This window comes from Sarcophilus harrisii, chromosome 4 (assembly GCF_902635505.1).
Source record: "Sarcophilus harrisii chromosome 4, mSarHar1.11, whole genome shotgun sequence".
Classification (NCBI taxonomy): Eukaryota; Metazoa; Chordata; class Mammalia; order Dasyuromorphia; family Dasyuridae; genus Sarcophilus; species Sarcophilus harrisii.
In genome coordinates, this window is record NC_045429.1 from 425,587,375 (window position 1) to 425,709,270 (window position 121,896).

At 40.4% G+C, this 121,896-nt stretch overlaps 6 protein-coding genes across 17 annotated transcripts; 5 read left to right on the forward strand and 1 right to left on the reverse strand.

Moving 5' to 3' along the window:
• The first annotated feature begins 34,359 nt into the window (after positions 1 to 34,359).
• On the forward strand, positions 34,360 to 41,212 carry CA14 (carbonic anhydrase 14). 5 transcript variants are annotated; one of them, XM_031967452.1, is made up of 12 exons: positions 34,360 to 34,447; positions 34,815 to 34,878; positions 36,709 to 36,729; positions 37,821 to 38,000; positions 38,373 to 38,515; positions 38,719 to 38,814; positions 39,067 to 39,133; positions 39,775 to 39,932; positions 40,085 to 40,208; positions 40,407 to 40,427; positions 40,537 to 40,621; positions 40,777 to 41,212. In XM_031967452.1, the coding sequence occupies exons 2-12, from the start codon at positions 34,821 to 34,823 to the stop codon at positions 40,844 to 40,846; spliced, it is 1,023 nt and encodes a 340-aa protein (XP_031823312.1). In that variant the 5' UTR covers positions 34,360 to 34,447; positions 34,815 to 34,820; the 3' UTR covers positions 40,847 to 41,212. The 5 variants fall into 5 exon arrangements, with proteins under 5 accessions (XP_031823312.1, XP_031823314.1, XP_031823311.1 ...); XM_031967451.1 differs by having other exon boundaries at positions 34,390 to 34,447; positions 34,759 to 34,878; XM_031967454.1 differs by lacking the exon at positions 38,719 to 38,814 and having other exon boundaries at positions 34,387 to 34,447; positions 34,759 to 34,878.
• A 519-nt stretch (positions 41,213 to 41,731) lies between these two features.
• Positions 41,732 to 45,492, reverse strand: APH1A (aph-1 homolog A, gamma-secretase subunit). Its single transcript, XM_031967455.1, has 7 exons — positions 45,085 to 45,492; positions 44,299 to 44,469; positions 44,076 to 44,149; positions 43,756 to 43,878; positions 43,431 to 43,558; positions 43,072 to 43,195; positions 41,732 to 42,744 (listed from the first exon to the last, which is right to left on the reverse strand). Exons 1-7 carry the CDS (start codon positions 45,195 to 45,197, stop codon positions 42,680 to 42,682), a joined length of 798 nt encoding a protein of 265 aa, XP_031823315.1. The 5' UTR covers positions 45,198 to 45,492; the 3' UTR covers positions 41,732 to 42,679.
• A 3,798-nt stretch (positions 45,493 to 49,290) lies between these two features.
• On the forward strand, positions 49,291 to 60,119 carry C4H1orf54 (chromosome 4 C1orf54 homolog). The gene is made up of 7 exons (XM_012549703.3): positions 49,291 to 49,369; positions 51,172 to 51,255; positions 52,107 to 52,165; positions 52,719 to 52,817; positions 58,192 to 58,296; positions 58,856 to 58,957; positions 59,879 to 60,119. The coding sequence occupies exons 1-6, from the start codon at positions 49,324 to 49,326 to the stop codon at positions 58,952 to 58,954; spliced, it is 492 nt and encodes a 163-aa protein (XP_012405157.1). The 5' UTR covers positions 49,291 to 49,323; the 3' UTR covers positions 58,955 to 58,957; positions 59,879 to 60,119.
• A 1,676-nt stretch (positions 60,120 to 61,795) lies between these two features.
• CIART (circadian associated repressor of transcription) lies at positions 61,796 to 65,435 on the forward strand. Of its 3 annotated transcripts, none has more exons than XM_012549695.3 (6): positions 61,796 to 61,927; positions 62,579 to 62,997; positions 63,187 to 63,262; positions 63,633 to 63,711; positions 63,848 to 63,962; positions 64,706 to 65,435. In XM_012549695.3, exons 2-6 carry the CDS (start codon positions 62,602 to 62,604, stop codon positions 65,237 to 65,239), a joined length of 1,200 nt encoding a protein of 399 aa, XP_012405149.1. In that variant the 5' UTR covers positions 61,796 to 61,927; positions 62,579 to 62,601; the 3' UTR covers positions 65,240 to 65,435. The 3 variants fall into 3 exon arrangements, with proteins under 3 accessions (XP_012405149.1, XP_031823317.1, XP_031823316.1); XM_031967457.1 differs by having other exon boundaries at positions 61,796 to 61,923; XM_031967456.1 differs by lacking the exon at positions 61,796 to 61,927 and having other exon boundaries at positions 61,955 to 62,997.
• A 3,142-nt stretch (positions 65,436 to 68,577) lies between these two features.
• Positions 68,578 to 87,840, forward strand: MRPS21 (mitochondrial ribosomal protein S21). 2 transcript variants are annotated; one of them, XM_003769910.3, is made up of 3 exons: positions 68,578 to 68,681; positions 69,182 to 69,267; positions 87,260 to 87,840. In XM_003769910.3, the coding sequence occupies exons 2-3, from the start codon at positions 69,185 to 69,187 to the stop codon at positions 87,438 to 87,440; spliced, it is 264 nt and encodes an 87-aa protein (XP_003769958.1). In that variant the 5' UTR covers positions 68,578 to 68,681; positions 69,182 to 69,184; the 3' UTR covers positions 87,441 to 87,840. The 2 variants fall into 2 exon arrangements, with proteins under 2 accessions (XP_003769958.1, XP_012405147.1); XM_012549693.3 differs by having other exon boundaries at positions 68,580 to 68,669.
• A 9,816-nt stretch (positions 87,841 to 97,656) lies between these two features.
• PRPF3 (pre-mRNA processing factor 3) lies at positions 97,657 to 119,889 on the forward strand. Of its 5 annotated transcripts, none has more exons than XM_031967472.1 (16): positions 97,657 to 97,735; positions 99,857 to 100,054; positions 102,253 to 102,383; positions 104,501 to 104,647; positions 105,361 to 105,444; positions 106,338 to 106,558; positions 107,213 to 107,519; positions 109,598 to 109,764; positions 110,269 to 110,348; positions 111,196 to 111,339; positions 112,026 to 112,125; positions 112,322 to 112,435; positions 113,178 to 113,296; positions 113,591 to 113,674; positions 114,867 to 114,928; positions 117,231 to 119,889. In XM_031967472.1, exons 2-16 carry the CDS (start codon positions 99,910 to 99,912, stop codon positions 117,237 to 117,239), a joined length of 1,914 nt encoding a protein of 637 aa, XP_031823332.1. In that variant the 5' UTR covers positions 97,657 to 97,735; positions 99,857 to 99,909; the 3' UTR covers positions 117,240 to 119,889. The 5 variants fall into 5 exon arrangements, with proteins under 5 accessions (XP_031823332.1, XP_031823329.1, XP_031823330.1 ...); XM_031967469.1 differs by having other exon boundaries at positions 119,490 to 119,889; XM_031967470.1 differs by lacking the exon at positions 97,657 to 97,735 and adding an exon at positions 97,753 to 97,874 and having other exon boundaries at positions 119,490 to 119,889.
• Positions 119,890 to 121,896: the final 2,007 nt, after the last annotated feature.

Consider the following 121,896-nt stretch of genomic DNA (forward strand, 5'->3'; position numbering starts at 1 on the left):
GGATTAAATTATTGTTTCTATAATGTTATTTGACTCATTCATTCTTTGGGATTAAATTAATTAATTTCTGATTGGTTGTTAGTCTATCTTTCCATGGCCCTTTGTTTAATGTAATTCTTATTGTACTGTGATCTGAAAAGTATGCATTTACTATTTCTGCCTTTCTGCATTTGATTATGAGGTTTTTATGCCCTTATACATGATCAATTTTTGGTCAGTATGCCATATGCTGCTGAGAAAAAGGTATATTCCTTTCTATATTCAATTTTCTCCAGAGGTCCATCTAAGTTTTCTAAGATTCTACTAACCTCCCTAATTTCTTTCTTGATTATTTTGTAGTTGATTTATCTAATTCTAAGAGTAGCAAGTTGAGGTCTCCTACCAATATAGTTTTGCTCTGTGCTTCTTTCTGTAGTTAATTTAATTTCTTCCCTATGAATTTGGATGCTGTACCACTTGGTTCATATATTAATTTAGCATTAATATTACTTCATTGTCTATGATACCTTTTAACAAAATCCTTATCTCTTTTAATTAGATATATTTTTGCTTTTGCTTTGTTTGAGATCGGAATTGCTACCCTTGCTTTTTTTGCTTCAGCTGAAGCATAATAGATTCTGCTCAAGTATTTTACTTTTACCCTGTATGTTTCTCTGTTTCAAATGTGTTTCTTATAAACTTCTTATTGTATAATTCTGGTTTTTAATCCAATCTGCTATTTGTTTCCATTTTATGGGAAAGTTCATCCCATTTACATTCACAGTTATGATTACCAGCTGTGTATTTTCCTTCATCCTATTTTCTCTACTGTATATTGCATTTTTCCTCTCTTTCCACCCTGTCCCTCCTCATGAGTATTTGATTTCTGACCAACCCTTCCTTTAACCTGTTCGCTGTTCTATTCCTCTTCCTCCCCCCTCTTACCCCCTTTCTCCACTGTTTCTGTTCTTCCCTCTATCCACCCTCTCCCTTTTCTGTCCTCTTTCTCCTCCTATTTTCCTATAAGGTAAGATAAATTTCTATATCCAGTGTGTATGTTATTCCCTCTTTGAGCCAAAATGGATTAGGTTAAGCTTCAGACAATGCTCACCCCCACTCCTTTCTTTCCTTCTACTCTAATAAGTCTTTTATGCCTCTTCATATGATCTAATTTGCCCCATTTTAACTCCCCTTTCCTTTTCTCCCAGGACAACTTTTTTCCCATCCTTTAATGTCTTTTTCTTTATTTTCATCACATCAGAGTTAACTTATACCCACATTCTTTGTCTATGTATGCCCCCTCTAATTATCCTAATAAAAGATATGGTTCTCAAGAGTTACAAGTATCATCTTTCCATATGAAGATGTAAACAGCTTTACCTTTTAAATAATGTGTTTTTTCTTTCCTGTTTACCTTTCTATGCTTCTCCTGACTCTTGTAGTTGTAGATCACATTTTCTATTTAGTTCTGTTCTTTTCAATAGAAATAATTGAAAGTCCCCTATTTCAATTAAAAGTCAATCTCCTCCCCAAAAGATGATACTCAGATTCTCTGGGTAGTTAATTCTTGATTGTAATCCAAGGTCCTTTGCCTTCTAGAATATGGTATTCCAGGCAGATGGGACCAAAAGTCGAAAACATTTTGGTATATGAGTGTAATCAAACATTATTTAACTATTTTCTTTTTTAAAAAGACAAGTATAAGGAATTCAGAGAAACATTCAAATTATTTGAATTGATATAGAGTAAAATAATTAGAACTAGGAAAACAATATATAATATTACTATAATAATATAAATGAAAACAATAAAAGATAACCACTAATAGTTATGACTAAGAGTAATCTTTGATCTTGGGGAACAGATGATGAAACAAAGGTCTTATCTACAATAATTATTATTATTATTATCTTATCTACAATATTATCTACAATAATACCACTGTGGTTTGGCTGGCATCCCCAACTCTCAACTTCCAAAAAAAAAAAATCCTACAAACCCAACCTTCTGGTGCAGGTATAATTAAACTAAGTTTGTAGAAGTAAAGACTGAATCAGAGAGGTTATCAGAAAGGCATCATCTTGGCTGATTAGTTTAAATAAAACAGCACATTGTCACTCAAATCATTTCAGTCATGTCTAACTCTTCATAGTGTTTTGTAGTTTTCTTGGCAAAGATACTAGAATGGTTTGCCATTTTCTTCTCCAGTTCATTTTACAGATAAGGAACTGAGGCAAACAGGGTAAAGTGATATGCCCAGGGTCACACAGCTAGTAAGTGTCTAAGGCCAATTTGAACTCAGGTCTTCCTGACTTCAGTACCTAGCATTCTCTCTATCCACTGTTCTACCTAGCTACTCCATAGGAAGCACATTAGTCAGAGTTTCACAGTTGATTTTTATTAGAGTATAGTTGCTACTATCCACATTGTGCCTAGTTCTGCTCACTTCACTTTGCATCAGCTTACATAAGTCTTTGTAGGTTTTTCTGAAATGATTCCTTTTGTCATCATATATCACAACTTGTTTAGTCATTCTCCAGATGATCCAATTAAAGGCATCCCTTCAGTTTCCAATTCTTTGCAACTATTAAAAGAACTGCTATAAGGACCAGGAGATCATTATATACTTCAACAACAATACTAGATGATGACCAGTTCTGATGGATCAGGCCATCCTCAGCAACGAGATCAACCAAATCATTTCTAATGGAGCAGTCTGGGAGATGACTAAGAACCATTACATTGAATTCCCAATCCCTATATTTATGCACACCTGCATTTTTGATTTCCTTCACAAGCTAATTGTACAATAATTCAAAGTCTGATTTTTTTTGTACAGCAAAATAATGTTTTGGTCATGTATACTTATTGTGTATCTAAGTTATATTTTAATATATTTAACATCTACTGGTCATCCTGCCATTTAGGGGAGGGGGTGGGGGGGGGTAAGAGGTGAAAAATTGGAACAAGAGGTTTGGCAATTGTTAATGCTGTAAAGTTACCCATGTATATATCCTGTAAATAAAAGGCTATTAAATAAATAAATAAATAAAAAATTTAAAAAAAAAAAAAACTGCTATAAATGTGTTTGCACATATGGATCTTTTTCTTTTTTTTCTAATCCTTTTGGTATTCAGATGTAGTGGGAGCATTTGCAGGATCAATGAGTGTGCAGTTTTATAGTCCTTTGGGTGGAGTTTCAAATTGCTCTCCAAAATGTTTGGATCAGCTGACAACTTACCATAGTGCATTTGTGTAGCTATTTTTCTATATCTCCTCTAGCATTTATCATTTTCCTTTTCTGATATCTTAGCCAATCTAATGGGTGTTAGCTGGTACCTCAGAGTTGTTTTAAATTACATTTTTCTGTTAGTGATTTAGAACTTTTTTTTTTCATTTTGGCTATTGATAGCTTTGATTTCTTCTGAAAACTGCCTGTTCATATCCCTACTCTCAATAAAGGGGTTGCCTATGTATATGAATGTGGTATAGACTAGATTGCTGTATTGGTGAGTTTGTATTTGTTTGAAGTGCTTGTGTGATATATCAGGAAATAACGGTGTTAGAAAAATAAAAGGAAGAATTATAAATGATAAAAAGGATACTTTTGATATCATAAAAATTAAAATCTTTACATAAATAAAACCAATATAAGTAAAGTTAGGAGGGGGAAAAACTGCAAAAAGATTTTCTGATACTGATCTAATGTATAAAATATATAAAGAATTGATTCAAGTTTATAAAAACAAGAATCATTCCCCAATAAACAGGCAAAGGCAGTTCTTAAAAGAAAAAAAAAATCAATTTATAAAACAGCCAAGTGAAAAAAATGCTTAAAATCATAAATGCAAAGAGAAATATATTTTTTGTTTTTCAGAAAAAATTGTAAGTTTTCAACATTTACTTTTATAAGATTTTTATTTCCTTACTTTTCTCCTTCTCTCCATTCCCTCTTCCCTCCCCAACACAGCAAACAATCTGATATAGATTATACATGTACAATCATTTTAAACATATCCCTATATTAGTCATGTACAAGAAGACTCAGAACAAAAGGGAAAAACCACAACAAAGAAAAAGACAGTGAAAATAGTATGCTTGAATCTGCATTCAGACTCCATAGTTCTTTCTCTGGATATAGATAGCTTTTTCTATCATAAGTTTTTTGGAATTGTCATAGATTATTATGTTGCTGAAAAGAGTTAAGTCTATCAAAGTTGGTCATCAAAATAGGGGACAATTTTGTTACTGTGTACAATGTTCTCTTGGTTCCACTCACTTCCTCAGCATCAATTCATGTAAGTCTTTCCAGGTTTGAGAAATGTAAATTAAAGCAACTTTGAAATTTTATCTATCAGGTCATTAAATTTGACAAAAAAGAGAAGTAACAGTTTTGAGAAGTACCATAGGAAAACAAGCACATTAACGCACTATTGGTAGAGCTATGGACTGATACAACCATTCTGAAAAGTAATTTTTAGACTATGTTTCAAAAGTTGCAATGCCATTATTAGGCTTGTGTGACTAGATTTGTGGAAGAAAATAAAATGTAAAAAGATTAAGAAGGTAGGAAGGGACCAGCTTGTAAAGAATTTTAAATGACAGAGAACTCTATATCTGAGAGGTAAAAAAGATTGGAATTTATTGAGTGAGGAGGTAGGTAACATATGAGATCTGTGCTTTAGGAAAATGATTTGGGTTGCTAAGTGCAGGATAGAATGCGAGTGAGGAGAGACCTGAAGCAAGGAGACCAATTAGGAAGCTATTGCAATAGTAGAGGTGAAATGAGTTAAGAATCTAATATAAGCTAGTGGCTATGTGAGTGGAGAAAAGGGGATATAAATAAAGAGATATTGTGATGGTAGAAAAAAGACTTGGCAATGGGTTGGATTTGTGGAGTGAATGCAAGTGAGGAATCAAGAATGACACCACAGTTACCAGATTAAATAAGATTACTCTCAACTGTAATAGCGATGTTTGAAAGAAGAAGCATGAGGGAAGGATAATAAGTTCTATTTTTGCCATATTGAGTTTGAGATGTCCTCAAGACATCAAGTTCAAAGTTGTTGTACTTCACTTCAAAAAGGACCAATGACATCACAAAGTGATATCTTGACTTAAGTGTGAACTGGATTTAAGTGAGGCAGAGTTGCACAAAGTTGTTGTCTTCCAGTGACACTGGAGTCCATTGCAAAACAAAAGTCAAGATAATTAGTAATGGCTCAGGATGCAGTGGATGACCTTGGGGTCTTTGATATGTGACCAAGCTCTAGGAACTCCACAGCTCCTTCTTCAGCCACTTTCATGGCTATTGGAACAAATAGTTCCCCACTGCCCATTACACTGGAGGAAATCTTCACGTGCTTGTGGTAGACATTCCTCTAAATCACTAAAGATTTTGTGGCCCATTGGTTACCCTCAACCTGGTTTGACCTGTCTACCAAGATGGTTTTACTGGAGTGCAGCCACAGTGCATTCAACAGCTTCTTGGAGCCCCTAGTGAGAGCTAAATGAATCAGGTAGACTCCAAAGGTGGAGGGAATCTTAAAAAGAGCTCAGCAACCTCTGTATCCTCCCTGAATACCCCATACACCCCAGTTCAAGGAAGCCAAAAGTATCTGGTGATTCATAAGCACTAAGAGAGACACTAAGGCCAAGACTATGTTTTTGTCTTTCTTTGTATCACCAGTAATTGGCACAATGCCTGGTATAAAGTAAGCTTAGTTAGTATGGATCATTGGATCAAGGAAAGATAAGCCTATTTGTGGACTGCAGGAAAGGAACCAATAGATTAGGAGAGATTGAAGATTAAAGTAATAAAGACAATAATAGATACAATCTGGAGAAGACATGAAATATAGGATCAAAGTGGATGTAGAAGGGTGGGTCAAGGCAAGGAAAAAGATCATCTCTTCATCTCATACAACAGTAAAGGATGATATAGAAGAGGAAGATGTCCAATTTAGACATCAGCATTCTGAGTAGAATGAGAAGGGGAAAAAGGAAGCCCTTGGCAAATGGCATGAACCTCAAAGGAGAAAAGGTTACTGAATGAGGATTATAAAGAGATAATCTGGAAATAACAATGGGGATCAAGGAATATTCCAACTCTCACCATGACTACTGGGTTGGGAGTCGGGAATATGAGAGAAAGTATAGCAGTTTTAGAAAGGAAAACTAAGGAAGCAGGATCATCAGGTGAAATAAAGTGCCAGAAGATGAAAGAAAATTTATTAATTATGGAGCAGGTATTCCAGGGGCACAATGGAAGGAAGGGATAGGTAAATCTGAAGCATAATTTAGGAGTGAGGAGACTAAGAGAATGGCCAGCAGGGGATGAGGACCACAGTTTATAGTCCAGGGGTCCTCAAACTTTTTAAATAGGGGGCCAATTCACTGTCCCTCAGACTGTTGGAGGGCCGGACTATAGTAAAAACAAAAACTTTGTTTTGTGGGCCTTTAAATAAAGAAACTTCATAGCCCTGGGTGAGGGGGATAATCGTCCTCAGCTGCCGCATCTGGCCGCGGATCGTAGTTTGAGGACATTTATAAATTGGTAGCTGGGGGTTCAGAATCACTGGGTTTAGAATATTAAAAGGTGACAGTGTATTAACCATTGAAGAATGAATGCAGGCAGAGTATCAGTACCTGGAGAGTGATCTGTTGAAGAAAGGCAGGTAAATAGATTGTTTAAAATTCTCCCTCAAGGGCAAAGACCCTCAGAAGTCCCTAAGGCTAAAAGAGAAGCCAGAAGGTAGGTGACATGATGTTGTCTACTTGGAGATGGCTGCCTAGAAAGTCTCTATTAATTAAAAGTACATTAATAGGGGACTTTTACCAAATCCAGGATCCACATTTGTGTGGCCTTTGCCTTGGGCTCATAAACCCTATCTACCAACTTGTTTTCAGTCATGTCCAACTTTTGATGATCTCATTTGGGGTTTTCTTGGCAAGAGTGGTCTGCTATTTCCTTCTCCAAGTTCATTTGACAGATGAAGAAATTGAGGCAAGCAGCTTTAAGTGTCTTATCCAAGATTACACAACTAGTTTCTGAGAACTTAAACTCAAGAAGTCTTCTTGACTCCAGGCCAAAGACTTGATGTCTCACAATAAGGACCAATGGAAGACAAGGTAGACTAGTGACACAAAAGGTCATTTTAGCCTCATAGGCTATAGGCCTCCTCCCCTGCTTTATGGGGAAGGATCTAATCGCCACAAGTTTCCAAGAATATTTAATGGTCTATAGGAGAATAATCAGATCTGATCTCTCACACCAAGGCTTCTTGGGGTACAATGGCAGTCAATCTCCCATTTGTTTGCCATTTTGTATGTTTGCAAGGTATATTGCAAAACAATCACCCATTCACTTGATTAAATATTGTTCGTGAAGAATTCAAGCTTGAATGCAGAGAAAAATTAGTTAAGAAACTTTTCATATATATGAAGGAGAATATTTTTGGTAAATAAGTGAAACATTTTTTGGGTGATTGTCCATGTATAACCTATATCAGATTACTTGGAGTCTTGGGAAGAGAAAAAGGAAAATAGGGAAGGAGAAAAAAATTTGGGAACAAAAAAACTTACAAAAACAAATGTTGAAAACTGTCTTTAGGATAAAGCACTGGCCTTGAAGTCAGGAGGACCAGAGTTCAAATCCAGCCTCAGACACTTAATACTTCCTAGCTTTGTGATCTTGGCACACTCAACTCCAATTGCCCCAGCAAAAAAGAAAGAAATACTATTTAGGGTGGTACCCTGAGCCCCAAATCTATAGCTTTTTAAATTCCCGTTTCCATGGATTTCAAACAATTCAGAATGAAATATATACTATAATAAATCAAAAGGCATTTATTTAAAACAGTATAAAGTAAAAAGCAAGAACTGACTGAAAACAAACAATGATTGGCTCAACACTAGTGACATAAAATTATTACTTCCCAAGTATAAGATATGATTTCCTGCAGGAATGAGACTCTCACTTGAAAGAGAAGAAGACTATATAGGAAGTAATCTATATACAACAGAGATACAAAATCAAGGAAATGCTAGCATAGGGGAGTAAGTAGGCAGGAATGACTGAGTGGGTTAAGGATAGCTGTTCACTCTGTAAATAATCCTCACCCACTGGCAAGCTGCTAAAAGTAGAGATAGTAGGGAAGCAACAATGTTTACCCTAATAAAGGGCTGTAAATTGGCATTGATTTGGTACTCCTCTCTCCCTTCATTCCAGGTTGGCTTTTATCTGTGCCTAGCAGGTTATGCTCACTGGTCTAAGAGGTTTTTTATTTTACTTCATTTAATATCTCCTTCCCCCCCCCCCCCCCCCCGCTCCGTTTACCCTCTCTTCTGCAAATCTACTTATAGCTAGCTATTAATATCACAATGACTGACAAGATTTGTGATCTCCCAGTAAGAGAAACCAGCACTTCATTATCTCCCTTGCACACGCATCTCTTGCTGGAGCTAGATGTTCCTTTCACTTTTCCCAGACTGGGGAATATCCCAGACTTCCCAGTGTCCCTGTCCTGTATTCATAGAGCTATTATTGAACATTAATTTACATAAAAAGGAATAAATAATCTAATAAATGCTTATTGACTGGTGGAGAGAAGAGAGTAAAAAGGAAGAAGTTCACCTGCTATACAAGGGTCAAAATCAAACACTTAAATGATCTTAGGAGCAGAAAAAAATGGTTTTTCTGCTAAGATCGCTTTCCCCTAATAGGAAAGAGGGAGAAATAGAACTTGGAGGAGTCATTCAATTAAAACAGTAATGTCTTTTCTGTACTGAAAGGTAGGGAAGATGTGTATTGACTCTAAGGTGCATTCAACTTATTATACTAATCACGTTTTTATTAACCTAGCAAATACCCTCATCAGTCTCAGGGGCTATAGTTCTATGGCTTGTCATCCTCTCTCTGAAGGAAGAGCTAAGGGGAAGTGGAGCAAAGTATGTGAGTACCTGGTATCCCCATGTGAAGCAACGATGTAGTACACCACATGAACACCAAACTTGCTTTCTTGTTCTCTTTTTAACATCCTTCTCCTAGAATTAGCCGAGCAAAGTTCCACAATCCCTCAATTTCAAAACATCAATGCTGGTAGAGTCTAAGGACACATCTCTCATCTTCATGAAAATTTCAATACAGGACTATATAAATAGCTAGAATCTAAAGGTTGTAATTAAGCCCAATTCTGTTTCTATGCTGCTTTTCAACATGGCATCACAGGCTAGGGAATGAGAAAGACATTTTAACAATTTTCCCATCAGAAAAAACAGTGAAGTTTCAATGTCTGGGAGACTTATAGAAATACCAAAATCTTATTGCTTCCTTTCAGAAACCAAAGGTAGGAAAAACTGCCTACTGCCTCTAATACTAGGAAAATCAATACCAACTGAACCAGACATAATGATATCTCATCTCATGATAAGAATTCTGACATAAAGTAAGTTCTGCCCCTTCCATTTTCTCTTTCTTTTTCTCTACCCACCCTGTACTTCTTGTCTGCTGCTATCCTATATCTTATTCACTAGCCTTCTAGTGAAGATCATGTCCTTCATGAAGGGTGATACTATAAGCAAATTAAAGTACAAGGGATAGTCTACCTCTCTGATCTGTGGGGAAGAAAGGAATTTATGACCAAAGAATAACTGGAGAATATTTTCATAATACATATTTATAATTTCATATGTAAAATGGATAATTTTGATTATATTAAATCAAAAAATTGGGGGGGGGGCAAGAAGGTGAAATGAAGCCAGGAAGCTGCTTGAGCTTTCCTAGTTTTCCTTGAAAACCACATGAAATGAACAGTCTGATGGAATGAAATCTTTCTCCAGCTCAAGACGGATTGGAAAAAGTTCAAGAAAGGTTATTCTCATTGAAAGTGAAAAGGATATTCAGTCCAGCTCAAATGCAGTCTGGGAAAGTCAATGAGAGGGTCTTAATCACAGCAGATTAGCAACTGAGACCCTCAGTTCTGACTCAGTAGAGTAGTACACTAATGGGGCAGCCTCCAGTCCCAGCTCAGAAAGCAAATTGTGGAAACCAGGCTATTTCTTGGAAAGAGCAGATAAAGTTACCCCTTGTAAACACAAGGGGCTCCTGGGCTCAGAACTAAGGTTCAGAGCAGCACAAGAAACTTGATGCAGTGCTCCCTTTACTATAGGAGCAGAGCTTGACCATAAAAGTTAAAAAAAAAAAAAAAAAAAAGAGGAAATACCAAAAGAAAAGGAAAGAAAATAAGCAAGAAACAAAAGAACCTTGATCATAAAAAGCTACTATGATGACAGGGAAGACCAAAACCTCAACTTAGACGAAGACAAAATGCTCAAAGAGGAATTCTCAAAGAAAATGAATTGGTCTCAAGCCTAAAGAGGTTCTTGGAAGTGCTCATAAAAGACTTTTAAAAGCAAATAAGAAGTAGAAGAAAAAATGAGAAATATACAAGAAAGAGTCAACAGCAATTCCTTAAAAAATACAATTGGCCAAATGCAAAAAAAAAAAAAAAAAATCCTCTTGAGAAAATATCACCTTCAAAAACAGAATTAATCAAATGGAAAAAAAAATAAAAAAGCTAATTGAAGAAAATCACACTTTTAAAAACTAGAATGGGACAAATGAAAGCTAATGACTCTATGAGACATTAAGAATTAGTGAAACAAACTTTAAAAAAATGAAAAAATGGAAGAAAATGTAAAATACCTCATTGAAAAAATAGCCAACCTGGAAAATAGATCCAAAAGAGACAATTTAAAAATTATTGGTCTATGTGAAGACCATGACCATAAAAAGAGTCTGTATAGCCTTCTTCAAAAGATCATAAAGGAAAACTGACTTGATATTTTAGAAAGAGAGGGGGAAAGAGATCTCATAAGGAAAACCCCAAGAAACATTGTTGCAAAAGTCTAGAACTACAATCTCAAGGAAAAAATACTGCAGGTTCCCAGATAAATTAAAAAGGTTTGTACAAACAAAATCAATGCAGCCAAAATTAGAAGGAAAGCAGAAACCCGGGGGCGGGGGGAGGAATTTACATCCAAGGTTTCTGATAAAGGCCTCATTTCTAAAATATATGAGAATTGACTCAAATTTATAAGAATATAAGCTATTCCCCAACTGATAAATGGTCAAAAAATATGAACAGATAATTTTCAAACAATTGATTTAAAGACATTTCTAGTCATGTGAAAAGAAAAATGCTCTAAATCACTATTGATTAGAGAAATGCAAATTAAGACAACTTTCAGGTACCACTTCATACCTCTCAGATTGGCTAAAATGACAGAAAAAGATAATGATAAATATTGAGGAGGATGTGGGAAAACTTGGACATTAAAACAAATTCACAATTTGGAACTATGCCCAAAGGGCTATAAAACTGTACATACCAGTTTTATCTAGGAATATTTCTATTGGGTCTGTATACCAAAGATCATTAAAAAGGGAAAAGAATCCACATATGCAAAATGTTTGTAGCAGTCCTTTTTGTAGTGGGAAGGAACTAGAAATTGAATGGATACTCATCAGTTGGGAAATGGCTGAACAAGTTATAGTATATGTATGTAATGGATATTATTGTTCTAAAAGAAATGATGAGCATGCTGATTTCAGAAAAGTCTGGAAAGACTTATATGAACTGAGTGAAGTGAGCAGAACTAGGAGAACATTGTACATAGTAACAATTAGATTATGTGATGATCAATTGTGATGGACTTGGCTCTTTTCAACAAAAAAAGTTGATTCAAAGCAGTTCCAATAGACTTGGGATGGAAAATGCCATTCACATCCAGAGAGAGAACTATAGAGACTGGGCTCAAAGAATAGCATTTTCAACATTTTTTATTTGTTTCTTTTTTGTGTTTTTTTTTCCCCTTTTGGTCTGATTTTTTTTTTTTTTTTTTTTTTTTTGTGCAGCATGATAAACGTGGAAATATGTTTAGAAGAATTGTACATGTTTAACCTGTATTGAATTACTTGCTGTTTAGGGGTAGGGCAGAGAAGGAGGAGAGGGGAGGGAGGAAAATTTAGAATGTAGGGTCTTGCAAGGGTGAATTATGAAAACTATTTTTGCATGTACTTTGAAAAATAAAAAAGCTATTATTAAAAAATAAAAAGCTATTATTGTAAGAAAAGAAAAAAGAAAATCATATCCTCCTTTCAAACTAGGCATACTTAAAAAGCTCCTGATTCACAGGATTCTGGGAATTGTAGCTCAGAGACATTCAAAAACCCTCTGCATTATTTTAACAGAATTCTACAATGGGCAATAAGACAACTAATTATCTTTGTGACAGAAAGACAACTAGGCAACTGATTTAATGTTCGAGAGTATTGCCTGAACCAGATAAAAATGTAATTTAAAAATGTTTAACAAAATGAATAAAAATACAGTACAACATAAGCTTAATTTGTGGCTTTTCAAGTCAATATACAGCTCATAGGAATCTCTTTCTATTTAAGTCTGACACAACTGTTGTATGATATCTGACCCTTACAATAGAAGTGATATACTTGTGGAAAAGTAACTTTTACCTGGAAGATCATGAATGGTATAGTCCAAAAATGAGACATCAACTCAGGACCTCAATCGTACATGATGTGAGAGAAAAGACTGTGAAGTTCAATAATTTCTTTGAGGAATAGGCATGTATTTTCAACAGCAAGGGAAGTCATACAGAGGAAATCCAGCAGAGGGAGAAGTGAGTTTTGGTAAGCATTTATACCATTCTCAGAAGAACAATCCACCCTTAGAATGAGAAGAGGTCTGTGACAAAACTCCTGATAGCTGCTGTTAAGGACTGAGAATCAATAGGGATTGTCTTTTCTAGCCAGCACCCAGGCCATGCAAATTACCTTAAATCCTCAATAAGCCTCTAGGAAAAACCATTGCAGGAAAGGGAAGGGTAGAGTTGGTAAATTTTCTCCTTTATTTCTGCTACCAGTTTTCTGTCTCCCCTTATAGTAATCATAAAAAAGCATATTAATAATATAAAAATGAATAAAATATTAATGTCAATATAGTAACTATTTCTTAATAGCAATTAAATAATCACTAGTAATAGTTAATGTCAATATTAGTAATTATTTCTTAATAGTAATTAAATAATCACTAGTAATAATAACAACAAACTTAATATTATAAATATTAAAACATTATATTAATTTTACTACTTCTAATTATTTCTTGATGTTAAGTATTGGTGATGATAAAATATGAGTATCATAACATTGATATAAATTAACATTATAATTACTAATTATTTCTCAATATTAAATAAATAATTAGTAGTGATCATTATTGTCTAGTTTCCTAGGCTCTGGGCTTTCACGAGCAGGTACAATCTGGGGGAGAGAACCCAAATCTCACAACTTTTGCAGCTGTATTGCTTCTATACAAAGTTTACTCTGGAAAGTTCCTGAAAATAGCTCACATCTAGGTCTCTACAGATGTGGATAAAAAAGTCCTTTAGATGCCCCTACAGACCCTCACAGTAACACAAATAAATTCTTTATTCCATCTACAATCAATGCAAAGTACTCCCTGGAACTCATAAACAATCAGTAAAAATCTCTACCTTCCCCCAAATTGTCTAGCCTAATGGCATTATCCTGTTTGGCATTCCTCAGAAGGCAACCAAACTTAGGGCTGTCAATAGGGTAGCCTCCCTATATTCCAGTGACTCCTAGAATCCTACCCTGGACTCAGTGTCATCCTATGGTTTGAAGTCGCCTCCAAACAAAAACATACTATCTAATCCTACGTCTTTCTCTAAAATATGATATCTTTCTTTGTCAATACCTTTTATGGGTATTATATAACTACAATTCACCTCCAGATGAGATGACATAGGGATTTCTGTCTGCAGAAGTAAGATTAAGTGATACACCTAGAATTTAATACATTTATCACTAATCATATAGTGAAACCAATATTTCAAACCTCCTTTCTCCCAAGTATAAGAAATATGCATATTAAATATAATGTGTTGGACTCTATCTGTATGCACAAAATTAGTAATATTCTTTGAAGTATATGATCTCCTTTGCAATTTTTTGCAGAAAGAAAACAAAAAATTTTACTATTCACACTTTATTAGTACCCTCTTGCTCTAAGATGTTAGTTTTTCCAAGAACATTCTCAGGACAATTTTTAACCTTTATACTGAATAAACAGTCACCCTGGATAATAGTTATCTCCTAAGTCACTGAATATGTGTCATCCTTTATGAGAAACTACCTAAAACAGGCCTTTCATTAATATGTTATTTGTATCTAAGCCCTACAAAGGTATTCAAAATGAACCAAAGATAAGCTAACCAAAAGACCGATCATAAATTCAACAAGACGATCCACGAGGTGAGCCCTGCATAATTTTGTCAATCTGCATTCCTAAAATCTTTAAGGCCAAATCAAAATGAGATATTCCTAATAACCATGTCAGAAGCAAAGCTTTTTTCTCTACATGTGAGAATAATCCAGTTTCAGATCCCATTGCAGCTAAAAAATGGCTTACTGAACATATATTTCTGCCTTCCTTCCACAGATATAGGAGCAGATATAGTTCTCATGGGTATAGGGAAATAATTAATGGTTCATCAGAGACCTAGGAGGTACATTGGAGGCAGTCATGTAGCACCCTGATTCATCAAATTGGGACCCTGTCAGCTGTACTATATTCTTTAATACACTCTACTTGAATACATAATTTATGTGTTGGGCTTTTCTTTGACTTGTTAGTAGCATAGTAGTAATATCTACTATATATCCATCTGCCTTAGAGAGCATTTACTGATAAATGTTGGAGAGTGAGCAAGAGAGTCTGGCCACCTCTTTAGCCTCTGAAAATTTCCACCCACAAATTCAGGACAGCAGGCTAAATTCCAAGATCATGATGCCTAGGAAATCTTCCCTTCTAATTAAGAGGCTGGGGTTCAGAAACAAACGTTGTACAAGAAGTCCTTGTCCTATATTCCTGAAGTCAGGGTTCAGGAGGGAAATCAAAGCTCCTTCGGAAATCTGGGGTTAAGGAATTCCTACTGATTCTCATTTCTCTAAGCCACTCAGTACAGTTGTGTGAATTCCTCTGACTGTTCATCATGCTGTGAATAGGAGGCCCGTGGTAGAAGCAGGGATTTGTCAAGGAATTGAGTAACAATATGACAAAGGAGGAAAAGGATTTGAGTTAATTGAGCTGACTACACATAGAAATTTTGGGGAAAGGAAAAATCAAAGTCAGAGAAAGAGTAATGACCTGAGGAAGGACAGAGGGATAGAGACTAGAGGGTCTATGTGGGTGAATAATATATTTAAGAAACATAGAAAAGAGATGTAATAAACGATTGTGGTCATATAGAGCAGAGGTATCAAACTCATAGTAGCAAAACTCCTGAATGTAATTGGGAAATGTTTAACAAAACAAATAAAAACACAGTAAGGCATAGATAATGTTAATTTGTGACTTTCTAAGTCACAAGAACACAAAGTCAAAAGGATCCTAAAGTTTGTGATTAATGAAGTAGAATATTTATAGGGTAATAGTGAGATCCAGGGTGTAACAGTTAAACATTCATTTGTTGTCCTTGCTTAAAGGAAAACATATTTCAAATCCTACTAGGTAAGTCACTCTGCTACAAAAACAAATATATATTTTAAGCAATCTACCACTACACAAATGCTCAGCCTGGGGAGTTAGGGTACTCTCTCTTTTACCCCAAGGTAAAGGTAAGGAAAGGGCCTAAGGCCCCTTTCCTTTGTTCTCATAATTTATATTTCATTCAATCTTGGTGGAAACTGGCCCCAAAAGAGAGGGATTTCCTTTTTTTCTAAAGCTTTCTAGGTCTTTGTGCTCTGGGAAAAATCATTTAAAGGTTATATTTGGTTCAAGTCTAGAAAATCCCCAAGAAGAGAGTAGAAAAGCAACATAGTGAAAAATGTAAATCAAGAATAGAACAGCTATTTATTTCTTTCACACAAAAGAAATGCTTATTACTAAAGATTCCCAAGCATGCATTGACAAAGACTTAAACAAGCAACAGTAACTTATAAATACTGTTATATTCTCCTGAATAGTTGATACATAAAACATTAAAATATGAAGCATTGTATAAGACTGCTGAATAGGCATTTCACATTAACCTTGGCTCTGCACTGTGTCCCTCAAGGTCCATAGCTTCTATTAAAGGAAGATAGAAGTTCTTCTTCTGTCCAGTCATTTTTTTCTTCCAACAAGTATTATAGGAATTGTAGGGGTTTACCTTCTGTACTGCAGCCAACACCAGTGAAGGGAATCAGGAGTTCTGGAATTCACAAGGTTGCTACCAGGGCTAGAAGAATCTATCTCAGGACTATTATTCAGTAACCTTTGCTATGGAAAAGAAACATAAAGTAAAGAGGCAGCTGGGACCCAGGCTCAGTTTCTACTAACTCTACTCTAGTTGTCACATGTGAGCATCATCATTTTTGCTGGAGTGGGTACTCCCCTACCTCTCACAGGAAGATCCAGGAAGAGAGAATTTATGCAACACATTCTGGAGAGAGAAAATAAAGAAGACTCAACTTTTTTTAAGATCTACTAAGTGGATTGTTTGTATTGGTTCATATAAGTTTTCCCAGGTTTTTCTGAAACCATCCTGGTTTCAGAAGGAAGGAAGGAAGGAAGGAAGGAAGGAAGGAAGGAAGAGAGGGAGGAAAAGAAAAATAGCATGCTTTTGTCTGTATTCACATTCCATTAGATCTTTTTTTGGAGGCAGATGGTATTTTTCATCATAATTGGAATTGTTTTGGATTATTGTATTGCTGAGAATAACTAAGTCATTCACAGTTGTTCATCATGCATTATTGCTTTTACTGTGTACAATGATCTCCTGGTTCTGTTCACTTCATTCTGCATCAGTTCATGTATTTGTCCAGATTTTCCTGAAATTATCCTTCTGGTCATTTCCTCTAGTATGTAATATTCCATTACAATCACTTCCACAAATTGTTCAGCCATTCCCCAATTTGATAGGTATTTCTTTGACTTCCAATTTTTAACCACCACAAAAAGAGCTATTATAAATGCCCTTGTACAAATAGCTCTTTTCCCCTAAAACAAAACAAAACTCCTTGGGATGCAGACTGAAAAAAAAAAAAAAAACCAATAATGCTTAAGGGCAGGGTACTATCTCTACCCCAAGAAAAAGAATTGTAAGATACTAAAGTGTAAAGGTTGTACTGTAATTTGTGCCCAGTGGAGTCTTTGTGAGGTGAGAACTTATCTTTCAAAGGGTCATGAAGGGAGCTACACAATTGGCTAATGAAAGCAATGACTTTCAGGGGCTTTAAGTAAGAGGAATTTCAGAAGGTGAGTTAGTCCTGCAATAGCATAACCTTCCCAGAATTCCAAGGCTCGAAATACTTTAAGGAGGCAAATTCTTGAACCTATATCAGAAAGCAGAAAAGAGGAGGAGAGTGGAGCCAGAGAAAGTATTTAGACTTCCTCCTCATTTTCCCCCAGCAAACAGACTGGACCAGTAGGAGATAATAGGCAAAACACTAACACAACCAGGAACAGAAAGATACACCAAGAACAAAGAGAAGAAGGGAGAGAGAGGGAGGGAGAGAGAAAGAGGCAGAGAGATACAGAGATAGAGAGACAGAGACAGAGGCAGAGAGAGACAGAGAGGAGAAAGGAGAGAGGGAAAGAAATGCAGAAACATATTCACTTAAGAGAGGAAACAGCTTTAAGGAGTGTGAATAAGAAAAGAATGCCAACTAAGGCATAAGGGGGAAGGCAGAGGGGGTTCTCGAAGAGTTCTTTTCGCCGTTTCACAAGGTCTTCTTAAAGCTTCTGTATCTATTGTACACGATCCCACGATCCCTTGAATCAAGAAGACTTGAGTTCAGATTCTATCATGAATACTAATTGGGCAAATGGACAAATCCCTTGACCCTCTGTGTCTCAATTTCTCATCTGTATAATAGGGACAATAACTGCACTCACCTCTCTACATTTGCCATTAGTAGCTCTACTTGGTTTTGACTCAACAAGCATCAAATCTCCCTCACAACAAATTCATTACCTGAATTTTCATCATCATGCAGATTGACTCAGTTTTGATCCTGAACACATCCTCAACTTTTTCAGTTGCCACTCCCCCCTAATCGAGAGGAGGAGAAGGAGGAGATGATAAAAGAGAAAGAGAAGAACAAGAAATCAAAAACATGATGATGATGATGATGATGATGATGATGACGACATTGACAATGAAGAAAACGACCTAGGATAAACCTTTGGGAAATATTCACATTAAGGGGTCAAAAAATGCCTTGCAAAGCTGAACAGCAGATGTACAACACCAGGTAAGAGGAAGATTAGCTGTGCTGAATAAGAACAATTGATAAAAGTAAAGTAAAAAAATGGTTGAACAGCAACAAAGGTTTAGCTGAATCTATAGACCACAAATTAGTAGTGGTTAAAACATCCCTAGTAGTTATAATCTCCAAACTAGAAAAGAAGTGGAAAAATACATTGTAATATTAATATTCTCCCAGCAAGAAGCAATATAGAATAAAGGAGAGTCTGTGATCATGGGCAAAATCACTAAACTTAACCTAACTGGGCCTCAATTTTTTCCTCTGTAAATATAGAATCTTTTGAGACCAAAGATAGAGAAAATTCCCATAGGACTTTTAGATTTGAAAAGCACCTTACATTATCTTTAACTTGAGAATACTAGAAGACTTCTTCTAAAACAAAATAAGAAAATCTTTTTTTTAGAATTAAAATTTATGATTATTGGAAGAAAGTAGTTACTAGTAAAGTTGGTACATCAGAGTAAGACAGCTACGCCATATGAATAGCCATGACTAAAGAGGATGTCAATCACAAAACAGGACATATTCATATAATCACAAAAAAAGCTAAAATAGATCTCAGTAGTCACCAGACAGAGGAAAGGAATCTTCACTATAATATATCTAACAAGTGGTCTTCCATCTCTGCTTAAAGAGCTCCAAAGAGTAAGAACCTACCAACTTCTTTAGGCACTCTAATGCCTGAGAAGTTTTTCTTGTCATAAAGAATAAATTGGTCTTTTAGCAACTACATATCGTTACTGGTTCTGTCATCTGAGTGAAGATAGAACAAGTCCATCCCCTTCTCCTTACAACAGATTTTCAAATACTTGAAGACAACTCTCCTACTACTTCCAATGGATCATCATATCACATGCACTCAGTGCCCTTACTATTTAAGATGCTCTCCTCTGGACCCTCTCCAGTTGTCTATACTTCTTAAGTCACGGTTCCTTAAACTGAACTCTACAATCCATAAATTCTGATAAGGACAGAGTTCAATGAAACTATCACTTCCCTATTCTTGGAGAACTCTTTTAATGTAACCCAAGATCACATTATCTTTTGCAAGTGCTTATAAATGCTTCTTGATTGACTGTTGATTGTGTTTTGTTTAAATCTTTTCTTTGTAACAATGGAAGATTCAGTAGGGAGAATAGGAGAAAGGGGTTGTGAAAAGAAATTATTCTAATGTTTCTTAAATTACAAATGGGGGTGGGAGAATAATAGATAAGTCAGTAAGCATTTATTAAGTGCCTACTATGCTAAGGTAGTAGTACAGGCTATTCCTTCCTGTACTGAACTGAAGAAGTATTCTTCCAGAAATAGAGACTTATGGGGAAGGGTAAAACAGAAAGGACAATGTTAGTAAGGCACTCTCCTCCCCACCCCCTATCAGGTTAGCTAAAATGACAGAAAAATAAAGTGACAAATACTGGACAGGATGTGGAAAAACAGGTACACTAATGCATTGTTGGTAGAGCTGTGAACCAGTCTGACCACTCTGGAGAACAACTGGGAACTCTACCCAAAGGACTATAAAACTGCACAAACCCTTTGACCCAGCAATACTGCTATTAGGTTTGAATTATGAAGAGATCAAAGAAAGGAAAGGATCCATATCTACCAAATGTCCTGACCTGCAGAACAAGAACGCAGACCCTCGAAGAAAAGAAGAGGGAGTGGGGGACAGGAGACATGAAAAATGGAGACAAGACAGGCTTTCTGGTCAAGTCTCGTTTATTATGAGGTTAAGCACAGGCATATCTAGTAGCCTATAGGGAAGTAGGGGATTTCCACAGGCACATTTGGGGGTGGGGTTGGAACAGACCATTAAACCATAGAAAGTTCTGCCACTAAATGTGAGGTGACTTGTTCCATAGTTCAGTATTGGCCTCCCACAGGTCCTCCTTTTGTCTCTTATAAATGTGGAGAACAATCAAAGAGGGGGTTTTACAGCCCCCGACCTGTGCTTGGCTGCGGTTGTTCCCATGGGGAAGGGCCTTACCCGTCACGGGAAGGGAATGATCGTATGCTCCTTCCCGGCTTAGGTTGACCAGTCCTTGGGGAATCTTACCCATCACTGGCTAACCAGGTCTCAATGACTTAGGGCAGTTCCTGACATCCATATAAGAGTCGGAAAGGTCTCCGGTGATGGTGACCCTGAATGGGTTTGGCCAAAATACTGTCTATCTGATCTTTTACAAAGGTCATTAATCTCCAAAAAGCCCAAGGCCCAAAAGGCAAGAGTAACATAAGAGCAATTAGGAGTCCCAGCAGGGGAAGAAGAAAAGGGAGGATTCCATGCAGCTGCCCACTGCAGAGGGGGTTCTCGAAGAGTTCTTTTCGCCGTTTCACAAGGTCTTCTTAAAGCTTCTGTATCTATTGTACACGATCCCTGATTTATTGGCATAGAAACAACAGCGTTCCTGTAGGGCTAAACATATTCCGCCTTGTTCTGCAGTGAGAAGGTCTAGGCCTCGTCTGTTGCTCAAGACCACCTCCGCCAGACTATCGGTCTGATCCTGAAGATCATTAATAGTGCTGGAAAGGGCCTGGGCATCGTCAATCAATTGGTTGGAAAGTTTAGCGTAGGAATGAATAACCACTCCAGTCCTGCTGAGCCTACAGCTCCCGTTATTCCAGGACCGACAAGTAATGGAATCAGGAGGACAGCTCTTTTCCTTCGGCCTCCTACCTAATCAAGGCTGGGAAGGGGGACTGGTTCGTCTCTGGAAATGATATCAATGTCAGGGAGGACAGTGGCTTGGACGCACTGGCCTGTCCAATTGACTGGAAGGGCCGGGAAGGTTGGGTTTCCTGTACACATGAACACCTGTCCGGGAGCAGGACAGAGGGGAGAAAAAGACGACTGGGGGGGAGAAGTGGAAGGGTCAGGGGGAGTGGCAGATGAAGAGCATTCAGTAAAGGTAACAAATCCTCCATCAGCGTCATAAGTATTATTCTGAGGAGATTGTTGTATACATAAATTTTGACTAAATCCTACAGGCTGAACACAAAAAGGAAGGGCAATGGTACAGTTACTATTAGGTAAGGATGGTTCTGTATTATTAACGGGGATGGCGAGGGCATGGGGGTGCCAAGGGTCACGCATAGCCAGCAATTGTTAGCAAGAGTGGGGTTAGTTAAATTCAGTGCTCTGAATGGGGCTTCTAGAACTGTGGAGGTTTGGGTGTCAAGGTCTATGTCTCAGGATTTAGGTAGCGCTAAAGGGTGACAATTTAAGGCGGGGTACATCTGTCTAAGGAATTCCTCAATTTGACCCCAACCCTATCTGCTAGGTCTCCCTCCGTCTGAAATATGTATAGGAGCAGTTACTGGCCAACAGACATCTTTCCCGACAGTACCTAAACAGGAGGCTTGAGCATATTTATGACTACTGCCTAGGGGACTTTTAATAGCATTCTCTCCTCCAAAGGTGCCAGAAGAGCTTCTTTGGAGAATAGCTGTAAGGTAAGTTTTTCCATCAGTATGAGTACATTGTTGGACATAATTGTAACAAGAGGAGTGCATAGCCTGGGCAAAGGAGCAGCCCTGTGGGCAGGGTCCCGGTCCATTAGTGGTTGAAGGGATGATGGTGGGCTTTTTTACACATTGAAAGCTAGTGAATGAGGCCACGCCCCCTGAGAGGGTCTTCTTGACTAGGTAGGCGGTAGCAGAACCACAGTCAGTGATATGGTAAGATTGGGGGGTTACCATGGTGTACCCTCCTCTGCACTCGCAGGGGGCTCCATACAGTTGCTTGTACAGCTCATTCCTATCCACCGGCGGTTCAAAGCCTCCATCTGTCAGAGGGTTAAGGAATGAAAAGATTCCAAGAAGGATCAAGAGAACCGACGTTTCCATGACCTGTGAAAAGAGGAAGAGCTTGTCTCAGGGAGAGTTATCTTCCCTGGAGGGTGTGGAGTTATTATCTGTATGGTCATGAGTTTGTTTCACCAGGCATTCTGGCAACCACCTGGCAGATTTCAGATCTTTGGAATAAATGCAGACAGACTCTTGGCCCCAGATAAGCCAGGTCGGGGCCATGCCATTTGTTAGTTAGGGGGTCTTTCCATAACACCTTCGCATAGCTGTGAGCAGAGTCAGAGTGCCAGAGGCGATCTGCTGCAGTTTTGCCTTTTGTGTCCAGGTGTAGAAAGTTTAGGATGAACAAGGCATGATTGACAAGATTTCATGGGGACCCTTTTATAGGATACAATCTTGTAATAATATTTTTAAGGATTTGATGAGCCCTTTCTACAATGCCTTGGCCTTGGGGGTTATAGGAAATGCCAGTGACATGCTGAATGGAAAGAGTGGCCCAAAAGGCTTTGAAGGCTTGACTGGTGTATCCTGGGCCATTATCAGTTTTAATAGAGGTAGGTATTCCCATGACCGAGAGGCAGGCCAGCACATGGGCAATAACATGTTTACAGGCTTCACCAGTCTGAAGTGTAGCAAAAAGGAACCCGCTGAAGGTGTCAATAGTCACATGAAGGAATTTAAGTTTCCCAAAGTCTGACAAATGAGTGACGCCCATCTGCCATATCTCATTAGGGAGGAGTCCCCGTGGATTAACCCCAAGATGGGGAGTGGGTAGGAAAGTGACACAAGCGGGGCATTGCTTGACTATTTGATGGGCTTGTTCCCAAATGATCCTGAACAGAAGTCGCAGCCTGTGGGCGTTAAGATGATGGAGGGAGTGCACGCTGTGCCTCGTGCAGAGCAGAAGAGAGAAGAGTATAACATGAGTGAGTACTAAGGTCAGCGAGGGCATTTCCTTCTGACAATGGCCCAGGAAGGCTGGTATGGGCATGAAGATGGCACAGATAAAAGGGAGCAGAGCGGGAGCGAATGGCAGCTTGAATTTGAAGGAACAATTCCATAGCGGCAGAGGTAGGTTTAATATAGGCAACAGTTTCAAGGAGGGGAACAGATTGGGCAATGTAAGCATTATCAGTATAGATATTAAGGGGTATTTGGGGGTATAAAGGGAGTACAGTAAAAACCAAGAAGAGTTCCACAAGTTGGGTGGAGATGTAGGGTGTAGGGACGGAGGTGATGCAGCCGTGGATGGCATAGGCAGCAATGCCAATAGAAGAGCCATCAGTGAACACGGCTAAGGCAGAGGACAGAGGGTAGGAGGAGGTCTTATTTGGGAAAACAAAAGATTGGGTTCTGCAGAACTGCAAAAGCTTGTCAGTGGGATAGTGGTTATCAATGGTACCAGAGAAAGAAGCGCGTGCAACAGGCCAAAGATCAGTGGTCTGGAATAGCCAGTCCACTTCTGATCTTGAATATGGCTGTATGATCACGTCTGAATCTTTTCCAAAATATTTAACACTAGATTCTCTAGCTAGAATGATGAACTTAGCAACCAGGAGATCGTAGGATATAATGACTTTATCAGGAGTAGCGGGGAGATGAATCCACAAAATAGGGGAGGATGGCCAAAAAAACCCCTGTAGGGATATGTGGGGTGGCACAAATAATGGAGCGGAGGGGTTCGGAGTAATTTATAAAGGTGACAAATTGTTCTTGGATGGCCTGTTCTACTCTAGAGAGGGCCTGTATATCCTCTTTAGTCAGACCCCTAGGTGATTTAGGATCCGGGTCACCCTTGAGTATGTCAAACAGGGGTTTCAGGTCTCCTGTGGTAAATTTGAGATAGGGGCGGATCCAATGAATATCGCCCAAGAGTTTCTGAAAATCTTTTAAAGAACCCAGGTGGTCAGTTCTGAACTTAAGGTTGTGGGGTTTGATAGCTGGTCCATGGAGGTCAAACCCTAGATAAGTATAAGGACCCTTGAGCTGGACTTTATCAAGCGCCACTTGAAGGCCTTTTGATGGGAAGTTTTGTATTAAGGCATCACAGCAAGCTAGAAGATCAGAGCTATCCCTTATAGCTATAAGAATATCATCCATGTAGTGAAGGATATACAGGGAAGGCCAGCGATCCCTTATGGGATTGATAGCAAGGGCTACAAATTTCAGTGTAGGACTATTCGCCATTTCCTAAGGAAGGACCTTCCATTGGAAGCAGTTCCATTGGAACTTTTGGAAGTTAATGGCGGGCTAGGCTGAAAGCAAAACGCTGGCGATCGCAGGATGAAGAGGAATAGTGAAAAAGTGGTCCTTGAGATCAATTATGATTTTGAGAAAGTGATGGGGGATAGCAACAGGGGAGGTCAAGCCCGGTTGCAGGGCACCCATTATGACCATTGTCTTATTTACTGCTCTGAGATCTTTCAGGAGATACCATTTTCCTGACTTCTTTTTAATTACAAAAATTGGCGTATTCCATGGGGAATTACTGAGCTCTATATGTCCAGCTGCAAGTTGTTCCTGCACTAACTGTTCGGCAGCTGCCAGCTTTTCTTTGGAGAGTGGCCAGTGATCTACCCAAACAGGCTCATTGGTTTTCCAAGAGATCCAATCTGTGTGGGGTGCAGGATTGTCAGTGACCATTAGGGAAAATTTCCCAGGCCAAGGCGTTCAGGTCGTTTCTGGACCGTGATAGGTTCTTTAATGCCTTTTACATCTTTCTCAAGGCCTTGGCCAGGCAAAAATCCTGGTCTAAGCATCTGAGAGGTCACAACCTCACTGGGACTAAACATCACTAGGTCCATTTGTGAAAGGAGATCTTGTCCCCATAGATTAAAGGGGAGCCCTGGAAAGACGTAAGATTGTATGGTACCTGTATTATTTTCAGAGTCCTCCCATGTAAGCATTTTAGAGATGTGTTTGGGGTTGGTAGTTTGGCCAATGCCCTAGAGGTGGGTCAGGGAAGCTGATAATGGCCATGATTTGGGCCATTCTTCTTTTCTTAAAACCATAGCATCTGCTCCGGTATCAATAAGGCCCTCGAAAGACTTACCATCTAGTTTGAGTGTCAACATGGGTTTTTGAGGCAGGATATTCTGAACCCAGTAAGCATTAGAGAAACCAAAGCTGCCTGTGCCACAATGGCGAGTCTTAACAATTCCATAGGTGTTGTTAATAGGTAGAAGAAGGAACTGAGCAATTCTGGCTCCTGCAGGGAGTTACAGGAAAAGACTGGGCAGAGGCAATAAGCTTGATTTCCCCCTGGAAGTCATTATCTACCACACGAGGTGAACAATGAGGCTGGCAAGAGAAGAGCGGCTCTCCCGAGAATTAATCCAAAAAATCTTTTAGGGCAAACACCCCAGTGGGTAAGACCCGAGGACCTGCTTCTGGAGTAAATATCATGCGGGAGGTGGAACAGAGTTCCAATCCTGCACTTCCAGGTGTGGCCCTGGCGAGCTCAGTGATGCTGCAGGGAAGGGTTGTTGAAGTGGGCCCGCAGGTCTGCCCCAAAGCTGGGCCCGGCAGGAAGTTTCCCTGCTCTACTAAAGGGTGGCCATTGTTGTCCATCTTTGAGCGACAATGAGAAACCCAGTGTTTGCTCTTTTTGCACCTAAGGCAAATGCTAGGGTGTCCTATATACGCCCTTATCTGGGGAGGTTACATTGTTTAGCAAAATGAGCGATACCACCACAGTTAAAGCACTTGTCTTGGGCGGGGGCAGAGACAGCTCCTGCAAGAGCATCATGAATGGCTGCGCCAATGGTGACACTCATCTGGCGGCTAGGTCCTATGTCAGCACATTGGCGAATATAATCAGAAAGCGTACCTTGCCGTCTGAAAGGGCAGATGGCCACTTGGCCAGTGGAATTAGCATTTTCAAAAGCGAGCTAGGGAACAAAGTCGCTGTCAATCTCGGAGGTACCAAGGAGCCTTTCAGTGGCATCCGTAAGGCGGCTGATAAAGTCTGCATAAGACTCTTCCGTTCTCTGGCGGATACTGTTATGCCACAGTTCTCTTTAACTGTCCTGACTCAGTTTCCCTGCACTAGTTTCCCTTGTCTCAGTTTCCTTAACTGTTCTGTCTCAGTCCCCTAAGCTGTAAAACTCCCCCTCTGGCCCATTAAGACTGAGGACTATTTGTTCTAAGGTTATAAATTGTTAATACAAGCAAGATAAACAAGAGAGTAGACCTCCTGACTCTTTTCTGTCCTCAAGAATTTACAATGTCCCTCTAAAATATTCCAAGATACCTCACTGACATCTTTATTTCTGTGTTTTTAGACGTCCTGTCTCTGGTTTTTAGGTTTTTATGGTCTCCCATATTGACAGAAGTTTTCCACACTTTTCCCTCTCCTTTGTTTAGAGAAAAGGTATTTAAGAAGTTGGGTTTCTCCCATTCAGCGCTGGAGGCTGGACGCTGGACACTGGATTCTTTGGGATGACAGTCTCCTCCAGCCTTGGGACCAACATGGATGCCTTGGTCCCAGTATATCTTTATCTCTGACTGGATAATTTGAGAGGAGAGTCCTGCCCAGTCAATTATGCTCTCCAATTAATAAAATATTAAAAACTCTCTAATCTCTCTCCTGCCTCAGTTTCTCCAGCATTACAATACTAGCTATGGAGGTGGTAGCGGACCCCTTGGAGGGAGTTTTCTCCATGCCTTGGTGGCCGCCTTTTGAATTTGAGCAAATAAGCCAGTCTCGTACTGAGTTTATGCTTTATTAGTATCATAGGGGCAGGCGCCAACAAGTGGCTAGCGTTTCTTTACAATTCTCTTTAAATTCAGATTTCCATAAAACAAAGTCCTCCCCATTAAGGGTAGCACGGGCGAGATGGTACCAATCGATAGATGTTAGCCAGCGGTGCTCAAGAGCTTCAAGGATAGAAAGAGTAAATGGGGAAACGGGACCGTAATGAGAGACCGCCAATTAAAGTTCCCTTAGAGTCTTACAGCCGAGGCGCTTATATTCTTGGTGAGGCGCATTGTCCTCCTCCTCATCATCCAATTTTACAGAATGGGTTTCAATAACAGGAAAAAGTGGAAAAGAGGTAGTGGGCTCTGGAGGCGGGCAAAGGGAGGAGACGGACTTAGGGGTAGGGCAAGCTTCGTGATCAGGCCTGGGAGTAGGAGCAGAAGGCAGAAGGAGGAGGAGGAGGAGGAGGAGGAGCAGAAGCGGAGGGAGGTTGAGCAAGTTCTGGAGGTTTAGAAAGTTGTGAGTCTAAGAGTATGAGCTCTTTTATGAGCTCATTCCGTTCTCTTGTGAATTGTAATGTTTCACGGAGCGATTGGATCTCTAATTTTAATTTGGGAGCAGAGGGAGCAAGGACAGCAATGGGGGTAGGGTTAGGGATGGTAGAAGAGAGGGGAAAAGGAGGCAGAACACAGTAAGGCGGTGGGCCCGGCGCAGAGGGAGGACTAGTATTGGATAGAATGGGGAAGGCACAATCAGGGTTATTGTAACAGGCTGCCTCTTCTTCTAATTCTGCAGAAGTAGCCGAGTCTAAAGGCTCATCATGCAGGGGTATTAAGGGGGGTTCATTAAGAGAGGGATAGATTTCCTTATAATTGGGCTCAGGACTGTCTGAGGGTTTGTCTAAAGGAATGGTAATAGATGCAGAGTCTTCCTCCTTAGTTTCTTTTTCATTCCTGTGGGAGCCTAATTCAAAGCTGGAACTAGTGCACCTGAGAGCACCTTTCAGAAAAGAGGAACTGTCCTGAACAATTTTATTAACATCCTCATCCTGTTGATGGGCAGCAAGGAGATCATGAATACAGTTCCAATAATTAAAGGCCGAGACAGGGACCTTTTCAGGCCCAAAAGTTCTATAGGAGTCATTAAGGCAGTCTTACCTACTCTCTTCCACCTGTTTCATCAATGGTTCCCTCTTGTGGGAACCATGGACAGACGTCTTCTAAAAATTGAAAGAATTTTACAAGTTCTTTTTTTTTTAACCTTTATGCTACGTGTCCTTAATAAGTCTTTAAGACCCTCAATAAATCTATCATGAACACGAATGTCCTGTCCCATCATACAGACGCTTCACTTACCTCAGGTCTCTGTTTCTCGGGGCAGGTGGGCCGCGGCGACCTTACTCTCGTTTCACTTTAAGAAGATCGATCTGACAAATGCCGCTGTTTGCTACTTCATAATTCTTCAGGCTCTGCGTTGGGCCCCAATTGTCCCGACCCGCAGGACAAGAACGTGGGCCCTGGAAGAAAAGAAGAGGAGCGAGAGACAGGAGTCGCGAAGAATGGAGACAAGACAGGCTTTCTGGTCAAGTCTCGTTTATTCTGAGCTTAAGCACAGGCACATGTAGTAGCCTATAGGGAAGCAGGGGATTTCCACAGGTACATTTGGGGGTGGGATTGGAACAGACTGTTAAACCCCAGATCTGCAGTAAATGTGACAAAACTTGTTCCATTGTGTGGTTTAAGCACAAGGCAAGCTTGTTTGCTTTGGGCAGGTGCTTTTGTGAGAAGCTGACCTTTCCTTATAATTCAGTATTGACCTCCCACAACCAAAAATATTTATAGCAGCTCTTTTTGTAGTGGCAAAGAATTGAAAATGGAGGGGTTGCCCATCAATTGAGGAATGCCTGAGCAAGTGTGATATATGCTTGCTGTTGTATACTATTATGCTATAAGAAATGACAAAGGGGATGGTTTCAGAAAAACCTGGGAAGACTTAGATGACTTAGACTAATGAAGTGAGCAAAACTAGGAGAAAATTCTACCCAGTAATGGCAACATCATAATAATAATTAACTGTGAAAGACTTAGCCATTCTGATCAATATAATGATCCACAATAAATCCAAAGGAATCATGATGAAAAATGCTATCCACCTCCAGAGTAGGAACTGAAGAACACTAAGTCCAGATTGAAGAATATTTTCTTTCACTTAAAATTTTTTTCTCATTTATTTTTCCTCATAATATGGCTAATGTTCAAATGTACTTTATATTACTTAAATATATACATATGTGTATATATATATATATATATATATATATATAATATCATATTTCTTGCTTTCCAATGGGTAAGAGAGAGAAAATTCAGAACTGAAAATAAATATTCAAAAATAAAAATAAATAAATGGCAATGTTAGGGATGGAAAAAATAAGGAACACGTGTGGTTCAGGCAATACATAACTCCAGAACTTCAGATCCTTAGTGTTCTCTCTCCAGAGAGTGATAGACAAGTAGCATCACTGGTAAGCAGGGTTAGCCCATCATGCAGCATTAGCCACACGCAGCACTGAAGCTGGACTAGAGGTCCTGCTGCACTTGCTCTTTACACAATGAAGTATTTTACTGGAAGGATCCAGCACTTGGCCACTCAGTTCCTTGGCAGCCAGGGATGAATGGCAGCAGTAGTAATGGCCACCAAAACAACATTGGCCAACGGCAATGGAAGTTGTAGGTGAATTCAGTCACCTGAGGATATTGTGAAACTTTCAGGAGTGTGAGAAATATTAACTTTAGACTCTAAAGCATCAATCCTCCAAATCCAGTTGAGAGTTACACAGTTAAAGGGAACTTTGTGAAGATTCTGAAAAGGGAGAAAAGAATTTCCATGGGCAGGAAGTACCCCTTTTGTCATTCATGTTTTCTACGCGTACTTTATGTTTGAGCCCATTCTCCTTATGGCCATTTTGTGAGAGAGTTCAATGCCAAGTTTGGGAAATGTTTAGTATTAATTAATAATTAGTATTGTTAAAGACCACTTAGTCTTAATTATTGTTGATGGAAAGCACATGGGGGAATGGGGCATCAGGACCACAGAACTGGACCTCTGCCCCACAGAGTTACTTCTAGAACCCTGAGAGACAGTAGGAACAAGTCCTTGAGAGTTTCCATCTGCCATGCAAGTGCCCATTTCGAAGGAAGGGTTTGAGATGTAGGGTAAGCCAAGCCTCCCACTGTCTTCCTGTTTACCCTGTAAATACTCTCTGTGAACCCCAAGTTGAAGGCACAGAGTAAGAAGTTGCTAGAAGTAATTTAGAATTATGCCCCAAAGGGCTATCAAACTGTGCATACCCTTTGATCCAGCAGTGTTACTACTGGACCTGAATCCCAAAGAGAAAGGGACCTGTATGTGCAGAAATGTTTGTGGCAGCTCTCTTTGTAATGGCCAGAAACTAGAAACTAAGTGGATGACCATCAATTGGAGAATGGCTGAATGAATTGTTCTATATGAATGTTATGGAATATTATTGTTGGGTAAGAAATGATCAACAGCATGTATACTTATTGTGTATCTAATTTATACTTTAATATATTTAACATCTACTGGTCATCCTGCCACCTAGGGAAAGGGGTGGGGGGAAGAAAGGGAAAAATTGGAACAAGAGGTTTGGCAATTGTCAGTGCTGTAAAGTTATCCATACATATAACCTGTAAATAAAAGGCTATTAAAATAAAAAGAAAAAAAAGAAAAAAGAAATGACCAACAGGATGATTTCAGAGAGGCCTGGAGAGAACTGATGCTGAGTGAAATGAGCAGAAGCAGGAGATCATTTTCCATGGCAACAGCAAGATTATACAATGATCAATTCTGATGGGCATGGCTCTTTTCAACAATAAGATGAGTGATACCAGTTCCAATGATCTTGTGCTGATGAGAGCCATCTACACCCAGAGAAAGGACTATGGGAATTGAGGGTGGATCACAACCTAGCATTTCCACTCTTTTTCTTGTTTGCTTGCATTTTCTTTTCTTTCTCATTTTTTCCCCTTTTGATCTGATTTTTCCTGTGCAGCATGATAATTGTATAACTATGTATACATATATTGGATTTAATTCTATTTTTAACATGTTTAACATATATTGGATTATTTGCCATCTAGGTGAAGAAGGGAAAAATTTGGAACACAAGGTTTTGTTAGGATCAATGTTGAAAAATTATCCATGCATATGTTTCGAAAATAAAAAGCTGTAATAAAAAAAGTTAATAAGAAATAAGAAATTGCTAGAAGTGTTATAAGGTCTAAGAAATCTGGATCCTTCAAATGTTTTTTGAGAGGGTCTTTCACACTGACCTTCTGGGCTTTATCCAGACTTGTATCCATGACTTGTATCCCAAGTCATTCATCTAAAAAAAGGGAGTTCTTTACTAATTACAACTATCTGGTATCTGCACTATACAGCCTAACCTAAGTCCTGGCTGGGTAGTGCAGTGGATAGAGTACCAAGTCCAGATTCAAGAATTCAAATTTGGCCTTAGACACTTACTAGCTGTGTGACTCTGGGCTAGCAGCTTAATCCTGTTTGCCTCAGTTTCCTCATTTGTCAAATGAACTGGAGAAGGAAACGGCAAACCACTCCGGTGTCTCTGCCAAGAAAGCCTCAAAGGGGGTCCCAAAGAATCAGACGACTGAAAAACAACTGAACAAGAATTCCTGGCCCTATTGTAGCTTGTCTTTATGTTCTTGAATGAACTACTGGTTTTCTATTTTATCTCAATTGACAGGAGATGGCGCTAGAATGTAGCAAATATATTAAGTGTTCTGCTCCTCTCCTAATGTAAGGAAGAATGGGAGATCAAGAGAGGGAAAGAAGGATTTCAAATGGAAAAGTGGAAGAAGGGAGGAGAAGGGAAGGAGACACTTGTTTTCTGATCACAAAGAAAGAAGATCTTTCCTACTTATCTGTTCCATGCTGCCTTAATGACAATTTAAGGATTTTGTCCTTCCCTTCTCATTCTTTGCAGCATTAGTTCCTTGGGAGCAGTGCCATTCCTGTGATGTCCAAAATTTCGAGGAAACCTCTAGAAACATTGAGGACCAGACACTGATGCCTGAAAAAAGATTCCTTCCTAAAAGATCTTTTAAATAACAATTTGCAAAAATCAGTTCCCAAATCCATGAATGTTGCTTTTCGGAAGTCTCGAGAAATTATTAGAAATGCCAGAAGATGGCACCCTATGTGTTCCTGAAACTAAGGGGACTCCAGTGAGAAAACTTTCATTTCAATCATACCTTCTCCCCTGGGATTCTGACTCCTTGGGCATCTTCTTGTCCATCTGTCTTCCTTTCTGCTTGGCAAAGAATTGCTGTCCTTCTCCATTAAACTACAGTGTTTTAACCATCCTGAAAATCAGTAAGCTTTTAATGCAGATTTTTACAATTTACAAAATGCACTCATGAGCACTTGGCCTGTCTCCTAATACAAAGACTCAGGGCACAGATCAAGACTTTTTTTTTAATTTATTTTTTAAATTTTTATTAAAGTTTTTTATTTTTCAAAACATATGCGTGGACAATTCTTCAACATTAGCCCTTGCAAAACCCTATGTTACAATTTTCCCCTCTTCCCTCACGCCCTCTCCTAGATGGCAAATAAGACTTTTTTTTTTTAATATGTCCAACAGCAGGAACTGTTTTGTTTGGCTAAACACATTTGTCATAAGTGTTTTCTTTTTCTTTTATAGGAAGGGGAGGTTGGTGGAAAAGACAGATTTTTGCTAATTAAAAAAAATAAGATTACATTTTTAAAAAGTGTCTTCACGCAAGTGATCTCATTTTATCCTCAAGACAAACCTGTGCTAATGTTATCATCCCATTTTATGTAGTAGGAAACTGAGATTCAGAGAGTTTGATTTGCCCAAAATCACACAGGCAGTTAATAGGAAAGCTTTCTTATTTTTTTGAGAGCCAAGGATCTTTTTTTCTGCTACATCATGATTATTTTTTCTCCTTACAAGGATAAAATAAGAAACTTTTCTTGGAAAATAGTGTGCCAAAGAAAAGGAGTTTTAATTTTTTTAGTTCCAAAGTAGCTTGATTTTGCAGCTGATCCACAAGTCATGTATAAGTATAGCCAGCTTTTGGCTAGTCAGGGAATGATGATACAATCTATCTATTAGCCTGGTCAGTCTGCCTCCCTCTCGAATTGTTGGAGGTCATTGCATTGATAACGCCGGGGATAAGTGGGAGCAAAGAACTCTAAATTGAAATGGTTGGATTTGGCATCTGTAAGACTTGTGGGGGGTGGAGGGGAGCCCTAAAAAGCTTTCTTCTTAATATTTCCTTCTCCAGCCTGAGGTTTCAATGTGAAGAATTTAGAACTTGTTCTGATCTCCGGATTTCCAGTCTCGTGATGGATTAGACTGCAACCCACATTCCTAGCATAAGAGTACTTTTCTCTCCCTTCTCCAACCTCCCAGCTCCTGTGCCCACTAGTCTAGAGGAGGCTGGCACTTGATGCTGGCCCATCCCCTTTAAGCAGATTTAGGACTCTCCTTTCTCTGAATTTGTAGTGATTTTTTCTCTCTCCCTACCCCTTAGATCACTATCACTGACTCTTTTTCTCCCTATCTATTTCTCTTGAGAATCTGCTCAATTGTTGACTGTTTTGTCTGTCTCTGTTTCTCTCTGACTCTCTCCATGTCTTCCCCCCATTCAGGCCTCCCTACCATCAGTCAGTGTCTTCTCCTCTGACAAAAGCCGCCCTAGATCTGGGCTCCCTGGGGAGGAGGGGGGGTGGCCGGGTCTGGCAGTGAGAGCCGCTGTCTCTTCATGGTGCTACAGTCCCTCCCCCACTGGGCATACAAACGGGCTTTATCCTGCAAACAAACCCGCCCCCCATCCCACCCTCAGCTAGGCAAGCACGTGGCCCTTGGCCCCCAGAATGGGGAGAGGGCAGCAGCCACAGGGCCCAAACCCAACTGCAAACCTCTGTGCCTCAGTTTCCCTTTCTTGGTCTCAATTTTAATTTTGCCACCCAAGCTCCCAACTCTTGATCCACCTTAATCTTCCGCTCCCTTTTGGCTGACCTTCTGTTTCTGAGCCTGAGCATATATACCCTACATTGCCATTCTATCTTAATCTCTATTGCTTCTTAGTTTGTCTGGCCAAACTCCAAATAACTTTCTGGCATCTCCCCCCAAAGAGAGTTTTGTTTTATATCCCACCTCTCTTCATCTTCTTGGACCAGAGGAAAACCGGATAGATGAATGACAGGAGGATCTAAATGCTTGTCTAGAGCTAGCTAGATTGAACAAGGCAGAGGATCTTAGGTGTCCCCACTTGAAGGGGGGAGCTATGTGAACAGAAAAGGGAAAGGAAGACCGCTAGCTGCTGGAATCCTGAGCCAGAGCCAGGGATCCCTGTGAAACGGAATGCATATACCAAACAGGGTCCATCCTGCATGCCTAATAGGCTATTTAAGGAACTGGCTGCTGACATCCAGGGCACCCCCTCCTTTTCCTTCTTCTCCTCCCCTCCTCACACATACTCACACCCATCCAGAGCCACCTTAAAAGCGGGAGGCAATTGTGAAGTATCTGGCCAGTAAGTAGAGTTGGGGCTGGATGAGATAAAGATAGAGGGCAGAGAGAGACGGAAAGATTTGTACAGGGGAGCCAGAAACACACACACACTCACACTCACAGACACAGAGAAATAGAGTCCCCTGGAGAGTCCCCAGAGACACCCAGAGTGACACTAAAGGGAAAAAATAGTTGGAAAGATAGATCTATACAGGGCACTAATAGAATTTTCTCTCTCTCTCTCTCTCTCTCTCTCTCTCTCTCTCTCTCGTTCCTCTCTCTCATTCCTCTCTCTTTCTCTCTCTCTCACTCTCTGTCTCTCTCTCTACACAGACTCTACCTGTTCCTCCCCCCCAAAGCTCCTATCTAACCTTCTGTACCCCTTCCAGGAGATCATGCTGCTATTTCTTAACCTCTTACTAGAGCTGGCCCGGATTCTGGCTGCAGATGGGGGTATGTACGTTTGTGTTCATTTGTGTTCATGTTTGTGTCCGAATGTTTTTAGCTATGCTGAGGGGGAGGAGGGGGTGAAGAGACTGAGATTCTAGAGGAATAATGGAAGACCCTGATCCCATTCAGGCTTTCTTCCCCTGTCCCTGATCTTCTACAATTCTCAGTCCTATTGCATGTGGTTTTGGAGTGGTAGAGAGGAAAAGGTCAGGGATGGCTGGAAAGGTTAGAATAGATTCTGTCACTACTGCAGTCTCAGGCTCCCAAGCTTTCCTTATTTAAGAAGCCTTTCAATTAATAGAAACAGCTGCTGGGGGGAGAGAAGGGAGGGGAGTGTTAATGAATCAATAGGGATTGAGTTCTGACTGTAGCCAGGAAAAAACCGCACCTGCCCAGTTCTGTTCCCAAATCCTCTCTCCAGACGTATCACTTCCAGAAACACAGAAATGCTCTTTCTTGATTCAACTAAGGATAAATTGTGTCGATGTATCCCCTCTGATGAGGGCCCCTCTAAGGTGTACAGAAATAATTTGAGAAGAGGTGGACAAGGTCTCCAGAAGAGGCAAGAAGGATTGAGTTGGGGGAAGAAAAAAAGCTAGCAAATGATTAGTGAAGGTGTTCAAGAATAGAGGGTCCTAACTGCTCGTTCCTACAAGAAATAGAAAAGGGAACTGGGACAAGGGGAGGAAAAAAGGGATCACCTGGGCGAATTTGGGGTGTATGGAAGAAAAGGGCATCAAGGGGTAAGAAGGGTAGGAAACTAAACCAGATTAATCAACATTTTCAGAGTCAAAGTCCTCAGCGTCCTTCAGAGCTACAGGAAGACACTGTCCACAGGCTTTCTGGTCGCTCTTTAGCAATCCCCAAATCTTAGGTGGAGGTTGGGGACAGGGGCAGGATGAATAACAAGGCTATTAGCTGTTGGAGGAATCTTGGGGAATAGGAAAAGAAATGGGGAGTCGGAGGTATTTGAAATTTCTATCGGTCTGGAAAATGAATTTATTCTCAGGGAGGTGACACCGGAAGAGAGAATCTCCCCTTAACTCCCAACACAATCTATCCCTAGGTGAAAACTTAGAAGCCGGGCAAGAAGGGCCCCTGTGTGTCTCTGCTGCAAAGACAGGCTGGGTAGGATCCTTCATGTGACCCAGCTGGCAGCTCCCATTCTGCACACAATGCCACTTTCATCCTGCTCCTGCCTGCCCCGGCTCCCCCCGCCCGCCCACCCTCACCCTAGCCCCTGCACCCGTTCCCTCTTCCCCTGCACCTCTGGGGATCTGGGAAGTGGGAGAGCAGGGCTTGTGGCTTGGAGGTTATGGGGTTTCCTACGGAGCCGCAGCTCAGGGACCAAAAGCGGGGCTGAGCTGAAATTCACAGATATGGATTTGCATCTCGTTAGCATTTTATTCATATCCTGTCCCATGGCCACAAAATCCCTTCACCCTCTGCCTTTCTGCCCTGGTCCTTGGGGGCTTTCCTGCCTCTCGGAGGGCTTCTTCGCCTTTCCCGCTCGGTCCCTGTCCCCTTGCTCCAGACCGGGAGAAAGGGCTCCGTGCTCTCTGCTCATTCGCATCCAGATTAATTTTAGCCCTCAGCTTTCCCCTCTGCTCCCCGCCTCCCACCCCACCCAACAGGGTCAATCCATAGGGTGTTTAAATAGGCCTCTCTCCCCTACCCCGACCTTTCCCAGCCGAGGTCTCTGGTTTCAAGACTTCCCCGGGAAGGGCCGCGGTGGAAGGGGATGAAAGAAATAGGGACGAGACAGGTGGGTGAGGAGCCGCAGCTCGGGGCGCTGAGAGGGCCTTGTCACAGCTCCCGTTTCTCCCCTTGCAGGTTCACACTGGACGTACGAAGGTAAGACCAAGACTCGGTTTTTCTCTTGCTTCCCTACTTCTTCTCCGATGGCGTGTGGGTAGAGCCTCCGGCCTTCAGGAGAGCCTCAGTCCTCCATCACCAGCTCTCTTCCCTCCCACATTTCCTCTTCCTCTAGTCTAAATTTCTCAAGGTCATTTTGTCTCAAGAGGAGTCCTGGGATCACTGGAGACTAAACTTACAAAGGGGGCTCCTAGAGAGTGCTGACGAACTCTTCCCCGACTAACTCTCAAAAGACAGAAGCTTAAGCATGACCAATCAAATCCCTGAGTGCCGGGCAGGCAAAAGGCTCAGAATTTAATCTTCCAGAGAGGGAGGAGAGTAGATTGGGACGGGGAGAAGTTGGCAGGAACACTCAGACCTAATTTCCCATTCAACCCCAACCCTCCTATCCAAACCAACCCCATTCCCTAATCCGAATTGAGATAATCCATGAAGAGCAATGGTGAGAGGAGATAACAAGGTTCGGGAGCCAGTCACCTAGTGGACTCTGGAGGAGGTGGAACCTAATTCGGGCTGCTCTTTGAACTTTTCAGGTCATTGACTCTGTCACCGACAGAAATCCAGAGCAAATGTCAAGGGCTCTGGTGACAGAAAGGGAAGCCGGGCTAGGAAAATGGGACACCCAAATCCCATGTCCATTTGGTGGGGAGACAAGGAAGGCCTGGTTCGCTCTTTCTGGGGTTTACAATCTGTTCCTCATCCTGCTCCATCACTCCTATCCCAAAGCACCCATAGGCTTTGTTTTCCTTTCTTGCCCTGATCCCCATTAGTTATTCTAGTCCTGAGTTATTGTTAAATTAAAAAGAGCAGACACCATTTTTATTTCACAGAATTGGACCCACCACACACTTGAAGAGGAGGAGGTAGGGCACAAATGCTAGGGGACAGTTATTTTGCCTCCCAATCTCTAGATAATACACATTCAATACTGGGGTGGAGGATTAAAAGGAAGGCACCTTCACTGTGGAAGGTGCCTTCCTTTTAATCCTCCACCCCAGTATGGGGTATGAGGTCTGGAAAATGGAAATAGTAGGTAGGCACAGAAAAATGAGGTAAAAATTCTTTATTAGGCGCACATGGTCAAGACCATTGGCCAGCCACTTATCCTGAATGTGGGAGCAATGCCCAGTCTCCTATCGACATACAAACTGAAAGAGTGACATTTGATTCAGAGCTGCCTGTCCTGAAGCCCCACGGTTATGACCAGCCTGGCCCAGAGCCCCTCTCTCTGCACAACAATGGACATACAGGTAAAAGAGGACTGGGGTGTCCAGGTTTTCAATCTAGTCATAGAGGTTACACAGAAAGCAGGAAATCCCCAGTGTCCAATATCCCTGGGTTTTCTGGAAGTTTTACCCTCTGGGAAAATGAGGGTGAACCTTTTGATTAAGATAGGGTCAGTCCCCAAGCAAACCTCATAGATCGGTTCATCATCTCTTTCAGTGTCAACTTCTGTCCAGATCTGGGAAAGGGGGAAATGTGCTGGAAAGTGAATTAGCTAACCAGAACTGGGTGCCATAATGGGGAGGGAAGAACAGACAGACCAGAACTCCCAGGAAATTATGAGAACACCCAGGGATAAGTATATACTCCAACACTAGATGTTCCCCTTATTCTCGCAGTGCAACTGTCCCTGCCCCCCACTCTAAACCTGGAGGGGCTCCCCCGAAATTACGTAGCATCCCAGCTCCACCTGCACTGGGGCCGAAAAGGGCAGCCATGGGGGTCAGAGCACCAGGTCAACAGTGAAGCCACAGCTGCAGAGGTACTGGGAGGCAAGAAGCATGAACTTGGGTTACTGAAGGGACAGGGTTGGGGAGCCCTGGAGGGGATGAAACCAAAGGACTGGGGATGCTGGGAAACAGTATTGAGGAGACATGGAAGGGGTAAGGTCAGGGAATGAGGGTGCTGGGAGCCTAGAAACACTGGGCTAGAGACAAGAGAAACATCAGTCCCCTCTCCCCACAGCTCCATATTGTCCACTATGATGCTGATTCTTTTAACAACCTGAATGAAGCTGCTCAAAAGCCTCAGGGACTAGCTGTTCTGGGTATCCTCATTGAGGTCAGTGGCCCCCCCAAATTCTCTTTCCGCTGCTTCCCTTATTCTTCTCCCCTTAATCTTAATCTGTCACTTAGTTCATTCCCTCTATCAGCTCTCTTACAACCATAGTTTGGAGAAGAGATGGTGACGGACATGAAATAATCACCATTTTGTTCAAAGGAGAGAGGGAAAAAAAAATAAGTCAACCTAGATTTTCCCTAGAATGTCTAACCACAAATTCTGATTCCTTAAACTATCATCTCCCCATCCTAGGTAGGTGAGAACCAGAGCCCAGCTTATGAACACATCTTGAGTCACTTGGAAAAAATCAGGTATAAAGGTAAGCCACAAGGAAATTGTTATTGGACAAGGTTGGATCGGATCTCAAGATGATGTAGAATTATAGAATTTCAATTTGGAAAGGATCTTAGAAATTAGTAACGCAACCCCTTTCTGATGCAGAACATTCCCACAAGTAGATATCTAGCTTTGAATACCTCCAGGGACAGGGAACTCATTATCAACAGGAGGCAAATCTTGCTAGTTTTAGATACCTTTAATTATGTTCTTTCCTAGGTTGAGCCAAAATATATCCCTCCTCCTCCCCATTAACTTTGATTCTAGTTCCCAATGAGAAGAGTAGCTTGGGATTGAGTTCTCACTACTTGGAAAGCACAGAAAACTCATGTTTGGTTAAGGCCCAGTTACAGAGGGATGAATTTAGCTAATGCCCCCAACCCTTGGCTAGCCGAGTAGTGGGCTTGGAGTGCAGAAGACTCATCTTCCTAGATTCAAATATGGCCTCAGACACTTATCAGCTGGACAAGTAACTCAAGTCTTTGCCCATTTCCTCATCCGTTAAATGGGCTGGAGAAGGAAATGGCAAGCCACTCCAGTATCTCTGCCAAGAAAACCCCAAATGTGGTCACAAAGAGTTGATTGAGATGAACAACTTCCTTCTTCACCCTCTGCCTTCCTTAGGTCAGACCACCTTGGTGTCAGCCTTTGATGTGGGAGGGCTGCTTCCTCCAGAGCTGGGGGAATACTACAGGTACAATGGCTCACTCACTACTCCTCCTTGCTACCAGAGCGTCCTCTGGACTGTCTTCCACAGAAAGGCTCAGATTTCTATGGAGCAGGTGAGATGAAAAGTTTGATCAGGAGTTAAAGTTTGGCTGTGATCCTGTTTCTAACCCTCAGTTCCTGTCTCTTCCCACCAGGCACCCTTCAGCCTTTTCCCTAGCCCTTTTGAATACTCTGCCACTCTTAAGCCCTACTCCTTTTTCCTTAGTTGGAGAAGCTACAGGAGACTTTATTCTCCACAGAGGAGAGTGGACCCTCAAAGTTACTGGTCCAGAACTACAGAGCCCCTCAACCCCTCAACCATCGACTGGTTCTTGCCTCTTTCATCCCAGGTGAGGTGCAGACAGTAAGAAAAAGGAAAGGGGCCTGAAGGTTAGGAACAAAGAAAGTACTGGAGAGGCAGTTGGGGAGGTTAATGGCTCCAAGACTGCCACTAGTACCGAGTACTCCAAGGTGCTCGAGTTGCTCTCCTGAAAAATGAAATTGGATTGAGGAAAAGAGGATCTGATCTGTCTGCTTTTCCTTTGCAGAAGGAGCCTTTTATTCCACAGGTAAGCAAATCCTTCCACAACTTTGCATGGAGAGTCTCTATGAGGGGGGCTGGAAGAGGGGGGAAAGGCCTGACTCAGTCATGGTCTAATAGTTCTTTGGCTCTCTCAGGTGAAATGGTGGGTCTAGGCCTAGCGATCTTGTTTGGCTGTCTCTGCCTCTTGCTTGCTGGTTACTTCATTGCCAGGAAAATTCGGTGAGCCTACCCTCCAACCTCCTCAGTAGATCCTTGTACCAGTCCTTTTCTTTCATGAAAGGCCTCCTCTCCCAGCTCTAAACTTGCCTATAGATAGGAACAAATTCTCTGACTCACCTCCACCCTACCCTCTAATTCATCTGCTTCCTCCCAAGGAGGAAGAGGCTAGGAGAACAGAAGAGTGTGGTCTTCACTTCATCCCGATGCGCTACCTCAGAGGAGTAGAAACCTTCCCACAAATCCCTCACCTTCTAACAAGCTTGGAGAATTCAGTGCTGGGACTCGGCAGACAATAGCTGTAGCAGTGACCGCTGAATGTCCCTGCCTCCTCCTGATACCTCCTTGGGGAGCAAGACTGGACTCTAAGAAAAATAGCTTGGAAAGCTCTTACCACCAAAGGAAAGATGGGAAGTCAGAGAATGTTTTTGTGAATAGGACAATGTTTTGTCCTAGAAGGAGAATTGGTCGTATTCAAGAATTTCCTCTCCAAGGGAGCCAGTATAGACAGTCCCTTGGAAAAAGGGTTGCTGTAAAAGGGGTTCGATGAGCCACATTCTGAATGTTTTGGAAATAAAACATTTTTGACGATACCTTCATTCTTGCCTTTGTGGCTAGTGGGATGTAATGGAGATGGAAAAAACCTGCCTAGTTCATAAGTGCTTAATGTTTGCTGACTGACTTAAAGACAAGAATCACACATCTGATTGGGGAAATCAATATTTCCCCAAACCATCTTCTATTTTAGCAACCATTAAATGACAGAGGACTCCTATTAAACCTGGGTTATACCAGATATTTGAGAATATTGGGAGGATAGCAGGGAAGTTTAGAGAGAGATTTAGGAAATGTTTAGAACAAAAGTTTTTTTACTTAGGATTTGTGAACTTCTTTAAAAACTTGTAACAACTGCATTTTCATTTCATTAGTTTCGTTGTAATCCTATGTATTTTATTTTATGCATTTAAAAACATTATTCTAAGAAGGGGTCCAATGGCTTCATCAGACTGCCAAAGGGGTCCATGGCACAAAAAAGGTTAAGAACCACAGAGATTAAAAAAAACAACAACCCTGTGTAATATCTCACCTAGTTCCAAAAGCCAAGTCCCCATACATTGTTATAAAATCCTTTTATTAGTCAAAAATCACACTTACTTTGATTAAAAGGATGGGATATGCCAACCCCAGCAGAAAATAATACATTTTATAGAAAAGTCATTCCCTCTTTTTTCCCTCCCCATGTCCCTCCCTCCCCATTAAAAACTAGAAAAAAATTCCTGCAGTCCCTCCACAAATCCTTACAGGATATAACCCTCAGTGGCACTGTGGCCCTAGAGTCCTTTGGGCTACCTTGAGCTCTCTCACTGTTGGATAAAAATTATTAAGTTCCAGTTATCCCAGTTGCTGGGAAGAGAGAGAGACAGAGACAGAAAGAGAAAGAGAGAGAGAGAGACAGACACAGACAGAGAGAGAAAAAGAGAAAGACAGGGAGAGACAAAGAGAGAAGGGAGAGAGAGAAAGAGAGAGAAGGGGGAGGGAGAAAAGAGAGAGAGAGAGAGAGACAAAGACAGACAGAGAGAGAAAGAGAGAGAGGAAGAGGAGGAATAGAGATTACTATCTCCCTAAAATACTCCTCATTCTACTCTCTAGGATCTCTGGCCAATGGGAGAAAAGGGGAAAGATGGTAGACAAAGGGGAGTAGAAGAATTGGGAAAATAGGCTAAAAAATTTTGAAGGAAGCAGCTCCAAACTCCCCTCCCCCCAAAAGGCAGTTTGGAATCTTTGTCAAACCAAAAAATATTTCCCACAGACCTGAGAAAAAGAGAGATATTCAATTGGGGTGAGGGGGAGGGAAAAGGGCAAAGGGGATAGCTAACAGGGAGCTTCTCTGATCCCTGCAAACCCCAGTAACCGCTTTACCCTTAAGTACCCCAATTTCAATCTCCTGGGCAATGACTAAGCTAGGCCTTCTCCCTTAGCAGCTGTCCATAGTTGGAGATGGAGAGAAAGGCAGGAGACAAAGAGGGTACCCCTGGCCCTCAGGGTTTCCCCCAGGTCCCCTCAGTCCTCGGGTGGGATGCGCAGGGCAGAATACACCATCACCCGACTGTCCTCCTGCCGTCGGCCTGCAGAGGGGAAGGGACGTGAGTCTTGGACAGGATGGGGAAGTGGAAGGACCCAGGGCAACAGGGGGTCCTCAAAGGGTGGGGAAAGATAAGAGTTTCAAACCCTCCAACCATTGACCGGCTGTCCCCTGGCAGCTCCCGCTGTGGCCTAGAGAGCAAAGGTCAAGAGTGGACAAAGTGAAGCCCCTGAGGATGGGGAAGGGAAGGGAATTATACAAAGAAGAGTAGCAGGGACACTAAGGTAGGAGTGGGGCAGGGCTCAGTCTTAGATAGTGGGCAGACAGGTGGTGGTCAGGCAGGCGATCAATCCAAGTGGTCAGTCCTTACACGAGAGGCTGCGCTGGATACTTCGGAGGGAGCCTCCAGCTGTGATGAATGCCCAGATCCCCATGGAGAGAGTAACTGCATAGATGGGCAACAGGCTGGCTTCATACCAGGGATTCAGAAATGTCTAGGAAAAGAGAATAGCGATTGAAGCCGGAGGAAATGTCCTTTCCATTTCAACCGTGGCTACTCTGGGCCTGTAACAAAAACTTCTTTAGACTTTTCACTGAAGTCCCCCGGCCTGCCTCAGCAAAACTCGACCAGCGGTTCAATGACTATCCCCACCTACATGTTGCTTTTCCTCTTACCTAGGTCCTCACGTCCCTAATTCTCTTCCCCCAAGGAGCCCATTCCCGACTCACCAATCCTGATGTCAGTAGGTGACTACCGACAACCAAGCCCAAGGCCCAGTATCGTCTCCTCTCACAGGCATCAAAAAACACAATCCCCCAAAAGGTATGGAGCAAAATGAGGGCGGCTGTCAGAAATGCTGGAGAAAGAGAAGATGATCACCTGAAGTCCCTCTCCCACCCTCCTCCCTACTGACCTCTTCCCAGTGGGGGGGGCACTGTGGAGAATTTTCCAGGAGAACTTAACGGGGTATTTCCCCTTTCTAGTTGGACTAGTTTCCTTAACAGAAGTGCTGAGAGAGATGTTCTAGGGTAGAGATTAGGGAATGGGTCTTACCTGAGGTTAAGAAGTAAAAGGGTGAATCTCCATGAATACCAACCACACCTGGACCGAGGGCATCCGCCAGGATGTTGATAACGGAAAAGACGCCACTGATGATGCCGAAAGACAGGCCAGAAACTGGGGAAGTGGGCGGTCAGCAAGGTCAGGAGGGGCAAAGGCCCTTCGCCTGACTTCCTACTTATCCCCACCCCCCAATCCCACTGCCCCAGACGTTAGTGGAAGGGTCCGGCAGGGAAAGGGGAGGGATGGGAGGCTGTGGAGACTTTCTCAGGAGGGGCCCAAGTCCCTCTGCTGGCCGCCCCTCCCCGGCTCACCATAGGCCATCTGGCGGATGGAGATGGGAGATCTTCCGTCCTCACTCAGCGATGCTAACCCCTCATCTGCCTTCCTGGTGGGATATGAGGGAGGGTGGGGGGGCTCCTTTCCCCCAGGGCCCTCCCCCAGCCCTCTCCCTCCGACACCCCTGTCCCGACCTCCCGTAGGACCCCCGAGCATCCCCAAGGCTCTGGCCCTCCCACCCCGTGCCCTCCTCCTTACTTAAGCAGCTTGTAGTAGGCAAATCGGAAAACCTCCTGGAGCAGGACGGACACTGCAGCCCCAAAGATGAGGAGGCCATATTGGAGCCGGGCGTCCGACTGGTCAGTCACATGGACCAAGATGAACCAGACCACGGAGGCCAGGAGCAGGGAGACCAGCCAAAAGAAGGCCCTGAGGGAGGCGGGGGAGAAGTCAGAAGGGGAGGCTCGGCAAGGGGAGTCCCTCCGACGGCACCCCGGGGAGGGGGAGGGGGGTTCCCGGAGGGTCTGCACGGGATGGAGCCCCCGGGGCGTCAGGGGACCGAGGCGGGCGAAGTGAGAGTGGCGTTTCCTCCCATTAAAACCTCGGTCTCCGAGAGCGCGGGGCCGGGCCGGGGACAGAGGTGCGGGCAGGACCAGACGGGAGGCACCAGGGTGGGTGGGTGTGCCCGTTTTAGGGGAGGGAAGCAGAGACAGAAGGGCTGAAACGGGAAGGGCAGGATTCCTGGGCCCTCCCCTGAGGCGTGGCTGCTCTGGGGTCAGCGCCCCTGCTCCCCGAGAGCCATCTCGGCCCCGGAGGGGGGGTGGCCCCCAGAAGCCTCCGGGGCCTTCAGTTCCCAAAGCCCAAGACAAGTGGGGGGCTCTCCCGAACGGGAAGGAAGAAGTGGACAAGAGGCAGGGCATAACCGCCCGCGGCTCCCGCGGACCCCCTCTCCGCCGGCACCCCGTCCTCCTCCCATCGGATCGCCTAGGGTCCCTCTCTTCCCCAGCCCGGCCGCCCCCCCCTCCCTTCCCCACGCCCACTCACCCGGCCACCAGGATGATGACCCGGAGCGGGTCCCCCGCCACCGTGACCAGGAAGAGCGAGAAGGCCGGGCCGAAGGCCACGAAAGTGCATCCGAAAAAGACCGCGGCCCCCATGGCCGGGCCTCGGGGTGGGCAGGGGGAAAGGGGAAGGGGAGCCGAGGGAGGGCAGGGACCCACAGGGAAGGGTGGGGGGGCAGCCGGCCGGTGGAGAGGGTCGGTTTCTGCCCCAGCAGGGGCACGGAGCAATGTCACCCCCAGGCCCCAGAGAGGGGGAAGGGGCGGGGGGCGGGGGAGGGGGGACACAGACGCCCCAGCAGCAGGTCCGCGCGACTTCCCCTACGGAGGCCGAGTTGGGGACATCCCCAGGCCCCAGCCCAGCCCCATCGCCCTCCCTTCTTGTCCCCACCCCCAAGGCCAATGGTGAGACGGGGGAAGGCGTGGCTAATCAGGGTGGCTTTTTTTTTTGTCAGGGAGGAATGATGCGTGTTGCATCCTGGGAGTTGTAGTTCCTCGTCCCTCCTGTCTCTACTCCTCCCTAGGGTGTGGTTTAGTCCTTTACGCCAGGTAGGGACAAAAGGAACTGAGTTGAACTTAAACTGGGCATGGAGCCAGAACCGCTAGGTTCCCACTCCAAGCTTATTACTAGGGACTGAAGTCGCTAGCAAAGGACAGTTAGGACTTCCTCCGCCTCCTGGTGGGCTGTAGAAAGGTTAGGGGGCGGGGGGGGGCGGGAAGAACGTCTAAAAAAATACCAAGAGATTGGGGACGTGGGGGGGGAGGGTCAGTAGGGAAGATGGGGACACGCATTGTTCTTAGTTGAATGGAAGGAAGTAGGTCGGGTACAGCAGAAAAGATGAAACTTGAGAGCTCCAGTGAAATTTACTATCATACGTGAGCTCCGGCACCCAGGAAAGCATCAGAAGGACTTCCATCTGTGAATGGATAGGAGAAACAGAGAAAGAGGAAAGGATGATCCTTGATGGACCAGATCGCAAAAGAAGTGGTTCTTATGAAGAACAAGAACGCTTTCAGAACTACTGTACTGTGTGCTGTCTCTTGGTTGAGAGCGAACAAAGAAACTCAGCCCCTTTCCTTCCCCCACCCCACCTTTTGTGTTACACTTCCTTTATTTAGTTTCTGAAGATGTATTTTTGTGATATCTTGCTCTCCAGACTGATTAATGAAAGAACGGATAATCTGCACAACCACGTTGGGATGGAGCACAGTACTTTGTAAATAAATGTTTATTGACTAATTAGAGTCACGAGATTTTAGAGTCACTAAAGGGATTTTTCAGATGTTTAAAGAAATTTAGGGTGTCATCTTTTTTCTGGAATTCATGGGAAGGACTATTGTCAGTGAATACAGAGAATAACCTCAGTCTATACAAGACAGGAACATAAAGCTTCAGGGGAGCCAATAACTTTGGGAATGAAAGGTCCAGTGTCTTCAGAAAGAGAGGCAGGCTATCTGGGGGAGGGGTGGAGGTAAGAGGGGAAAAATTGGAACGAGAAGTTTGGCAATTGTCAGGGCTATAAAGTTACCCATACATATAACCTGTAAATAAAAGGCTATTAAATTAAAGAGAGAGAGAGAGAGAGAGAGAGAGAGAGAGAGAGAGAGGCAGGCTGATCTGTTCTTTCTTCCAATCTGTGGAGAGGAACTTAGTATAGGGTTAAGGCTAGGTAATAGTTAACCAGAAAGTCAGAAAGGAAGTAACAATTATGCCTAGGAACTTCTACGGGAAATGTTTGGGGATCTAAACAGTGGAACCATCATCACATGATGGTAAATAAAGTTGAAGAGAAATTCATTCTTCAACCCAGAAGATCTCTTCCTCTACCAGACTCACCGATCCTATTCTGCTCCTCATCTGTTTGTGAGAAGGATAGAACTTCACTTTTTTAGCCTCCAGTGGCAGGAACTCCAAATTGATGGTCAATAAAAGAAGGGGAATATACCAATTCTTTGCAATAGTGAGAACAAAGGATAGGAAAAATCCATATTGTGATATTCAAAAGCTTAATGATTAATATATGTTAGAGTAACTAAAGTAAATCTATAGAACAAGAAATGTATGTGACTTTGACTGTAACTATGTCTAGCAGCGCTTTTCACTTGGTTTCTGAACAAAACCTAGTCGACCCAGGTAGCAACACTTTAAATGGACTTTGTTATGAATAAAAAATCCAAGAATTTTGAGGTAATTAATAGTCAATTTATTAATTAGGCTTAGCCAGCAATTGGTTAGTGGTGTCTTTTAGTATCTAAAGATAACTAATAATAAAGTCTCTGAATACCTTAAATACCTTTTGCATAGGGGAATGCCTCTGACAAGAGAAAATCAACCCTGATTGGTGGACATTTAATGAGTAGGTGAGCTAGAAGTTTAGAATGTGGTATAGTCAGGAAATGACAGTCACCTCCAGCAATCTGGACAGGGGACTCCATCTCCATCCAGACCATTCTGGTTATTTTTCCCCTTCATGATCTAGATCGTCCTAAAATCTAATAGAGGGGTACAAAGATAGGGCTCCTTTTCCTGAAAAAAGAATTCACCTAGACTAGTTTCTGTTTACACTCTAGGTCTTCTGGTTGGGTGGGATCCTGCCCAAGATTGAAGAGCATGTTCCTTGAAGGCCAAAAGCAATTTCATCAATCAATCAAGTCATGTCCTTCAGAGAATGAGTTTTTACAGGGGCTGGGCCTTACATGAGGGGAGGGGAAGGAAAGCCTAGATTTCACTTTAATAATTGGTTATTAATTTAATAATAAACTAATTTCTCTCAGCTTGCAAGAATTCTTGTTTTGTTTGCATCTTGTTCATTCATCTGATCACTAAATCTGATGGTTGTCTGCAATATTTTATTCTCCATTTTGTTTTGTTTTTATTAATCATTATTAAATATTTAATAAAATAAATGTGTTAATAAGCAAATAATGACTTGTTAATTTCAATGAATTATTCTTCATAAATGGAAGGGACAGTCTGAAGTAGTGGATAGAGTTCTGGCTTAGAGCCAAAAATTTGGATTTGTATCTTGACTTAACTATATTAGTGGATAAATCACTTAACAACTGAGTCTGTTTCTTCAGTTTTACAATGAGGATAATGCTTTTTTTTTTTTTAGCCTACTTTGAAAGGTTGTGGTTTTAAGAAAAGTACATTGCAAACTTTAAAACACCATATAAATGTAAGTAGTTATTAGTTATAGTAGCTGTCATATAATTGATATGATTTATTGTGTTAATAGAATAAATTAATTCAAAGTAAGATCTTATTAAGTAAAATATAAAATATAGAGATTGTGTGTAAATGAATTGTTAATGTTGCACAGGAACAAAATTTCCGTAAAGCCTATAAAGAATTCAAGTTTTGGGGAAGGCTATTGTAGACTACTCAAAACACCACATTAAAAGAACAAGGCTTAAGATAGTGCTACCTAGCCCTCCCCCCCCAAAAAAAAAGCCACCAAACTTTGCCATTCCATCAAAGAAGGTGATACAAACTTCAAGGTAGGAGATAGTGAGCAACATCCATGGACTATTTCTACAAATGGAGGCAGAAAAAAAAAAAAAAAAAAAAACACAAAACTATTTTGGTGGCAGAGTATTCCTTGGAATATCAGTAGGAATTGCTGAATTCTGGAAAGGCCTCTAATTTTTCAATATCACTAAAATTTGCCTGCCCCAAGTTTTCAATAGCTGTGAACATTATTGCATGCAAAAAAAAATGTAAGTTTATATTTTTTGAATAATATTTTATTTTTCCCAACTACATGTAAAAACAGTTGAATTTGTATATTTTTCATATGAGTGTCTCCACATATAATGTGCATGTTTTGACGAGGATTGATAAAGCTTCTTAACAGTCTCTTGATAGTTAATATTAAAAAAAATAAAACTACAAACCTATAAGTGATTTAATCTAAATTGAATTAATGCTGATTTTGGAGTTTGGATGGTGGGGGGGAAGTGAAGAGAGAACTCTGGTTAGTCTATGTATTCCACATACTCACATCCCATCAGGTTTGGATAATCCCATTTGAACATTTAGTTAGTTTGTGATGGACCAATGAGCTAGGACCATGGCAAAGAAAAGTAGCTTCAGTTTTGATTACTTCCTGCTTGAGGGGACTGGGGGGGAGGAGGGAGAAGAGGGAAGAGAAGTACAGATGTAATTTCCTTGTTGGGTTTTTTTTTTTTTTTTAAACTTCACTGCTCTGAGTCAGAAGCCAGAATGGATGTTCTACTTATAGTCATAGCTGCTGTGTCGCTCATCTTGGGTAAGACCATTCCCTTCTCTAGTTCTCACCAGAATTCTATGTCTAGTAGTTAGGAAACAAGTTGGGAAAGAAGATGAAAAATGAGGGGAAGATAAAGGGTGAAGAAAAGAATGAGAGAAGAGGAACAATTCCATTTCTCATCACTAATTAGTGTTCTGAGTCCAGAATCTAGATGGAGGACATCAGAAAAGAGAAAATAGGAAATCCAACCTAGATAAGAAAGGCTGAGAAGGGTAGAAATTACAGACTTGGAAAGATTTCAGGGAAAAAAAGGAAAGAAAAAGAAATCCCTATTCTCTGTCCCCAAGGAAGGGCAGAGCTAGAAAAAGCAGGGTGAGGTTAGGTTGGGTTAAAGTAACTCCTTTGCTGGAAAGTAAAAGACTCCTGTCTGGGAGGGGTTTGCACTCATAGAGAAGATTGTCCACCATCAAGGTTAGGAGAATAACTGTCTCCTTCCCTTCCCTTCTTTGTTTCCCAGTCAGCCAGGTGTGTCTCAGTGTTTCCTTTCCTCTTCCTCCAGATTCCTGTGTTATTAGCTTGAGGGTGGATAGCAAAAGACTTGCATCTACAGACTAAATCACAACAGTTAGAGCTGAAAGGAAATCTTGAAGTCGATGTTATTCATTTTCCTTATTTTATAATTGAGGAAACTGAGTCCCATGAGGTTAAGTGGCTTGTTCAGGTCACACGGATAGTTAGTGACTAAGCCCGACTCTACTAATATCCATTCTGTAAACTTTCCTTGCTTTTCCGTTCTGTGTATGTGCTTCGAACAAACACCAGTTCTAGAAAGGAAATGTGGCAGAATAAATAGAATGCTGGACTTAAGAGTCAGGAAGATTTGGATTTCAATTTTACCTTTAGAATTTACTAGTCCTATAGCCATGAGAAAGTTACTTAATCTTCTGAACCTCAGTTTTCTTAACTAAAATGGGGATTAAAATGCCTAATACCTATTTCATTCACAGAATGAATATGAGGCTCAAATACGAATGTGAATAATATTCTTTACAAATCTTAAAGAGATATGTCTATTTTTATATACATACATATACAATCTCTTATTAGAACTGTTACTTGAGAGTAGTCAGGATTACATGAAAACTTAATTTGAATGGAAGAAGATTTGTGTTGGGGGGGGGTTGTTTTGGGGTTTTTTGGTTATTTATCTCACACCTCTCCCAGACCACTTTTTTATCTAGGTTCTTGGCAAATAAGAGAGACTATGTGGAATAAGCATTTTCTGCTTTGATATGATAACAATAATAATACTACTTATAAAGTGCTTTAATATTTTCAAAATGCTTTACAAGTGTTATGTCATTTTTATCCTTTAAACAACTTTTGGAGGTGAGGGGCTATTATCCGCATTTTACAGATGAGGAAAATGTGTCAGAGAGAGGGTATGAGAATTGTTCAAATTCACATAGTTTATAAGTGTCTGAAGTGAACATTGAACTCAAGTCTTCTTGAATCCAGTTCCAGCACTTTACTCAATGCACCATATAGGTGGGAAAGAGAATCACAAGCAACATTTCAGTCCTTACATCTCAAACCTGGGACAGATTGAGCTGTTGATACAGGGTATGAAGCTTGTGAGGAGGATTCTGAAGAAATCTTCTGGGGGCAGAACATGGAGAAAGTATCATAATTGTCTTTTGACAAGTTGATCCTTAGGGAAAGCAGCAGAATGGGGACTTACTTCATGGGCTGAGTATTATTTCCTGATGACTTCAGATTCTCAGTGGATTGTATATATCAGAGGATATACCTTGTGACCCCCTCACTTTTGCCCATCTTAGGACAAGAATATGAAGAAGACGACATATATGAAGAACTATATGAAGAATATCAGGTGGTCTATTATACAGTCACTCCATATTATGGTGAGTAAAATCCTCCAAAAAGAGGAACACAATTTGTGCTAGAGCCTTCAGTACAGCAGCCAGGCTCAAGTAGAGTTAAGTAGTAGATACATAAAATCGGTAATAATCCTATTTCATTTCTCTTTGGGGAAAACCAAAACTATTAACCTAACTCACCCACTTCCCATTTTCATTTTCAAACTCTGAAGTGGGATCTAACTTAGTTCAATTGTTTAATAGTCTCCTAAGTCTGTGATGATTAATCCTTTGGAAACTGTATCATCATTCTCCCCTTTTAAAAGATATTTGTAATATCTATTGTACATCTATGTATTCACATACATATGTAGATATGCAATGACTATATGTATGCACATATGTATCTTTTTTCTTCTTCCAGCTTATAAAAGATAGAAAAATTTTGAACATTCAAGAATCTGTCAATGCACTATACAATTATACCCCAAGTTGAGGGGGGAGAGGGAAAGTAGTTAGGATTGAGCTTAGGAGAAGCTGGTTAAATGCATTAGAAGTGAATTTTTAAATTAAAATATAGGTGCAATAGTTTTGGGGGGAACATTACTGCCTATCTCTATATGTTTGCTTATTTGGATGCTTTTACAATTAAGGTAAACTCCAGTTATACAATGTTTTCTTACATTGCCCATAGGACTATGGCCAAGAATACTTGGAAAATTCCTATCTCAGCTTTTATCTCCAGTGTCTGGGTCCCATGTTAGATTAGATTCCTTGTTCATTAGATTGTGAGCTCTTTAAAGTCAGGGACTATTTCACTCTTTCTATGAATTCCTAGCCCTTAGAGAGTGTTTGCTTCATAGTAATCACTAATAAATAATTTTTTTCTTCCTCAGATGACTTAGGAGTTAACTTTACCCTTGACTATTCCCGCTTTGAGGAAGAGGACAGGATGGTGAGTGACTCCCTGACTTGGAGAAGCTCTATGGAAGGTTTGAGTGGAATGTGGCTTTAAAAAAAAAACAAAACAACACACAAATCAAGTACTCTAGCACCTTGCAGACACTGCTTTCCACCTAACCAATAGTTCTTTTCTTTCAAATTTATTGCAAATATTGTATAAAGATGAGTGGAATGACTAGTTACTATGTTAAAGTAAAACTAATTGGTAGACTTAAAATGAATCAGAAGAAAGAGAAACTGGGCAGCCGGCCAAAAAGGAATAGAGAACCTATAGGGAATTAGTAAAGAGGATGTGAGAATTCATTTAGTTTGTAAATACTATGAGAAAGGATTAGTCTTTTATTCAGAAGATCTAGGGAACTCAGAGCTGGTGTTAATGGTTGAGGATAAACCATTTTGTATTACATTGAGGGGTTGGGGAAAGAGTGGTTTTGAACCTAAATCTTGGGGGACACTGAAAATAATGTTTGGGGAGGTTGTATGAGTGGGTTGGGGAGGGGGTGAGTGAAGGAGTTAACCTTGTCTTCCAATTACACTCATGACAGAACACTGAGAATAAAACTGTAACTGAAGCAGGAGACAGGAAAGTCTTCCAGACAATGAAAGAACTTCCAGACAATGTCACACAGAAGCCAACAGAAAAAGTGAGTAATAGGGATGCAGAGCTCATCTAAGTATTTACCTCTCCGGGATAGATTATAAACTGCCCAGGCTTGGGGCATGAAGACAGAGGAGGGTTTATGGGTCAACCTTGGAATCCTGGGGGAACCAAGCTCTCTTATCAAATGAGACATTTATAAAGGACTTAGCACTGTGTAGGACACAAAATAATGTGCTTAAGAAATGCTAGTTACTTTCTCTTCTCTGGTTGGCAAAGTACTTTAGCACCTTGCAGACACTGCTTCCACTCAGCCAATAGTTCTTTTCTTTTAAATGTATTGCAAATATTATATAAAGATCAGTGGGATGATTTCCCTCAGTTCCATTTCTTTCTTTCTTTCTTTTTTCCCCCCTGAGGCAATTGGGGTTAAGTGACTTGCGCAGGGTCACAGAGCTAGGAAGTGTTCCGTGTCTGAGACTAGATTTGAACTCAGGTCCTTCTCACTTCAGGGCTGGTGCTCCATCCACTGAGCCACTTAGTTGCCACAATTCCATTTCTTTTAAATAGTATTTAAGAAGTGTCTAATGTGTGCTGTACATTATACTTGGTGTTGGGGGATATAATAAAGTATGCTACATGTTGGATTTTTTTAATATCTTTTTTCCACTGAGAAATTTACAATCTTATTGGAGAGATGAAACATGAAACAACAAAGAATAAGAGAATGCATATAATTAGAGGCCAAATTAACATAATCAAATGTCAAGATGTGTGATACAGACAATAAATGTCATAGGAGAGAACATAATTGGCTAGAGGTTTTAGTAGAGAGAATAGGATTATAAAAATAGGAAGGATTTTAATAAATGGAAAGTAATGAAAAGGATATTCCAAAGGTAAAAACCAGCAAGGATGAGGAAGTAAAAAATGAGTGTGGAATATGAGGGGATCAGGGAGCAGAGAATAATTATTGGACATAACATGGGATAGGTAAAATGGAGCTGAATTATTCAAGGTCTTCTCCAACCATTTTTTCTTTATTTCCTTGTAAATTGTCCTTTGGTTCTCTATGTGCACCTTATTTACTTCTTGTTCCCCCTTTTTATTTCCCACAACCCACAGCAAGCTAAAGTTAAGAAAAGATATATTTATATAGACATATATATATACCCACACTCCCCCCCCCCACATACACACACATCTTTCCTATTCCTGCTGACTCTATTTAAATTCTGCTCCATAACTTCCCTTGCTATTACTTAACCTCCCCCCACCTTCTTCCCTCACCCTTTGCTTCCCCATCCACCCATCTCTCCCTCCTTATTTCTTTATAGATTCTCATGATATATAGGCCGTGTTACCTATTAAACCCATTCCCAATGTGAGTAGATTTTCAGAACTACCAGCCATACTCCACTCTAATGCCTCTGTGTTTATTCTTCCTCTGCACCTCATTTGTATAACATGATTACTATTTTTACCTTAACTGTGCCAATCTTTCTTTTGAGTTACTTTATTGTTGATTTGAATCTTAAACACATATTATACATTTCCCCAGGAAAAAAAAGATATAAGCATTTGTCCATGTTTAAACAGTTTGTCCATGTTGAGTTCCTTAAAATGATCTTAGATATTGGCTCTTCTGTTCTAAATTTTCCGTTAAGTTCAGAAGATCTGCAAGTTCATTGAATGCCCACTATTTCTCATTCAAAATTATAGATAATTTTACTGGATATGATATTTTTTGGCTGCAGGCCTAGTTCTTTTGATTGTCAGTAGATATGATTTTAGGACCTTCGGTCTTTTATTGTGCCTACTGATAAGTCTTGTATAATTCTAATTGTAGCTCTAAGGTATTTGGATTGTTTTTTCCTTGTTTCTTGCAAAATTTTCTCTTTGATCTGGGGGTTCCAAAATTTGGCAATAATATTCATGTGTGTTTTCCACAAAGGATCTTTTAAAAGTGGTGATCAATTGATTTTTTCCTATTTCTAGGAAATTTTACTAGTAGAAATTGTACTAGTAGAAAGTACAATGTTAAATAATAGTGGTCATAATGGGCATCCTTCTTTCATCCCTGATCTTATTGGGAATATGTCCAGCTTCTCTCCATTATAAATAATGCTTGCTGTTGATTTTAAATAGATATGGCTTATTATTTAAAGGAAAGCTCCCCTTTTCCCTATACTCTCTAGTATTTTTAATAGGAATGGGTGCTGTATTTTGTTAAGAATTTTTTCTGTATCTATTGAGATTATCATATGATTTCTATATGGTCAATTATGGTAATAGTTTTCCTGATATTGAACCAGCCCTGAATTCTAAGTTTAAATCCACTGGGTCATAATATATTATCCTGCTGCTGAGGCAGCTGGGTGGTGTAGTGGATAGAGCACCAGCCCTGAAGTCAGGAGGACCTGAGTTCAAATGTGACCTCAGACACTTAACATTACCTACTTGTGTGACCCTGAGCAAGTCACTTAACCTCAATTGCCTCAGCAAAAACAAACAAAAAAATTAGACAAATTGTTTTAAATATATATATATATATATTCACACACACACATATTATCCTGCTGATAAATTGCTATAATTTCTTTGCTAATATTTTATTTTAATTTTTTTGCATCAATATTCATTAGTGCTAAATCGATGGACATCTTAAATTCAAGATGTTCAAAACTAAATTCATTTCCTCAAAATTGTTCCTTCTTCCAAACTTCCCTATTACTTTCAAGGTGCCATTGATCCCTCAATACCTAACTGTTCCCTGTTACTGTCTTCTCCCCGCTCCCCTCCCCTCAACCCCCTTTAGTGTGTGTGTGTTTCTACCCCTCTCTCTCCCCCCCCCTGTATTTTTCTCTCTCTCTCTCTTTCCCCTACTCCTTCTCTCTTACTCTCCGTGTGTCTCTGTCTCTGTCACTGTGTCTCTCTGCCCTCTCTCTTTCTCCATTCTCTTTCCCTCTCTCTCTCTCTCTCCCCTCCTCTCCCTTTTTCTCTTCCTGTTGCTAAGGCTTGTTGAGGCCTTCCTTGCTTATGTTTCTTTCTTCTTCAACGTTGTCATTCTGAGGTATAGGCCCTTATTTCCTCATGCCTGGATTGCTGCAATAGCCTGCTGGTTAAAGTGCTCACTCAAAATTTCTTTTTCTACTCCAGTCCTTCTTCCACTCAGCTACCAAAGTAATTTTCCTAAAACATAGGTCTGACCGGGTCACCTCTGTCCTCAATAAACTTCAGTGGTTCCTCATTATCTCTAGGATCAACTATAAAAATCCTCTTGTTTAGTGTTCAAAGTTCTTCATAATCTAACTCCTCCTCATACCCCTCCCAGAAACCCAGTCTTCTTCCATTTTTCACCTTATCACATACTTTTCAATACATTGACACTTATCTCCTTGCTATTCCTAAAACAAGTAACTCAGTCTCTGGATTCTATGTCTTTTCACTGACTGTCCTCCATGCATGGAATGAGCTTCCTCCTTGTTTTTGCTCTTTATGTTTTTCAAGTCCCAGCTAAAATTATATCTTTTATAGGAAGGTTTTCCCAATCTCCCTTCATCTAATATCTTCCCTCTGGTCATTATTTCCTGTTTATCCAGTGTATAACTTATTTTTATGTAGTTATTAGCATGTTGCTTCCCTATCAGATTGTGGGGTTCGCAAGGGCAGGACATTCTTGCCTTTCTTTGTGTGCTGTGTGCTTAGCAAGTACCTTAAACATAGTAGATGCTTAAGAAATGTTTATTGACTGACTGAATTGATAACATCTGAATTAAAGTGGTGGCAGTGGAAATGGAGAATGAATAAATTTAAGGCAGGGTTCAAAGGAGAACATGACAGAATTTGGAGATCTATCTTATATAGGTATGGAATGAGGTAGAGGGAGAATTGAAGATGATTTGTACATGACCTGGGATTATTAGGAAAATCACCAAAACTGGTAATGACAATTTTGAATTGAAAAAATTGGGGTGTATTGGAGGGGCAGGAGAGGTGAGTTTAGAAAGGGACATAATGAGTTTGACTTTGGACAAGGTGAATAGACATTATGACAAGACAATATTTAAGTGGAAATATCCTAAAAACAATGGGAACAAAGGTCATAGTATAGGTATAGATCTGGAAGTCATAGGGTGTGTTTAGGGAAGACTGGTACTTTGGGTGAGGGCTGCTGGACTCTTTACAGGACTGCTTTCCACTTTTGGTGTCCACCTGATCCATCTAACCCTCATCTGTGGCTCCAAGAAGCTATAATATGCATAGTGGCCACACCCTGATAAACCGTTTTGGCAAACCAGCAAAACTCTGAACCCTCCCAAGATATCTTGGGGTTTACTGGCTAGATTTCTTTCTTAAGGACATGCCTTAAACCAAACTCAATCTGTTACTCATTGGCCACCAATAGATCCTCTGACAGGCCCCATTTGATCATTGTTTGGGTCCTGATGGACTCAGATTGAATGTAAACAGCAGTCATTTCTGCTTTGGCCAGAAACCCTGAGGGTCTTCCCCTCGGAGATAATTTATTTATTTAGATTTTCTTATTTTTTTTTTTTTTTTGGACTAGTTGAAAGAGAAGGGTCGTTGTCTCAGTTGCTACCTATCTTTAATCACTGAATGGGCATTGCCTTTGTCAAACTGAGACCTGTTGAAGACCTTAGCTGAAAAGATCAAGCGCATCCAGGGCCATCTTAGTCTTCCTGATCTATATCTGGCTATTGGACCCAGAGGGCTGGAGGGGAAAGTGAGGCAGGTGACCTTGCACAACCCTCCCTCACATCAATGCTTGTCATGGCCTCCCCTTCCTGATGCCAGGGAACTCTTTGAGAAGCAAGGACAAACAACAAACCAAGCTGAGGGTAATTAAGGGGTGTCAAACCCCGTGGTGAGCTAGGAGAGTGTGTGCCTCAAGTATTTAAAGACTTCCTCTGGTAGAATAGGCAGATAAGAATGATTTGTTCCAAAGGCCATTAAGGCATGTGAAGCAGATGCTGTGGAGAACTTAGAGCTTGGTTAGACATTAAAGATATCAGGGTCTCCACTGCCTTTAGAGTCATTACCAGTCTTCTTGATTCTATCCTGCCATTGGATAGTGGGGGCTCTGAGGAAAGATTGAGACTGACAACTTTGTGCAGCTCTGCTTCACTTAAATCCAATTTAGCTGAGTCAGAATATATAAGCATGAGGTGATAGTTAAAGGCATAAAATGAGCTTGCCAATAATAATAGCTTATATTTATATAATGTTTCACATATATTATGTAATTTGGACTTTACTACAACCTGATAAGGTAAGTGGTATGATGGTTATTATTTCTATTTTGTGGATAAAGAAACATCTTTTAGAAAGATTTTAAGAGACCATATAAAGATTAAGCAGTGGAGTCAGGCGTTAAATTCAGATCTTCTGTGTCCCAGGCCAGTACTCTGACCACTACACCAAAGGAAACACTATATACGAAGAACTGGGGCCAAGAAGGAAAAGAAGATGGCCTCAGAGACAGAGAAGGATCTACCAAAGAGGTAGGAGAACTAAGATAATGATGCATTCAGAAGAAAAGAGAGGGCAGAATTTAAAGCAGAGAGCTATTCAGTGACTTCAGATGCTACAGAAAGACAGATTAAGAACTGAGAAAAAGCGATTAGATTTGATTAGAAGGAAGTCATTGGTAATTGGAAATAGATGGTGGAAGTCAGATTGTGGACCACAGAAGAGGAAGTGGGTCATGAAGTATATACATAAACTGCTTTTTTGAGAAATATAGTGGTGAAAGAAAAGAGAAGTTACAATGTCTGGAAGAAATGACAGACTCCAGCAAGAAGGAATCTATGTATTTGAAAATTGAAAGGAAGGAATTAAAGAAAGGAGTTTCTGAAGAAATGAGGAGGGTGCTAACGCCTATTATTCAGAGGCAATAAGTGATACATTTTCCTCTGTACCCAGAAGAAAGGAGAGGATGAGTATAGAGGTGAAGCTCTTTTCCAGGGGAGGGGAGAGTAGGCCTCCTAGCTCATATTTCTGCCAGTAACCAGGTAGAATATGGAGGGATTATGTGTGTGTGTTTGTATGTGTGTATTTTAGGAGCCTTCAGCTAAGGATGTTGCTGGGCCCATTCTGCAGCATCACCTCCCACTCCTTCTTCTGCCCTGGGTTCTGCTGAGTTGGATGTTGCTACTTTAGAAGGTGAGAGATCAAGATAATTATTCTCAACAAAATAAAACAGGGAAGGTTAAACTAGCTTTTCCTCTGTTTTCAACATATCTAGGAAGGGGATGGGAGTGTGTTTTGGGGACTAGAGGCTTGGGAGAAGAAGGGTGAATGGGAGGAGTGGGCTAACAACAGGAGATATCATGTTTAGATAACAGGAGAAGATTGTTCCAAGGAGATAATGGGATAATCCTGGAAGAATGTCATGAAATGAAACTTAAAATGTGGCTCAGATTGACTTTAGGACTTCCTGGTCCCCATACAGAAAATTGGATAAAAAAAGCTTTTGAGTACTCTTTGCCAGTTTGGAGAGTTAGAACCAATTTCCAGCTGGTTCTGGCACAGACATGGCAGATATAAATAAGTAATGGGTGAGGTTCCTACTGAGTTGGAGAGTTAAAGGGCAAAGTTCAGCAACAAAAGAGATTTCCCTACTGGTTAAAATAGGGTTGAGGGAATTAAAAAAAGAAAGAGGAGTGAAAACATATTACAGAAGAGGAAATTGCAACTAAGGAGTTAAAGGTGAAATTCTGTGGGAAGTTAACCTGAAGAAAGGTATTCCTGGTAAGAAGGAAGTCATGGCAAATGAGACTTAAAAGAAGACAAGACATCTTCTCTGTGAACTTCCTCTTACAGGATAAATTCTATGGAGGATGAAGAAAAGGAAAATAACATGTCAGATGTATATTCTGGAGTGGGGGAAAGGGTGCCTGGGCTGTTAATCCTGTTCCAAGGATCAGGGTTCAGATTTCCCCCTTGATCATTACCTGTGTAATATCTATCCCAGCAAACCGCTTAAAACTCTCTAGGCCTGAGTGTTTCCACCTGTAAAATGAGACCAAGTGAATTCTAAGAACTCCCAGCTTTAGATTTTTTTTTTCTTTCTTTCCTTTCCAGGAGAGAGAAGACTGCTATGACTTCTTTAATCGGGGGTCTGGGATAGGGATGCAGAAACTGGAACGGGAGATAAAGAATAACTGAACCACAAACATCATCTGATTGTCCTTCCCCTCGGGATAGCAGCCTATTGCTTCTTGGGCCATTGGGGTGGGTATTGGGAAGGGCAGGAAGGTGAGCTGTGATTTTCTGTAACCCCTTCACTTTGGAAGGGAAAACAAATTTCTGTCTGTTACAATCTCTATAGTGTCTCATATTTTGAAGGTCTCTTAATTAGAGCAGGCCATTACAGTTTAGTTGTAGGCACCCAAATGTAGAGAGCATTTTTAATGCAGCGGTTTAGAAATGGCTGTTTAGCAGCTACTAAGCAAAGACTATTGAGCTTCCTCCCCCTCAGTAGCACCCAAGATGAGCTCTCCGCAGCCCAGTCCTTGTGCTACTCACTATTCTCAAATGAGTTGAAGACACATTTCTTTAACTTGCTTCGCTGCAAAATAATTTCTTGCAACTCTGGATTGCGGCCTAACTTTCACCTTTGTTTTCCAATTTGGTGCAATTGTCGTTGAGAAGTATATGTCAAGGAGTATATGTCAAAGGAACAAAAGACCCTGCCCCGCGCTCCCGGCCTGGCAGAATTTTCTTTTTTATCCCTCATTACGTATGCGAAGGGTAACTGTGCTTCCCCCTTGTGGCCGCTTCAGGAACCGTCACCCCACGCTTGACTTTTGCAACTCTGACCCCACCCCCAAGGTTCAGATAATTGGAGCCGCAAGTGCAGCTTCTTCGTTTTGCCGATGAACAACCGGGGCAAGAGAAATTACATGTGACACGCCTCGGATCGCACAAATCGTGGGTGTCAGCGGCAGCCTGGAACCCACCTTTTCCTGCCTGCAAGGACACAGCCCAAGAATGGGGAGATGCTGCTAGAATCCTCTCCGCTTCTCCGCTGCGTGTAGCTCACGTTCAGACGCGTCCACCCGCTCACACAGCCTCTCTGAACCCACTTTCCCCAAGTCAAGCTCATCCCCGGGACGCAAGGGAGAGAAGGATGACCGCTGCCCCTCCCCCCTCCCCCGCCAGGGAAAAGCTCCCGGACTCGGAGGGAGCGGGGGAAAGGCTCTGGTCCGGGGAAAACAAGGAGCGCGGGGTCTGCTGGGGCTCGGACAAGGGGTCCGAGGTGGGGCGCGCGAGGCACCAGTATGTGTAACGTGGGCCCTCTCGGGTTATGTAAGCAAAGAGCCTCTCCGGGCCTGCGAGAGAACGCCGTGTTCCCGCCGCTAGTCCCCGCCCTGCTCTGCCCGCGGAGAACCGAGCCGCCAGCTTGGCGGGAGGGGAGGGCGGGCTGACGAGACAGGGGAGTCACGAGTCCCAGGCCTGAGACTAGGACTCTACGCCCAGACACACCGCGTCCCACAGTGGGCCGGTCCCACACGTTGCAAAGCCCGGGCTGTCTGCTCTCCACGTGCAACGCCAATAAGCACACTGCCGGGGGCGGAGCCTGGAACTCCAGGGCCGCGCCCCGGCTCGGGAATCCCCCTCCCTCGCCACCGCTTGGGCACCCCAGACGGCCCCCTCCCGCCCCCAGCCGCGTGCGTGCTTTTCCTTCGCAGGCTCCGCACACTTGAGACTCTCGGGCCGCAGCCCTTCACCTCGATCTAGCCAGTCCGACTCCTCCTTGCCCTCCTTTTCGGTCTTTCCTATTTCCCCCTCCCCTTTCGGCCACCGGGTGCTCTTTCTAAGCCGCATGTAGGGGCGGAGCACGGTATTAGTCTCTCCGGGCCAATTGGCGCTGGGCCGTCCCTTCATTGGCCGAGCCCCTGTGTACTTGGCCAATGAGCAGGGGGTGTCGTCATGGGCCGGTGAACAAAGGTCACATGTTCCCGGCTCTCTAGCCAATAGGAGGATAGCAATCGGGTGCGCAGGGTAAGGCACGTGCAGAGCTGCACGTGTCGGGATGGGGGTAGGGGCGGGACCTGGCTCGGGAGAGGCGGAGGAGGGAGGAGTAGACCAGGTGCGCTAGTGAGAGTCGCGGACCGAGCAGGAAGGTTGGTGAGTACCCGGGATCCCTAAAACCGGCCGCTTTGGGGTGGCTGGGGGAGGCTTGGTCTTGAGAAAGGAGGGAATCAGATAAAGACTCTGGGTTGGGGACGCGTCGTGGAGCTGGGAGAGACTGGAAGAGGTCGGGGATAGGGATCCCGATTGGGAGGTTTCCGGGGGGCGCGGACTCGCCCGCGCCCCCTTGTGCTTGGGAGGGGCTTCCGGAGGTGCGAGAGGGAAGCACGCGTCTCCCGATCACAGCTGCTCGGACAGCCCTGCCCCTGCCCCCCACCCGGAGAGACTGGCGCAGGCTTGACCAAGGCTAAAGAAGAATAAGGGTGACAGTCCCAGGAGACGTGGGACGGCCGCCAGTAGGAGCACTGTGTGGTGGTGGATCGAACCAACACTGCTTTCGACTTGGGGAAAAGAGTATAGGGAAAGCTCCATCATTCTGGAGGCGGCTTCTCCGGGAGCTTTTGAGTCATTCCCACCCAGCGTCGATGAGAGGGTGACTTTTCTGTCGCCTCCACGATGATTTTTAGTTTGCTTTTTTTTTTTTGGGGGGGGGGGAAGCGTGTCCTAATTCCACTTCTTCCGCCCTGTAACCACTCCATCAGTTCCCCAAATCTGAGACGCAAACTCTTTGTTTTGTTTCACTTGCAGACCTCCTACAGCATCTGCCCTTCATGTCCATCCCCAGCTTTTCTGGAAACATGGAGTCTCCGTCGAGTATTTCCCTCTACTCCTCTTCCTCCCTCTCTTCTTCCTCTTCCCCCTCCGGGGTGGAGAGTGCCCCCAGTGACTCTGGCTTCCCCTCAGATAGCGAGGGGGACTGCAAAGGGGCTCACGGGCCCAGGCTGGAGGCCGGCTGGCAGAGGGGAAATCAGTGGCTGAGCCCTCTCCGACGCTGCCGACGCCCCCTGAAGACCAGCGGTCGCCAGGCTGCATCTTGCTTAGAAAGACCCGGCTTGGCTTCTCCCAAGGCCGGTTCGGGAATGAAAAGATCGAGAGACAGTGAGGAGGAAACCTGTCTGAACGTCCAGAATCCTCTTACAGAAGGAGATCGGCTCTTTGCTCAGAAGGTAAAAAAAAGGGGGGGGGGGGAGAGGGAAGACTTGGAGCCCTGTTATTTTGTATGTTTTCTCAATTGTTTTAGGACTCTCACTGGAGTGTTCCTGACCCACTTAGGTCATAGCCCCTGGATGTGAAAGAAGTTGTATTGCTAGGGTACCTTTGGATCTGCTTACCTCTTTGCATCTTTTTGTCTTCAGTGTAAAGAGCTCCAAGGATTCATTCGCCCCCTCACAGACCTGTTGAATGGGCTGAAGATGGGCCGCTATGAGAGAGGTGGTTATCTATCTTTGTCCATCTGTGACTGTGTCCGTGTCACTGCCAGAGTGGAATTAGGCTAGTGTGGCTTCTTCCTTTTTGTCTCTGAAATAGTTACAATAGCTGAAAGTAATCCTACCCCATCCTATATCCTTAAGTACTATAGCTTCTTCACCAGGCTAAAAGCTTGGAAGGATGAGTTTCTTAAGTCTCCAAAAGGTTTGTTATGGAATAGACGTGTAACCCCCCCCCCCCCACACACACACACACACACCCTTTTGCCCTTCCTTTTTTTCTCCCAACAAGCTAAAAATTTGTTTCTTTCCTCTCTTCTCAAACCTAAAATCTTTTCATCTTTGGCATCTCTTTCCCTTTTATTTACATTTAGGATTAAGCAGTTTTCAACAGAGTGTAGCAATGGACAGGATTCAGCGAATTGTAGGTGTCCTACAGAAGCCTGAGATGGGGTAAGTTGCCCTGATTTTTCCTTTCTCTGATCCAAATTAAAGTGTGATATCTCCCTAATCTTGCTTCTTATTCCTTCTGCTTCTGAAATCTCTAACTATTTTCTCTGATTTTTTTTTTTTCTTTTTGCCTTTGTAGTGAGCGTTATCTAGGGACCTTGCTACAAGTAGAGGGTATGTTGAAGACCTGGTTCCCTCACGTAACTTCCCAGAAGTCACCCCCAGAGGATGGGAAGCACAAAATTCTTTCTAAGGTGAGAACTTAAACATTATTGGATAGGGTGGGAAGACTGTATGTAGAGTGGGATCCTGTCTTCCTTTTGATATGAGCATCTTCAGGAAAAAAGGTAGGTTTTTTTTTATCTCCCTGCCCCTACTTTATACATTGGTTTATTTTCATCCTTGTGAAGTTTTTTTGGCATAAATCTTTTCCTTCTAACTATAGATAAAAACATAAGATATCCTTTTTTCCTCCAGTCTGATTTTGCTTTAGAACAGACTAAGGTTTTTTTTTTTGTTTTTGTTTTTTTTTAATTAAAATCAGTGGATTTGCCACATAATTCCTTTAAATTGTACAGCTCCATAGCATATTTAAGAATAAGACTTAGATTACAAAAATCTCACTAACATACTGTGTGATCTTGGCCAAGTCACTTGAACTTCTTTGAGTCTCATCTTTCACAGCTGTGAAACGAGAGGCTTGGACAAGGTGACCTCTGAAATTCTTTCCCTATCTAAATCTCTGCTCCTATAGCTTCTCAAAACTCTCGTCCACGTAAGAGGCACTTTTTGTATACACCAAGAACTGAAAAAGTAATTGTAGAATGCAGAGTAAAAGATTGCAATTGGAGGGGAGTCGGGACAACTGTGTTGCCTTCAAGAGGATTGGGATTCTGGCTTTAGGGTCTTCCTGGTGCTTCTTTCCATTTCCAGAGAAAAAGCAGTTCTTTATGGCTTAGTCATTCACTACTTTCTCCCCCATCCTTCCGATTCCCAGCGCTTGGCCAGCAGCCAGACCCATCCAACTGGTCCCTCAGCTGATCTCCCCAGAAGGGAGATAAACCAGATTCAGCCAAGACATCTGGATCAAGGAAAAGAAAAGTTGCATTCTCAAGAACAAGAGTCGGCCCAACTCCTCCCAGAATGGCCAGCCATGAACTTAACCTGGATTCACACATCTCCCATCTGCAACCCACCACTCAGTTCCCTTGGCTCAGCTGCCTTCAGCCATGGCCTTTTGGGTCCTGGCACCAGCTTTGGGGTTATTCTCTTTCTTCAGCCTGGAACACAATCTTTAGCATATTCAGCACCCACCACTCCTATTCCTGCTGCTACAGTGTCTCCTGTTGTCTGTGATGGTCCTAAAGATCTCCCTGAAGAAGGGCCTCGTTGCTACAGTTTGCCAGCTTCTCTAGCATCCACTTCACTGACCTCAGAATGGAGCCCTACTCTGTCCCCACCCTGTTTACCTATGGTGGCCAAAGAGGTGATAACTAGAATGGATGAGAAACAGGCCCTTAATTTCTGTTGATGTCCTGTTTTCCCCATCCCAACTATAGGACTATCCTCTCTGCTCTGGTTTCTATTTTATGTGTGTTTTTTTAATTTTATTTTTTGAAGTGTGTATATTTGTGCTGAGGGGATATAAACCCTCTCTGATTAAAGTAATTTTACATCTGAATTATTTGTTGATTTGAGGAGGCAGGACATCTTCGTACCATTCTTTGCTATCCTGTGCAAAGGCTCCTTACTGCACACACACACACACACACACACACACACACACACACAAAATCACTTCTATCTCCAACCAATCTTTTACTGGAAAGTAGAAGCAGAAGAAGTTGTTTAAGATGAGGTGCTTCTCCCTGTACTATCACTCTCTTCAGAAGCATCTTCTTGGGAATTCTCAGTTCAATTGTGTATTTCTCCAGGACTACTATCTTCATTTTTGTTATTTCTCTGACCCAGATCAACAGCATCTCCTGCTACTGTGGACTGGCCATTTACAGCAGGCTGTTGATGCTTTGGGGTGTGTGTGTTGGAGATGTGAGTCTCATGAAATTACTGCCAAGGTAAGGACATAAGAGCTTAGAATATCCTCAGTTGGCTGCCAGTTCCTAAAGAAGGAGGAATTGTCAGGGCTGGGGTTCCCTCAGGCATAAGCTTTAACTACTAAATGTGGGAAGAAGCAAAGACTCCCTAGTTTGTTCAGTTGTGTCCAACTCTGTGATCCTGTGAACCCTAGCACACTAATGCTATCATGAGATTTTCTTGGCAGAGATACTAGAGTGGTTTGTCATTCTCTTCTCCAGTGGATTAAGGCAAAAAGAAGTTAAGTGACTCAGCTAGGGAATGTCTAGGATCCCATTTGAACTCAGGTTTTCCAGACTGAGCTACCTGGCTGTGCTTCCCTCCAACTTGAGAAGCAGAAGTGTAGGTATAAGCAATTCTACATCTACTTTTCTCACCCTGAGTTCTTGTTGTATCAGGTTGGGTCTTCTGCTGAAGGCTGTCCAATGTGAATGTTTCTCACAGCAATAAGGCACAAATCTTTCACTTTCCCCTTCTTTTTTTGTCTATCCCCTTTGTTATAGATGACTTTGATAATTATTTGATTAAAAATCAAGGATAAAATAAATGTGCCTCATCCTCTCTCAGAATGGTAGTTTTTTTTTTTTTTTTCCACATCTCCTCTGCCTTAGGGTATGTTGGTCCATTCCGTTAGTTCCTCAGCTACTTTCCTGGATTTTCAGTTTTTCTTTTATTTTGGCTCCTCCCTCCCTGAGTAAAGAGGCTTCAGTATTACCTTTCTTGGAAGGCAGATACCCTTTACTGTCTCTTCACCCTTTCCAGTCTTGAGTTGGAAAGGACCTCAGAGGTCTTTGATCCTAGTCCTAGTTCAATAACTGTAAAAAAAAATTTTTTCTTTATCTCTACTATTCTATCTCTATTGACTATTCTTTTTAATTTGATTTTTTGAGCACTTATCTTCTTGGCATCTATAAAGTGGTGATAGTTTGATTCTTCTCAGCTCTCTAATAGATCACATTTTTCTTTTATGATTCTACTCTTCTCCCAAAAATGGGGACATTCCAAGGCTACCTCAGATATTCACTTTCATATTTTCAACTCTCACCTCACTCAGATGAATCTCAGATCTTTATCTGACCTTTTTTCTAAATGCTGATCCCACATGTTTGACTGCTGAATATTGCTTGAACATTTTCCCTTCCCCCTGAAACTCAAAGCACAAGATTTTAGAACTGGAAGCAACCTTTAAGTTCATCTAATTCAACACTGGCATTTTATAGATGAAGGAATAAAAGTCCAAAGAAAAGGTTTGTCCAGGTCACATGATGAAATTTGGAAACCTAATCTGAATTGACTTCTGATCCAGTTTGTACTCCTATACTGTTCATAGCTCTCATATAGCATTTGGTACATACTACCTTTTATAACTTTTTTTTAATTAAAAGACTTGCCTGGACAACGTCTGCCATTTCTTTAGTAGTTAGCAAAATACCTCGCAGAGTAAATGTCCAATAAACGTTTATTATATTGATGTCCTAGCCTGAAAAGTTGATTGGGATCTCTCTGTTTGAGGCTTGAATCTTTGCAGATTCAGAATTTGTGATATGTCTTATGCTTAGAATTTTCCTCTGTATACTCATTTATCCAGGTATAGTTCCCTTAATTGTGACTTTGGTCCAGGCTCTGGTAACTTCTAGAATTTGTAGGGTTTTCTTTGATTAGGACCTGTGTTAGCTGGGCTTAAGGGTGCTATGTCCATGAACTGCTGGCCGTCCTGCTGCACAGGTCTGGAGTGGCCTGATCTCTACAAACTTCTGTAAAGGGGATGGTGGGGGGTATCTTAAGTAACACAATTGCAGGCTAGAAATCTTTGCCCTAGTACATAGCTTCACATTCTAGGATTTCTTGGCGCGCTCCTTGCGAGATGCACCGAGGCAGAGCCTTTCTGAACAGACCTTTCCCCATATCCATAAGGTTCTGGCTGTTTCTTTGTGTGGCCTTGAGCTGGTAAAAATGAGCTTAAGTGTAGTTTCTTTTTGAATCTCTAGGAAGCTCATTACTCTGCCCTGATGCCCTTTTTTTAAGTTCTTGCTGGAATAGCGGGGTCATTTTGTTTCCACACTGACATCTTGAGAAGCCCCTGCTACGTTAGTCTGCGTCAGTGCAGAGTAGCCTTGGGGGAGGAATGGTCCCTGTATTAGGGAGGGAATCTTTTCCTTTTTGTCCTTCTCAAATTCGCGCTTTGGATGGTCTCTTCGAGAGTCAGCAACCCCACACGGAGATGTAGTGTGACTGCCACAGAGGTAAAGTTTTCTTATGGCAGAGAGTGGGAAAGGAAGGGCAGAGCAGAGAAAAATAGAGGAAGCCGCAGCAACCTGAAGATTATCCAAGAACTAAAAGCTCGGATGGGGCCGGAAAGAAAGCAACTGTTAGAACTGATTATTTGGTTCATTATATCCGCGTTCGGGGAAAAATGCCAAGAACAGCTCCGGGAATGAGACATCTTTGGACGGGGGCCTGTTCCTTTGTACTGGTAATCCTGATGCACAAATTAGGCGCCTACTAAGTACTCCGTAGAAGGTTGGGGGCAGGGAGAAGACACGCCCCTCGTCTGGATGTCTCATAAGGAGGGCGACAAGGGGGTCCCTGCGGGGGAACGAAACGGGTAGAGACAGGAGCGAGGGTAGGAAGCCTTGCTCAAGGCGCGGGCCGAAGGGGCAGGGCCAACGTGCAGAACGCGGCGCGCTCCGCGGCCCAAGGCCTTAAAAGAGTATCAGAAGGTCACCCTGACGTCACCAGAAGGCGCGCCCGTGCGCAGCCCCGCCTCTCCCCGGCCCCTAGCGCTCCACAGCCTCTTTTCTTCCGCCCCGCCCTACTGAAGGAATTGCGTAGTTTCCGCTTCCGGTCGCGACGCACGCTGGAGATCGGTCAGTAGCCGAGTACGTGGGGATGAAGTTATATCTCGGGGTGGAAAAAAGAAGGGGAGGAAGAAGGGGGCGCAGGGAAACCCTCCCTTTATCCTTACAAAAGCAGACTAGGTCCGGGGCGGAGGGTGGGTTACGGCTCTATAAGGGGAAGTCGCGACCACAACTTACTCCTTGGGCCCTAGGGTGGACTTCCGTCACCATGGAAACCCATCTCTTCTCCTTGACGGCCCGCCCCGCTCTCGGCCTTGCTCGAGCCCTTGCCCCCTTCCCGGCCTGTCCGCGTTTGTAAGCACAGCCCCTTGCCCCCTTCCCGGCCTGTCCGCGTTTGTAAGCACAGCCCCTCCCCCCCTTTTTACCTTTTCCGTGTACTCCAGCCCCCGGAGGCCCGATGAACGCCGACTGAATTTCCTTGCCATTTCTCCAGCTGGCAGTCGTCTCCCCGGCCCAGCCAGCCAGCCTTTAGCTGTTGTAGTGGAAAACTCTTTTCCTTACAAGATCAATTTTGTCCCAAGGTCATGGCAAATCACCTGAAGTTCATTGCCAGAACCGTGATGGTTCAGGAAGGGAATGTGGATGGCGCGTACAGGACCCTGAACAGGTAACTGCTGGGCGATCGGTAGCCGCTCCCTCCCCCATACCGCCCCGCTATCGGGAAAGTTAGGGCAGCGGAATTCTAAAAGGCTGAAGGAAGAAGTTCGTCTAAAGTTCTGCCATGAAGAGTGTTTATTGGATAAGTACAACCCAGTTATGTGTGAAATATAAAATAAGTCATATCCCTGTTCTTATTGGATCTTTTAGTCTAACTCGGTTATTAAGGCATAACCTCATAAAAATTTTAATATAAATATAAATGGCTTTTGTACTTGTAATACAGAATATGGATAGAACGGACTTGGAGTTAGGAGACCCTTCTTCAGATCTGGTCTCGGATGCTTGCTTGCTGTTACCATGGGCAAATAACTTAATCTCTACGAGTCTCGGATGGGCAAATCTTACTGATTACAAATGTGGGATCTGCTGTAGTGGAAAGAGTGCCTGTTGAAAAGATGGCATATGCGCTTCAAAAGTTAAAACAACATGTGTTGCGCAATTCTTAAACATTGTAAAATGTTATTAATAATAATAGTCCAACATTATTATTAAGCATCTGGGTAATTCGGCATTCTAAAAATTAGACCCGAAAATAGGCAGCTTTCTGCTGGGGAAGGTATAGCATGAAAACAAATTTTTAAAAAAGTCATTTGAAAAGGGAAAACAGTAACATTTGGGGAGAATTAGGAAAGGTCTGTTGTAGATGACATCTAAATTGTGCTTTGAAGAAAGAGGGATTCTGAAAACAGATGGAGGGAAGAAACGTATTATAGATTTGGGGAACCACATCCAAATATGAGGAAACTGGAGATAGAATGAAATATAGAGAGAACTGGTAGCAGATTAGTTTTGCTAGAATGTTGAGTACATGAAGGTGTTTAATATGAAATAGCAGTGCAAAAGTAGATAGAAGCCACACTGTAGCAGGCTGTAAAATGCCAATCTAAGATTTTTGTATTTTAATTCTAAAGCCAGTAGGGAGTTGCAAGAGATTTTTGAATATTGGACTCATTGTCAGATCTGTATTTTAGTAATGCTATTTTCTAAATATATGCTATCCCTTAGTGCTAAGGGAGTGATTAATAAAAGGTGAAATTAGTCATGAAGAATTTATATTGTTTTGCTTTTTTTTTTTAATTTTTATTTATTTATTTTTTTATTTTTTTATTATAGTAACTTTTTATTGACAGAATCCATGCCAGGATAATTTTTTTTACAACATTATCCCTTGCACTCATTTCTGTTCCAATTTTTCCCTCCCACCCTCCACCCCCTCCCCTAGATGGCAAGCAGTCCTATATATGTTGAATATGTCCTAGTATTTCCTAGATACAATGTATGTGTGCAGATCCAAACAGTTTTCTTGTTGCACAGGGAGAATTGGATTCAGAAGGTAGAAATAACCCGGAAATAAAAACAAAAATGCAAACAGTTTACATTCATTTCCCAGTGTTTTTTTCTTTGGGTGTATTGTTTTGCTTTTTAAAGAAGATAAATCCTGATGTGAGTCTTGAAGTAAGGGGGCATAGTGTAAAAGATAAGATTGGACTTAAAGTCAGGCAAGACCTGGATTGATCTCTCCGCAATTGTATAACCAAAGGCAAGTCACTTCTAAGAGCTTCAATTTCCCAATTTGTAAAAGGAAGATAAAGTGAGGGTAGTGATTTTTAGACTTTAAGGTGTTGTAAAAAAATGAGTTGTCATTAATAAAGGATTTGAGCAGACATTTGAGATCTTGGAGTAAAGAGACAAAAAACCAAAACGGGTAGGAATGAAATGGGAGATGGTAAAATTGGGTTAATAAGTGGAAAGCCTTGAGTAATATTAAGAAATAAAGTTGTATAAGTATGAGAAGGGATAATGAAAAGTCTTAAATGATAGACCTGATGATTTGGATCTATTAATAATTGCTTATCTTCGTATATGGTTTCATGACTAAAGAATTTTAAACAAGTTTTGCTGATCATTAAGTGATACCCAAGACCATGAAGCTGATAACCTGGGGATGAGCAGAGAATAGAGTAAAAGCCAGATCCCTTGCCTTCTAATAAATTGCTTTTCATAATTCTGATTAATACTGCTCTTTTTTTTGTCCCAAATGGAAAAGCATTTGGTAGTAATTACATAATTATAGAATGTTAGAACTAGAAAAAAGTCTTTTAAATTATGTAATTCAGCTTCCTTTTACAGATGAAGAAGGCATGAGGAAAACAGAATTGAAGTGACCTGACCACCGTTGGGCAGGAGCTTGAATTCAGATCTACCTCTTAAGTCAAAGTTCCAGGTCCTTTTTATACCAATTGCCTACATAGTATTTAAATATTAGAGAGTTTCTTGGAATTTTCCTCCCAGAAGAAAAGAGTTGTAACTGGACGGGGTTTTTTGACCTTTTCCCCCCAATGAGGCATGATGGTAAGAGGGAGAAGAAAAGAGGAAGAGAGTTGTCCTCCCTTCCCCCCTCCACTCCAAAAAAAAAAAAAGGGTCATTGATTTTTGATGTGCAGAAGACAAAAATAGGGTCAGAATTACAAACAAGTAGGACAGCTTTGAATTTATTATATATTTTAAAAGAAAATCTATACATCACAGAGATTTTTTATTTCATGTACAGTGTTTTTCCTATAGTATGTATATGGAAATATACATACTTGGTGTTGCAAAATTTTAAGCTTGAGAAGTGGGGAACGGCGGGTTGGAGGGTGGCAGTAAGAGAAATGGAAGGATGGGGGGGCGGGGAGAGGGTGGTATTGACCAAAGTGCTATCAGATGCTCTGAAAATGAGAGGAGATTAATGTATGTTTTCAGGAGGCAATTGAGGACAATGAGTAAGTCTTTGAATACACTTCATAAATTTATTTCTATATCCTGCCCTCTTTGTAGTGAGATTTTTGTTGAAAGGAGGTTTATTTATAGCAAATGGTTGGTCAGATAGATGCCTTGCTGACTTACTCCCTTTTGCTCCTACCTGGAGCATATTTAAAAGAGGAGATTGGCTGATTTATTCAACTTGAGAGAAATGAATTTGTTCTGAGTCTTGAAAAACAAACTCGTCAAGAGTAAGAGTGGGAGAAGTGGCATCACATGTACATAGAACTGTCAGTCAGTAAACATTTATTAAGTGCTTACCATGTACCAGGCACTGTGCTAAGCACAGAGGATATAGAAAGAGTCCAAAAAGAGTCTTTGACCTCAAGATGCTTACAATCTAATGGGGTGAACAACTAACAAACAAGCTATATATATAGGATAGATAGGAAATAATTCAATGCAGAAAGGCACTGAAGGGGAATTGGGAAAGGCTTCTTTTTTTTTTTTAATTTAATAGCCTTTTATTTACAGGTTATATGCATGGGTAACTTTACAGCATTAACAATTGCCAAACCTCTTGTTCCAATTTTTCACCTCTTACCCCCCCCACCCCCTCCCCTAGATGGCAGGATGACCAGTAGATGTTAAATATATTAAAATATAAATTAGATACACAATAAGTATATATGACCAAACCGTTATTTTGCTGTACAAAAAGAATCAGACTCTGAAATATTGTACAATTAGCTTGTGAAGGAAATAAAAAATGCAGGTGGGCATAAATATAGCAATTGGGAATTCAGTGTAAAGGTTTTTAGTCATCACCTAGAGTTCTTTCTCTGGGCGTAGCTGGTTCAGTTCATTACTGCTCCATTGGAAATGATTTGGTTGATCTCCTTGCTGAGGATGGCCTGATCCATCAGAACTGGTCATCATCTAGTATTGTTGTTGAAGTATATAATGATCTCCTGGTCCTGCTCATTTCACTCAGCATCAGTTCGTGTAAGTCTCTCCAGGCCTTTCTGAAATCATCCTGTTGGTCATTTCTTACAGAACAGTAATATTCCATAATATTCATATACCACAATTTATTCAGCCATTCTCCAACTGATGGACATCCATTCAGTTTCCAGTTTCTAGCCACTACAAAAAGGGCTGCCACAAACATTCGTGCACATACAGGTCCCTTTCCCTTCTTTATAATCTCTTTGGGATATAAGCCCAGTAGTAATACTGCTGGATCAAAGGGTATGCACAGTTTGATAACTTTTTGAGCATAGTTCCAAACTACTCTCCAAAATGGTTGGATTCGTTCACAACTCCACCAACAATGCATCAATGTGGGAAAGGCTTCTTAGAGAAGGAAGGATTTAGTTGGAACTTGAGGGCTGGAAAGTCAGTAGTCAGGAGAGGAAGGAAAGAAAAGATAGTCAGAATTGAGGAAGAAGAGCATTCAAGGCCTGAAGGACAGCCAGAGAAAATGTAGAAGGACAACCAGAAAGACAGTCTCATTCTTGTGATTAATAAGCTCCCATATCCACTGAGTTATAGAAATGACTTGATCTCATCATTTAACTGAAATGACTTTCTAAATTGCTCTATTCAGTAACCGTTTTCTCCATTCTTATCCTTCTTGGCCTCTCTTCAGCATATGACACTGCTGCCTCCCCTCTCGACAGGGTTTTCAGGATGCTGTACTTTTCTTGAATTCTGTTCTGTTTTGCTGGATAGCATCCATGTCCTACCCCCAATCATTGTTGTGTCCCTCTCTCTACAGCTAGCTGATAGAATGTCAGCCCTGGAGTCAAGAGAACCTGAATTCAAATCTTGCCTTAGAGATTTACTATCTGTGTGATCCTGGCCAAGTCACTTCATGCTATTTGCCTCACTTTCCTCATCTGTCAAATGAACTGTAGAAGGAAATGGCAAACCACTCCACTATCTCTGCTAGGAAAACCACAAATGGGGTCATAGTTAGATCCCACTGAAAAATAACTGAAGAACAACAACAAATTTGCTTTTTGTGTCCAGAAGAGTTAGATTCAAGGTTCTTCCTGGACTCTATACTTTTTTTCTTTGTAACTTTATCATCTCTTATGAGTTCAGTTATCATTTCCATCTAAATGATTCCAGATCTATATAATTAGCCCTGGCCTCTTTCTGGAGCTCCAATCTTGCTTCACCAACAGTTTTTTGGTTATTTTGACCTGGGAGTCACATAGTCATTTCAAATTCATCAGGTTTAAAATGGAACTCATCTTTCTCCTCAAACCCACTCCACGTCCAAATTTCCGTATTTCTGTTGAGGGTGCTGCCATATTTCTATTCCACCTGGATCTGAAAGTTGTCATCTTGATTTCTGTCTCCAGTGCTAGAGACCTATTCACTTAATTGACAAGTCTTATTCCACTTATTGACTCTGTCCCCTCCTCTCTACTCTTAAAGCCCTTGTTCTGGATTTCACCTCTCCTTTGTATAATTACAGCAACCTAATTGATCTTCCTGACTCAGAGACTCACTGCATTTCAGTCTGTCCTTGCCAAAATGATATTCCTAAAGCACTGGTATGACTTGGTCACTCTCTAGTTTAATAATTCCTAATAACTCCCTATATGGCCTCAAAGATAAAATATATATTCTTCTCTTTGATATTTTAAACCCTTCACAGCCTACCTCTTGCCTACCTTTCCACGCTTATTATATGTCATTCCCTTTTACAAACTCTTTAATCGGCAGCCCTTTTTGTAGTGGCTAAAAATTGGAAACTGAATGGATGTCCATCAGTTGGAGAATGGTTGAATAAATTGTGATATATGAAAATTATGGAATATTACTGTTCTGTAAGAAATGACCAACAGGATAATTTCAGAAAGGCCTGGAGAGGCTTACATGAACTGATGCTGAGTGAAATGAGCAGGACCAGGAGATCATTATATACTTCAACAACAATACTATATGATGACCAGTTCTGATGGATCAGGCCACCCTCAGCAACGAGATCAACCAAATCATTTCTAATGGAGCAGTAATGAACTGAACTAGCTTTGCCCAGAAAAAGAACTCTGGGAGATGACTAAAAACCATTACATTGAATTCCCAATCCCTATATTTATGCACACCTGCATTTTTGATTTCCTTCACAAGCTAATTGTACAATATTTCAGAGTCTGATTCTTTTTCTACAGCAAAATAACGTTTCGGTCATGTATACTTATTGTGTATCTAATTTATATTTTAATATATTTAACATCTACTGGTCATCCTGCCATCTAGGGGAGGGGGTGGGGGGTAAGAGGTGAAAAATTGGAACAAGAGGTTTGGCAATTGTTAATGCTGTAAAGTTACCCATGTATATATCCTGTAAATAAAAGGCTATTAAATAAAAAAAAAACAAAACAAAACAAAAAAAAAAAAAACTCTTTAATCCACTTAGTTCTGCCACCTAAAGGTGAAGTAATAGGAGTTGAGAACTATTCACCCATCTCCTCATTAGAACATCCACCAATCAGAGTTGCCTTATATTTGCTCTCTGTGTGTGTTCCAGCATACCAGCATCCATCCCATGGACCATATTATTCCAGGCTCTTCTATTCCTCCACTAACTGTCCAAAATCTTAAATTCATTTTCACTGTTTTCATTATACTAATTGTACATTTTCTCTGCTGTCTCCTTTTATCTACAATCTTTCCCAACATCAGGATCTTTTCAAATAAATCTCATCTTCTCATTATGTGGCCTAAGTACTTATCAACTTCAGTATTTGACCTTTCAGTGAATAGCCTGTGTTGGTGTTTTTCCTGGTTCCAGGAGATCTTGCAGCTTTGTCCCTGGCTCCTGCCTCTGCTTTCTTCAGCCTCCAGCTCAACTCCGTCTCATGGCTTCTCAATCTCCAGTCTGTGGCGAGTAGTCTTTTCTTCCAGAGTGTTCTGTCTCAGAGCCCTGTTAATGTTCCGGAGAAATTCCCCTTTCACTCCAAGAGCTTCCTTCATTTATGTGATTTCCCAAAGGTTAACTCCACCTTCTGGAGGGAGAGGGATTCTGGGTTATCTCCCAGAGTGCTCTCTGGTCCTAAGGGAGGTGTGAATTCAGGTCTTATACTAGCCCTGAACTCTTGTGTGAACTCCATTGAGTACTTAGATACTTGAGCTCTCTAAAGGTGTGAACACAAGCATTGTTCAATCAGATCCACCTAATACCTTGTTTCAAGTTCTGGCCCAAAAGCAGATCAAATCAACTCCAATGTCTTCACATTTTGTAAAGAAATGTCTTAACACTTTGTAAAAGATTCCAACAAGCCTGAATTAATTTCTTTTTAAATACTGACTGATTTTATCTCTTTGCTGTCCAAGGGATTCTCAGAATTCTTCTCTAGCACCATAATTTGAAAGTGTTGATTTTGCAGCACTCATCTTTCCTTATAATCCAATCCTCACAGTTATACATTGCTACTGAAAAAAACAAAGCTTTGTGGAAATAGACCTTTGTCAGCAAGGTGATGTCTCTGCTTTTTAGTATGCTGTCCAGATTTGCCATAGATTTCCTCCTATAGAGCAAACATCTTTTAATTTCATGGCTGGTGGTGTGTTTGCAGTGATTTGGGGGTCAAGAATAGAAAATATGACGTGTTTTTCATTTCTTCATCTTTTTGTAAAGAATCAAATCACTGACATCTTGGCTTGTTGATAAATTTCAAGCTAACTTTTATGCTCTCCTCTTTTACCCTCATCAAGAGACTTCTTCATTTCACTTCACTTTCCGCCATCAGAGTGTTATCATCTGCACATCTGAGATTGTTCATATTTCTCCTGACAACCTTGATTCCATTGAATCATGACCTTGAGTCATTCAGTCTAGCATTTTGCATGGTATACTTTATATATAAGTTTTAAAAAAAATAATAAGATAATATACAGCTTTGTCATACTCCTTTTCCAGTCTTAAACCAATTAACTATTTCATTTTAAGTTTTAACTTTCTTTTTGCCCACATACAGGTTCTGTAAGTGACAAGTAAGATAATCGGGTACATTGTGATCCATACACTTACTGAAAGGAATTAAAATTTTTAAAGGGGGGGGGGAATTGATATAATATTTTTTAAGGCAAAAATTGACATCTCACACTATTTAGAGGCTTGTGCTGAGAAAGAGGAATGATGACTGTGTATGGGAACCAAGTTTATTATCAACTTGGATGTACTTTTTGAGTGCTTATTCCTGGAAATTGTCATTCTTTGACTCTGGTGCACTGCTCTATCCTAGTTTTTCCACTTACCCAACAACCTCCTTTTCAGTCTCTTGCAGGCTCTCTTCATCCATTATTTGCTAGTTTTTAAGCACAGATGTTTCTTGAGGCTCTGTTCTGGGTCCATTTTCATTCTAAACCTCTCCATTGGTGATCTGAGCTTCTGTGGTACCATTTATCATGTATGAGATGATTTCCAATTTAAGACTTGTATCTAATCCAACTTGATATCCCACTCACATCTGACATTCGAGATTTCCCAAATGGAATTTTTCCCTTTCGCCCATTTTTTCTTCAAAATCTTCAATTTCTTTAGGTGACATTACCCATCCAACCATGAACGAAGATTGAAGTACTTTCTTAATAAATGTTTGTTGATTGCGTCTTCTTGCCTTCCTTCCTCTCCCTCTTTAACCCCATTTAGTTAGTGGCTAGGTCTTGTAGATTTTATGCTTACACCAGTCCCTTTCTTTCACTGAACTACATTATTTAGACCCTCGATACCTCTTGTCTGGATTATTGTAACAGTGCCCTAATTGATCTCCTGGCTTTGAACTTTATTCTGTATACCTGCTTAAGTAATCTTCCCCGAGGCAGAGGGTTGATTCTGGTACTTTTCTGTTCAGAAGCCTTTCCTCTTGCTGCTATACTCAAACACGGAAGCCTGGCATTTAAAGCCCTACACAACTTTTTCCTTGTTTTTTTCCTTTTCACATACTTTTAAGTTTCATCCAGATGGACTTTTAGGTATTTTTTTCATAATTTAATATTCTATCTCCTGCTTCTATGCATTTGTTTGGGTCATCCTCCACCTGAAATAATTTGAATTTCTGCTCTTTCTCTCTCCTTTCCTCTTTCCCTCTCTCTCTTTTTCCCCCTCTCTTCCTCTTCTTCCTTCCCTCCCTCTTTCTCCCTTTGTGTCTGTCTTTCACTTTCTGTCTCTCCCTCTTTCCTCCCTCCCTTTCTCTTTCCTCATCTCTACCCCATAGAGCCCTCATCTTCCAAAGTTTTTTAATTTATCAAGCCTTCTTTGACTGTTCCTTTAATTGTTAAAATTTTCTCCATTCTCAAAATTTGTAAATATTTATCAGTATGAACATTATATCTTTCCAGTAAAATGGTCCCTTGGATACAAGTATACTGGATACAAGTATTGTTTTTCTATTTGTATCCTTAGGATCTTGTACTTGGTAGATGCTTATTACATGTTGATTGACTAAGCCCCATTCCAGAGGAGCTCCAAATAGTTTTTTAAGGTTTTTTTTGTTTTATTTTTTGCAATATTGACTTGTTACAAATAAGACACTGTTAAGACTTTCTTGTTTGTAGAACTTGGAATGGGAGTTACTTTCATTATGGGAAATGACTTACTAGGTAATAGATCAGAGAAAATCCTTTGTTGTAGTCTTATTTGCTGTGGAGAATTTGTTAATAATCTGATTGCCTAGAAATTGGTTTTAAATTAGCTTATCCTCATAGTTCCCTCTGCAGAAAGTATTGTTTCCAAAAATTTTTCAAGGGCACTTTGGATCTTTGCTGTATCAATTACATTTATATTTTGTACTTCAGTATGTCTTTCAGTGCATTATTGAGTTCAAGTAGAGCCTCAGACATATAATAGTATGACCATGGGCAAGTCACTTATCCATATTTGCCTCAGTTGTTCATCTATAAAATTGAGCTGGAGAAGAAAAGAACAAATACTGTATTTTTGCCAAGAAAACCCAAATGGGGTCAGAACATGATAACTCTGAGAACAACAATCCATTGTTCTTCCCAAGTGGTTATTGAATTGAATCTGTCTTGTCCTCAGGTGCCCCTGACCCCTGGTGGCCTGAAGTTGAAGAATTTAGAGGCTAAACACTGGTGTTTTTCCATATAGTCAGTAATCAGAGGAACTTCCTGTTCTTTATACTAATGTCATTTGAGAGAAGAAGCCACATTCCTTATGGATAATTATTCATTTCCAACCCAGTGTAGTGTTCTTTACTGATAGTGGGATGTGAAAAAGCATGAAGCCAAGATTATTTGGGAGGTTCACATACATCTTGTATTCTAGATTGTTAACTAAAGACCTCCTAACTGAAATATAAAGTATTATTTTTAAGTATTTGTAATTTTTAAAAATTTATTTATCTATTTAATTTATTCACTTAGTCTTTATTTTTATTTATTTAGAGTTTTTGATTTATTTAATTTTTAAGGGCACCTTCTTCCTTCTCTGATCTAATTTCTATTCAATGAACATTTTTCTTTTTTAAAATTATTTTTGTTTCACTAAGAATATCCCAATTGCTTGTAAAAAATTTTTAACAATAATTTTTTAAAATTTTGATTTTCAAATTTTCTCCCTCTCTCCTGACCCTTACGCCACTTTGAGAAATTGTGCAGTGTATTTTGATTTTATATATATGAAATCATGCAAAACACATTTTCATATTAGCCATAACATTTGTTTTTCTGATACCTCTGCCGGCTGTGGTGTTTTAAATTCAGTTTAAAACATCCTTATTCTAAGAGGGATGGAGAAGAAAGAGTGAGGGATTAGCAAAGGATAGAATAACAATTCCTGCCACCCTGCTTAGCCTCTTTGTGTCTCCATCCTGGTACCCTATGAAGACTGAGTTAGCACTCTGGATACCTTAGAATCAGCTGGAGTCAGGATAAGCAAAAGTCCTTGGTTTTTATTCTTGGTCTTTAGGGGTAGAAGTGAACAGGATGGTTGCAGAATCTTCCCCAACCTTCCTTATCATATCCTACCAAAGTGACTCTGGCTTGTCTTACTCCACCGCCTAGTCCCTCCTACAATTCTCTGTATACATTTATTGAGTTATTGAGCCAGAACAGAATAGTGGGAAGGACCATTTTCCAAGCATATGCTAATAGAGTATTGTCCAATTGGTAATTAACTTTTAGGTGCTTGGTTGTCCGACCTCAGTGCATCAACTTAAGTGTTTCAACCCTTTACAGTACCCAATCCCGGCAGGTAGCAGAGAGGCTGGAGAAGGAGCCCAAGGGTATTCAGTACTCTCAGACTCTATAGATAAAAATGTGTGACAAAATACAAAGTGCTGAACTTGGGGGCAGGAAAGATTTGGGCTTGATTTTTTACTTCTGACAATTACTAGTCATGTCACCATTAACAAAGCCCTCAAACTGTTTCCTCATCTGTCCCATACAATTATAGATAACCTATGGTATATAAATGTTATTACTGCCTTTTTTTTTTTTTAAACCGACTACTGATTAAACAGAAGTTAAGGCAAATGGCATTTGTTCTTTTACCCCAGTTTATCTTTTATTTATGCTCTTCTTTTCAAGAATGTGTTAGAATTTTATTGGTCAGAACATCTAATTTTGAGAGGATATGCCATGAGCATCAAGGAAAATTAAATATGATGAGCCCTGAGTAGCCTTGTCTGTTCTTAATATTGTAATTATTTTCCTTAGATAATCTTGAAAGCTTAGGCTAAAAGGAGTTGTTTTTGGTGCATCGAAGTCTTTGGGGACTAAAGAAATAACTTGTGTTCTTTGATGGGGAAGCTATTGTGGAGAGCTTATTCTATTTTTTTTTTAATTCTATTTTTCTTCTATTTATTCTTTTTAAGAAGTCACTCTTGTTTCAGAATATTCTTCCCTTTCTATTTATCTGGGATTGTTATAGCCCTTCAGAAAAACTAAATGGAGTCAATCCTGTTAAAGGTTTTTTCATGAAGAAGGTCTATTGAGCATGTGATAGGACAGTTAGTTTACTGGCATCTTGGGATCTCAGCAGGTAAGGATTGTCTTTTTGTTTATTGTAGTATTTCTAGTCTTTAGTATTGTACCTGGCCCATAGTAAGCAGTCAATAAGCCTTTATTAAGTTCCCACTATGTGTCATGCACCACTAAATGGTGGGGACAAAAGTGGAGATCTCAATGTCTCTGCCAAGAAAATCCCAAATGGGGTCACGAAGAGTTGGACATGATTGAAGAATGACTATGGAACACAACGTTCAAGTTGAGGTGGCCAAGAGGCAGATGAAGATGTAAGTCTAGAGGCCAGCAGAGGTTAGGGCTAGATAATTAGATTTGAGTGTCATCAGCATAGAGACAGTAATTTAACCCCAGAAAGCTGCTGAAATCACCTTGTGAAACAGAAGAAAAAGGAGAAGAGAAAAGGGCCCAGGAAAGAATTAGTAGGTGTGAAATGGGTAAAGATCCAGCAAGGGAGACTGAGGAGGAGTAGTCAGAAAGGAGGATATGATAGCACCAGCATTTTCTATCCCCATATAACCTCAGCTTCCCTGACCTCTACTTCCTTCACATAACTTCCTCTTCCCATGCATCCTGATTGACTCTAGCTTTTTAGGGGCATAAAAAGTCCCAGTCTGAGCCTCAGATTTGGTGGGAGCCTGAGACCATTTAAATCAACATATCTTGATGACTTACTGAATGACACAGGATTGGGCCTCTGAGCATATTAGGAGGTTCTTTCTTCTTTTAATATTCCTTATGTGCTTATCTTCTGGAGTACCCTTTTTAGCCCTGCATCAGATTAGAAAAGATCCTTTAACTTCGTGTCTAGCAGTCCATGGCCACTTTCTTTCCTCCTTAGATCTTTCAGGTCTCCTAGTTGGTGCTTTAAAAATTGGTTACTTTTTCTGTTTTCTAATTACATGGGCGCGAATTTAGGGTTGTTTGTTAGTTTGCTGTTAGTTAAGTAACCAAAAAAAAAAAAAAAAAGTTAAGTAACCAGGGAGTAAGAGAAAGGATAGAGTTAAATTCCTGGCACTTTGTGGAGCTTATCAGACAAAGGCCATGTATTTGCAGGATGTTCTGTCACAAAATCTGCGTGTATTATTGGTCAGCCAGGCTGAGGGGGAGGAGTGTGTGGGTGCCTGTGAGGTTTGTTTTGTTTTGTTTTGGAGGAGAGACTTGAGGTGGCCTAAGCTGAAAGCATTGGCTGAATGGCTGGCCATTAAGCCAGTGAAAGGAGGGAAACCTGGGAGTGTGCCCATTTGGCCCCCTTTTCCTTGGTAGCCCATTGAGTATCTTGTGCACACATTTGGCTTGATAAGAGCTGGCTGTGCTGACATATGAAACTGTTCACTTCCTTACTCAGGCAGCTCAGCACTTTTTACATAATCTGTTGAATTCATTAAAACTGGTGACTGGTTCTTTCAGGGTTGTAGGTTGCCAGGTATCTGCAATACAAGTTCCTATTTGTTTACAGAAAATCTCATGGTAGGGCCAGTCCTTCAACACCTCTGGGACAGGTATGTAATTAGTAGCATTCCTTCCCATTTTCTTGTGTATGCTGTAAAGTTTTAGAACATTTCCATTTTCCACATGAAAACTGTTAGTCATGCCATCTTGGTTTATGACTTCAGAGAACAAAAAGATATTTGCCTTCCCACTCGTGACCGTATTCTATACTTCTCTAGATTATTTTCGGTACTGCTTCTGTAGTATAGGCCCTTGGTTATCTCCCATCAGAAATGATGGAAGTATTAGATACTACAGTAGTAGTTTCCTTATAGGTCTGCCTCCACTTCTACTTCTTTTCTTCAGTACTCTTTTTTAATATGACTATCAAACTAATCTTTATTCTGATCATATTTCTGTCCTTCAGTAGATTTGTGATTTCTTTAATGGGTATTCCCCTCTGATGAGGTAGAACACAACCTACTATGGAGTTTCATTCTGTGATATTCTTATTTTTGCCCTCTAGTAAACCTTCCATACGGAAGCCATCCAATGTGCTGAGGATCATTTTCTAGTTCTCTTGACATTCTCTGAAATGTCGGCTGTCCGCCAGCTATTCCATATGACCAGCCTGATTTCTTTTAAAAAAAAAAAAAAAGATTGGGTTTCCTCATCTTGCCTGGGCAGTTCACAAACCAGATGATGCTATTAATGATTGGCACAGGTACTTTGAACTGTTTCATTTTCTACCTAGTGGCTTTTCTCCTTTCTTGGTTCTAGGAGTTCATCATTTTAATGCTTGATTTAGTGCAGAAACCCAAATGGCACACTCCCCTACAGATAAAACTCCCAGGTTGAAGAGATCTCTCCAGCCTTAGCTTTCTTGTTTGCAAGGATTATAGGTATAGCCACCTGCCAATCCCCCTTTTGAGGGCCACTCTTCTGACATCTGTAATGTCTCTTTTGTGTGCTTCTTATTGGTAATATGTTGCTGCTTGTTCATATCCAAATATCCACCTTGGTTCTCTTTTGCTCTTTGGGTGATCCTCAGCTTTATTTGGAAACTGTTATACTCCATGATTCATAATGATATACCATCGTCAGAAAGGGGCCATCTTTAGTTATTCTGATTTATATCTTGCCACTGGATCCTGTAGCCACGGAGAAGAAATTAAGGGTGATGATTTTGCACAGCTGTCCGTCACATTCAATTCACATGCATGTCACGGTATCATTTGCCTAATCTTTGAATACAAAGAACAAACTAGAACCATCACCAGAAGATCAATGATGTTAAAAAGATGGGCTTTTACTTCAGAAAAAAGCATGTAATCTATGAAAGTACCGGACAATTTCCAGTCTTCTTGCCTACACTCATTGTCTGTTGAAAGGGTATGGACTGATCAACTGACTTTGTAGATTAACTGTCCATTCAGCTATATAACATGATCTAGACATATTATAGACCCATCAACTGGGTTTTTCCAGTGTAGTTAGTTATACCACACACTTTTGAATGATCACAAATCTTATTTAGGAGGCTCTTCAGTTGTAATCACCACAATGTCATTAGCAAATGGCATTTGGAAGACTTATCTTTATACAATTCCTTCTCCTTTTGGACTCTTGTGTTGGACAGCCTCCATGACATTGGGAAACAATCTTGACAATCATATAGCTTCCTGTTTTATTTCCTTTTTTGATTTTAAGAATTAATAGGATCTTCAAGCAAAATATTTCTGTTGATTTATCTTTCAAAGACTTTATTTATGATTTCAACATGTGCATGGGAGATTTTTAAGAACAGTTTTTCTCTACCATATCAAATGCCTTTGTTAAAAAAAAAAATTACAAACTAAGTACAGTGGGAATTTGCAGTCTTTGTATCTTTTAGTCAGTTACCATAAAGCTGTTGTCTGCTGGAGCATAAAGCTGGTTGTGTGAAAGTATGGCTTTTTTTTTTTTTTTTTTTTTAAATCTGGTTTTATTATCCAGAAATCTTAAGTGGTTTCTTACTGTCTACTAAGCAAAGGTCAGACTTTTTTATATTGCAGTCAAGACTTTTCCTTTCTTACCTTATCACATACTATATTCTTCAAACCAATTGAGTTGTTCTATTCCCCACGGATATACTAGTAAATATTTAACTGGCTCTCCAAAAAAAATTTCAGACATCACATTGTTAAATTTCATCTGCATTGTTAACATGTCATCTTGATTTCTTAAGTCTAGACAATCAACCAATCTTTGATTTAGAGCATTATTGATTTAACAATTGACTCCACTCCTATATATGTTCATGACCTGGAAGTCTTTCTTCTCTTATTCTATTTCTAACCACTTGCTAAAGGCCAGCTCAGTCAGTAGTGATAACTTATTTCCCCTTAGACTTCACAAAGGGCTTTGTTTTATACCTTTAGGTTGCAAAATCTGAGGGAAATATTAGAAATTATCTTGTGTCTTACTATATTATATTATGATGAGGAAAATGAGTTTTAAAGTTGTCACTTGCCTATGTTCATACAGGTAGTAAACTGGGATTTGACTCCAGGCTCCTAACTCCTAATCCTCTACTACTAAATCTCTCTGAGTATCATTATATATCATATTTATGAATTTTATTAAAATTTAAGTTCCATGAAATCAGGCACTTTTATTTTACCCAAGCTTCGTATTCCCCACCCCCAATACTTATCACAGTGCTCCATGTACAGCAGATGATTAATTAATGTAAATTGAATTGACTCAGGGAATTCCTGTCAGGGAATCTCTTTTGTAGATTTCATCCAAAATGTCGGAAGGATCTAGTCACCTTTTAATTTTCTCACCTTTGTACCATTCTCCCACTAGATGCTACCTTACGGTCTTATGATCCAATGAAATAAAAAATGTAAAGCACTTGCAAACCTTAAGGTATTGCATAAACCTATGTATTGGAGGATGAACTCGTTATAATTTTCTCTTATATTCTTCTTTATTTTCTCTCAAATTTCTCTTCTTTCTGTTCACTGGTAGGATCTCTGAAGTCAGAATTTCAGAGCTGAAGGGGACCTTAGAAATATATCACTTCATAATCTCTTCTAGGATTTCACTTCATATTCTCTTCTAAAGTTTGTTCTCTTGAATTCCTTTACATTCAATCTTCCTTTTTCTGTATCTGATCTTACAAAACACTGGTCCCCCACTGTGGTACTGAGGGCTTTGAGTGGTGATAAGACCCCATCTCTGAGCAACACAACTCAAGCAAATTCCCAGCCTTACCCCCAAGACACAGTGCCATATTGAGGTGTGTGAATACCATGATTATCACCATGATAATCATCAGCATTTTTTTGGCTTCTAATTAAAGTACACATGCCCTAATTAAAGATCCTGCTGTGGAAAGCATCATAATCTAGGGGAAAGAGTATTAGCTTTGGAAGCAGAGTCAAGTTCAGCTTCTGCCTTTGATGTGTGACTTCTGGGAAGTCATTGACTCTTCCTGGGCCTCTTAACCTTTAAAATGAATGGACTGTATTAAGTGGTCTGTGAACTTTCATCTAGCTTTAAATCTGTTGTTGTGGGATCCTTGGAATGGGGTTGTGATTCTCAAGACATCCCAAAAAGTGAAGAGAGATTTCTGAGAAGCATTTTTTAGAATAGAAAGGCGTGTCAGTTTCCAGACCTAATGGCTCTTGAACTGCTTGAGGTCTGAAAATTAGCAAACGGAAATGTATGGCACCCCTTACAAACCTAGGCAGACTTGTCTAAAGTAAAACCCTGCAATATTTGAGTGTTTATTTTCTCCCTAACTTAAGTTAATCTCTTTCCCAGTATCTTGGGAATTTGAAGGGCCCTATTTCTACACAAATCTATTCAAAAATGATTGTCTGAATTACCAATTATATGTGACAGTTAAGCAGCAGGACTCTGAGTGCTACTCAGCACCCCTGAGTCCTGCGTAGAAATCTAGAGTAAGGTTTCAGATATACATTCACATTCGTAATTTACCTCGTATGTTTTTTATCTGGCTTTTGTGCATTCAAATAACTACTTTCAAGAACTTTATGATGTTGATACAGAATAGTATCAATGAATAAAAGACTTCCCACTGAGCAGAGTTGGCTGGTAGTTTGTGTACTTTGTCCAACCTAATTCTCACCCCACCTTCTCTCTGTAATAACCATGTTTCAGGCTCCAAATCCTGAATCCTTATTGTGACTCATTTATTAGATACAGTGTAGTGATAGAGTAAGCTAGGAATTGGGCCAAACCCAGTTACAGAGGGCAGCAGAATGGTGCCTTCACCGCTTCAGAGCACCAGCTGAATAAGGTTCGGGGAGATATTTGGATATGAGTAATAGGGTCAATTCCTTCAAGGGGAGATTTCCCAGGAATTACAGAAAGTTATTAGGTGGGCTCCCATGGGAGTCACATCACACTCAGTGTTTCTGTTTTCACTTGGCTCAGTGGAGAAGGGAAAGGGAAGAGTTAGATCATAGGCTCGAGGAAGGAAAAAATTTTCCACATGCTACCTTGCTAAGAGCTTGGGGGTATATAGGATAGATAGCACCTAGATTCCTATTTATATCGCTTTTTGATAGGCCTTGATACTATTTCTTTACAGAGCCCAGGGATAATTAGATCATAATTCCTGAGAGTGAGAACATTCTTTTCCCCTTCCTTTGCATTGCTCAGTAGATAGCTGGGCTGAGTTTTATACATTGCAGGGGAAGTATTCGATGTCCAAGACATCTAACCAATTTGTTTTGTCTTTGAAGAATTCTTACTGCCGATGGACTCATTGATGACATCAAGAGGCGGAGATACTACGAGAAGCCATGTCGTCGAAGACAGAGAGAGAGCTATGAGACTTGTCGGCGCATTTACAACATGGAAATGGCACGAAAGATTAACTTCTTGATGCGCAAGAATCGGTTGGATCCATGGCAGGGCTGCTGAAGCCATTAGAGAGAAAGAGACCCAGTGTGAGAACTCCCTAGTATGCAGTAGCTCTGTCTCCATAGGTTTCTTCTAAGAACCTAAAAATTGGGACATTTGCTTCTTTTTCCAGTCCTATTTTTTCTTGCCATCTTTTCTATCCCAATATAATCAAGATACATACATGCATTCACATGTATTCACATGCATTTATTCCCCCTCCCAAGCCAGTGATATCATTAAATGTTCCTCCTTGACATCATGTGTCTTTGATTAATGAAAAACCCCACAGGATTATGTCTTTGCCATTCTGAAGAAACTGGGGTGGGGCAGAGTCTTCAAAAATTCCATGATTGGAATATAACACTTTTCATCCATTCTTTGTTTTCTAATAGTTCCTAATAAAGAACACTAAGGACTACAGATAAAAATGGTCCCCTAGTATTATTTGAAAAAGTCATCTCTTTACTGAATAATTCCCTAAAGAAGAAGGGTAAAGGCTCATGTAATTGGAATAAATTATATTTCTGAAGTACCCAGCCACACTGATATGCTGAAATCTTCTCTCATGGGAATTCCTAGAAAATAATCCAATTTGACTTTCATTCCTGTTTTCTCTCTCATTCTGAGGTATGTTGGGGGGGGGGGGGGAAGAGGGGAGGGGATGACAATAGACATAAAGATGAATGGGGAACAGCTGAAATGTGGAGAAGATGGAACCCATATAGGATAGACAAATCAAGGAAATAAAGTGGAGTTTTCCACCCCCACCCCCCCACTTGCTTTTCCCCCAGCAGGGACTCTTGGGTTTATGACACTGACAGCTTGTGGCATCAGGCCACTGGGGGGAAAGCCAGCTGCTTTGCTTCCTCTCCTGCTGTCTGTTTGCTCTGGCCATGGTCTCCAGATAACTATGTTGCTGATATTAGGCAAGTAGGCGCCAAACCCTGCAGGGGATGGTGGGGAAGGCCAAGGTGGGCAGCCCACCCTGCTATTTTGCACAGGCTGTAGCCTGCTGAAGCCTTCTGTAGCTGTATGATGTTCAAAAAGGAAATAAACAGAATGCAGACTGCCAAGCTTCCCTCTTGTTTGCTGATGTTCAGACATCTCCCTCTGGTGGTAAGAAAGGCTGGCTTTGGGTTGCTTTTAGCCCAACTCATTTATCTTCTTTTAAACCTCTTGAGGATTTCCATTTATACTAACACCCTTACTGATTAAGCTGGGGTTGTAATGCCAACTCATGTGGTCCTTGCCCTCTTTTGAACTTTTGCCCTTCCATTAATGGCAAAGTTAAGAATACTTGAGCGATACTAGAGAAATAGAAGATATCCTTATCTCCTAGAAGTCAAAAAGCCAGCTGAAAAGACTATATACATATGGAACCTTTTTTTTTTTTAAATATATATAGCTTTTTATTTATAAGATATATGCATAGATAATTTTTCAGCATTGACAGTTGCAAATCCTTTCGTTACAATTTTTCCCCTCCTCCCTCACCCCCTCCCCCAGATGGCAGGTTGACCCATACATTTAAATATGTTAAAGTATAAGTTAAATACACTATATGTATACATGTCCAAACAGTTAATTTGATGTATAAAGAGTCGGACTTCGAAATAGTGTACAATTAGCCTGTGAAGGAAATCAAAAATGCAGGCGGACAAAAATAGAGGGATTGGGAATTCTATGTAGTGGTTTATAGTCATCTCCCAGAGTTCTTTCCCTAGGTGTAGCTGCTTCAGTTCATAACTGCTCTATTGGAACTGATTTGGTTCATCTTCGTTGTTGAAGAGGGCCGCGTCCATCAGAATTGATCATCATATGGTATTGTTGTTGAAGTATATAATGATCTCCTGGTTCTGCTCATTTAACTTAGCATCAGTTCATGTAAGTCTCTCTAGGCCTTTCTGAAATCATCCTGCTGGTCATTTCTTACAGAACAATAATATTCCATAATATTCATATACCACAGTTTATTCAGCCATTCTCCAATTCATGGGCATCCACTCAGTTTCCAGTTTCTGGCCACTACAAAGAGGGCTGCCACAAACATTCTTGCACATACAGGTCCCTTTGCCTTTAAAATCTCTTTGAGATATAAGCCCAATAGTAACACTGCTGGATCAAAGGGTATGCACAGTTTGATAGCTTTTTGAGCATAGTGGAACCATTTTTTAAACAATCATAATTTTATGTACAATTAGATGCTCTTAATATTTTTTTTTCTTCTGGCAATGTATTTTGTGGCTGTTTTGCCTTTCCTGTGTCAAAACAAAATTTAGCAATAGGAATATGTGAAAGCAAGAAATCAATCATACATAAATTCAAAGTAGATATATTCCATAAACATTAAGGGGCTGCTGTTACTGGAATACCCTTGTGAAGGGATAGGAGAAATACAGAGCTGAGCTACTGTTCCATGATTTAAAATATAAGGAGGAATAGATAGGATATAAAAGATTTCATAAGTGTATGTATCAAAGTGCTATTTGAAGGCCACAATAAAGAAGGAATAACTTTGATAAGCTGATCAGAGCAATTTAGGAGTTGGTTAAATTAATACCAAGTTTTATAGGAAGAGATATTCAACATGTCTTAAAATAGAAGTGATTTAAATTTCCCCTCTTTAAAGTCCACTCTTCTCAGCAGCCAAAATCAACTTCCTAAGACATACATGTAACTGTCAAAGTCAAAAAGCATTTATTAAGCACTTACGTGCCTGGGAGGTACTGCTCTAAATGCTGAGACTATAAATACAAGCAGAAAACTTATCCCTGTCCTTGAGGAACTTACATTCTGATGGAGGAAGATAACATATTACAAAGAAGATTGGGGAAGGTGCCCTGGAGTGTCGTGATAGGTACAAGTCAGAAAGAAATGAAGACAAAGCTGGCTTGGCCTTTAAGTGGAGGTTTTGAGAAATGTTGGCCAATTAGAAGAGGTAAAGCCTGCTTCCAGTGGGAGAAACCCAGCAGTGGAATGAAGGTGCAGGATGAGGGGGCTGCTGGGTGTGCTGCAGAAAATCCAGTCTCGAGAGGAGTCTAGAAGGCACTGAATACAGGTGACCTAAAATCCAATAGAAGCATCCCACCCTGGGAGGCATGCTACACGCTGGCTCTAAGAAGTCTTTCAGGACTTACTTGAGTCCATTTTATGTAGTCATCTTGTAGCCAGACTCAACTGATTGAGATTCCCAAATCCCCAATTGCTATCTCCCACCTCCATCCTCTTAAGCTTGACTTTTTTGTTCACCTGAACCTCCTAGAATCTCTAGAAATTATTACAGTGCTTTGTACCCAAGATACACTAATAAATGCTTGTGCATTAAGAAATTACAAATAGAAATGCAGAAAAATATGAGAACCTGTTAAGATCTGTTATACAGAGAAATAAGAATCAGGAGATAAGTATGCACTGACTAGAACATAAGGAACATAAACCAAAATCAAGTTGAATGCTGAGAAGCTGAGAACAATCAATCTCCCAGAGATGTTAATTGAACATTGTTCCTCTCAGTAGAGAGGGCTACTATAACAGATGGTTGTATATATTGTCGGGCAGCGAATATATTCAGTTTTCTTAACTCTTTTTAATGAGGACATCTCTATGACTGTAATATAAAAAAGTGTCAAAGTTATTTTTAAAAGAAAGTAAACGTTTGAATGAATGAGCACTCTTGCCTGCCAAACCTGTATCCTCCAGATTTCCTGTTAAGTGTATCGGCAACATTTAAAATCATCCAGGGATCAACTCTTCCCTGTCCGTGCCCTCAGCTCCATTCAATGAGCCACCCAGTCTTGTTAATCTTTATTATCTCTTGCAACTGCCCCTTCTTTCCACTCATAGGTCTACCCACTCTTGGTCCTTCACCTTTGTAATGGCCTGATTACTCTCCCTTTTCCCAGTCTTTCCCATCTCTAATCCATACTCCAAAGCTGCCAAAATAATGTTAAAAGGCCCAGCATAACAACATTTACATAGCCTTTTAATGTTTGTCAAGTGCTGTAGACACAGGTTAACTCATTTGATTCTCAAAACTGAGGGAGATGCTATTATCCATATTTTACAGTTTAGGAAACAAGCTGAGAGATTAATTTGTTCACAGGTCTTCCATACTATAAATCTAATACTCTTATCCACTTGAACTGACCACCTCTCTCCTGTTTAGAAGCCTTCAGTCGCTAAAGATACAAGGGAAGCCGAGTCATCTAATCCAAAGTCCTTCATTTTTGAAATGAAACAGAACCAGAGAAGGTATTTATTCCTGCAGTCACACTAGTAGAGTTGGAGAACCAGAATTTGAACCCACATCCTTTGATAGAAACCCAGTATGATGGCAACAATAAAACTATACAATGATCAATTCTGATGGACATGGCTCTCTACAACGAGGTGATTTAAACCAATGCTACATGTTCAATGATGAAGAAAGCCATCTACATCCAGAGAGAACCATGGGAACAGTGTGGAACACAACAGCATTCTCACTCTCTCTGTAGTAGTTTGCTTGCATTTTGTTTTCTTTCTCAGTTTTTTCTTCCTTCTTGATCTGATTTTTCTTGTGCAGCAAGATAACTGTATAAATATGCACATATATTGGATTTAACATATATTTTAACATTTAACATGTATTGGACTATCTGCCATCTAAAGGAGGGGGTGAAAGGAAGGAGAGGAAAATTTGGAAGAGAAGGTTTTGCAAGGGTCAGTGTTGAAAAATTACCCATGCATATGTTTTGTAAATAAAAAGCTTAAAAAAGAAAGAAAGAAAAGAAACCCAGAATGGTGATTAAAAAGATTGGCGAGATCTAGTTTCTGAGTAATTTAATCATTTTATTCATAACACCAGCTGATTATTTTTAAAAGGAGGGTCATTCAGCCATTTTTCTTATTTTTTTTTATTATAGCTTTTTATTTAGAAGTTATATGCATGGGTAATTTTATAGCATTGACAATTGCCAAACTTTTTGTTCCAATTTTTCCTCCACCCCCTCCCCCAGATGTCAGCCATCTTTTTTAAACCAAAGAAACTCGTGCCCATGGACTCAACAGTTGATATACCCTTTGAAGAGTTCGAAGAGTAAGTGTTCAATTCAGGGTTGAATAACATGTCACTCTTGGACAGAGAAAATATCTATACTAGACCACTCCCTTTCTTGGGCTGTCAAGATGGGTTCTCCAAAATCTAAAGCAACAAGGAAAAACATAAAGATGAACATCTGGAAAATCTCATGCCAGATATACTCAACACCAAAGAAACCCAGTGTTAGGTGAAACATTTGACCAAGTTGAATCATCTTCCATTCATTTTCCTTATTTCCCTCAGAGACAGGTCCACTTTGTAACCCCTAAAATTAGAGCACCTAAATTTTTACAAACTCAAGGTTTAATCATTCATCAGTAATCTCAATTCCATAGGACTTAAGAGAATTTTTACAGAGGATGGTGGAGTAGATCAATCACATCCATTGAAAATTAGTTACAAGATCCCTATTGGATCAAGATCCAAACTTTTAAGAAGCTGGGACCTAGTCTGATCCACTCAATTTTCAGTTAAGGAAACTGAGGCCCAGAGAGATCAGGTGTCTTGCTGCTGGTCACAGAGTCTTCACATAGACTTGGAAGCCTAAAGTTTACAATGTGAAATCTGAGTGGAATAAAGATTCCTAAGTAGAATGAGGAGTGCAGTCCTGGCAGAGGAGATATTTGGGTGGAGAGGTAGACAGGATGCTAAGTGGGGCAACTGCTATATTTTATTTTGGCTAGAACTTGAATGAGAGGGGAAATAGTGTTAAGATCAAGCTGGTAAGATAGATTGGGAGTCAAACTGGAGAGGGCTTGAAATGTCAAGTTAGGTCCTTTCCATTTTATCTAGGAGGAAACGGGATGCTATGGAGCTAGTGAGAGAAATGATTATTAACAACCAATATGGAGAGATTTAGAGCTCCCCCTTCTTCCAAATTCCTGCTCTTAAAGTTGTTTTTAAGAGTTACTGATAATGAAATTGAATAATTCTCAATCTTGGTCAGACTCATCTAACCTATAAGGAATTTAATCTAGAGTGGAGAAGCCTTCTACTCAATCTTCAGTTCTGGTTTAGTTTGCATCACTGGAGTACTTTTGGTACCCAATATAACCTGCTACAAAAAGTTTCTCTGTCAGAGACGTCTGGCTACTGAGGGGACATCGCTCTACTTTTATTGGTAACCAATAACCTTGCTGATATATTGATCACACTTGGAAACATATCTCAGTTTGTCTTTATTGGAGATTTTTGTCAAAACTGTTGTATTTCTCTACTTAAAATCACTTCAGATTTATCTTTTTACATGTATGTGAAGTAATCTAAATCTTTTAAGAGTAGACATATTTGCTTTTTTATACCCTGCATCATTAAGAGTAAAATAAAAATTATTTGCAAAATTTAATTGACATAGGTTTACTGTGAAGAAGGTGGAAACTAATCCAGGACATACAAAAGCAAAGAGGTAGAAATGGCCACTAGTGCCATATGGAATATATAGAAAAGGAATATTTTTGTTCTCTAATAGCCAAGATTCTTCTTGTGCCTTTTAAAGCTACTGTGGCAACAGTTAAAAAAAAAAAAAATCTCTCTTTACTGCTATCTTCCTACCTATAATACCTTTAGTAGAATAAAATCACCAAATGTTGAGTCCCTATGTATAGGAGGACCCTGTGCCAAACACTGCTATCAATGTGTTGCCATTTGTATTAAAAATGATACTCTCCAGATTTTTAAAAAACTGGATTTCTTTTTGTCATCCAAACTGGAAGCACAGTGATCAGTCATAGGCTCTATCCCACTTCTCATCTTCACAGAAGCTCTGATCTCTGTTTTTTGAGCTTAGGCAACTTGCTTAGGCAGCCTGGTAGCTGTGGTTCAGCATGGATACTGGTTTTAGTTCAGGCACTTGATTGGTTTAGCCCATTCCTGCTCAAGAGATCCACCAGCCTCAGCCTCCTCAGAGCAAGGATTACAGGTACTGGTCTCTGTGATCCAGTATAAGACTAATTTGTCTAAGGTGCTAGAACATAGATGAGGGCACAGATGAGTTATTTCAAGTGGTGCAATGGTCTTGCTAAATCTGGCCAGAAGTTCATTGTAATAACATTCTAATACATCAATAAGGGATTCAGATCTAAAAAGGGCTAGGAAACTATTAACATTGCAAATGAGAAATAAAGACTTTGAAAATACAGTGGTGTCTTGGTATTATTGTCAATTCATTCCAGAAAGCACTACAAGTGGTAAAAAGAAATATTGAATGAATTTTTCCCATAAAGGAGAACATCTCCAGTGTGAAGTCTAACCATCTCTCCACATCCAATTCCCCAAGGGGGCAAATGGGGCTTCCAGATTCAGAGAAACAAGCCCAGCCAGGCTTTTCTCTTCTTGACCCAACTCACTATCTAAGAATCTCAGCATTTATATTCTCCCCCCATCATTGTCCAAGTATTCCTCAAGCTTCTTTGGGTAAAGGTGGGAGGGGAGTGCCTGGATGTGGAGATGGAAGATTTCTCACTCCACCTGTTGCCCTGGGTCCTCCACTCCTGTTCTAGCTCCTCCATCTCTTGCTAAGTATGCTGGATGCTCCATGCCACTTTTCAGAACTACTGTTTTGGGAGCTGGTCAACTATGTGCTGCAGTGGCCATACGCTGCAGAACTGCCCAGCAACCTAGGTAATGTACATGTACATGTACAACTTCAACATAGTGGATTCCAATCTGAGAGTCCTTTCACACAACAGCCTTCACTGGGAGGAGCCCATGACCAAGGACAATAGCAGTGGTGGCAGGGCTGGGCAGAAAGTCTCGCCAACCTTACATCCCTACTGCTCAATCAAGACAATAACCAAGTGCAACAAATCCTGAAGCAATTTTTTTCTTACCCAAATGCTCGAATACTGAATTTGATAAATTTCAAAGCAGAGTGAGTAATAAATGGAGTAGGAACATTTCAAGCCCTTAAAATATGCCTTTGCTCAGACTGGAATTCCCCCCTCCAATTTTTGAAGTTCAACTCAAATCCATTCATGCTACCTACTATTAGGCAAGTCACTTTAACTCTCTCAGCTTCAGTTTAGTCACCTGGAACATGAAGGACTTGAACTATCTAAGATTCTTTTCTGCCATAAATCTGATCTCTCAGACAGTAATGATTTTTCCTTGAATATGACATAAAACCTTTTGCATAGTTTGTTTTTTAATAACTTTATTCCATCCTGTCCTCTCCTCATCATCTCAGCTTTTTTCTTCAATCTCTCTTGACTGCTATCCTCCTGTCTACAAATATTTTCATGTCTCTTCTATCCTCAGAAAACTCTCACTTGTTCCATTTTTCCCTATTATCTTACATCTCTCTCTCTCTTTTTTTTTGGATGATTAAACTCTTTGAGAAAGCTATCTGTCATCATTGGCTTTGTTTCTTTTTCTCATTTCTTAATTCTCTGCAGTCAGGCTTCCATGTAATCATTCAACTGAAACTTTTGAAAGTTAGCAGTGCTCTTGTCAAATCTTATGGCCTTTTCTCAGTCCCAATCCTTCCTGAGCCTTTATGCAGCCTTTGATAAAGTTAGTCATTCTCTTTTCAGTTTTTTTTTTTTTTTTTTTTTTTTTTTTAATAACACTTCTCTCTTCTGGTTATCCTGTATGATTGCTTTCTCAGTCTCCTTGCCTGTCTTCATTTGAAGCAAGGCTATTAACCATAGATATGTCCTAAGACTATTCTGGATTATATATTATTGTATTTGGGGATTTCATCAGTTCACAAGGATTCAACTGTCTTCTCTATAGAGATGACTTTCACATCTACGTGCCTATCCTAATCTCTGTCCTGATTTTTGTTCTTTCAGCTACCTATTAGACAGCTTGAACTGGATTCCCATCAACATGGCTAAAACTGAATTCATAATCTTTTCCTCAATCCTCCCCTTCTTTCTCATTTCCCCGTTTCCAGGGATCCACCATCTTCCTAGTTATCAGGGCTCATCACTCAGGAGTCATCTTCAACTCCAAACTTTCTCATTCCCCGTAGCCAGTCAATTGCCAAGTCTTGTTTCTTTCATTTCTTGACAATCCCTTCTCTCTGACACTGCCCTCGTGCTGGTTCAAGCTCTACTCAACTCACACCTGGACTACTGCAATAACCTGCTAGTGGGTCAACCTGCCACAGGTCTCTCTCCTTCTCCCTTCCATTCCATCATCTTTTCAGCTGCCATACTGGCTTTTCTAATGGACAGATATCTTCATGGCTCAAGTTTGCCTCCCAGGATCAATTAAAAAATGCCTCCATTTGTCTTATACGAGGTCCCCCATAACCCGACCCCTTCCTTTCCGTACCCCCACCCCCAACCAGGTACTTTGCAATCCAAGCCAATTTGCAGTTTGTCCAATAGTCTAATCCATTTTCCACTGCAAGCACTTCCAATAACTCTCATCTCTGCCTCCCAGCTTCCCTGGGTCTCATTTAAACGCCACCTTCAAGAAATCTTTCCTAAACCTCCTTAATGCCAGAGTCTTCCCTCCCTGGGTTCATTCTGTCCATTGCCTATTTGTACACGGCTGTTTGCTCTTGTTTCCCCCACTGCATTACGAGCTGCTTGAGAGTAGGGGCTTCTTTCGGCGTCTAGCCCTTGGGCGGGGCTCACTGGGAGTTTCGGGGTGCTTGCTGCACGGCCCCGTGAGTCAGGCGGGGCTAGACTGAGTGCCAGCAGCCTCGTGGTCTCAGTAACTTCGCTTGGAAGACGAGGGGGAACTGAACCACACTGCCCGAGACCAGCTCGGAGCTCTCCCTCCTCTGCAGCCAGCCCGTACTAGCGTGTACCTCCAAGCTGGGCCAGTCGCGGCATCGCGGCTGGGAGTCCGCTTTCGTAGCGACCAGCAGCAGGTCGGCGCTCACTGAACACTGGCGGAATCCGCCTCGGGACTGAGAGAGCAGGACTGGGCACAAACCTCACCTACAAGCGCACCTGCCCCTCTCACGTAAAGCAGAAGGGAAACTTCCGTTTCCGGAAGCACGAACATCCGATTTTTCCTGCGGGGATAATGGTGGGCAGATACTCCTGGCAATCGGAAGTCTTTCAGGCTTCAAAATAATAGTACGCATGCGCTTCCGCGGGTAGGCGAGCGAGCGAATCTACCAGCATTACTTGGGCTCTCCCCCGTCACGTGCCAGGGGCGCCGGGCGGGAAGCCGCGTGGCGGAGCCAGCGGTAACGACGGCAAGCCGTAAGGTCGAGCGACTTCCGGTTCCGGTGTAACGTTCGGGCTCCGTCTCAGGGGCTGAAGTTTGTGAGGTGAGTAGCGGGCTCGGGCCCGGTGGGGCTGGCCATGGAGCCTGGGGGCTCAGTCTTCCAGCCCTGGCCGCCGTCGGAGCAGTTTTGGAGGCGGCGGTTCGTTAAGCGAATGTGCCCAACGGAAAGTGGCCAAGGAGAGGTTTCTGAGGAGTAAAGGGATGGCGGGGATTGTAGGAAGGAAAAGGGCGGGGGCGGGAAGGGGAAAAAAGGCTCGGGCTGAAGTGAGCTGCCCGGGGAAAACTGGGCGATTGCGGGGAGCGAGCGGTGGGGAGGGACGTGGGCTCAGAGGGAAGGAAGAGCGGGTCTGGGGAAGCATCCCTGGAGGATAAACATAAATAACTCAGGACTGGAAGCCTCCGCTTGAGTATTCATTGGGGGTCTCTCGGCCTTTGTCATACTTTAGAATCTATTGTCATCTGCCCAGGGGCAGTGTCACGTTGGCGTCCCCGAAGCTAGTCTGTGTACCAGCCGCAGCCGTTGTTTTTGTTTTTAGATCATAGGAGCTCGCATGTGGTGCTGAGGGTTGCGCGTGTTCAGCATCCTGTATAGCTTTATATTCCAGTCCTTTAAATGCTACGGGTGTGAGGATGGCAGTGTTTTTTTCTCCTGTGGTTATTTACCAGAGTGCTCTCCATTAAACTTGAACCTCACGGAGATCCTTTGAGGACAGATAAACTAGTTCGTCCTAATCCCTGCTTTACTGGTGGAATACTCAAAGCCAGAGGAATTAAGTTGCCCATTCAGTACTCATGACAACACTACCAGAATCCCTCCCAGTACGATGCATGATACGTCCCCTCTCTTATATGCTCATATACCCTCCCTTAGTTAAGGAGTATATATGGTCAAATAGGAGTTTGGGAAAATAGAGTCTTTTTCAAACTGTGATCCCCAAGAGACTGATTGGTGAAAAGAACTGTTTGAGTTTTCACTTAGCAAGACATAAGTTGGATACTTAAGCTTAGAACATTCTGTAGATGATCTTTCTCCTTTAATTCTATTTTTTCCTCTATAACCCTTCTGTCTTTTTTTATTCCAAATTCAAAACTATAATTTGATGGCAATAGGGCATGTGAACTTGTACAAGCCTCCTCTGACCTGAAATAACTGAAAGACGTTAACTAGTCTATTTCTTATAGGAAAATATGTCTTAAGATACTCTAAAGAAGATTGTTTATTTCTAAATGAAAAAAAGCTAAAGTTACATATTGGACAAAATCTTCAGTGTAGTGCTTGAACAGACTAAATCAAGGAGCAGTTATTTTTTCCTGTGTCCTAAGCATTATACCTAACGATCTAGAGAGAATATATTTAAAAAATTAGCTTGTCTCATTGAATAGCTTATGATTTAGCTAGACAAGTAAAAGTGTGAATATAGATGACAACCCTGCTTAGTAGAATGTTCAGTGAGAAGGTCTATTGTTCCGAAGAACCCTTAATGTTGTCTGTTTTCTCTGCTGAATTAGATGAGAATTAGGAATCTGGAAGGAAAGAACAGTCAGGCAGGAGAGAAATTACATGATCCTTGCCTGCTAGGTTATGTTCCCTTCAAGCATTTCATCAAAATGGTCTTTCATGTAAACTTGCAGCATGAGAGGTTGGTTATGTAGGTTTTAAGTGAAATTGGAGTATGGTGGCATGAAGATAAAAATCTGTAAAAGAATGTTCTTAGAAGTTGTGAGCCATAATATAAAATTGGTGTTTGACCCTACCATAAGTACTTCATGACCCACTGTCCTGTATTAAGATCCTACAGAACAGGATTCTGTCAGAGTGAGGTTAGGGGAGTCCATGCCTGAGGGTACAGAATAGCTGATTTTGAATGATTTTTCCAGCTATGTTTCCACATTTTGCAATCTGCCAGACTCTGGAGATGTATTAGTATCAGGAAGGAAGCAGCAGAATATCATATTCAACTCAGTTCCCCCAGGATAAGTGTAAGGGATGCTTTCTTTTGGATTTTATTTTCATAAGTTGTTACCAGGAAGAGGAATTTATCCACAAATGTTGTGAAGTAACTTGCCCAGAAGTGTAGGGCAAGTTTTTTATAAAATAAACATAATTCTGTATTATTTTCAGTGTCCTATTCTTCCCAATCACTTTCTCCTGATTCAACTCTAGGTGCTGTGTTGAGTATCCAAGGTTGTCTCACTATACCTTGTCCCTTCTAAAGAATGGCCCTATCCAAGAGGGAACTGGATGAGCTGAAGCCATGGATCGAGAAGACAGTGAAGAGAGTGTTGGGTTTCTCAGAGCCCACAGTGGTCACAGCAGCATTAAATTGTGTAGGAAAGGGCATGGACAAGAAGAAAGCAGCTGGTATGTATTTTTCTGGGTTCTGTGATTCTCATTCTGACATTAAGGACTGAAATATTTGAAGTGTTTTGGTTACAGTTAAAAGGCTTTATTTTCCTTGTGATGGGTATTAGGATTTTCTACTTAGTAGTGTCTTTTGAATCTCAGGCTGTCATTCTGCATATTCCAAGGTTGCTTTAGTCATGTATGCTTATGATATGTTTTATCTACATAAAATGTTTATATTTACATAGTTCTTTGTAATGTCTGGGCTAGCTCTCTGGAGGGCCTCAGGATCAGTCAAAGTCCTTGGTCTTTAGGAGGAGAAGTGAAGGAGGCAGGCAAGTTGCCATGCCACTCTTCAAAGATGGAGTCTGGAGCCTGAAGTCTTCCCTGCTGAACAGCTTCGAGCAGAGAGACTCTGACTCTCTCCCTCCACCCTCCAATACTTCCCCACAATTACCTCACCCCAGAGTTCCAGCCCTTTATAATTCTTGCTTTACATAAATTTGCAAATTATGCAAATTCAACTTTTAAGAATTCTGAAAGAAGTACCCATTTCAAAACCCACCTATGTTAACTTTATGATATTGCATTTTCTCTTTTCCATTCCTGCCCCTCAGCTTAGAGGTTCATGCTTCCCTTTTTCCTCCTCCACCCCACCCCTCCAAAAAAAAAAAGAATAACAGAATTCTGGAGAGGCAGCCCTGCACTAGATTGGAAGCTTGGCCTGAGACCTCTGGTATCAAGAGAGAAGACCTTTGCACTTCTATACCTGCCTGTCCAGCGCTGTGTGTCTGTCTCCCTTTATCTGGGCATGGGTACCACGTGTCTGTCCCTGACCCATGTGGCACCTATCCTTTTCTGTCTTTGTGTTTGGCTTCCTATTTCTCTGTCCTCTCAGTTCTAGCCAGGCCCCTACATGACTGGTCTTGGCCCCCACATGCATTTGAACTGTGTACTAGTTTCCTTGCTCCATAGATACATGGTCCCCTACTTGCCTTCTCCACATCCACAGGCAAATTCACACTAAATAAAAATTGCTTTGTGTAAAGGTCTGTGGAATGGTCTACTTGCATAAAACAAGTGTGTGTGTGTGTGTGTGTGTGTGTGTGTGTGTGTGTGTGTGTGTGTGTGTAGATTTGTAGGTGTGTAGTTTAAGTGACTTGCCTAGGGTCACAGAGTTAGGAAGTGTTAAGTGTCTGAGGCCAGATTTGAACTTTGCTTCTGACTTCAAGGCTGGTGCTCTATCTACTACACCACTTAGCTGTCCCTTTTCCCTTTTTTTTTCCCCCCGTAATTCTTTTATTAACCTGAAATCTAATGTAATTAGGAAAGAGCTATAATTTTTTTTAAAATCATATATTCCAAAGTCATATAAACATGGATTTTATCTTCTACCCTTGGTCCCCTCCATATTAGTAATTTTTGACAATGTAGATCATCTTTTAACATAATAGAGGAAACAAAGTAACTTTCAATAAAAATGTATCTGAAGTATCCAGGTTGAAATCAAATCTTACAGAGTTGAAATTTAAAAGTTGGAAGCATTAGATTTTGCTAATGATTTGTCTCCCTTGCCAGAAGTCTAGTGCTTACTACTTGAGGGAGATTTGAGTTTCTTTATAGGGTTTGGTGGCCTTTAAGTTTTCTAATAACTTTTTCAAAATTGTGTTAGTCATATTTTAAATTTTCTATTATTTTTTTGCTTTTGGTTATTGATACAAATTCCTTGTAGCATGTGTGTTTTGTACAATAAATTGTCTGTGTAGGCTATTTGGGGAGTAATAGGAAGGGGAAAATTTAGTTAAACTCTTAAATTGCAGATTTAATTTGTCCAAGTCACATATGCTTATTAATGTAATATGGAATTCTCTTTTAAAAATAGACCAAATTCCCATGATTCTTGGTCATGAAGTAGTTTTTATCTAGAATTCAGGCTGTTTAGCCATTTTCTATCCCATGCTATATTAAACTATAACTTACATTTCTGTCTCAGAAGAATGTGTGTATACAACATTGCATTAAAGAGCATTCCACAGAAAAGATCAAGAAAACTTAGGATGAAGAATAATAGTTTTTGTAAACACTCATTTGATTTAGAGGCTTTGTATATTATCACTGGGATCACTTCAGTTAGTAAATGATCGGGAGAACCTGTTGTATATATAGAACTATTTTAGACTCTCAGACCTTTCTACTTCTGCCTTTTTCTTCATCAGATCACTTGAAGCCTTTCCTGGATGATTCTACCCTTCGTTTTGTCGACAAATTGTTTGAGGCAGTGGAAGAGGGCCGTAGTTCTAGACATTCCAAGTCTAGCAGTGACAGAAGTCGAAAACGAGAGTTGAAGGTAGGTTCTGGTTGGCTGATTAAATGGCATGGGAATATTCTCATTGGTAACTAAACTTTCTGTGATCACACACGTAGACAATAGAATTCCTAACATTCAAGAGAAAGGTCTATGCTGTAGAATAGACAGTGAGTTTGTTTTCATTCCACTTTTGATTCTTATTCTTTATTGTATGGTGATGAAAACATGGAAATATATAATGAGGCAAACACTCCAGAAAATCCACCTTTTATATGCATATTTGTGCAGTAAGACATGGAATTATTGCTGTCCATCTCTTTTTTACTTTTTTCCTCATACCACCTCTAATAAATAGCTTCTTTTTCAGGTTTTATGGTTTTGATTTTTCCCTATTTAGGTCTTGTTGCCTCTGAATCTAGATCCATTATTTCTTATCTTTGTTACTAGTTTTTAAGGAATTCCTGGTAGACCTTATGGATGGTATTCCTGAAAAAGAACTATGGTTGAATATGCATCAAGAATCCGTAGTTTTGAATAGAACATATTACCAAAGATGATATCTTCAGCTAAGGAACACCAGTTTCATTAACATCCTGTAATTTTCTACTCCAGCACTTTTTATTTTGGTTTCCATATAGGTCATAATTCTCTTTCTTTTCATCAGCAATAGTTTAAGTTCTTTTCTTCCTGCTTTTTATTTATTTCTTCTGTAACTCCCATCACCGAATCTCCTCCTTTCCATCCTTCCAAGATATTTTAATATTTTGCTATTTTAGCCATGCCATCAGCATTACCAGGTTGTAGAGAAGGATAAGGAATTTTTTCCCAGCCCCACAACAGCCAGGATACAAAGAACTCTAGACAGAGAAATAGGCAGTGAACATCACTTTTCTATGTAGGGTTCTAAAGAAATAGGAGGGAAAATCATAGTTCAATGAGGAGAGAGAACTTAGATGTGAGATGCTAAGAGAGACAGAGATGTGAAATAATTAGCTGCTTTAAAGTACAGTGGAACCCCTTTATGATGTTGATGTTGAGGGACAAAATTTATACCCACCTTATCAGCTATCAGAATTTTAATTTGCTTTACATTTAGGGACCTGACTGTATCTGTATAAGAGTAGTTTACATTATACTGGGGCTCTACTGTATATATATATATATATATATATATAAAATGCTTAAGATATGCTAGGGTGAATGAAGTGATCAGAATTGGGTGGGATTAGTCAAAAAGTCTTCCTGGAGGAGATGTTTTTAGTAGCTTTTTGCTTAAAAAGCCTTGGGACAGAAGTCCCACTTTTGGTCCCCTTAGGTCCCATTCCCACACACTATATATATATTATGGGAGAGTCCTTTCTCTTGAACTGTAGGAATTCCAGGAAGCGCCCGCCCCTGACTGAGGATATGTCCTTGCAAAACACGAGCCCTCCTAGTGAAGAGGGGATGTCACCCAAAGCCTACCACCGGTGTGTACATTTGCTTTTTCCCATTGCCCCTTCCACTTGGCCATTGTTGGCCATATTAAACTCACCTTGCAAAATAGACAACCAAGTGTCTTTTGTGTGCTGGGCCTTGAACTAAGTGCTGTGGGGAAATACTGAGGAAGAAAAAACCCTTGCCCTTGAAGAACTCAGATCTGTTTGGGGAGCCAGAACACATACACATGGTAAAGAACACATGCCAAGCAGAATGTCAACAAATACAACTTAGTAGAGCTCAAACATACATATATGCTTTAGGGTACAAAACAAAGGTATTATCAGACTGGGGTGAGGTTATTACCAGAGAAGGCTTCCTGAAGGAGGTGAGTGTTGAGTAGAATTTTAGGAGTGGTTGGATCCGAGCTGATGGTGAGGAAGAGAGGGAAGACATCTCAAATGTGGGCAATGTTATTTATAAAGATAGAAATGGAATTTTGCTTGGATCAACTAGATGAACTTTGTAGGAGAGTAATAGAAGGTGGTGAGATGGAGGTGACAGTTGGTGGAGGTCTTCAAGCCAGGCTTACTCCTGGGTCTTATCAAGTAGCTATCTGCAAGGCTGTGTTATAACCCCCAGGGCAAAGCCACAAACTCTTAATTGGGTTGGGGGGATGATGGCATTTCTTCCCTAAGGATAGAAACAAATCTGTCTCTTATTTTGGATTCTCCCAGGAGGTGTTTGGTGATGACTCAGAGATATCTAAGGAGTCATCGGGGGTGAAGAAGAGGCGGATACCAAGGTTTGAGGAGGTGGAGGAGGAGCCAGAGGTAATTCCTGGACCACCATCAGAGAGCCCAGGCATGCTGACTAAACTACAGGTTAGTGACAAACATAAGCGGTAAGTAATTTGTGAAATGAGAATTGAGGGAACATGGATCGAGAACCAAGCTGACCTTGAATTGAGATTTTGCTTAGCTACTAGGGAAGTGATGCTTCCCATTGCTGTTCACCGTTCTTTGTAGAATGAAGCATTATAGTCAAATAGCCAAAAAATACTTAGTACTTGTGGTTCTGTGTGATGTGAAAAAATTAAGTAACAAAACCTAAAGGTCAGAGTTTTAGAACAGGAAATAATGTGCTATAAGTTCACACCGCTAAACATTATATTATTTTAAAATGAAATTGAGCTTTTAACATTCAACACAGTTTAAAGACATAAAAGAAATTATCCACAGAATTGTGGAAAATATTAAATAAAAGCAGCAGCTGTCTTTGATTCTTGAAATTTTAATGTTCCTAGCTTCTTTTGAAAAATAAGACTTCAAAGATGGAGTGTAGAAAGGGGTGGAATCTTTGAAGGTAAGGGGAAAGTATGTGTTCTTTGTGCTCTGGTCCCAAAAAGAGGCAATTTGGGCACACTTAGCAAGTGTTAACAAAAAAATTTCCATCCACATAATTACCTTCACCAAATTCTCCCCTAACTGAGCTTGAAATTATCAGGGCTCAGCCAGATACTTGAAGATTCTTGTGATTGGATCTTCTGGAGATGGTAAGAAAGAAGATAATATTAACTACTATACTTTATGTGCAGATCAAACAAATGATGGAGGCAGCCACAAGGCAGATTGAGGAAAGGAAAAAACAGCTGAGCTTCATTAGTCCTCCTACACCTCAGGTATAGTATTCAATCACATTAAAAAGACAGCTGAATCCTTCATTCCAACAATTTCAACAAACATTTGTTAAATGCCTATTATTTACATAGTAGTAGTAGTAAGTATTAAATAAGACATAGTTTCTATTCGCGTGAAGCTTATAGTCTAGTAAGGCTACAAAAATAACCAAAACATATGATACTTAGTATATAAGAGAACTGGAACCCACTAAGTACTCTTTAAGGTTTTTGGAGAGAAGGACTTTAGTAATGAGGAACATTGGGAAAGGCTTCTGCTAGACTTCAAGAATAGGTAGGATTTCCTTTGTGGAGATGAGGTGGATTCTTTATAGTGGAAGGAGTAAAGGCATGGAGATGAGATAGTACAGAGTGTATAAAGCAGTGGTTCTCAAATTATGGTCTAGAGAATCCTGGGGATCTCTGAAACCCTTTTAGAGGGTCTACAAATTCAAAAATAGTTTTTATTTCCAATATGGTAAATGTCTATAAGTATAGCCCAGATAAACAAAAACGCTTTGGAGAGATCCTCAATAATTTTTCATAGGATAAAGATACTGAAAACAAAAGTTTGAGAACCACTGATATAGAGGATATGACTAACCCTGTTTGACTGGGTTATTTATATTGCTGTGAATGGGGTGGGGTTTGAGAAAGCTAGAAATGTAGAGCATTGCTAGATGGTTTATTGAATTGTCAAGCTAAGAAGTTATAACTTTGTCAGTAGGCCACTTTTGAAGGGTTTTGACTACTCTTGGATATAAATGAGGCTAATGTAGTAATAATATGAAGGATAACTTGATGAGAGGAGGATGTTGAGTCCCCTATGAAAGTCAATGAGTCTCTATTTCTTCCCTTTCCTTTCAAATTTTTCTCTTTTTCTATACATCCCACAGCCAAAGACTCCTTCTTCCTCACAACCAGAACGACTGCCAATTGGCAATACTATTCAGCCTTCCCAGGCTGCCACCTTTATGAATGATGCCATTGAAAAGGCACGGAAAGCAGCTGAACTACAAGCTCGGATTCAAGCTCAGCTGGCATTGAAACCAGGACTTATTGGCAATGCCAACATGGTTGGATTGGCCAACCTTCATGCTATGGGCATTGCTCCTCCGTGAGTATTGAACTTTCCTTTTGAGCCCTTTGCTGGTTTTGAAGATACAGTTGAGAAAAACCTATTCCTTGACATTATTTCTTCAAAATGACTTAAATTGAGATCCATGTAAATGGTGAATAAATGTCTTGAATCTGTCCTTGTATCCTTATGGGGCAAGGATTATTCTTATTTTACAGATGTAATAACTGAAGTTATAATCACCTGGAAGGTTTCTGAATCAAATTAGAAATCAATTCTTCTTGCCCAGGGTTCATTTCATTAAATAATCTGTTTGAAATCAGACTAGTGTTCTGCACCATCTGGAAAGCTGTTTATCCTAAGCCATCTTTTAATACTTTGAATGGGTCTAAATCAGTGTTAAGAATCAGTTTTCACCTCTGATTGATCCTAATTAAGTGGCAGAGATGAGTCTTAAGAAATTCCATTTACAAGACAGTTATAATTCCACATAACCAGTTTTTTAAATTAACAGATCCTTTTGTTGTTATAAATTTAAATCATATCCCGTATTGGAGTGCCCAGTTTGATTAGAACTTTTTAATTGAAATATTTCTTAATACTTATTGAAGATACCATGAAACATCTTAGAATTTCTTAACTTTGGTCTTCCCTAGAAGATGAAATTATAAATTTCATTTTCCCTCTCCCCAGGAAGGTGGAGCTGAAGGACCAGACGAAACCTACACCCCTTATCCTGGATGAACAAGGCCGAACGGTAGATGCTACAGGCAAAGAGATTGAGTTGACACACCGAATGCCAACACTAAAGGCCAACATTCGGGCTGTGAAGCGGGAACAATTCAAGCAGCAGCTCAAGGAAAAGCCATCAGAGGACATGGAATCCAACACATTTTTTGATCCCCGAGTCTCCATTGCCCCTTCCCAACGCCAGAGGCGAACCTTTAAATTCCACGACAAGGGCAAATTTGAAAAGATTGCCCAGAGATTACGGACAAAGGTAACTGGTAATCAAAGCTTGAAAACAGTCAGGAAATTAGCAGAAAGAAAATTGGACAGAACATTTATAATATAGATGCTACTAAGTTTTCGTTTATCATAGATTTATGTTGGATTCAGTTTAATTAAATTCCCATTAATCTGGCTTTAAATTGAGTTTGTATTCTCTAAGAATATACTATCTGATGAGGTTAAGATGCAAGATTACATACAGCTCAAATGGGAGAAGCTAACCTAAGATTAAAATTTGCTTCAGATATCTACATGATGTAGATAACTGAAAATTATAAATTACATAAATTATTTCCCCTTTTCTGCCCTTAGTGAATTTTCATGGGAATTTTTGCCTGAACATCATTGCCCTAATTCAATAAGAATTTATTCCAAGGTGGGCATGGTGTTTGGCACTAAAAACATACAAAATAAAACTTCCTATCCTCAAATAGTTTACCTTTTGCTGAGGAAAGAGGAAGACAACCTATACAAATATAAGTAAATATAAAACATACAAAAAGCAATTTCCAGGGGGATGACACTATCTTAATATATAAAGCAGTTTGTTAATAGATTCCCAAATGCACACTGCCAAGGTAGAAATGAGTTGGGAAAAGGCATCGGGATGCTATAACTTGAAACAAGGGAGTGATAGAAAAGGGAGCTTCAGATGTTCTACAACTCTTGATTCTGAATCGAATTTTAGATCAGTAAATTGTCATATCCTTCACGGTAGCAAAGTAATACTGATTTGGTTTTCAGTTCCTGAGAAAGAGGTAGAATGGGGTGGTAGGGAAAAATTGAAGTATATGTGTACAGTAGCAGGAGAGAGGCCACTCAAGGTCTCCCTGATTAGTCAAGATTTGGGTCAATGTAGTTCTAAAACTAGACTTAATAGAAAAAGGAGCAAAACTTTCTTGAAGTGCTCAAACTTAGTCAAGTTAGCCCTATCAGGACCTATTCCTTTGTGTCTTCCCCACATTGGGTTTCTGTTGTAACCAAATGTTAAAGGTATGCTGAAATGAATAAAATGATCAGAGTTGAGTGGGATTTTTGAGAAGTCTTCCTGAAGGAGGTGATTTAATAGCTTTACATTTATATAGTCCTGAGATAGGCAGGCTCTCCCCATTGTCCCTGTTAGGTAAATCCTTTTTCCTAAACTGTTGTAATGTTTAAAGAGGCTGTGGAAAAATCATTGGATTTGTTGTCATAGGCTACAAGTTGAAAGCTACTTACTATCTATGTCTTTGAGACTTAATTTCCTTATCTTTTAAATGAGAGTGATGGATTATCTTTTGAATGTAGGTCTAAATTATTGATGCCTCCCACTACTTGCTTTAGGGGCAGGGAAAGAGAATACATGACTAGTTTTCTCCTGAATCTAAGGATCTCAAAAGGGATGGTTTTTTGGTCATTCAACAAACATCAAAGGACCTCCTGTAGTGTGTTTAATGGATTAATGGTTAAAAGCATTTTCAGGCACAGATCTTTCCTCATGTTTCAGGTGTTTAATGCCCTATGAATTTCAATATTAGAATTTTTCAAGGTTCTGGAAGGCAACAGGTGAATAAATGTAGTGTACAATGCCTAATGTAGATTTAGTCACTATCTCTTACACAGACACACCCAAGCCTGCAGCACTCTTTAAAATAATAATATTTGAGAAAACTATTTTATTCATTTTAGTGAAATGTGCTGCTTCAAGGTCAGTAGCATTTTCCCACTGTCTCCAAAGGACTTCAACCCTTTCCATAATGACTTTTATCTGGCATCTGCTAGATGCCAGGTACATTAGAACAACAATACATGGTGGGAACATAGTAGTACAATAATGTTTAGGGCATTCAGCTACTTCTGGGACATGTAGCCTAGGGAAGAATCTTGAAATCATCAAGTCAGAAGGTAGGCTTTTGGTCTTCCTCTTCTGGTGAGTTTGTGGTTTGAATCTTCAGAATGTACTAACATAAGCCAGATGATTGTGAAAAGATAGTTTGAGAAATGGGATGTTTTTAAAAGCAGGCTTCTTTCACCTCTTGGATTACTGTGACTCCAGCTTTCCTTGCATCTGTGTTTTCTGATTATCAGGCTCAACTAGAGAAGCTGCAGGCAGAGATCTCACAGGCAGCCCGAAAAACTGGCATCCATACATCAACTAAGCTGGCACTCATCGCCCCCAAAAAAGAACTAAAAGAAGGAGACATTCCTGATATTGAATGGTGGGACTCCTACATTATCCCCAACGGTTTTGACCCGTGAGTTTACTATTCAACATCCTTTATATATAATGTACATGGGGAACTTGAGACATATGAAAAAAAAAAATGGGAAGCATACATTTAAGGATGATGATAAAAACAATTTGTAAATTCATTTGTATTATAGCAGTCAACCTTCGTTTTGGCCATGGACAGAAAATAGCTTAGGTAATCTGAAACTGTACATAAAAATACTTTTGAGTTTTTCAACCTGTTTACTTTTCAAATTATTAATTAGATTAATACCCCAATAGTAAATTCAACCTATTTCTTAAATACAATTAATTCCATAGTACACTTAGATATGTAGTTATCAAATTCTGATAGCCATTGGAAGTCTACAAGGGGGATGGTGTGATCCATATATAATGAACTCCTAAATATTAAAGAGATGCTTGAGTGAATTCAAGGGAAGTCTTAAGGAATCCCACCTCTTTGAGATCATCATTCACATATCCTTGGTTTTTTCGTTTTTTCGTTTTTTTCTTTCCCTAATTCTAGTACAGGGGAAGCTCCCAAGAAAGAAGACTATTTTGGGATAACAAACCTTGTAGAACATCCAGCCCAGCTAAATCCTCCAGGTAAAGTGTGATTCTTTAACCGGTCAGCAATGAGTTCCTTTTCTCATCTCCCTAATTTTATAATCTGACTGCAGAGAGAGAGATTAATTGATACGATAATCTTTGCATTTAGGCTTTCTAGCTTTGCTTTAGATGAAATTTAGGTGCTGATTCTAGATCTCTGAATGTTAGCTATAGTGGCTTATTCTGTCCATATTTTATGGGTTTGTCTGGGGGGAAAATCTATTTGTTGAACATGTCTTTGCACTAAAAACCCCAAGCTCAGTTTTTCCAGAACTCCTAACTCTCATTCTGCATAGATCTCAATTAGTTTTCTACTTTTCTTTGCTACTGTTTTTTGTTTTACATGATCAGGCTTGGAAATATAGGGCTTGGGGTTTCTTAAGATATCTAAATCATCTCCCTTTTACAGATTAAGAAGTTCATGTCCTGAGATTATAGGATTGTATGATTAAAAACTAGTACAATGTACTTTGCAAGCCTGAGGTCTATCCTTGATTGTCCTTCAGGTAGAGGGAGTCCATTAAAGTCAGGTGTTCAGCTTCATTTAATCTAGTTTTCTCTAATTACTTTTAACGTGAGTCATCTAGACTTTAAAAGCAGAATTTTAATTTTTTGGTTTTTTAAGGGAGAATAAGCTTGCAAATACCCAACATTGAGCACTGCAGAACTTACATCCTCCTTTCTCCTGCCCTAAAAGGAGTTGCAGGATTATCTCTTATTATCAGTTGCATTCAGCATTCTCTCAGTTGAAAGACATTCCAGCCCCCTTGACGGGCTTTTACTGTTTTAAATTAATACTGATCCCTCTAATCTGCCCCTCTCCCCCTTTACATTTTTCTAATAGTGGATAGTGATACACCAGTAACACTGGGGGTGTACCTCACCAAAAAGGAACAGAAAAAACTGAGGAGGCAGACCCGGAGGGAAGCCCAGAAGGAGCTGCAAGAGAAAGTTCGGCTGGGTCTGATGCCTCCTCCTGAACCCAAAGGTGAGAAGTCTTAGCGTAAGAGGAAGGAGAATGATGGCATGGATTCTTTTATCCTGGGAATTTTTAGTGTTTCTTCTTAGTCTTGACTTTTATTAGAGCACTTCTAAGTATGTATAGGAGATCATATTATGCAAGATTATATTCCCGTTTTTCCTTTCCCCTTCTCTTCCAAGTTTCACCATTAATGGGTGGATTTATTTAAGTAACTTAATACTTATTTTCCAGCTATTTAAAGATCTTTGTTATGAGTTGTTTGCAAATGTTATGTATTATATTGAGCTTTTAAGAGGAAAAGTGCTTTAGAAATTCAGTAAGAAGAACATCCAAGTCATCCTGGAGGCTGCTACTCTCTTTACATGTTTTGCCAGGAAAGGAGGGTCTTTCATACAAAGAGGCACATCTTTGATAGCATTTTTCAGTCTAACGCAAGATTCAGTACATGCAAAGAGAAAAATCTTCCATTACATACTCAGTAATTCCATATATTGTAAATTGCAGTATATTAGTTTAGTGTTAATTTGTAAATAAACTGAGGAAATGCAGAGGGGAAAATTAAGCATTTGTCAGGGAATGCTTTTTTCAAGGAATTTAAATAGTGTTGACAATATAGATTAGAAGAGAGATAGAAAGGCTGTTTCAGCTAAGTAAATGACTTCTGATCAACACTGTTTTTGTCTCTGGTACAGTAAGAATTTCCAATTTGATGAGAGTATTAGGAACAGAAGCTGTTCAAGATCCCACAAAAGTGGAAGCTCACGTCAGAGCCCAGATGGCAAAAAGACAGAAGTAAGTGCCCTGGAACAAGGTGGACCTAGGGCAGGGTTCTTTTTAAAGCTGTGGGATAGAAAGTTGGATTTTGACCTTCCTTGAGGGATTGGTATACAGAGGAGGGGAGAGTCCTCTGTTGCTCTCTCTTTCCCTCAGCCCTGCCTCTGATCTTCAATGCCTTTCTTACTTGTGGATGTCCTTCCTGTCACGACAGAGCGCATGAAGAAGCCAATGCTGCCCGAAAACTAACAGCAGAACAGAGAAAGGTCAAGAAAATTAAAAAGCTAAAAGAAGACATTTCACAGGGGGTACACATATCCGTATTTAGGTAGGTGTCTTTGCTGGACCAGTGTCGCCCACATAAATGTCAAAATAGTATGACAAGCCAGCGCTTGGGGCAGTTGGTACAGTCCACAAAGCTTTCCTAACACCAACCCCTTCTCTCTAGTGTTAAATAAAATTAGGAGATTAAGAACTTTAATAGGAGTGGGATCTGATCTGGAAATAAAATTTATGTGGTGATTTTAAATTCTTCTTGCCAATAGAGTAAAGTCATTTTTTTTCCTTTGACTTTGGGTCAGTGAGTCAGTACTGACCTCTAAGTTGAATAAACGAACCTCTTCAGACCAACTGATAAACTGAGGCTTCTCATCTTTTTTAGAACTTAATATTTCTGATTTCATTTCACGTAGAACAACTTTCAACAAAGTGCTGATAGCCCTCCTTCCCTCACCTCCATACTGATTTGTCTTGTTCTACTATTTAGCTATACGTTGCAGTTATACTCTTTAAAATTTATTTGCATCTTGTCAAGAAATATTTATTGAGTACCTTTTGTTTCTAGGGATTGTTAAGTGATGTGGGAGGGGATAGATATATAAAACAGTTGAAATACTTTTTTAGAGTCCATTAATTGTGCCGTTTAAACAGCTTTCCATCTACAGAGACAAAAAGAGTTTTGTTTTTGAGAAATTTGGAAAAATATATTTGAAGATGTAGGTTTATTTTTCCACTCCATCGTTTCTAAACACTTAAGTTAAAATATATAATCACACTTTCCCTGTCTCCAGAGTACGAAATTTGAGCAACCCAGCCAAGAAGTTCAAGATTGAAGCCAATGCTGGGCAGCTGTACCTTTCAGGGGTGGTTGTGCTTCACAAGGATGTCAACGTTGTGGTGGTAGAAGGGGGTGAGTTTGGGTTAAGGGGAAAGATCAAAGGAATATACCTAGAATCTTGAAACCTAGATTGGGGATGGAGTGAAGTATTTTAGAGGCATATATTCTGAGAATAAGACCCTATCTCTTAGTATCCTGGGAGTAGAAGACACACAGCTTAAATTACTATCTATAAGGGTTATACCAATCATCACATTAAAAATTCTAGACGTCACATGGGCTCAGAGGGTCTATTTCCACTTTCCTAGTCTAAATATGGAGGGGAAAGAGGGGGGAAAATGTTATCTCCTTCTTTTGTCTTTATAGGCCCTAAGGCACAGAAAAAATTCAAGCGTCTAATGCTGCACCGGATAAAATGGGATGAACAGACATCTAACACGAAGGGAGATGGTGAATGGGGGTTAAAGGGGTAAATGGCGGGGAGGGATTGAGAGAAGTGTGGTAGGGTTGAGCATTACATCTCACTATTTTTATACTGCTAATACTGGATGGAATATTAATTTGAGGAAAGAATTATTGCTAGTGTCATAACCATTCATGGCATTTTTCGGCACATATATAATTAACTTAATTATCTGTCTGGTCTTCAAGGATCTTCCACCACTTGATTCTTCCCTTCTTACTAACCATATGTTGCATCTGCCAGAGCACTCTGCTTTGATTACACATGGATACTATTTATCCTCTTGCAGTTTTTTGTCCATTAATTCATGGCCCTGTGTATGTGCCTTTTGGGCCTTGTAATGTTTTGCCTTTCCCCAACATTTTTTTTTAATCACATGGTAATATTCTATTAAAGTACAAGTTCCCTAAGAATAGAAAATATTTTCTATATCATAGAGGAAGTATGGTATAGTTGAAAGAGTGCTAGAAGTTGTGATGAACCTGGATGTCATATTGCCTCTCAGACATCACTGATCAAATCACTTAACTAAGGCTCAGTTTCCTCATTTGTAAAATGGAAATAACACTTAAGGTTGTTATAATGATCAAATTAGGTAATATGTCTGATGGGCTTTGTCAGTCTTAAAGTACTATATTGATGTTTCAGCTATTTTTATTTTTTGTGCCAAGTACAAAATTCCTTAATTTGACTTGTTAAAAGTCCCTATTTATTTGGAGCTTCCAGTTCAATTTATGAACAGTACTGTATAGAACTTACATGGTGATATTTGATGATAATAGCAATAGCTAGCATTTATATAGTGCTTCAAAGTTTGCAAAAGCACTTTACAAATATCTCATTTTATCTTCACAAACCTGGGAGATAGGTGCTGTTATCCTCATCTTAAGAGATGAGGAAACTGACACTGAGAGGGATTAAGCAACTTGTCCAGTGTCACGTAACTAGTAAGTATCTAGGCTGAATTTGTACTCATATCTTCATGACTTGAGATCTAATGCTTCATCACACTGTGCCACATACAGGAGAAGAGGAAGCATTTAGATATGGGTGTCTTGAATATTTTTAAAAGGTGATATGATGATATGAAGCTGGGGGGGGGGGGGGTTCAACTGCAGTTTGTAAAACTGTATGTTTGACTCTGGAGCCAGGTTTAATTAACCATATTGTCTTTTCTAGATGATGATGAATCTGATGAGGAGGCTGTGAAAAAAACTAACAAGTGTGCATTGGTCTGGGAGGTAGGTGGGCTTTCTAGTAACTTTTTTTTTTTTTTAAATACCAAAGCAGAAGAAATTTGTGTCAGAAAGTAAAAATTCTAATCAGTTACAAGTGAGGAAGTGTTAGCATTAAAGTCATTAGTCTTTGATAGTTCAATGGAACTCTGGTTTTGTTGAAGAATATACTATACCTCATCCTCTTGGAAACTTCCAGGACAGATTTGGGGTTAATTACTGTGGAGGGGCCAGATCCATTGTTCCTCTAGATTTCTTTACACTCTGTGAGCCTTGGTAGAGTACAATAGCCTTTTACTCATTATTTCTAGCTCTCACTGCAAGACTAGTCCAGCTTCATTTCTCATAATGTATTTTCTTAACATGTCTTAATAGCATTTTTCCTGGGTAGTTTTTAATTGATTATATTATATTTTACTCAGGTCTGTTATCTGTTTCTATTGGGAATCTGAAATTTTTATTCTTCAGATGTTGTGGTCCATATTTTCCAATTATATAGCATTGGCAGAAGGTTGGTGTTAAAAGATGAATGTTTGTTTCAAGGATTGGATTTGGGTCATTTCAAGAAGCACTATTCCCGGAGCAGCTAGGTGGCATAGTGGATAGAGTGCCAGCCTTGAAGTCAGGAGAACCTGAGTTCAAATCTAGTCTCAGACACTTAACATTTCCTAGTTGTGTGACACCCCTGCGCACTCCTCCCCCCCCCCCCCCCCCCCCCCCCCCCCCCCAGCAAGTCATTTAACCCTAATTGTCTCCGGGGAAAAAAAATCCAATTATTCAATTTTCCAAAGATAAATTCTGTTTAATTCTGAGGCTAGTTAATTTGTCCCATCTCCAGCCTTTGACCAAGATATATACTCATCAGGCGTATGACCTATCAATCTACCTGCCTATCATAGCCTGTATAAAATCATAGCCATTATTCAAATAACTTTTTTCCCATATAGAGAAGTAGACCAAATTCTTTAAAGTAATAATGGTTCTCATTCAGGAGGCTGTGAAGTGTTCTGGGGCTACATATAATACAATGCCATCTACAAAGAGGATCATTTAAAAGTACGTCATCTATGGAGAATTCTTCTCTTCCATTTGGATTCTGTTAAGCAACCTCCACAAGAGTAGCAAATGCCTGTTGGCAAGCAAACTTTGTGTTTTGAGTCTTATTTGATATTGTGGGCAGCGAGTTCTCTCTTGCATCTTTCATCTTGTGTGATTTTGATATGTGCATAGGAAACATTTTAATTAAGGAGAGCTTTTAAAGTAGCATTTAGCTCTACCAACTATTAACAGTTAGCAAACATTGCTTGAAACAGAATCTTCTATTCTCTGTACTAGAGATGTCAAACTTGTCCCACCATTACTCCCAAGTAGACTTGAACCAGAGTTCAAGGGGAACTGTTTTACAAAGTAAAAGGGCATTAGAACATAGGTAGTTAATTGGTGGTTTCCTAAGCCAATATGTGGCCCCCCGGAATCAGTTTCCACTTGAATTTGACATCACTGGTCTCTTTTAGACTATAAAGATGATCTCCTTTAAAATAACCTTTGTGAAACAAAATGTTTCATACTGTCATCAAATATGTTAGATATGTGTATAGGTTATTCTGGGAAAAAAAAAATCTTTTCACATATGAATCTGTAGTTATTAAGGTGTTTTCCAGTTTATTTTTTCCAAGAGCCAATATATTTACTTTTTTATTTATCTGCCACTCTCACTTCTTACCTACCACCTACAATTAAGAAAGTTAAACAAGGGGGGAAAGTTCCTTAAATTCCTCAATACCAAAACCAGTTAGCCATGTACATGCCTTTTAGGTTCATCAACTCTGGTATGTTTTATTTTTTTTTTTTTTTACTCACAGCTTATTGTGTTAATCAGAGTTCTGAAGTATTTCAAGTTTTTCTCTATTATATTATCATTCCATAAATTTGTTTTCCTAGTTCTGCTCACTTTGCTCTATATCAATTCATAAGGTTCTAATTAATTTTCCCGAAATTATTAAGACACCTTTATATTCATATATCACAATTCATTTCCTTAATATTCTCTTAGTTTCCAATTTGGGACTATCACACAAATATCTGCTAAAAAATAGTTTTGTTCACATAGACCTTTTCCCCTCTCTATTTTTTATTTTTTTAGAATATATATTAGGCCTAGTATAGCTGGGTCAAAGGGTATGCATGGTGTTTCTGAGTAAAGTTTCAAATTCCTTAGAAAGTCTGAACATCTCCAAGAGTATACCCATTCTCTCATAGTCAACAAGTTGAAGACATTTGTCATTTTCTGTTTTTGTCATTTTGCTAGCCTCCATGAGGAAGTCAGGAAGAGCATGGAAGACAGATTGTGCAAAAGCAAGGAGGTGGAAGATGGAGTGTTGTATATGAGAAACGCAGAGGAGTCAGTTTTGTTGGAACTTGTCTGAAGGGGAGTAATGTGAAATCATTCTAAAAGGATAGGTTGCATCCGTATTGTGAAGCATTTAAAATGCCAATCAAATTGACATTTTATCTTAGAGGGTTTAATGAACCATTGAAACTTCTTGAGCAAAGGAGTCAGACATTTGCTTTAGGAATATCAATTTGGCAGCTATGTAGAGGACATATTACTGTAGAAGGGAGATAGGAAAATAAATTGGCAGTCTATTACAATAATCCACTTGAGAAGAAATGAGATCCTGAACAGTGGAGAGAAGAGGATGGTTCAAGAGATGTTGTGGATACAAAGTTGACAAAACTGAGTATATGTTTAGATATGGATGAGATGAAAGTAAAAAGTAAAAGATGACAGATAGTAAATCTGACATGGAAAAATGTCATTGACAGAAATAGAAATTTTAGAAGCTCTTGAGTTTTGAAGAAAAAGATACTGAATATGAGGTATTAAGCAAATAATTGATCATGCAGATTGGAGTTCAGGATAGAGGAAGGCTGGATATGGAGATTTGAGAGTCATCTGTATTGATATAATATGGCAGTTGATGAGATTTCAAGAAAACTGGACAATCTTGGCATATGCTTATACTTAGCAAATAGAAGATGATTGCCAACAAAGGAAATCAAAGGAGTAGTTAAGACAGGTAGAAAGAAAACTAATATCAAAAAAAATCCGGGGGGGAGAGGATATAGGAAGGAAGAAATGATTACCTTTATAGCCTGGTCAAAAAAGATAGTTAAGCAGTGTTGGTAAAGAAGAGAGTAGTTTTAGTCAAGATTGAAAGCTCAAGTACAAGGTTACAGAAGTAATTTGCATTTTATTTTGAGATGCATAATAGCTTTTTTCTCAGCAGTGTCTTAATTATATATTAAGTTATTAAAATGAATTACCTGATTACATACCAATCAGATTTCTACTAAAAAGTGTATTCTATGCATATTAATATCGTACAAAATTCCTTGATGTATGCAACAAGAGAAATATCTTCATTGAAGTATTTTCTTATTACTATCAGTTGAGTCTTAAAACAGGTAAATGTGCTCCTGGCCCCGTTCATCAAGAATTTCCAACAAAGACTAAAGGGAACAGATCCCCTAGAGTTGATAAAGGCTTTCGTTTGCTTCTGTTTTTGCAAGATATTTTGCTGATTGCATCAAACTCCAGAACACTTCAGAACATCCATGAGATTCCAAAACAGTTTCAAAGGGTTTGGCCTAATTTACAGCTGAATGAAGAATGCCTAAATGTCAAGAAATGTAGTTGACTCAACAATCCGTTGAGCTGATCCATTGGTAGATGTTGGACAGTTTCTACAGATGGATAGTGACCTATGCCTAGAATTAAATAAGAGGAAGAGACAAGGCTGAATTATATTTAGGAAATTCCCAGTGCTTTAAACAATCTCAAGCTAATTGAAACAAAAAACAGTTTTAAATGCCATTATAATAATGTTTATATAACACTTTAAAGTTTTGTCATGTGTGCAACTTAGGGAATATCAACAGTCTCTGAAAAATCAAAATTGTGAGTCTCTTAAAAGACAATAGAAGCACCTTGAAACAAATAAGATACAAAATTTTGTCAGTTATTAACTGCATGTAAAATGCAGCATAAAATATATTGCTGAAAATACATATGACCAGAAAAAGAGGTGGGCTTGTTAGGTAATGAGTAAAGACTGGCCCATGAACACCCTCACTGGATATTGCCAGACTAAAAAAAAAGCCTTGAAGGAAAAAACCCTAACACCTTGAGTGAATCCCCAGTCCCTTCTTTCCTCTTACCCTCATTTTGGAGGCTTTATAGAAGTACCCAGATAAATAACCCAAGAAGAGATTCATTTTCACAGTTCGAAAATCACACGAGTGGAGTCAAAGATCCATAGAGATTAAAATAAGTAGCACCAAGAAGATAAGTTCAGTAGGAAAATCCATCCAAGGATTGAAAATTGCTTTGTCTTCAAGAGATAATTGAGTTGACTATACTTCATTAGCAGAAGAAATATGGGACAGAAGAAAGGGGAGACAGTTTTGGTTATTTACTTTTCTGAATGTCTCCCATTTGATATGTTATGAAAAACTGAAGTTTTGGTTTTCTTTTCTGTCTGTTGCTCCCTGCCTCTTTTCCCAGGGCACAGCCAAAGATCGGAGCTTTGGAGAAATGAAGTTCAAACAGTGCCCCACAGAGAACATGGCCAGGGAGCATTTCAAAAAGCATGGGGCCGAACATTACTGGGACCTTGCACTGAGTGAGTCTGTGTTGGAGTCCACAGACTGAGACAACTACAGTTCCCACCCATTCCTTTCCACTGCCTTTGTCCCTCCAGCTTTCCTTTATTCCTTCACCCCAACCTGTGTCTGTCTGTGTGCACACACGCACACATGTGCGTGTACATGTGTGAGAGAGATCTCCAGAAATTACCAGACAGACTGTGGGACTGAGGAAGAATTGCTGCTTTGTTCCCAGTCAGTCTGGTGCTGCCTTCCTTTCCCTTTCTGTGCATATGATTAAAGAATTATTTTTAAACCTGGTATGGCATTTTTCACACCTAGGTGTTTGAGGGTACTTTTTTACTCCACTTTCTTTTGACAAATACAATAGGGACATTTTTATGCTTAAAGCAGTAAAGACTAGTATTTTTTGGAGCAGAGTGGGGTAGCAAGTGAGGAAAGGAGAGATGTTTCTGATAGTATCTTATTTCCTCAATAGCATTTAGACAGCAAGTAGATATTTTATACTCCTATCCAGGAAACTTTTAAGTCCTTTCCTGGTGAAGAGAATTGGCAGTGGGATATAGAGAGGCAATTAAGAAGGTTGTAGTAGATAGGTGGATGAAGCAGTAAGATTTGGAGATTTAGCAAAGCTTCTCCCTTTACAAAGTAAAAATCCTTTCACCCTAACCCCTTTTCTCCCTCCTTCCTTCCTTTCTCCCCCACCCCCATTTAAGAGACTACTGGAATCCTGCTCTGAAATGTTTGATCTCTAGGATCCTCTAGCTTGAGGAAGTTATCGAACATCTAGTCACCCTGAGATCCTCTAAAGTCATTTTAGAAATAATCTAAGACCTGGGATTCCTTCATATTATATCTGTACCCTCCATTTATGCTGCATAAATTGCATCAGGCAAATGCAAAGAGTTCTGGATTTGGATTTAGGAATTTAAGTTAAAATCCTGGCTCTTTTTACTTGCTGTGTGATCTTTGGCCAAGCAAATCACTTAAATTCTCTTGGCCTCCATTTCCTCATTTGTATAATGCAAGGGAGTCAACATCTCTTAAGTTCTTTCTAGCTCAGGGGTATTAATGGAACACCATTGGGGAGTAGAGGTAGAGAAAGGATGCTTACCTTTGGTGTTCCCTTAAAAGGGTCTTAAAATTAATATTGCTAACCAAGTTGTGGTGTCAGTCAACTTGTGCATATTTTGAATTTACAACAGATTCTCAGACATCAGGGAAAATAAGGTTTTCCTAACATATCCTTTCTCTTTTCCTACCCCCCAAGTTCTTCCAGGTACAAAAAGCACTGTGTACCCAATTGTCCCTTATGTCCTGGAGCAAGAGCTTACCAATCTTTTTGTTAAGAGACATATTTATAAGTTTTTAAATGGACCATGGTGGGTTTTTTTAAGCAATGTGGTACAGTGGAAAGGGCACTTGAAGTCAGAAGACCTGGGTTCAAGGTCCTAGCTCTATCACATTATTAGCTGTGATACTGGGCAAGCTCTTTAACTATTCTGAGTCCTCATTTGTAAAAATGGAGAAAATACTTGTAATACCCACTTCACAGGGTTGTTGTGAGGAAAGCATTTTGTAAACGTTTAAACGTTATATAAATGTGAGCTGCTATTACTACTACTACCTACCTCACAAGGTTGTTGTGAGGATCACTTTGTAACTGTAAATCACTGCAAAATATATAAATGTGAGTTGTTATTGTAAATGGAGAAGGAAATAGGTCTTCCACAGTAACACATGTAATGGATGAGATAGTTTAAGTCTTGAGATGGAGGGGGAGGAAGAAGGTAAGATAACACACATAGGTAAAAATATTTACAATACCTGGTAAGATGATAGGTATGAATGATAGGTAATTATAAGAGGGTGGGGCATTAGCAACTGGGGAGGAGGGTGGGGGAGGAAAATTATGGGAAAGATGGCCTTTAGGGAATTTAACCGGGAGAGAGACCAATCCAATCATGAACGCCAGCTTGGACAAAGGTGGGGAATGGAGAATAAAATTGAGTAAAATAGCAGTTGGTCTGCTATTATATAGTAATATTGCTAAATCAAAGAATATGCACAATTTACTGATTAAAAAGGCATAGTTCCACATTGCTTTTCACAATGGCAGGGCCAAATTACAACAACAATAGTGCATTATCGTACCTGTTTCTCAACATCAATTCCAAAATCTGGTGTTTTCCATTTTTGGCAGTCTAATGGTTATACAGTAGAACCTGTCTTTTTATTATTATTATTATTATTATTATTTCTCTAATGATTTGGATTTTTTTTTCATATTTTGTTGATAATTTGAA

Bases quoted from the DNA above. Each gene is read 5' to 3' on its own strand.
- APH1A (XM_031967455.1), bottom strand. From the start codon at position 45,197: ATGGGGGCCGCGGTCTTTTTCGGATGCACTTTCGTGGCCTTCGGCCCG. The intron at 44,150-44,298 runs GTAAGGAGGAGG...ATATCCCACCAG, and splicing joins GCCTACTACAAGCTGCTTAA to GAAGGCAGATGAGGGGTTAG. The intron at 42,745-43,071 runs GTAAGGACTGAC...TCCCCTCTGCAG, and splicing joins TATCCAGCGCAGCCTCTCGT to GCCGACGGCAGGAGGACAGT.
- PRPF3 (XM_031967469.1), top strand. From the start codon at position 99,910: ATGGCCCTATCCAAGAGGGAACTGGATGAGCTGAAGCCATGGATCGAG. The intron at 105,445-106,337 runs GTATAGTATTCA...TACATCCCACAG, and splicing joins TTAGTCCTCCTACACCTCAG to CCAAAGACTCCTTCTTCCTC. The intron at 113,297-113,590 runs GTGAGTTTGGGT...TTGTCTTTATAG, and splicing joins CGTTGTGGTGGTAGAAGGGG to GCCCTAAGGCACAGAAAAAA.
- MRPS21 (XM_003769910.3), top strand. From the start codon at position 69,185: ATGGCAAATCACCTGAAGTTCATTGCCAGAACCGTGATGGTTCAGGAA. The intron at 69,268-87,259 runs GTAACTGCTGGG...TTGTCTTTGAAG, and splicing joins GCGTACAGGACCCTGAACAG to AATTCTTACTGCCGATGGAC.
- C4H1orf54 (XM_012549703.3), top strand. From the start codon at position 49,324: ATGGATGTTCTACTTATAGTCATAGCTGCTGTGTCGCTCATCTTGG. The intron at 49,370-51,171 runs GTAAGACCATTC...TGCCCATCTTAG, and splicing joins TGCTGTGTCGCTCATCTTGG to GACAAGAATATGAAGAAGAC. The intron at 52,166-52,718 runs GTGAGTGACTCC...CACTCATGACAG, and splicing joins TTGAGGAAGAGGACAGGATG to AACACTGAGAATAAAACTGT.
- CIART (XM_012549695.3), top strand. From the start codon at position 62,602: ATGTCCATCCCCAGCTTTTCTGGAAACATGGAGTCTCCGTCGAGTATT. The intron at 62,998-63,186 runs GTAAAAAAAAGG...TTTTGTCTTCAG, and splicing joins ATCGGCTCTTTGCTCAGAAG to TGTAAAGAGCTCCAAGGATT. The intron at 63,263-63,632 runs GTGGTTATCTAT...ATTTACATTTAG, and splicing joins GATGGGCCGCTATGAGAGAG to GATTAAGCAGTTTTCAACAG.
- CA14 (XM_031967452.1), top strand. From the start codon at position 34,821: ATGCTGCTATTTCTTAACCTCTTACTAGAGCTGGCCCGGATTCTGGCT. The intron at 38,001-38,372 runs GTAAAAGAGGAC...TTATTCTCGCAG, and splicing joins GCACAACAATGGACATACAG to TGCAACTGTCCCTGCCCCCC. The intron at 40,622-40,776 runs GTGAGCCTACCC...CTTCCTCCCAAG, and splicing joins TTCATTGCCAGGAAAATTCG to GAGGAAGAGGCTAGGAGAAC.